This window comes from Mixophyes fleayi, chromosome 9, assembly GCF_038048845.1.
Source record: "Mixophyes fleayi isolate aMixFle1 chromosome 9, aMixFle1.hap1, whole genome shotgun sequence".
Classification (NCBI taxonomy): domain Eukaryota; kingdom Metazoa; phylum Chordata; class Amphibia; order Anura; family Limnodynastidae; genus Mixophyes; species Mixophyes fleayi.
The window spans coordinates 124,658,174-124,802,352 of NC_134410.1; the positions used below are offsets into that span (position 1 = coordinate 124,658,174).

General features: G+C 43.6%; 3 protein-coding genes across 7 annotated transcripts; all 3 read right to left on the reverse strand.

Annotated features, from left to right (window-relative positions):
- Window positions 1-784: 784 nt before the first annotated feature.
- On the reverse strand, window positions 785-6,740 carry PIM2 (Pim-2 proto-oncogene, serine/threonine kinase). Its single transcript, XM_075185526.1, has 6 exons — window positions 6,577-6,740; window positions 5,225-5,331; window positions 5,093-5,143; window positions 3,907-4,270; window positions 2,489-2,665; window positions 785-2,024 (listed from the first exon to the last, which is right to left on the reverse strand). Exons 1-6 carry the CDS (start codon window positions 6,614-6,616, stop codon window positions 1,921-1,923), a joined length of 843 nt encoding a protein of 280 aa, XP_075041627.1. The 5' UTR covers window positions 6,617-6,740; the 3' UTR covers window positions 785-1,920.
- Window positions 6,741-17,536: 10,796 nt separating this feature from the next.
- Window positions 17,537-46,218, reverse strand: OTUD5 (OTU deubiquitinase 5). 5 transcript variants are annotated; one of them, XM_075185530.1, is made up of 9 exons: window positions 45,701-46,218; window positions 35,446-35,539; window positions 22,288-22,352; window positions 22,040-22,196; window positions 21,705-21,853; window positions 20,336-20,521; window positions 19,909-20,101; window positions 18,278-18,391; window positions 17,537-18,191 (listed from the first exon to the last, which is right to left on the reverse strand). In XM_075185530.1, exons 1-9 carry the CDS (start codon window positions 46,118-46,120, stop codon window positions 18,070-18,072), a joined length of 1,500 nt encoding a protein of 499 aa, XP_075041631.1. In that variant the 5' UTR covers window positions 46,121-46,218; the 3' UTR covers window positions 17,537-18,069. The 5 variants fall into 5 exon arrangements, with proteins under 5 accessions (XP_075041631.1, XP_075041630.1, XP_075041629.1 ...); XM_075185529.1 differs by having other exon boundaries at window positions 19,900-20,101; window positions 35,446-35,536; window positions 45,701-46,217; XM_075185528.1 differs by having other exon boundaries at window positions 19,900-20,101; window positions 45,701-46,217.
- Window positions 46,219-50,470: 4,252 nt separating this feature from the next.
- Window positions 50,471-116,897, reverse strand: KCND1 (potassium voltage-gated channel subfamily D member 1). The gene is made up of 7 exons (XM_075185533.1): window positions 116,776-116,897; window positions 107,954-109,503; window positions 67,027-67,189; window positions 66,791-66,874; window positions 61,836-61,928; window positions 61,363-61,592; window positions 50,471-56,038 (listed from the first exon to the last, which is right to left on the reverse strand). Exons 2-7 carry the CDS (start codon window positions 109,066-109,068, stop codon window positions 55,837-55,839), a joined length of 1,887 nt encoding a protein of 628 aa, XP_075041634.1. The 5' UTR covers window positions 109,069-109,503; window positions 116,776-116,897; the 3' UTR covers window positions 50,471-55,836.
- Window positions 116,898-144,179: the final 27,282 nt, after the last annotated feature.

A 144,179-nucleotide genomic window follows, 5' to 3' on the forward strand; every position in this document is an offset into this window, starting at 1 on the left:
CAGCGTGAAGAGCGGTGGTAAGGGTATAGTTGTAGAGGAAGGTTGGCTGGTTGGGGTAGCCCAGGGCTGATAGAGGGGAGAGTTTCAAGCGAAGAGGACAGAATAGCAGGTTCAAGAGCATCAAGATTGTGTCTAGTAAGGTTTGATTTGGGCATGGTGAGGGGTGCAGGCGGTGAGGATAGTGTGAAGAAGAGGGGATGGTGGTCACAGAGTGGGAAGGGAGAGCACACTGACGGGAGAAGACAAGGTCAAACGAGTGACCGAGACAGTGGGTGGGGGACGAAGTCCATCGTGAGAGGCCAAAGGAGGATGAAAGTGCAAGAAGTTTGATAGACACTAAGTCAGTGGGATTGTCGATGAGAATGTTAAAGTCACCTAGGATGATGGAGGGGAGGTCTGAGGGGAGGTACTGGGGAAGCTAATGTTGCAGGGATAATTGTATATGTCACTGGGAGTTTTCACTAGGTCACAATCCTATATGGATGTTTTATCAACTGAAGAGACCCCCAGTTACTTTCTTCTGGGCACCACTGACTGCTTCATTTTGTCTTCAGTCGGAGCCGTGGGTAAGTGCTGACAGTAGCTAAATTTGTACCCGCAGCTCCACTCTGGAGGACTCTAGAACACAGTCACTGTCACTGATAAATTTAAAGGGGTGAACCGAAGTCCTGAAGAAGGGCCCAGACTGTCAATTAAGGTAGAACAAGTTAGACTGATGGAAAGATATGTGTCACTAAGTAGAAGTTTTGGTGAAGACAACAGGAGACACAACACAGTTTTGTATAAAAAAAAATGCATTGGTAGCCATTTATTAAATAACAGGTAAAAACATATATTTACAAACTTTTAGATAAAAAAAACATCAAATATCTAAAACTCATGGTCATCTGGACACATTATTAGTTGAATACACAGTATTTACTGTTCCAGCGACATCTTCCATGGTTGCTCAGACACACGAAAGCTTTCCATGAGCTGGATCTATGAATGTCAGGGATGAGCACCCGGCTTCGGCCCCTACGGGTCTCCAGCTGTTGTAGAACAAAGGAAGGTGGTCTCACTGCTACAATTAACATCGTCGGGATGAATTAGAGTACAGAGCAGGGAGATCCCCTACAACTACTGCAGCGATGACCCTGGGCGGTCATTCATGTCTACTGGCCAAGGGTTACAAAGGGATATAAAAGTAAAGGAGTACCGCTGATGGAACAACTAATTTTACACCATATTTTATTAAAAATTCCTTATCTGGGATGTCAAAATATCTTTTTTTAGCTCCTTAAAAAAAAGGGAGTTTACAGGGACAAATTTTCAGATAGACGTCAGATAACCTGACCTGGTACAGCGGAGTGAGCCCTCTAACAGCCTGACCCAGGATAGTGGAGGGAGCCCTCTAGTGGTCTGACCCGAGATAGTGGAGGGAGCCCTCTAGTGGTCTGACCCGGGATAGTGGAGGGAGCCCTCTAGTGGTCTGACCTGGGATAGTGGAGGAAGCCCTCTAATGACCTGACCCAGGACAGAGGAGTGGTCTGACTTGGGATAGTGGAGGGAGCCCACTAGTGGCCCAACCTGGGATAGTGGAGGGAGACCTCTAGTGCCCTGACATGAGATAGCATAGGGAGCCCTCTAGTGGCCTGACCCCGGATAGTGGAGGGAGCCCTCTAGTGGCCTGACCTGGGATAGTGGAGGGAGCCCTCTAATGACCTGACCCAGGACAGAGGAATGAGCCCTATAGTGGCCTGACCTGGGATAGTGGAGGGAGCCCTCCAGTGCCCTGACCTGAGATAGTAGAGGGAGCCCTCTAGTGGCATGACCTGAGATAGTGTAGGGAGCCCTCTAGTGGCGTGATTTGTGTTTGGCAGGCAGTCTCTTTAGTGCATTTCGAGATTTTTAGGTGCCTATTGCTTTGCATTTAAGACATTATGTGCACCCTTCCTTAATCCAAGGATGCTGAAGAATCTCTTCCACAGTGGGACGTTCTGAGGGGCGAGTGGATAAACACCAGTGGATTAAGTTCTCACATTCTGGAAAGAGAGAGAGATGTATTTATTATTTCAGATGCACATCCCTTGTGTAACTAACCCTAAAACACACAGATGCGTCAGCCCCTCCCTTACTCCCACTTTTCGTGCGAGCCGGCAGCAATTCACACTGACCAATCACTGTATATGTGCTTTTAAATCAGTCTGTGTAGAATGCACTGTGGGTATTATGGAAAAACGCGTTTCGCCACAAAAAATGAGCCTGGCTAGCAAACGCAAATAACATTATTTTTTTTGCCTAAATTAAAAAGATACATTTTTGTCCTCCTCTCTGCCACCTTCCACGCGCTGCTTGCACACACCTGACCAGAGGTAAGTCAATATAAATTTGGCTGTGCGGGTCATTAAGTGGGACCACTGAATAGGAATACAGGGGACTACACTGGACATAGAACGCTGCAGTTACATTTGGGAAGAATCACAAATAATCGATGGGGGTCTCTCACCTGGAGATACACTGGTCCTGAAGCTGAGTTGAGCTTGTATTATCTCTTCATCTCTTTCAAACGGAATGTCCCCACACACCATGTCATACAGCAGGACACCCAGAGACCAGATGGCCGCTGGTGCAGCCTTGTACTTCCGGAATGCCACCCATTCCGGGGGACTGTACACCCGTGTGCCTGTGGACAAGAACATGGTTGGTTTACAATGAAGAAATATCAATTGTGCAGCAAAATATAATTTCTGCTTCAAATACTAGGGTATATATTGTATTATTTTAATTCTGTGATTTAAGCCTAGCACGCATGGGCGTTTATAATATGTGTTCAAAGCGTATTCTAAATGCCTGGTAAACGCACTTTATCGCTGATGGTTTAGAAAGTAGCAAATGGACCTGTACACAGACAGATTCTAACAAAGGTTCCCTATAGACTGCATCAAACTCAACATTGCTTATTAGCGTTTAGAAACGCTAACGCTCGGTGCAGTATAAAGGGGTTCTATGGGAGTACTCAGTATGTACATAGTACACTATTTCAGAACGTTACAGAAGTGCGCTTTAAAAGCCTCCCTGCAGCAAACGCTCTGTTAGAAGCGAGGACAAAGATTTTTTATCAATGTCTTTACCTAGCAATGTTTGTCACTATCAGTGGGTACGACTTCTTACTGTACTGTGTAGGTATTTTTCCTGTAATTTCCTGTACTGCAACATATAGAGTCACGGGGGGGGGGGATACATTTCCCCCATAGCGGTGCCCATTACAGCATCCACATTACATGTTACTGTTATACTGATTAAATCTTCTCTACATTTTAGATTTATCTTAAACACATGCAGTAGAAATCCTAAATAATCCTGATATAAAAAAAATAATTGTAGAACATATTTAGGAAGTTCGAAACTTATATAACTGAAAATTGTGACTATTTATAGTGAAGTGTGGGGGTTATGGGTAGTTTAATGGTTTATAACTTTTTTTTAAACAAGTGTGTTCATTAATCTTAACCTATATGTCTATCCCAGTGTGATTAACAATGTAAATGCTTTCATACCTGAAATGTGGCCTTAAATTGGTCACTTAGCGCACCCATTGCTGTCCCATGCAGAGTATTATTCAGTTATAAAGTTACTTATCTTTTTACATTTGTTTATTGTATATAATTATATTTACATATGAATGTACCTGCACATATCGGTTTGATTTTTTTTTTTAAATTAAATTAGACCTGTCACTAGCTCTCAGTGGCTGCAGACATGTTTTGGGCTGGATAATGATGAATTGGAAAGGGGCCAATGAATTTATTAAGAACTATGGACATCGCTGAGACACTTTGCGCGGTGATATCACTAGATCACTGTGAATTGAAAGCCCAGAGACTATATGTAGGTGACAAATCCACTTCAGTGTGGTCTACTCACCATCAAAGTCAGTATAGATGGAGTCATGGAGCAAAGCCCCTGAGCCAAAGTCAATGAGTTTGATATCTCCCGATTGGGTGTTGACCAAGAGGTTTTCGTCCTTAATGTCTCTATGGACGACCCCGTGGGAGTGGCAGTGTCGGACCGCGTCCACCACCTGCCGGAAGAGGCTACGCGCCACATCTTCTTCTAGGGGCCCTTGCTCCGTGATGACGTCAAACAAGTCCCGGCAGTGTTCCGGCACCTCCATCACCAGTAGAAAACTGTCGGGTGTCTCAAACCAATCCAACAGTTCGATGACGCCACGGTGACCTTTGACCTTGAGCATCAGATACACTTCCATGGGCACACGGGAAAAATTGCTCTGCAATTGCAAAAGTTCATAATAAGAACTAGGGAAGGAGACCGGAGAGATACAAAACGCGTCAAACAGGGAAGAATGGACAGATTCAGGAAGTCGGTAGATGAAATTAGGCAGATGTAGGATCATAGTATGGTTGTTATAATGGATTAAAAGTGCACCCATCACCTACACAGAGTGGGGGCAGCTGTATTGTGGGCTGAATTAGTATCCAGGAAAATTCAGTAATAAAAAACAATGGAGTCCAGTAAGAGATATGGCAATCTCTGACTCATAAATTCCACATAGTATTTATAAAAATCAATGATTTGGGGTCAGAATGGTGTTATTAGCCCCTTATTTTCACCCCCTGGACCCCTTTCTCCATCAAGATGCTACTATTCTCTCACAATTGAGAAATGTATAAACAATATGGCAATAAAACATGTCGACCATCAGTAAATCTTTCTACTACAGTCTGTAAAGAGTCAATTCAAGGGATGGAAACCTGCGATCAATTCATCAGGAACTAGTGACATCACCGTACAAAGTGATGTCACACCTCCCTGATAAACTGATTGGCTGCATTCCCAGGAATATTGGTTCAGACCATTTACTGGCTGCTTCCACCGTGTCCAGGCAACCGGTGTGCTCTAAAGAGAGGAAATCCTGAAGCACAAAATGGTATATGAATAATAAGTAGTGAATTAAAGAAGATTTCGGTAATAATAAAGAAGCGGGTTGTGTAAGCAGCATGCTATATCTAAAAATATACATTTTCATTTCTAAAAATAATTACAGAGAAACATAGATAAAAGTCAGCGGGACTAAATGCAAAAGTCTTACCAGATGAACCCAGTCCACCACACGGCTCTTGGTTATATGTTTCACAGCCACCTGGGGGAGCCAGAGAGCAATTAGAACCTATCTGTACAGAGAGACAGTAAAAGAAGAGCAGCCAATTCCTGCAACACTCACCTGCATGTGGTCTGTCAGTCTCTGCGCCCCGTACACCGTGCCAAATCCACCGCGTCCTAGCACAGCCCCCAACTTGTACATCTTCTCGAAACATGCCTTGTCCTTACCTACAACAACATGATAAACCACATTACACCTGAGGTGTGCGGAAGCCAGTCTCTAAGGAGCCTCTTCAACGGTATAGTCAATGAACAACTAAGGACAGCAGAATCGTTGGCTGCAGTAGGAGAGGGATCTGGTTTACTCTATAGATCATTAGTCATTAACTTTGAGTATTGTGTTCATTGCAGGAGACAACAAATTCAAGGGATGATTTTTTAACTCAAATCCAGGGAGGATACACAAGAATCTTTGCTATAAAGATATAGTTGCCAAATTGTAAGCCCAGTTTCCACGTGCTGCTAAAAAGGTGCATGTATACAGTAGACGGCATACATAGTGCCATACATGCACACAAAATACTACCTCCGCAAACGTGACTTCACCATTACACATATTCCAAGCACGCTCGAGCCGCCTTAATTTTGCACCCTTGTGTGTGGATTGTCCCCCCTTCAGATAGGTAGAAAAATCTCCAAGGAAGCAGCGAGAAAAGTTCAGGATCCAACCTTCTACCATTCCACAAACACCCCTTTCTTTCAAATAAATATTTTTGTCCTAAAATACAGTTTACCCACAGCCATGACTTAAATCAATCATGAGAGTGATGGAAGAAGTTAGTCTCTTTTATTATATACGTCGCTTTAAAAGCTTTTTATTCTATTGCTCAGACAGCACTTAGAAATGTGCTTTTGTCCTGTAGCGTAGAAGCGCAAAATTCTACGAGCACTTGCGCCAATCAAGGCGCAGCGGGTGCAAAGATTGTTTTACACCGGTTCGGTGGACGATTTGCGCTCCCTGAATGACCACCTTTATCCTTATCCCATTGTGTTTCCATACCAGCATTCATTAAATTATAAGTTATACAGCACACTGAAAAACAGAACTAAATAATAAGAAAAGAAAAAACAAACAAAAAAAAAAATCTTGTGCCATGTGTCCAAGAACTGGACAAATTAGAGCCCGTAATATGATATTATACATGGAGCTGGGAGCCCTTTGCTGTAACCTAACCGGGGTAAAGCAAATGCCTTATAGAGATCGCTGGAGGGTTCTGCAACCTGTGACTGTCGTCTTGTAAAACTACAAGTCCCATCAAGCCCTGCCTTCTTTCATTGCCTAGGCATGCTGTGACTAGTAGTTCCACTCCAGCTAGAGAGCCGCAGAGTGTATACCTAAGTTTTTACTAAGACAAGAGAGATGGAGGCGGTTATAGTTCAGGAATGAGGGGAGAAGGGCGAAAATTTTCTTACCTGAATTTGGGTTCAGAGTGTCCAGAAGGCTGCTTATCATTTCCAGATCACAATGTTCCAAAATGATGATGGATCTTCTGCTGCTGTATCCCCTGCTCTGCAGTCTCCCCTGCTCTGCTCTGCACTCCCTCTGATAACTGAATGAGGACCATATCAGTTAGAGTTCCAGGTAATTGCAGACAGAGGGATGTGGTTTGCTGGGGAAAACAACCTGCCAGCCAATCAGGGATCAGAGCTATGATAACATTTAAATACAATGATTGAAGCAGCCAATGGCGTGTGAGATGAGTGAGCGGGAGATTGTCAGAGCAATGTGACATAAATATTTCCTTTGTGCATGTTTACGTTGAATGGGGAACAGGCTGGGTGTTGGTGTGTGAGGCAGTATGTATATATGTTACTTGGTGAGGGGCACTCTATGGCATTCATTTTAATAATGCATGGTGCAGGGTTTTAGCAGAAAAGGATCACAGCGTTATTTTAAGTTGCTTGTCAGTTTACTGATAAACATTTCCTCTTTCCTGATGCAGTACACAAATATTTTCACTTGGTAACACTGTAACAGCCTGGGTAATGGAGCTTCCTTTGCAACAGTGTTTGCACTGTTTTGAAGCAAAGAAGAAACTATAAACAACATGTAAAAAAAAAGAAATATATAAAGAAAGAGGGAGAGAGTATTTTTTTCTCTTAAAGACAAAATAAATAAATAGCAAAACACTTGCGTGGTTTTTGTGTCTAACCAAAGGCAATACACATCCATCTGTCTGTATATACTCAGGAAGCATGCTCCACCCACTTGTGCGACAACGTGTAATTTAAACAGGTATTAAGTGAGACACCTTAATACAAGGACCGTATTATTACAGCGGAGAGCTTCCTGAAGCAGCTGACCGTTGGATGATTTACAACCAAAAGCATTTAATAGCAATAAATATCGTATTGCTCATAAACGTTGCGTTTGCATTCGTCGTGGGAAGGGTGGAGTACGATGTCTGCGCTATGTAACTGACCCTGTAGTCACTTTGGTATGAGTAACAGCTTACGGAACTTCATTACAATTTCATTGGATTGCAATTTAAATACTCGTAAATAAATCTTGACTTAAGCTGGGTACACACTACAGGGTTTATGTGCAATAATCGGCTCAGCCAGCCGACATACGACCGCTCGTTCGAAAGTCGGGTCAGTGTGTGCAGTGACACGACGGTCGAAAGTCTGCCCAAATGGACAATTGTCGCCTCATTTGGTTGGTCGTACAGTTCAATATTTTGGTTCCAATCTCCTTTCCGTTGTGTAGTGTGTATTAATTTTCGACCAATCCACGACAATTCTCCAATACTTCCTCAACCTGGGCGGCGTGTGTATGTTAATTTGTGATGACTGTACCAGTCCCACGTAGTGCGGTATCCGCAGATCACTGACTTGTGTTTTGTATACATGTGTATTGCACGTGTCTGGCTGCAGACCATTACATTTGTATAAAGCACGTGTGTTATTACCCGTTGCATCTATGTTGGGAACCTATTCATATTTACCCCTTATAAACTTTTACCTTTATAAACTATTCAACTTATAAAGTCATATTAACCTTTATTAACTAATATTTGTAAAATACCCAGAATAAACCACACAGTGTTTGTGCAACAGTTTTATTGCAGGAAAAAAAAAGTATAATTTTTTTTTATTGCAGAATATGACAAGTGAAAAAAATAGTATTACACTTTAAAGGTGCCAGTGGTTTGTGGCAGAACAGTTCCAATCAGCATACACATTTCAACAACATTTTTCTCAAGGTTTTTAATTTTTTTCTTGGTGTCGTTTGAGTTTCTATTCCCTTTGATTTCTTTACGAAACGAGGAAATAAAAATGAAACTTCTATATCTGTAATTTATATCCAATGCCAGAAATACTCTCATTTTCGCACCTTGCACACTGCTCGAGATCAGTTTATGTTGTGGTCCATGTGGCACAATAGCAATAATAGCGGGCTTAACCTCCATATATTTTGGAAAACAGGCGCCATTTTGATTAATTATAACGGTACAGGTGTGTGCCCAAAGCATTTAGTTGTCTATACATGTTCACTGAAATACCTTTGTGTATAACATCTTTGATATCTTGTTATTCAACATCAATTTTTTCTTGTTTGATAACAGGTGTTACATTAGTGGTATCAGTGGTATCTAAACAGGTCTTCTCACCGGTAATTCTTTGTTTTGACAAAAAAAATCTATGTTACAAATCAGGTGTTTGCATTGCTTCGTGTGACACTAGAATGAAATAAAGTCCTTCAAACAGGTACATTACATGTGCTACTCACCTTTTTTAATGTCGTTGTCATCCTGGTCCAGTACTTTGACCATCATCTCCACTGCTCTTGGGCAATTTGGCTTTGCTCTTTGCTCTTCTGGAGCATCTCCATCCCCCACCTTAACTTTTTCAAAATTTTTTGGTCCATCTCTGACTCTGCCTCCGTCTCCATAGCTGCAACCCCCACTGACACCTTCTCCTCACCCGCAACCCCCACTGACACCTTCTCCTCACCCGCAACCCCCACTGATACCTTCTCCTCACCCTCAACCCCCACTGACACCTTCTCCTCACCCGCAACCCCCACTGACACCTTCTCCTCACCCACAACCCCCACTGACACCTTCTCTTCACCCGCAACCCCCACTGACACCTTCTCCTCACCCGCAACCCCCACTGACACCTTCTCCTCACCCGCAACCCCCACTGACACCTTCTCCTCACCCGCAACCCCCACTGATACCTTCTCCTCACTCTCCATCTTCTCACGCTCCTCGGCGCCAAACAGGTTCCTCTGTCATTTTATACACTCAGACATAGGCATTCGTTTCTGCTGTGGACCAATCAGCGATGGTGCCCGCAGAGAATGGAGCATTCCATTACATACGAAGGGATTTTATTATTAGGAAATAGTTATTGCATTGCACTTTACCAGTTAAATGTTTTTTTCTAAATTTTATGAATGCTAATAAACTTCTATTTTATAGGAATGAATGAAGAGACATTGTTGCCTTCGCTTTTTATGCGGCTTTGGGCGTTAGCTATAGTGAAAGCTCTGCCCCTTTATTCTAACGTCTTTGGTATGTCGTTACATGCCCCGCAAATGTTGCTTCAGTGTGTACGAAATTAAAGTCATTGCTCATGATAACATGGCTGTAAAAAGTCGCTAACGGGACATCGCTCTTCCCATTGTCGTCTAAAACAAGGCTAGTGTGTATGCAGTCCATGGACTGAGTGATCGGACCATCGATCGGCATAAAAAGTTGGTGGTAAATTCTGTAGTGTGTACCCAGCTTTACGGAGGACTTATAGAGCCCTTAAAAATAGGTGATAAGAACTGCATCCAATATGCAGAATAAAACAGACTGTACTGTGCCGTTGGTCAGTATTGCACAAAAATAAAATCTCATTGAGAACCAAAAAAATTCCAAGGGCAATTCTTTAAAGCCCGAGATTGTCCCTGGAAATTACAGACCATCGGCAGCTGTGTACTGGTTAGGGGAAAGGTGGGGTGTAACTGAACCCCCCCACATACATCACCCGAGGAAGAAATTGTTTTAAGAGAGGAATCAATAGTTCCTTGCTCCTGGGCTTCTACGTTCAGAATTCACAGAAAGCCTGAATGAAACAATGTTACACGGGTCAAAAAATCCACAACGTCAAACATGTAGCGTGGACGGTTAGGAAAAGCACGTGGTGGCAATTACATGGCCAGAGTTTGGGCAGATTTGGGGCATGGTCTACCCTTTCCCCCCCGCCCAATTTACAGTCACATTTGCATGTATGTGATTATGGAGGTGCTAGCAGCTGCTGATTATTGCAAAACAAAGAAATTACACTTAGTAGAAAGTTGGAGCAAATGACTGCTGGCTGAATTATGGGACAATACACAGGTGACATTTGTATTTGAATAAACTCCTGTCTGAGAAATGTCACTGTGAATTGATTGTCTGCATTCCTGTGGACATTGATTTACCATACATAATATATGAAATATATGGTATATATGAAAATGTGCAAAAGCTTTATTTTTAGACTATGCAGGGGCCTTGATGGTTCCCCTTGCGGTCCCCAATATTTTTTTTAATCAAAACATAAGCAATTATTTGAAAGCAAATGGTAACTATACAACAAAATTAAAATGTAATCTTTATTGAAGTCTTTTTTATTGCTAAACATTCACTTTATTTTCCAAAACACTGATTGACACTAAGAAGTGTGTTCAAGCACTTTTTTCGCTAACGTTCTTCATCAGTTCTTTCATGTGTTGCCACTTTTCATTTCGGCGAGGGTAGACCACCCCCGAGAAAAAAAAAAACCCTAGAGACCTGCCTGTTTCGGCTGCACTGTAGTATACAGCAGCCGCGGCGCTGTCAAAGTAGCACCGCCGCGGACGCTTCTTAGACAGCGCCGCGGCTGCTATATACTACAGTGCCGATATGCAGGGCACTTTTTTAGCGGAGGGGGGGGGGGGTTTCTGGAGACCCAGAAACCCCCCCTGCGTGGGCGCCACTGCAACTGGATCATTGGACCGGTCACAGCTGCACAGAGCATTTCAGAAGATAAGTGTGCTGATCCTGAGGAAGGCAGTGACCTGTCCGCCTGTGTGATTGTTTTAGTGAGAACAGCGCTGCATGTGAGGCAGTGACATGATGTGAGAAGAGGAATGGAGGCAGCAGGAAGCCACAGACTGAGAGTTATATAGTGGAAGGTGCAGGGTCCCCCAGCAGCACAGAGTATATCAGGAGATGAGAGATGTGTTAGTGAGGACAGGGCTGCATGTGACAGGGACAGTGACATGATGTGAGGAGGGGAATGGAGGCAGCAGGAAGTCACAGACTGAGAGTTATATAGTGGAAGTAGCAGGGTCCCCCAGCAGCACAGAGTATATCAGGAGATGAGTGATGTGTTAGTGAGGACAGAGTTGCATGTGACAGGGGCAGTGACATGATGTGAGGAGGGGAATGGAGGCAGCAGGAAGCCACAGACTGAGTTATATAGTGGAAGGAGCAGGGTCCTCCAGCAGCACAGAATATATCAGGAGATGAGTGATGTGTTAGTGAGGACAGGGCTGCATGTGACAGGGGCAGTGACATGATGTGAGGAGGGGAATGGAGGCAGCAGGAAGCCACATACTGAGAGTTATATAGTGGAAGGAGCAGGGTCCCCAGCAGCACAGAGTATATCAGGAGATGAGTGATGTGTTAGTGAGGACAGGGTTGCATGTGACAGGGGCAGTGACATGATGTGAGGAGGGGAATGAAGGCAGACTGATCTTGATATCATGGACTAGTGAAAAAAGGTTAAGACGTGCTTCTTTAAATTAATGAAATGTGTACAAGTTAAAAAAAAAAACGAAAGGACAGCTGAGAAAGACAGCGGAGGGGTAAGTAACGGGACCTGAGAGCCTGGCACGTGACACATTTGAGACGACAGCAAAAGACAATTCAGACCAATTTATATGTGCAATCAAAAGAAATACTTTGTCCGAAACTCAAAAGCAAACAATATATAAATCACTATGTGTCAGCATATATGTAAAGGAGAATTTTGTGCACAATATAACTATATTGGGATAAGCTAACCTGCCAAGTGTCAAGGAATGTCCTGTGGGCGAGTCCCTAGCCAGTGGAACAAATATATATATTCAGGGTGTCACATTTAAAGCCTTTCCCTGAAAACCTTGTACACATTTCATTAATTTAAAGACGTACATCTTCTCCTTTTTCACTCATTTCTAGTTTGTTTTTATGGTGGTTGACCATTTTTTATGGGGATTGACTATTTTTTATGGGGGTTGACCATTTTTTATGGGGGTTGACCATTTTTTATGGGGTTTGACCATTTTTTTTGGAGGTTGACCATTCCCACCAGGTGCTGCATGCTTTAGAAAATGGAGATTCAGGGATGGTTTTTATAACAGATGTATCAGCTGTTCTCGCGTATAGCGATACCGAACATGTGTACTTTATTCAAGGTCTGACAAAGTTATAGGGCCAGAACAAAAACTGCCCATTTTAGATGTAAATTTCGCCCCACACCCAGTACACCCCATCTGTACAGACACATTTAGCGTAGTCAGAAGGGAGAAAGATTGAATGAAAGAGGGATTTTTCTTCTGTTTGGGGTAAATCACATTCTGTGTAACATTACTATTATTGTATATTTAATACATGACACCCATACAATATACATCTATGTCACACAAGATGAGTTGTTTGGATGAGAAGAGGAGTTGTATGGAAGATTTTTTTTTTGGGTTGAGGCAGGAGCGGACTTAGGGGAATATTTACTAAAATGCAGATTCTGTCATTTTGTAGAATGTACTAAATAAAATAACTAGAATCTGATTGGTTGCTATAGGCAACATCTCCACTTTTTCAAACCCGCAGTTTAGTAAATCTAGCCCTTAGACTTTTTTTTAGGGGGGAGGGGTGATTTAGCATAGCCACGCCTATCCTTCATTCTGATTGGTTGGTTCTGCCCCATCTTTTGCTTTGATCAGACCTCTTGGCCAATATTCAAGGGCATATAGAGAGTGCTGCTGGGGGGGGGGGCAATTACCCCTTAAGAATCTGCCACTGGTCTGGGGAGCCACAGGTGTGCATGAGATTGATGCACAGAAGCCTATTATCCCTTCTGATAGTGGAATGCCAGCTCAGCTAGCATTAGATCAATATTTATAAAATCTATTGCTGCAGTTAGGTAAGGGAGATATAAATCCTGTCTTTTCTGCCGTTATATGGCCGATCCCATCCTATGGGAAAGTCCTTAGCAATCACCATGCTCAGCCAATGTGGGTTTTATCTGGGGGTTTCCGAGTCACAATGCTGGAACCAGAGGCCGTGAGTGATTTGGCCCAACATATGTACACAGTGGTTGGATGACAAGCGGATGTTTGCTTTGTCCGTTTTCTTTTTACTTACACAGTGGTCCCCAGGGTGACAATAAGTGTGCACAGTTGTACATCCAGCTTGCTACTGAAGATCCGGCATAGGATGAACTCTTCAATGATACGTGATCTGCGCGCTGCAGAATTTCTCAATTTGCTAATCATGAGCTGCACCCTCCAAGCTTTCCGAGTCATTTATAGATGACCACTTCAATTTGTCAGAAATCTATATCATTGTGTATAATATATATCATCTTCTTTCATCCTCCATCTCTCCCACTCTTGCTTCTTACCCTCAGATCCCCTTACACTGGCTCACCTTATGTGTCAACCGTTTGTCTGCCCTGCTCCCTTTAGATTGTAAGCTCTTGTGGACAGGGCCCTCTTCCCTCCTGCTCTCATTACCTATAATGTTTGCTCACCAGCTACACTGCTCTCCTCCTCCGTGGGCTCTCTGCCCATTGCCTCCCCTCCTACATTGTCTCTGCACCTCATTCAGTGGCTCTAAACCTGTTCGTTGCACCCACGGGTTTCAGCCATCGCTGAATATACCCTTTGTACCCCCAGTAGATGTGTTGAGAGTTGTAGTGTTATTTGGTTGCTGTACTGTACTGTTATACCATGTACTGTCTTGTTGTTTGCCCTCTGCACGGCGCTGCGGACCGCATATGGCCGCCTATAAATAAAGGTTAATAATAATAGTGATAATATATATGCCCCACTGATATGATCTGCAAACGTTTCACATATTTTTGTTGCTTTATGGTTGGAAAACATCTAAATGTAAAACTAATGTACTACCAAGAAAAACATTTTTCAAAGGTGCCCCCGGCCAGACCCCCAGGTGCTGATATATAAACCACTCTTCCCAGGGCACTGCTAGCTCTATAACCTCTTGCTTGGAGCATGTGATTGGTCCCCCTCCTCCTCCTAAAACTCCCACACGCCCACCCAGTATTGGATAAAGCTGCAAAGTTATTAAATAACCAATACAACCTACAATACACTAACAAACAATGTTACGCAGCTACTGTTACATGCAACAAATTGCTTCTAATGTGGATGTAGGTCTACGACGGGATTTATTTTTTAATTGTGTTGTCTGTCTTTCATGCCCAATTAAAATGAATGAGTGATGTTACATTAATCCAATAACCCAAAGCAAGATACAGTCACCAAGTGCCAGTGTAACTATCCACATACAACTACGTTTACAAAAACAAACAAAAAAAGAGGAACCGATAGCAATTTGCTACAGCCAAGATGGTCAGAATTAGAGTAGCCAAGTTCTATTGTAATGTATGGAGAAAGGAGGGGGTGTGAGCTCAGACCGTCATCTTTTCAATCTGCACTGATACAGGTCTGCCGAAATCTCCAGCTCAGAGGTAAATAGGATAACTTGACTATATGCGGATTGGTTTTTTTTAACCACAAAAGAATTCCTCCTACCAATGTGGAAAGGGGATTATCTCTAATATGCATCCTGTAATAAATTCCTCCCAAAGTGTCTCAGTAGTTACTTTGCTCCCTCGTAAGCCAGAGACAATGGATACTAGGTATTATATTTACTAAACTGCAGGTTTGATAAAGTGGAGATGTTGCCTATAGCAACCAGACTCTAGTTATCATTTATTTAGTACATTCTACAATATGATAGCGAGAATCTGATTGGCTGCTACAGGCAACATCTCCGCTTATTCAAACCCGCAGTTTAGTAAATATACCCCTTGGACTCTCCTTATGGACTAATGACTATGGACCAAGGATGGACACTATACTTGCAAATGTTTCTTTAAAAGTCTGACTTCTGGTCACTCGTTTACCAGAAATGATTGTAGTAACACTCACTCAGACTTCTCAATAGTCACGAGGGGCCCTGACCGCAGTGTTTATAACCTTTCACCATGTGGTCAGGGGTGTTGCTGTTCCTCTGCGTTCTTCTGACATTGCTCTCGTTTCACCTCTTACCACCACTGGTTAAGACGTCTGTGGTTATTGTGTGTAGATGCTGCTATATTTTTATTTTATCCCTTTGCTCTGCAAGGCGCGAAGGAACCCCCCTTCAGACTTATCCTCTGCAGTTCCTGTAAATTAGAAGCCCCTCTCCTTCCCCCACCCCAACCCTAGCACGATTCAACATATAAAGGTTTTCAGTGCACCTCTTATAGAGTGTTCTCGTAGGCTTTCCAAATATGCATCAAATCCACCCTTTCGTCAGGGCAGATAGAAACATGTAAGGTGAGGAACCTGCGGATCTCTTGGAGTAGTCTGCCAAATCCTGCCTTCACGGAGATGTTAGTATTGTATATTTAGGACAATTTGTGCCCATTGGACTCACAATCTCTACGGGGACTATACAACAGACTGCAGCAGTAGCCATCCCCAGCTGGGATCAGGATAACACTATAAAATCAAAGCAGTTCTCAGACCCAATAAACCTCAATTTCTCTTTGGTCCTAACACACAATTATTGTGAATGAAATCACACTCTCTGTAAACAAACATCCCCCCACTGAAATTATAACTGAAGTCACTATAAAATATACAATAACCCCAATAGAATCACCGGTCTGCGGTATTATGGAGCACATCATAATCACCCCAACACCTCTCCTTGATGGACAGCAGAACAAACAGGCACTGGTATTACACCTCCTCTTACATCTTTACAAGAAATCTATCCCTGATGAACAGTCACAGACCATACATCTAACCTGGTAATACCGCTTACATTCATCGGGTGTATGGTTATAGACACTCCTTTGTGTCTTGCGCTCCCCCCTCCTCTCCAACTCTCTGGGGCCTCATCCTACCATAAACACAAACACTAAGGACTTGGGTAGAATTCCCAGCAAATATGTAGATTGTAACATCAATTTAAGTTGTAGATGTAGCAGCAGTTTAGGTAATCTACCCCCCCCCCCCCCTCCCTTTAGAATTTCATCACCATCATTTCCACAGAGCCCAATTGCTAGTATCTGGGTGTAATCTCCAATATTCCACCATCATCAGATTCCAATAGGTCTTATTCAAATGCAGGAATAAAGGATATTTCTGTGAACAAACTCACTCCACCGGAGGTGCCTCTTGGCCGTCCTGCAGACACCTCGCACTGATATTTAGACTCTCCTCCATGGAGCGCTTCAATAAGTTATGGGTAACCAGCGGCCCTCCGACCAATCACCCTCGGCCCCCAGCTCCGTCCTGCTTTAGTGTCAGATATTGGTTATAGCGTGTAACAAGTGTATAAAATGCTGCCGCTAGGTTTGTACAGATAGGAGTCTCTTTCTTTGATTAAACATACTGTGTTACCTTAGACAGAATAAGGGTAATGTGACGTTAGTGACACACCATGTGGCCCCCGCAGTGTGTTATATTACCTCACCGACCCCTTCACTAATATACAACATTATCTATCGCACTGGGACTAAGTCTTCTCTTATCAATCCTTTAATAGAGACCAGGATCTTCTGAAGTCTGCGAGGGGACGGGAAATAAAACAACTTCACAATTACACCTTAAATGACTTCCATTGTGATAAAGTTCTGAACCCAGTTTCATCTCCGAGTATTGTATCCTTTACCTAGAAACTCATTATGCAGAAATAAGTTTTGTATAGGTAAGACAGGGCACCATAAATCCTACGCTGCCGTATTTCACATCCCCTATCTGTAGAATTGTGAACATTACAAATTTAGGCTTAGTGGACAATAAGGGCCATTGAATCACTGGCCTATGTCTTGTACCCATCTAAACATGTTGTGTAATATATAATGGGTGTGAAAGTCAGAAGTACATAGAAGGTGTTTCCATGTTGTACACTGAACCAATTTTCATGACAATGCAGCCAACCAATCAGAACACCAGGAACCCGTGCCACCCCAGCGAATCGAGAGGCTGCATTCACATGGTCAAGGCCCAACCGGCTGCTCCCATCGAGACTGGGCCGGTTCCTACAGAATGGGCTCACCCTTTGAACTGCTGGTTCTGACATCAGCCAACCTTACACCAAGGACACAAATGAACACGACGCTTCGATTCTTCTGTATAAGAATTTTTTTTCCATTTTTTTTTTTCTCCTTTCTTAATAAGAAAAAAAAGTTATTCCTAGGTGATTGGAACGTCCTCTTGATAAGATAGAAACCAAAAAAAACAAACCAAAAAAAAAAAAAAACGATCTCAGGAAGATACAAAAGTGGAGAGCTCCACCGGCTGAGTCATTCTCCCCCTCTGCACACCCATCCAAAAACTATCTAAAAAGGTGGGAAGGCAAAGTCAGGGCGCCCCCTGCAGGAGCCAGGCAGGCAGCAGTCCAGTCCAGCTGCGGGCTTCGATAGCAGAAAGTCTGGAAGTTCGGGGCTGAAAGGGGGGCTGTCGACATCCTCTGTAACATGCAGCTATACAAGTCCTCCGTGGGCTAGTAGGAAAGGTACATTTACAGAAAAGAGCATCATTCATGTGGCGATCACAACGTGAGCATGATAAAAACGCGTGGGGTCGAGGAGGGACGGGAGTGGAGAGGAAGGCAAGCAGAGACGGGTCGGACACGGGAGGAGCGGACGAGCTGGATATCAGCTGTGTTCGGGGGAAGGATCCCTACGCAGGGCGCTTTTCTTCACCGTGTCTAGATATTCCTGCTGGGACACGGCTAAAACGGAGGCCAGGATCTCGTCATCGTCCCAATCCTTCAAACCTGAAGACAACACAGAGAGAGAGAGAAGCGGGTTAGAGAGCGGCGCGTGGCAGCTGCAGCCTATCTCAAAGAGGCAGCGCACTCACCAAATGCCGTGGGAGACATGTGCTGCATGATTGCTCTGCACTCCAAGGCCGGGTACAAAGAGACAAGGGGGGAAGTGGCTCGGTCAGCTCCGGGACATGGCTGGTTGCTGGGGCCTAGGCAGCAAACAGACCTTGTGAGCTCATGTGCCTTAATGCCAGAGACAAATGCCCAAAGGAATACAAACCCACATCCTTAGTTACCCTTTGAGGTTCTCAGATGTAAAGATTAAATAGTGAATCTATCAATTTAAATTTGTTACAGTGTTATTCAACTGCAGACGGGTAAAACCCTGTGAGCAGAGAGCCATTGTTCACGTCACTGTCAGTAATCGCCTTATTTCCTCCCGGAACCTTTCTGTCTTGTGCGATAACTGTCTCCCAACATAACAGACTGGAGTCTGGCCTAGTAATGGAGGAGAGTAGGACATCGATGGGGAGGCGTATAACATCTCTAGGGCCGTGACTAGCTCCAGAAATGTCCAAGAACGTACAGAAGGACAGACAGACAAAACGGTTGTAGAGGATTGTTCCTCTGCACAATGAAATAGTCTTGACGTTAGAGTGCCTTTAACCGACTGAAGAATTGAACAATGAGGCACAATGTGAATCTACCTTGTGATAAGCTCCGCCAAAAAGCATGGCTGAGCCAGAGGTGGCGGGCGCAGCGGCTGATAGGGAGTTGGGCAGCATGATGGCGCACCGTTGCAGAGCAAGCTGTGGAAATCGCCAAAATTAGATGGGTGGCGGGGGCACACTCTGGGGAGAAGGGTGCTCTCCAATTTCCACTCTGCGAGGGTGCTCTAATTTTTTCACCAATTATGATCGGGTCACGCCCTTCCAGTTGTACTTTTGTAGACGTACTTTACTCAATGTAACATTGTAGGGGGGAAAAAAATAAAGCAAAATCTAATGAGAGGGCGTGGTTACAAGGCGCTAGGACTACCCACAAACCTAGACGCACTTTGCCTTCGGGCATGTTACACTCTGCGCTTTGTAAAGGAGATATTGGAGGCAACAAAACAAACACTTTCTAATCAAAATCTCGAGGCGCCAAATTGATAAAAGGGCGGAGCAAAAATACAATAAATAATTGCTCAAAGATGGTCCGTTTGTATTCCTAGAAAGCATTTGTGTATCTGGGCTTCTGAAATAGGTGCCTATACTGAGACGGTCACAGTCCAAAAGTTTACAGGAAAAACAGATTAGAGGCAACTAGATAAGGATTTTGTTATGTTTTTACACATTTTGAGTCTAGTCCACCAAAATATGATAAATATGTCTATAATTTCTATAGAATCTTACTTTGCTGCAATGTGGCGATCCCCCACCCCCCACAAAAAAAAAGTACAGCACATTGCTCCTCTCATTCACATACATGAAGCTCACGAAAGAAGCAAGCAAGCCTTTGAGACTACCCACTGAAATGCATGATTACTACTTCGAAGCTAAGTAAAACTATTTTTTCATATCTTAGTGAACTCTACAAAAAAAACAACCTAATTTTTAAGATTTGGGAGGTCATCTTAAATAAAATAAAGCTGGAAACTCAGTAGTAAGACCTGTACCTGGGTACCTGGCAGCAGTGGTAGACATTAATACAATAACAAATGCAGAACAGTTACCCGGCGCACATGGTGAGGGGGGTTTAGCTAAAACTAGAGTGGTCCCTGGGGAAGATGGTTTTGCCGTTTGCTCTCCGTGAATTTCGGGGTGCTCAGGCGAGGCCACGGTGCTACGTTGTCTCGGCGAGCGACTGCTCCACTCCTCTGGCCCACTGGAGGAGGCTGCTGTTGCGGAACTGCAGGTGGCGGTGGCCTTGCGCGGCTGTCAGTAAGAAGAGAAGTGAGAGAACAGTTTAAAAACAGGAGCATGGACAGGAGGAACATGTATAAGAGGCCACTAGCAAAGGTGACCAGAAAGAGCGGAAACAAAAAGAAGAAAGAAAAGTTTAGACAACAGAAGAAAACAAAAACACAAAAGGTAACAAGGGCCAAAAAAATACACGAAGAGGAAATGAAGTAGAAGCAGGAGAATAGGATCGAACGCTACTAAGGTCACCTGTCTGGCTTGCTTTTCTTGGTCCCGTAGCCACTGCAGGTAGGATTCTCGAGCCACTTGTTCCTCAATGGCCTCGTTCGTGGCCTCCCAATCCGTGGCCCTCTTTTTGTCTTCTAACATTTGTTGCTCAATCCAGGACTCCTCCGAGGTTCGAATGGCGTTCTTCATAAGCGACTGGTCTGCGTACTGAACACACAAACAGCTCAGACTCTGCTCACACTTTGGTCAGTAATTCCACAGCCTAACTATACAACTTCAACACTTTTAGGGAGAAGAACTGTGCATCATCTCTGATTAAGTGTTCAGAAAACACTCCCTCCCCCACACCAGATCTCTCGGACTAGAAGCCGGGTGGAGGAGAATAAACCTATAAACTGGAGATGAAAGGCTTACACAGTTGCCGGGATGAATCCTATAGACTTGTACGCCAATGAAATGGCTCAATTTATTACACTACATTGTAAGAGACCTTTGTCCACCAACGTACAGCCAACTAAACCCAAAATTCAAGGAGTCATGCAAAAGAAATGTAAAATCTCCCATTCCGTCATAGAAGTTCAGCACAACAAATGTCATCTATTGTTCTGTGTTGCCCACCATTTTTGACAAAACACGGCTAAAACTGGCCAAACCTTGATAAAAATGGACATTAAGGGGAAGGATTCCAAACCTTCTAAAAAGAAAAAGTGGCGTTATTGCCCATAGCAACCAATCAGATTCCAGTTCTCGTTTATCTAGTACATTCTACAAAACGATAGCTAGAATCTGATTGGCTGCTGTGGGCAACATCTCCACTTTCCTTTATAGAAGGTTTGATAAATCTATCCCCAAGTGGCTTAAAATATGCTTCTTAATTACATCCCACGGTTGGCACCAATGTCAGCAACCAGGGTGGACAATGCACCCCGACAAGTTCATTTAGGGAGCGACCACTGAATTCTGCAATGTTAAAACTGGCCAAACACAGAGCGTTATTGTGAGCCAAAGCAAAGTGGGAGCAGTGTCCTTCAATGGGTTTATCAACAGGAAACTATGACAAGCAAAATATCTGCATCTCGATAACCAATATGATCTCATATCTTCAGGTCTGATAAGCTACTGAAACTTCAGTATATACATTTGTAAACTTTATTCCAAGGTCTTAAATAAGCTAGATGGTATTATAAGTTTAGTGGTGCTTTAAGAAATACTGGAGCGCCCAATCTCTAACTAAAACGGTTTACATTCAATACAACATGAACACACATATATGTGCGCTTTCTCATCCACAATAGTAACAACTGCCCCCAATACCCCTCCTATGTGCGCTGTATCTCAACCTCCAGGATAAACCAAATTAAACTCCGACAGCAAGAGTTCTCCATCTCACCCCGGGTTTGAAGGATGGCAGCCCGAGCCCCACGCCTATTGTGGCCTTGTTGGGGTTCACCACAGAATTGTAATGGATGTTTCGATGGTAGCTCACTCTGATTGGCTCATCTTCGTTTTGCTGGATCCCGTGGAAAGTGTTAATTGGTTCTGGACAAAAGAAAAAAAAGGTTCATAAATGTCAACACCTTACAATATCACCTTAATATCCGCCATATTCGGCTTATCACTGGCCAGCTCCTCTGCAATATCGCCAAATAACCCTGATCTACCGGGCGGGATCACCAAAAACAGCTGAACTGAGAGGTGGATGAGATGTGGGGGGTTCTGCATTACCTGTGCCATACTGATACACCTCCACGGGTCTGTTGTACATCTCCGCCATGGCCTGCATCTCTATGTGGTTGCCGTGGCAGTTGTTTTTCCGTTTGCGGTTGATGTAAGTGGTAAAATCTTCGGTCACGTAGTTGGAGAAGTAGTCTGCGTTTTTCATCTGTGACATGGGGAAGACAGAAAGATGGAGACTTAAAAACTCGGCTCTATCGCTCCGTGAGCTCATCCTGCAGCGGCTGAGGGTCACTCACCAGGTAATCCATGCAGTGCTTCCGGACCACCTCGTGCATGTCCTGATCGCCGTACACCTGGTCAGCTGCAAAGAGAAAGGAGATCGCTGTACTCTAGGATCTGGGGAGAGGTTTGGGCGTGCTGTGGCTCTAGAACAGCTTCTGTGGATCTACAATTCTCAATATGCTCTGCCTGTGACAGATGCAGGAGAACCACAGCTAAATCTCACTGTGCCAGCTATATTTTGCTAACCTATATAACAGACAATTGCATCTAGAACAGGTTACATCTAAACCATAATCCAGCCATAGCGTCACCTGGAACATTGGATTTATAGTGGGCCAGTCGTCATTGGGCAGTCGAAGCAGCCGTTTTGTTGGCGAGTCAGCTTATCAATTTAGTAGGAACCAGCGACATCACTGAGGAGCTGCCCGATTAACCCTTTACTCACAACTATCCTTTGTTCCCCACATCAACTCTTTATCTAAATCATGTTACATACATCTAAAGAACATTTCCAGAAGTCGCACATATCTCACACCAGACACTGCAAAAACCTTAATTCATGCACTTATCATCTCCCACATCGACTATTGTAATTCCTTCCTTACTGGTCTTCCCAAGATCAGACTCCAACCCCTACAATCTATTTTGCACACAGCAGCTAGATTGATTTTCCTTGCAAACCGTTCCTCCTCTGCTGAGCCGCTCTGTCAGTCTCTACATTGGTTGCATGTTTTTCAACGAAGTCAATATAAAATTCTTCTACTAACATACAAGGCCGTCAACAAAATTGCACCGACATACATCTCCTCACTTGTCTCAAAATATCTCCCAACTCGACACCTCCGTTCTGCACAAGATCTGCGTCTCTCCTCCACTCTCATCACATCCTCCCATTCTCGGTTACAGGACTTTTTTCGGGCTGCACCCACTTTGTGGAATTCCCTCCCTCGCACAACAAGACTTTCCTCTAGTCTTCAAACCTTCAAGTGTTCTCTGAAAACCCGCCTCTTCAGACAAGCTTATAATATTCCTCTACCTCCCTCATACTCTCCCTAGGTTACCATATTACCACCCTCTACACAGCTAACACAAGACAACAACCCTCTGACCAACACAGTTGTGTTACTGATCACACAGCCCACTAAATACTTTGCATTCTAGCTGGACAAATATTCAATGTAACACTTACAATCTATGGGACAATGGTTTGATACACAAGGGTAAGCTTGTGAGCAGGGTTCTCTTACCTCTCTGTCTGTATGCATTACCCAGTATTGTTTTATTAATGTTTGTTCCCAATTGTAAAGCGCTACGGAATCTGATGGCGCTATATAAATAAATGTTGATGGGGATGATGGATATTCATGATGTCTGACATATAATCCTGAGGTGCTCGATCTTAGTAAATGGACAGCAAATATTCATGAGAATATAGCCTGAGGAAACAAAACGGCGGGCTACGCCAAACTATAGCGGTGCGCTTTAAAGGACCGAGTTAAACGTTTAAAATGCTGATGTAGTTATCTGTCTGGGAGACAACAAAGCGGCTCTTGAATGTCTCTTGAGACAACATTTGGGCTGGAAGCGGTCATAGGCACCAGTGACATCACTGAGGCGCGAATGTCATCCATTGGACTATTGGTTCAGTCCTTAAAGTGACTGCCTACAGACAAAATTCCATATCTATCCAAAACACCAACATTATAAAGCTTTTAAGAGCTCAGACAATGTTAGTGAGTGTAGCAAATTGTCTGTCACACACACTGCGCCTCGCAGATCAAACCAACCGCACATACACAATAGCTTCTTTTGCAAAGCCACACTACATGTAAACAATATGCGATATGCTAATGAGGGCTATACATGGCAGTCGTTCCCGCTTGTCACATGACCAACTTTCTTAGAAGTTCCGGAGGGGGGCTGGAGAAGTGGTTACTCTCCCCCAATAGACTGTGCGAGTGTTTAACCACATAGAGTTGTGAATTTATAACAGGAAACCCAAAAGGAGAAGAGCTGTTTACAAACGCTGCAGTGAGATTTGAGTAAAGAGAGGTGGAAAAAAATAAAAATAAGAATAGATTTCTGTATCTCCCGGCACATCTGCAGAAATGTGTGTCAAATTCCAAACAAACAGAATTCACATTTTTTTGGTTCTTACGGCAAAAAATTTCAGAAAGTTTTGCATTTAGTTTTGCGCGTGTTTAATAGGAAAATGTTTCACTCACAGCGGTCTGCGGAAAGGAAATATTTTTGCTCAAGTAAATAAAAATTTTATTTTTTATTTCTTTTTATTTTGCAAAAGTTTAAAAAAAGAAAATTATCCCAGTTCCAGCCCCGAACAATGATCTCTCTCGCCTGTTATTCCACCCATCACTGCAGCGCAGGTTTGTACGCCAGTCACTTGCTTTAAAAGTTGTCCCCTACGGACCAGACCAATCAAATTCAGGAAAACGTTATTAAAGAGTAGGTTTGGTTCTTTCATTTTTGCAAAGCAAATCTCAATTGTATAAATTATATTGTAATATCGATGAATGCTATTTGCCAATGGTGAGTGTGTTTTAGGTTTTAAGTGTGCCAATTAGACCGACATATTGCAAATATAAACCCTATCCTTAAAGCTACAGCACAACCTGCAGAGGTGACAATTTCCGTAGGATGGTGTGACCGAGAGGCCCAATTAAAGGCAGCAATGCTTTTTAAAGCTTAGCTCTGTTCTTATTGGTTCTCCTGCTTACACCACAGCCCACTGCGCCACACAGCGGGGCGGAGCTGGAACACAATCTAGGTGGTAGCGCAGATTCAGGTAGATTGCTAGATGCACTCAAACTCCTGTGCTACGACAGCTCCATGGGCAAAGGGCCAGGCATAGGCAGTCTGCGGTTTACGGCTGGTCCCCATGGCCGTGCCATCACTTGCCGTCACAGAGTATAAGCAAAAGTACATAGACCCATGAAAGATGGACATGCTACGATACAGGTAATTAGAGGATGCTTAATCTATCAGAGACAAGCAGACATAGGGCAGGGGATATTTGGGGAGAGATACAAAAACAAACACATGAGTAATCCTAACAGCCTATAATGTCATTTTAGAGAGATTAAGGAATGGAAACAATTGGTTATTTTTAGCGGACCTGTCACAGGTCTTACATAGTGCTTAATACGTTAAGTGTAAACAAGTTGGAGTTTTTGTTCCTTCGCAAGAAGACACAGAGGGGAAAAAAATGAAAGAAAAAAAAAAGTCCTGTATGCAAATGTGGGGACATCGAACAAAGGCCGACTCTCGCAACATTGAGTCCCTGCATTTGCATAAAGGACAAGTTTTTCAGCCCTCTCTCTAGCAGATGCCGCATATTAAGATTGTAATTTATTTCCCCACTTTATGCACCAGGTGCTACATTTTAGGCTATAAAAAAAATTCTGCTTAAAGAGGGAATAAAAAATAAATTCCTGTTTAATTGCAGAATGGATGTAACTGTCTATTTTACCTATAAAGTATATACACAACACACACCTCACAGGACATTGCTCAAACATTATTTTGTTTAATAAGTTTTCAGAACTGAAGACATCAGTTTATGAACATGCGATAGTCACTTTGCATCCTGGGCACATAACATGGCCGTGCATGTGACCACAACGATGATCACCATGGCCGTGAATGATCCGATCGACTAGATTATTAGGCCTGACCGTAAACGTGGTCGGCAGAGAGTGACAATCGGCTATGGTCTGCGGTCCTTTTCAGAGGACACTTACAGTCCCCCAGCACAATTTAAGTTCTGCACGGCTGGATCTGACCATTTCGGCCACTCCTGTGGGGCCAGCACGAGCCCGTGTGAGACACATTTACTCGGGCAAAGGACACTTTGGAAGGCAATCGGGCGATAAGTGATCAGTAACGTGCATTGGGGTAAATCACAGAATGTCAAATATCTGAACTCTCGTCATTTGTCAATGCTGCAAGAAGCCTTTATATAGCGGACCACACTGCACCTTAAATTAGGCTGTTTAATAGCTGGTGAGGAATGCTGGAGAATCACAGGCAATCGCTGCACAGACAACCTTGCTGGAGGCTGCAGATGTACAGGTACCACAACCAGCGCACCACTCATAGCGATAGCACGTTCCACCTCAGCAGCTTCTCTGAATTCTCTCTCACTTCATAAGAAAGGTCACGGAAAGCCAGGGGATTCACAGAAATTGTTTTCATTGAAACTGAAACCGCACCGGGGGGACCTGCATTAATAAAGTGTAACCATAAAGGTTTTGTTTCTTGAAACACTGACTCTGCAAAACTGCCATTTAAATGGTGTAACAAAAAAATAATATAAAAATAAAAAATAAAATAATAAAAGAAGGACAGATTTATCCATATAATAGCGGATTCAGACTGATCACATGGGACAGACAAGGATCGATCCTAGGACCGTCTGCCCTACGCTGTACCAAACAAGCATGCGGCTTTCTCAGCGTGTCGGATGAGATCTGAATGAGTGGTATGGCCATAGAGATCACTGTCACTGATGAGCATGTAACTATGCTGCATCCACCGTGCACTGTGATGTCGCACACCTGCTACTATGTGTATCTGAGCGCCAAGACTGCGGTATTTAGCGCTGATGGAAAAACCTGCGTCTGCCGATGGGTTGTATTGTTATTATCTATAAAGCACCGACATATTAGGCACCGCTGTACACTGACGGGATCACGAAACAAACACGTTACCAATAATAAAGCAGACCCATAAGGCAGAAACGGACACAGGCCTATTTGTCAGACCGCTTTCCTTTTTCTTGCATGCTGAAACTGGGACAAGCAGAGTCACAGCTCTGGCGGGGACGAGTTCATTCAAACAGCGCGTCCCGCCTGGCGTGGAACGCGCACCGTTCGCATAGTGGGACAGACAGGGGTTTTGGGTAATAATTACATATTAGCTGGATTTACTTTTAAAAAGATCTCCAGCTTAAATCTTAACGCAAAAAGGGCAAAGATATGGCAATGCTTGAAATGCAACATCCTCTGGCGGAACGGTGAGATGACCTCGCGAACAGCGAGGGTCCTGCGTCCCCGTGTGTACACGCTTGTGTCATACAACATGGAACCTACTGAGGCATGTAGTCACCAAACATGAAGAGTGCATGATACGTATGTTTCAGACACTACATACTTAGCTATTGGGTAAAAGGGTGATCTTCAGGTTACATTGTCCATAGATTGATGTAGTAACCTCAGGGAACCAATCTACACAAACTGCTCCGTCTCTGCACTATGATGCTGCGTAACGTGATAATATTTATCAAGTGTCACAGCCAGAGGGAGGCAGCCCCGCTTCCCAGAAAGACAGCACCGAGTATCTGGCAGCGGTCACTACAAGATAAAGGCGAAGAGACAGACGGCATTCAGGAGGATTAGACACCAGAACAGGGAAGATACAATGTTTACACCACTCTGAGGGAAACTGTAGATAAAAGCAGCAGCGTTACAGTGATCTAGGATTCAGGAGCCTGGGAAGATGTGGAGCCTTCTTCTCCCTGACCCGCGGTCCCTTCTTCTCCCTGACCCGCGGTCCCTTCTTCTCCCTGACCCGCGGTCCCTTCTTCTCCCTGACCCGCAGTCCCTTCTTCTCCCTGACCCGCAGTCCCTTCTTCTCCCTGACCCGCAGTCCCTTCTTCTCCCTGACCCGCAGTCCCTTCTTCTCCCTGACCCGCAGTCCCTTCTTCTCCCTGACCCGCAGTCCCTTCTTCTCCCTGACCCGCAGTCCCTTCTTCTCCCTGACCCGCAGTCCCTTCTTCTCCCTGACCCGCAGTCCCTTCTTCTCCCTGACCCGCAGTCCCTTCTTCTCCCTGACCCGCAGTCCCTTCTTCTCCCTGACCCGCAGTCCCTTCTTCTCCCTGACCCGCAGTACCTAACCATCACTACCGGCAGTAATACTTCATGGACACTGGAACATATCACTAAACAATTATGACGATCACAGGTGATAACATTTCTGTGTTACGTGAGCAATCAGACGAGAAAACCATGATGTCACATCTGCTTCCTGTTCTGGGTAATTACAGAGTTGTAGTTAGATCTGTGGGAAATTATCATATCGGGTGGAAAACTCCCCTCCCCCAGGTCGTAATCAGAAACAACAGGAAATGAAGAGCAGGTATGTAAATGAGCTGGGAAATCCTGACCAAATAATATCCAACCTGCAAATCACCTGCCCCCCCCCAGTGACTGATCAGTGTACTGGTCACACTAATGTACAACCTGCATCCTCCTATAACCTGCCCACCCAGTGACTGATACTGGTCACACTAAAGTACAACCTGCATCCTCCTATCACCTGCCCCCCAGTGACTGATCAGTGTACTGGTCACACTAATGTACAACCTGCATCCTCCTATCACCTGCCCCCCAGTGACGGATCAGTGTGCTGGTCACACTAATGTACAACCTGCATCCTCCTATCACCTGCCCCCCAGTGACTGATACTGGTCACACTAATGTACAACCTGCATCCTCCTATCACCTGCCCCCCCAGTGACTGATCAGTGTACTGGTCACACTAATGTACAACCTGCATCCTCCTATCACCTGCCCCCCAGTGACTGATCAGTGTACTGGTCACACTAATGTACAACCTGCATCCTCCTATCACCTGCCCCCCAGTGACTGATCAGTGTACTGGTCACACTAATGTACAACCTGCATCCTCCTATCACCTGCCCCCCCCCCAGTGACTGATCAGTGTACTGGTCACACTAATGTACAACCTGCATCCTCCTATCACCTGCCCCCCAGTGACTGATACTGGTCACACTAATGTACAACCTGCATCCTCCTATCACCTGCCCCCCAGTGACTGATACTGGTCACACTAATGTACAACCTGCATCCTCCTATCACCTGCCCCCCCCAGTGACTGATACTGGTCACACTAATGTACAACCTGCATCCTCCTATCACCTGCCCCCCCCAGTGACTGATACTGGTCACACTAATGTACAACCTGCATCCTCCTATCACCTGCCCCCCAGTGACTGATCAGTGTACTGGTCACACTAATGTACAACCTGCATCCTCCTATCACCTGCCCCCCAGTGACTGATCAGTGTACTGGTCACACTAATGTACAACCTGCATCCTCCTATCACCTGCCCCCCCCAGTGACTGATACTGGTCACACTAATGTACAACCTGCATCCTCCTATCACCTGCCCCCCCCAGTGACTGATCAGTGTACTGGTCACACTAATGTACAACCTGCATCCTCCTATCACCTGCCCCCCAGTGACTGATCAGTGTACTGGTCACACTAATGTACAACCTGCATCCTCCTATCACCTGCCCCCCAGTGACTGATCAGTGTACTGGTCACACTAATGTACAACCTGCATCCTCCTATCACCTGCCCCCCAGTGACTGATACTGGTCACACTAATGTACAACCTGCATCCTCCTATCACCTGCCCCCCAGTGACTGATCAGTGTACTGGTCACACTAATGTACAACCTGCATCCTCCTATCACCTGCCCCCCAGTGACTGATACTGGTCACACTAATGTACCACCTGCATCCTCCTATCACCTGCCCCCCCCAGTGACTGATCAGTGTACTGGTCACACTAATGTACAACCTGCATCCTCCTATCACCTGCCCCCCAGTGACTGATCAGTGCACTGGTCACACTAATGTACAACCTGCATCCTCCTATCACCTGCCCCCCAGTGACTGATCAGTGTACTGGTCACACTAATGTACAACCTGCATCCTCCTATCACCTGCCCCCCAGTGACTGATACTGGTCACACTAATGTACCACCTGCATCCTCCTATCACCTGCCCCCCCCAGTGACTGATCAGTGTACTGGTCACACTAATGTACAACCTGCATCCTCCTATCACCTGCCCCCCAGTGACTGATCAGTGTACTGGTCACACTAATGTACAACCTGCATCCTCCTATCACCTGCCCCCCAGTGACTGATCAGTGTACTGGTCACACTAATGTACAACCTGCATCCTCCTATCACCTGCCCCCCCCAGTGACTGATCAGTGTACTGGTCACACTAATGTACCACCTGCATCCTCCTATCACCTGCCCCCCAGTGACTGATCAGTGTACTGGTCACACTAATGTACAACCTGCATCCTCCTATCACCTGCCCCCAGTGACTGATCAGTGTACTGGTCACACTAATGTACAACCTGCATCCTCCTATCACCTGCCCCCCAGTGACTGATCAGTGTACTGGTCACACTAATGTACAACCTGCATCCTCCTATCACCTGCCCCCCCCAGTGACTGATACTGGTCACACTAATGTACAACCTGCATCCTCCTATCACCTGCCCCCCAGTGACTGATCAGTGTACTGGTCACACTAATGTACAACCTGCATCCTCCTATCACCTGCCCCCCCCAGTGACTGATACTGGTGACACTAATGTACAACCTGCATCCTCCTATCACCTGCCCCCCCCAGTGACTGATCAGTGTACTGGTCACACTAATGTACAACCTGCATCCTCCTATCACCTGCCCCCCCCAGTGACTGATCAGTGTACTGGTCACACTAATGTACAACCTGCATCCTCCTATCACCTGCCCCCCAGTGACTGATCAGTGTACTGGTCACACTAATGTACAACCTGCATCCTCCTATCACCTGCCCCCCCCAGTGACTGATACTGGTCACACTAATGTACAACCTGCATCCTCCTATCACCTGCCCCCCCCAGTGACTGATACTGGTCACACTAATGTACAACCTGCATCCTCCTATCACCTGCCCCCCAGTGACTGATCAGTGTACTGGTCACACTAATGTACAACCTGCATCCTCCTATCACCTGCCCCCCAGTGACTGATCAGTGTACTGGTCACACTAATGTACAACCTGCATCCTCCTATCACCTGCCCCCCAGTGACTGATACTGGTCACACTAATGTACAACCTGCATCCTCCTATCACCTGCCCCCCAGTGACTGATCAGTGTACTGGTCACACTAATGTACAACCTGCATCCTCCTATCACCTGCCCCCCAGTGACTGATCAGTGTACTGGTCACACTAATGTACAACCTGCATCCTCCTATCACCTGCCCCCCCAGTGACTGATCAGTGTACTGGTCACACTAATGTACAACCTGCATCCTCCTATCACCTGCCCCCCCAGTGACTGATACTGGTCACACTAATGTACAACCTGCATCCTCCTATCACCTGCCCCCCCCAGTGACTGATACTGGTCACACTAATGTACAACCTGCATCCTCCTATCACCTGCCCCCCCCAGTGACTGATACTGGTCACACTAATGTACAACCTGCATCCTCCTATCACCTGCCCCCCAGTGACTGATCAGTGTACTGGTCACACTAATGTACAACCTGCATCCTCCTATCACCTGCCCCCCAGTGACTGATCAGTGTACTGGTCACACTAATGTACAACCTGCATCCTCCTATCACCTGCCCCCCAGTGACTGATACTGGTCACACTAATGTACAACCTGCATCCTCCTATCACCTGCCCCCCAGTGACTGATCAGTGTACTGGTCACACTAATGTACAACCTGCATCCTCCTATCACCTGCCCCCCAGTGACTGATCAGTGTACTGGTCACACTAATGTACAACCTGCATCCTCCTATCACCTGCCCCCCAGTGACTGATCAGTGTACTGGTCACACTAATGTACAACCTGCATCCTCCTATCACCTGCCCCCCAGTGACTGATCAGTGTACTGGTCACACTAATGTACAACCTGCATCCTCCTATCACCTGCCCCCCAGTGACTGATCAGTGTACTGGTCACACTAATGTACAACCTGCATCCTCCTATCACCTGCCCCCCAGTGACTGATCAGTGTACTGGTCACACTAATGTACAACCTGCATCCTCCTATCACCTGCCCCCCAGTGACTGATCAGTGTACTGGTCACACTAATGTACAACCTGCATCCTCCTATCACCTGCCCCCCCAGTGACTGATACTGGTCACACTAATGTACAACCTGCATCCTCCTATCACCTGCCCCCCCCAGTGACTGATCAGTGTACTGGTCACACTAATGTACAACCTGCATCCTCCTATCACCTGCCCCCCAGTGACTGATACTGGTCACACTAATGTACCACCTGCATCCTCCTATCACCTGCCCCCCCCAGTGACTGATCAGTGTACTGGTCACACTAATGTACAACCTGCATCCTCCTATCACCTGCCCACCCAGTGACTGATCAGTGTACTGGTCACACTAATGTACAACCTGCATCCTCCTATCACCTGCCCCCCAGTGACTGATACTGGTCACACTAATGTACAACCTGCATCCTCCTATCACCTGCCCCCCAGTGACTGATACTGGTCACACTAATGTACAACCTGCATCCTCCTATCACCTGCCCCCCAGTGACTGATACTGGTCACACTTATCGCTCTACTAGTCAGACCCGTCGCCAAACGGAAATCTTTTCGAATTACATTTAAAAGTATTTAAACAAGAAAAAAATAAACTTAAGCACAAATAATTTCCAGTCAGGTTTTTTAAACTAAATTGCAAGTTTACAGTAATATTAACAGACTAAAAAAACAAATGTAGGTGACAGATTGATAATATAACAAGGTGTTGGTACAAAAGAATCTATCTTTATACATGATTTAGGGCAACATGGTGGCTCAGTGGTTAGCACTTCTGCCTTACAGCACAGGAGTCATGAGTTCAATTCCCGACCATGGCCTTATCTGTGAGGAGTTTGTGTTTTCTCCCCGTCTTTGTGTGGGTTTCCTCTGGGTGCTCCGGTTTCCTCCCACACTCCATAAACATACTAGTAGGATAATTGGCTGCTAACAAATTGACCCTAGTCTGTGTCTCTCTGTCTGTGTGTGTGTGTTAAGGAATTTAGACTGTAAGCCCCAATGGGGCAGGGAGATGAATGAGTTCTATGTACTGCGCTGCAGAATTAGTGGCGCTATATAAATAAAGGGTGATGATGTTACGTGATGCCTGGATCATCCACAACACTGTCAGGGGTGGGATATGGAAGCCAGTGAACAGTCAGTTGTTGAAGTTGATGGGTTGGAAGCAGTAAAAATGGTCAGTGTAAGGATCTGAGCGACTTTAACAAAAGCCAAATTGTGATGGGTAGGTGACTGGGTCAGAGCACCACCTAGGTCTTGTGGGGTGTTCCCGGAATGCAGCGGTTAGTACCTACAAAAAGTGATCCAAGGAAGGACAGCTGGTGACAGGGTGGTGGGTGCCCAAGGCTCATTGATGCACATGGGGAGCGAAGGCTAGTCCGTCTGGTCCAATCCCACAGAAGAGCTACTGTAGCACAAATTGCTGATAAAGATAATGCTGGTTATGTTATAAAGGTGTCAGAACACACTGAGCATCACAGCTTGCTGCATAGCCACAGACCAGACAGAGTACATCCCCTTAATGGCAGCGGTATTCCCTGATGGCAGTGGCCTCTATCAGCAGGATAATGCACCCTGCCACACTGCAAAAATTGTTCAGAAATGGTTTGTGGAACATGACAAAGAGATCAAGGTGTTGACTGGGCTTCCAAATTCCCCAGATCTCAATCCGATCGAGCATCTGTGGGATGTGCTGGAAAAAACAAGTCTGAGTCACGGAGCTCACACCTCACAAGTTACAGGATCTGCTGCCAACGTCTTGGTACCAGATGCCACAGGACACCTTCAGGGGTCTAGTGGAGTCCATACCTCAATGGGTCAGAGATGTTTTACAGCACGAGGACGACCTACACAATATTAGGCAGGTGGTTTTAATGTTGTGGCTGACTAGTGTGTATAATATAAAAAAATAATATATATATATTCATATATTACACATATATAATATAGAACAGGTCGTCACTGGTATATATTCAGTATCTTCTGTATGGAATGGGTCTGTAATCTACCAGTATGTGCATGAAATACACAGCAGATTGGAGAATAAGGTCGCTGAGTAATCCATGTGTGAGAGTCACTAGGGCAAGCTCCCGCTGAGTCACGATCCCGTCTCATATCTGCCGAGTCACAGAAAACGCCCCACACCAATATCTGCTACAAACACCCATATACAAGTACTGCCGGAGCCAACAACCAGTCACCTATCCACAGTGCCAGCAGCCATGTTGTTGAAGACATAAGAATGCAGCCTACTCAGATTACTAGAAACCTGCGACATCTGTAAGACACGAATGATAATGAGTCTGCCAGACGGACGTCACCCACACGGATAATCCATAACAAACATACATGGCAGACAGCTGATGAAAGTCTGAAACAGACCTGTAAAGCACACCTTGGGATGTCTACTGCAGGACTGGCCAACCACTGGATCTCCAGGTGTTACCAGACTACAAGCCCCAGCATGCTATTCCAGTAAACAGCCAGCCGACAGCTGGCACAGGATGCTGGGACTTGTAGGTTGGCTAGGCTTGGTCTAATGTGGGATATGATAATAAGGTTTAAATCAGTCCCATATCCCGACTTGTTAAACATTGTACAACTCCAGACTACCATACCCTTGTCCAGAAGCAATATCGTACGTAATGACCCTTCCGTCAGAAATAATGTGTTTTAATTTTATGACAAATAACGCCATCGGGATTAGTGGAAAGATACCTCCTCTAAGTACATCTGACTACACATAAAGGTGGGCAGCACATAGTGAGATATATTACTCACTTCTCCTAGTAGCTGGGATGAGGTTGGTAAGCTGGCATCACGCTTAGTTTAAGCAGCCACCTTCAACGATCGGAACGTGGAAGGTCAATCGCTCTGAAAAGTGCTTGGAGAGTTCAGCCCAAGCCACGTCGCCAAGTCATTGGTTCCTGCGCCCCCACAATTAGTACAATTGTATCTGTTTGGGACGACCGTGGATTTGCTGGTCTGCTGACCCGTCAAATGATTTCTATGCAGCTAGAGAAAGGCTGTCATCAGAAGGAGCTGCGGATTTCCTGCTGGACTGTGCCCTCTATACCCCACTGTGAGCAGTGTCCCTCAAACAGGATGCCTGAGAACTCCCTATTTTAGAGACTAGGAGGGTCTCTAAGAAGGGCGGAGAGGTTGGATGAATATGATTAAAGGGAGCAGTAACCTTTTAAAAGGTCGCTAGGTTTGCAAATCACAGCCTGATGGTTACACCAACTACTCACCAACCGCTCTGAACAGACAGGCCCCATCTTCCTTCATCTGTTTAATGATAAATCCCTTTTTCTCTTGCAGAGTCTTCTCAAACCAGTTCTCCTGCTGGAAGAAAAAGATAAAACGATGCTGCATTACAAAGTTCAACCTCTCCACCTACCTGTGATGGGTGTTCGCAAACAATTAAGCAGACAGAATACCCCCCCTACTCTGGATTAAGGGACCGTGCATTTCTCTACTGTCCAATGTCCATGAAAGTTTGCTGTACAAATACCAGGGGGTAAATGTATCAAGCTGAGAGTTTACGGGCGGGTTTGAAAGGTGATGTTGCCTATAGCAACCAGATTCTGTCATTTTGTAGAATGTACTAAATAAATGACAGTTAGAATCTGATTGGTTGCTATAGGCAACATCTACACTTTTCAAACCTCTGGAAACTCGCAGCTTGATACATTTACCCCTGAGTCCGGTTTATCAAGGTCAGTGGATGTGCACCTTTCCCAGCTCCTTAAAAGCTCCTACTTGTTCCCCGAATTCTCTACCCCAAAAGGTAAGTCAAGTACATAGGTGAAACTAACAAGGGTTCCATTGCTGATATAAACCACAAACAGATGCATCCGTTTCATTAACACTATGCTTATTTTGTTGGGGTTTTTCCCCCATAAATGATCAGTAATCCGTATGGGTGGATAGAATTCTTTTTCCAAAATTTATTCATGACAATGTAATGTTTTCTCTATCAATATGAAGATACTCTCTCTTCACTCACTGTAACAGCGCCCCTAGTGGTAGAACATTACCAAGTGGCAACTTTGTATCAAAAACATCTTTCATCTCTGCATTGCCATGACCACTTGTTTGTTTGTTTGCTTTATATCATTCCTAAAACTTTTACAAAAAGAGTGTAAATAAAAATCCATTTCTTTCAGGTACATATGTGATTATAAATGTGTATGAGATATTTATATATATATATATATATATATATATATATATATATATATATATATCTCTATCTCGCTATCTCGCTATCTCACACACATATATACACACACACACACACACACACAGATAACGGAGTGTAAGAGGAAAGTGCAATCTCTTTGAGCGTATGAAAGACCTAAACGTAAAAATGTTATATAAGAATATATATTGAAATATGAAGGAGTTATAAGGGAAATCTGTAGGCACAGGATGATCATTATTTATAAGGTGCCCTGAGTGAAAGAGAGCATAGTTCATGAAACCATAGGGGCCTAACAAGCAGAACATTCAAAAACCATAAATGCAACAACACCAAAAAATTAAGCATAATAGACACGGTAATAGACAAACATTACGTCTAATAGAAGGATACGCAGGAGGAGGGAGGTCCCTGCGCCTAACAGCTTACAATCTAAAAGGGAGGGGCAAGGCAGAGTAAGGCTTTGCAGAAGAACCTTGTAGGGCGACAGTGAGCCAATAGACTTCAGAAGAGCCGACAACACGGGTACGAGAACTCTTGTAGAAGCATTTTAGATGGATTGTAGGGTGCAAAACGAAGCATGCAGTTAATAGTTTACAGTGGTCAATGAGGGACAGAACTAGGGTGGGAATTCGTGCTCTAGTGGTAGTGACAGAGGGCATATTGTAACAATATCTCAGAGGAAAAACTGGCATTATTTCGCGATCGCTTGAATGGGAATCGAATGCGTCACATAAAGACCACAAGCTTGGGAAAAGAGCGTTCGATGTAAGAGCTAGTACTTAATCCCGAGGATACAGCTGGAGATGAATCTTCAAAAGGAGATACTCAAAAAAAAAAACTATTTTGGAGAGAATCAACTAGGTTACTGTTATCTAAATGTGTAGAAAAAAAGTTTTTTATTATTATTATTATTGCAGTGCCGTGTTAGCCAGAAAAATCTATGTGAGGTTAAATACTTTTGAGTTAAAAAAAGGCAAAAGTATTATAGGAGTGATACCTTTATTGGCTAACCCAAAAAAATAATGATTATATTTGCTATCTTTCAGAGCACAGAGGACCCTTCATCAGGCAAGTACTGTTATCTAGTAAGTAGACGCTCAAGTATTTTAGCAGTGAGTGGGAAAGCGGAAGACGGGTGCAGTAATTTGAGGCAATCGATGAGGGGGTCATTCCATATTGGTAGGATTACCAGGTGTTTTACTGGTTCAAGAATGAAACCAGAGAAAAAGATACGGTTAATATTTTAGAAAAGAGACGGGTGATACCGTCGCTGGCACAGAGTTCAAGAAATCCAAAGGAATGGGGTCCAGAGTCTATAACTAATTTCTCTTCAACAATATGTGCAAATAAGTGTAAAATAGAAGGAGTATTTGGATGAGGGGGTTAGTGAATGACGGACTGGAATTCATTGGTTCTGATAAGAGGAGAAACTGTGCTAGGAAGGGGGAAAAGGATTAAAACTAGAAACCAAACGTGGATTTGTTTTGTGCTGTTGAACAGATATGTTTGATTGAACTGAGAACCAGAAGAGATTCAGACTTTTCGCACAGCCATCAACATGGGCAACTTTGTCTAGAGGGGAAGAACGTCCAGCAAAGGGGGGATTTTTTTTGTCCAGCCATTTTTGGGAAGCAGTAACAGGCTCGGTCTACACTTGGTTCCTATCGGACATTATTTTTGAGCCATGCTTTAGGATGACAACTGGTGTAGGTCAGGAGACAACCAAGGCCAAATTCCACTGGCTAAGTAACATTTTGCAGCCACAAATGGAATAAGACGTATTTCCAAATACAATTTTGACGTGGTATATAAACAAGTGCAATTGCATAAATATCTTTCCTTATCAATAATAGCACCTTGCTGTACGTGCAATGCAGCCAGACCTGTCCGGTGGTCTATTTTTGTGCTCTATAATTGCACGTGTATATAAGGGTGTGTGTCGATGGATTGAACTGAGCAACGCGAGTGTAGGACTTGTGATAAAAGAGGATAACGCTAACAGTCATCTGTTCTCCACACTGGATTCTGTGTTTATTTTGTTACTTGTACTCTCTCTCCAGGGTGAAAGCGCCATCTAGTGGACAGAAGAGAGTATAACAGCTCAGGACTACAACCTGTCACAGAATACTTGGGTAGTATTAGATATCGAATAGGACAGTAGAATTCTTTACCTTGAAAAATAAGAATTATTTCAGCACTTTCCTTCCCTGATACTATTATTACTTCTTTAATTGAAATCTGATATTGGCAAGGAGATGATAGCTTGAGTAACGGCAACATAACCATTTTATGCTAGTATTCAGGAAATGTATCAGATAAGCTGAGGAATTCTCTATGTATTTCCAGAAAATGTTCAGAAAAAAAATAAAAATATGGAGGTTTTTTTTTTGGGTTTTGTTTTAATTGGCGTAACAGGTAGCGGCCATTTTGTTTGCTCAGCTGAGATAAAATTGAGAATGGTCATAAAAAGTCTGACAGAAGTGAAACAAAATGGTCATGGACAGTAATGACAGGAGACGTCCTGAGCTCTACCACACAGTAACACTGAACATCATTTCCCAGACATGGTTCCAGCCTTGTTTATCTGAAAGAATAAAAATAAAAAGGTTCTCATCCTTTACCCCTGACTGGAGGCCGATTACTGAGGTACAATGGAATTCCCTCCCTCCCACAATAAGACTCTCCTCTGGTCTACAAACTTTCAAGCGTTCTCTGAAAACCCACCTCTTCAGACAAGCTTATAATATTCCTCAACCACCCTCTTAACCTCACTAATTACCCCATTACCACCCGTTACACAATTTCACACAAGACAACTACCTCCTGACCAACATTGTTGTGTGATGGGATCATTTAGCTTATGAGTCACTTTTACCTTTGCAGTCTGGCTGGGCCGCAATGCAAAATGTAGACTTAACCTCATGTATCAAACTCCCATTGTCCCATAGATTGTAAGCTTGCGAGCAGGACCTCCCCACCTCTTTGTCTGTTTTACCCAGTTTGTTTATTAGTTTACTCTATTTGTCCCCAATTGTAAGCGCTACGGAATATGTTGGCGCTATATAAATGATGATGATGATATCCAGTTCAAATGCTTAACTCCTATTAGATATCTTCATTATAGTAAGCCCTTATCCTCGTTAGCCATACCTCCTTGCAACACATCCATCATTTCGCTTCACACCCAGCCAGTTCCATTTCTGCACCAGTTTTACTGCCAATTTCAAGTCTATATGTCCCTCACCGTGTGCACAATAAATTCTTTTTAATCCCCGAATGTCCCTAAAAGGTATATGGCAACCAGACCCATTTTCAGGTGTTTGGGATGTATTCGGTTCATTGTGAAAAATTATTATTCTTGGCCAATTATAAAGTTTTCAGGGCAGTCAGGTAGCAAAAGCGTCACTTCTACTGGTCATGGCTGCCTAAATTTGCACCTCAAAAGCCTACACCATTTTTTGCAAAATGTCAGCTTCACCAAGAATAACTTTACCCCCCACCGTCCTAGAGTCCTGACATCACACTGGGAAGGCTGCATGGACAGTCTTCATTGAAGATACTTATGCTGTTAATCCACTAGAAAGCATCTGACTGCCGCGTAGCTCCCCAACCGGTCAGGCGGCTGCCCGCGTTCTAGTTACTCGCTGCCATACTATACTGACGGGGAGTCATGGCTCCAAACTCCTGAGTATCTGTCTCTCTCGCAGTCAAAGCTTTCACCTCTCCATTTTCCACCGAGGAATTGTTGGTTTTGAATACGGATTATAATCGAGCACAATGTACCAGAGATCGAGTTACCAGATACCCAGGAGTCCCCGATGCCTGGCGCTCCTCCAGGCCAGTCTCATGCGTCATTATGTGCACAAGACTGTTCATCTGCCAGTGAAAGGAAGATGCCAACACTCTCCAGCTAGGGAAACTCACAGTGTGTCTGTTGTGTAGAAATAAACCATAGGGGCAGGAGATACTCGCCTCCATGTACCATTGAGAAGCGTGCAGAGATAGAGGTGCTTCCTGTCAGGTGACAGACATGTGATGTCAGCGAGGAGCCATGGAAGTGGCGTCCTGGGCGATGCAATGTGGAGAAAAGAGGAGCGGCCTTAATGAGATGCCTGGCGTCTCCATGGGCTGCCCATGGACAGCAGGACGCTGCTCCCTTGTGAGCAGCTCATGTGATGGCAGGCCACACTGGAGCCAACAACCCCAGCCTAAAAGTAAACACCTTTAATACCCACGCGTTTTGGTGCACACAGAGCTGTAGTTTTACCATTCACAGCGACCAGCTGTATGCACCCAGAAACGCGTGGAGTTTTGAAGGTGGATTTCTTCCTGAGCTAGCATCACTATAGTGTATACACACGGGCCTATGTGGAAAATGGCGAGACACACACCAGAGGGCTTTCACTGAATGTGGACAATGACATCTGTCATCCACCCAAACTGTTGCATTTTGCAAACAATACAGCTGGAGTCCCAAGTAGAGTGAAAAGTCACAGTGGCCTGAACGCTGCTCACCAGACCGCCGAGTGTTTCGTCTCATAGCCCCTACTGAACACTGGGGGTGGGGGGCAGTGATTGGGAGGACTAGATGGAAGCCATAATTACTGAGGCTTCTGACTGGTCCTCCAGCACCTCCCCCCTACTGTAGTAGCTAAACTAAATGATAGGCCCCTTAGGTGGCAACAACGCAGCTTGGAGTAAAACGCGAATAGACAGGACACAGAGAAGGGGTCGTGAAATCATTTTACAGAACACCTAGCGATATAATTTCTAGTTAGTAAATATCTCTTTGCAAATGCATTTATTTTTTTGCATGGTGCATTGGGGCTTCTGCTTGAGTGTAACAAATACTAAGCAGCTTTATTTTTCCACCAATTTAGAGTTGAGCTAGGACACGCCCCCTTCCAACTTTAAACCTGTCTGCACATTTTACATCCCCCTTAGTTTGGATGTGTCATTTTTGCACACACACTTATATCCACACTTTATTGTGGAATTTCTATAATAGGAGTCATGAGTTCGATACCCGACCGTGTCCTTATCTGTGATGAGTTTGTATGTTCTCCCCGTGTTTGCGTGGGTTTCCTCCCACACTTCAAAAACATACTGGTAGGTTAATTGGCTGCTATCAAAATTGACTCTAATCTCTCTCTTTCTCGTTCGGTGTCCGAGAGTGTTAAAGAATTTAGATTGTAAGCTGTATTGGGGAAAGAATTGATGTGAGTGAGTTCTCTGTACAGCGCTGCAGAATTATTGGCGCTATATAAATAGCTGATGATGATGGGAATTGTTTTAGTCATTACTTAATGATCCATGTTTATTAACATAACGGGGAGAATTCAATTGCCAGCGATGTGGCACGCAGACACTGTCGACAATTACGGTAGAAATCCCCGCTCATTTCCCCTCGCACCTCTATGGGAGACACTTTGCGGCCAATTTAATCCCCCCAATGTCTCAGTGTACACATTGCTCGCGCCCTTGCTAGCTCCGTAATGACTTATGCATTCATTTATTTTTTGGGGATCAGGTAAATGATATATTGCAATAAGACTTCTTCATCTTCAAACTATTTAACCCTACACAAGCCAACGAAATTGTTGCCGCGGTTCAGTAAATATCTTTTTCGTTTATGGCCAATATATTGCTGAAAAAAGGGGGATATTCGAAAGAAGAAAACAAAATTACTTCCATGATTCTTCACCTTGCTAGTTTCCTGAAATGCAACATACAACTCTCTACCACACATGCTTACGACACAACTTGGACTAGGCACACAATCAGGTCATAGGAAGGCCACAACCAAACCAGCCACGGAGAATAATCACCAACTATTATAAATTACTTATTTATATAGCGCCAGCAAATGCCGGAGCGCTTTACAATTGGGGACAAACACTCTAATAGACAACACTAGGTAATACAGAGGTGGAAAGGCCCTGCTCACAGGCTTACAATCTATGGGATCCCATCATAACATAACACTTTGCACTATATATTACTAAAATAATTAACGCCCAACAAATGGGAAGAGAGACACCCTTATGATTAATGTAATACGAAAGAGGGATTACTTAACATATTAATTAACACAAGTCACACCTTCAGACTAAATTTAGCAGACAGGCCGCGCTCTGAGACGGTGCTAACTACATACAGATCCTTGTCAAACCTGCCCTTTAGTTACGAAGCAGAGACTAATTCAGGTTGAAAAGGAAGACAATTAATAGAAATATGGCCATTAGCAGCATGTAAACAGATTCCTGCTTTACTTGTTCTCTTTAAACCCATTAGTTGTAGACTTCCGGCTGATTAACACACAAACTCTACCGTGAACCTGTCACCTACACACTAAGGCGGCCTTTACACAAACCACTGTTGGGCTGGTATCAAGTATGTACTGCTAACAATATGTAAACCCCTGAACTGTGACCACGCCAAATACATATTTAATTTACGTTAGCACTGTAGCACAGAAGTGAGCATTGCTGTCTCGCAGTGCTGGGATTATGGGTTTTCATTCCAACCAGGGCATCATCTGTGTGGCGGTTGCATGTTCTTCCCATGTCTGCGTGGGTTTCTACCACAGTCCAAAAAACATGCTGGTAGTTTGACTGGTTTCTGACAAAAAAGAAAAAATGGATGCTATGTGAGTATTTAGAGTGTAAGCTCCATTGGTGCAGGGACTAATGTGAATGATTACATAGTCTTTTGTACAGCGCTGTGCTCTATGAATAATCAATAATAAAAAGGGTAAGTGAAATTGCAAAGCTCGAGGACATAGGAAGCCCTCGTCTGCTATTAGGTTGTTGATGTCTTGCCAGTCAGCTCCCTGTGTGTATTATAATACATCTAAGAGATCCCCTTCACCTATTTTACTGGCCGACTTTTTCTATTTATTTACAGAACACCTTTATCACCAGCTGTTGTATCCAGCTTTGCCGTCCTTCACAGGTAGTAAGAATAAAGTATTATTAAGGGAGGCACAGGGTATGGTTATTAAGCCCCGTTGCCGAGAGACTTGCGCAATTCACCTATGCAGAAAAATCGTTCACCGGTCTGGTTATTTGGTGATCAAGCATAATAACCAGATTTGCCTGTGTTTGGGCATCTTAAAAGGGGAAGTGTGCTGGATACATGACAGGAAGACTTTAAGGGGGGTATTCAAGTGTTAGCGAGATCCCCGGAAAAACGAGCGCTCAAAATATATTAGCGTTAATACGGTAATATGCGCGTAAATACCGTTAATACGGTAGTTTACTCGCTAAATTTCATCTCGCAGCTCAGGGAGCTGCGAGATGAAATTCAGCGAGTAATTACCGTATTAACGCTGATATTTTTAGAGCGCTCGTTTTCCGGGGATCTCGCTAACAATTGAATACCCCCCTAAAAGCTATATACAGGTTAACTCGGCTCTAGGTCCCCTTATTTCTCCCTTTTTAAGGCAGGAGCAGAAACTACAATGTGAAACATATACACCTGGGCTCTGTACGCTATTGATAGCGACCCGAGTTCAAGGTTTTTGTTTTTTAAAAAAAGAAGCGTCCTTTATTAGGAGTTACCGATGCGAGGACGGCTGTACTTAATGTGGCCACACAGAAACCATCGCATGGTTCTAGTAACAGATTAAATCACAGTCGGATCACGTGGAGCCCGTCTGGCCTCACACAGCGGTCAACTACCAACCAGAAAACTATTTTAGACACTTGGGGCTAGATTTACTAAGCTGCGGGTTTGAAAAAGTGGGGATGTTGCCTATAGCAACCAATCAGATTCTAGCTTTAATTTATTTAGTACCTTCTACAAAATGAAAGCTAGAATCTGATTTGTTGCTATAGGCAACATCCCAACTTTTTCAAACCAGCAGCTTAGTAACTCTAGCCCTTGGTCTTTTCGTTGGGGAGAACCTTTCCGAGTAATCTGTTTGGTCAGAGGTAACTCGATATGGGCAGCATGGTGGCTCAGTGGTTAGCACTTCTGCCTCACAGCACTGGGGTCATGAGTTCAATTCCCAACCATGACCTTATCTGTGTGGAGTTTGTATGTTCTGCACGTGTTTGCGTGGGTTTCCTCCCACACTCCAAAAACATACTGGTAGGTTAATTGGCTGCTATCAAAATTGACCGTAGTCTCTCTCTCGCTGTGTGTGTGTGTGTGTATTAAGGAATTTAGACCGTAAGCTCCAATGGGGCAGGGACTGATGTGAATGAGTTCTCTGTTCAGAGCTGCGGAATCAGTGACGCTATATAAATAAATGGTAATGATGAAGACCCTAACTCTACTCAGGCTTACGTTACTGTTTTGGGGTAACACGGTAAATATAGCAGCCGATCTCAGGCAATTTGCACAATATTGCAACATGTGGTCTGAAAACTAAAGTGATGCAAACAATAACCAGATCAAAACTGAGTAGATCACAGAAGATACAGCAGATACTAACAGACTCTAGTGATGCCGAAAATATGTGAGTAACTGTTGCAGATGCTATCTTCCCAATCCCTGAGATTGCGCAATGTAAAGGATGAACCTCATACACTGACAGACCACTATACAGCTATTGCCTGCTCCCTGGCTGGTTATAGCTCCAACTACAACCATTTACACAGAGAAGAGCTCTGGTAAGGCCCTGACAGTAAGGAGCAAAGAATAGACGTCTACTATTAAAACCAATCACCTCTAACATCACCTGCAGCCATCCTTCCACCTACCCCTTGGACATGTCCCTTCAACATCCCCCAAGCAAACGCCTCCTTCCACACGCTTTTGTCAAAACCAAATCTATCATAATCCGATGACAGCTGTCACCCCCCCCCCATATATTAATCACATGACAGGTGTCACCATCCCCCCTACTAATCACATGACAGGTGTCACCCCCCCCCACAATACTAATCACATGACAGGTGTCACCCCCCCCCCCCCCCGCCATACTAATCACATGACAGGTGTCACACACCCCCCCCCCCCATACTAATCACATGACAGGTGTCACCCCCCCCCCCCCCCCATACTAATCACATGACAGGTGTCACCCCCCCCCCCCATACTAATCACATGACAGTTGTCACCCCCCCCCATACTAATCACATGACAGTTGTCGCCCCCCCATACTAATCACATGACAGTTGTCACCCCCCCCATACTAATCACATGACAGTTGTCACCCCCCCCCCCCCATACTAATCACATGACAGGTGTCACACACCCCCCCCCCCCCCATCATACTAATAACATGACAGGTGTCACCCCCCATACTGATCACATGACAGGAGTCCTCCCGGCCCCCCCACAGGGCTCACCTGCTCCGCAGTGTCCGGGTCTATGGTCTCGGTTCGGGCCGCCGTCTCATACTCATCCTCACTGTTATTCCCAGCTCCGTCCTCCCGGTCAGGGGTGTTCCCGGCCCCGGGGATCCCCAGTCCTCCAGCCCCGGCTCCAGGTCCGCCCACCCCCTGTCTCCTCCTCTTACTGTGTCCGGGGCCCGAGCAGCAGCCCCCGGGCCCTATCCCCGACCCGTTACAGCAGCAGCAGCCGAGGCCTCCGAGCCCGTCCGACCCCGCGCCGGCCCCGCCGGGGCCTCCTGAGCCAGGGGGCGGCGATGCCTGGGCCCAGCGCGGGGGCGGAGAGGAGCGGGGCCGTGCCCCGGAGCCCCCGCCGCTCCGGTCCCCGTCCTCCGGGTCAGAGGGGGGAGGCGGCTTCTTCTTGGGTAGGATGGTCATCGGTCACCTTCACCGGACACCGAGCCTGCGTCACACCGAGCGCCGGACCGGGCAGAACGTCACGACGCAGCACGCTCTCCTGCCCACGTGACGGGGCGTGATCCCGCCTCCCATTGGTGGGAGCGCAGGGAGGCGGGGACTCGGCGGAGCGCGCGTCCTGATGGCGTCATCGCGCCCGCGCTTGCGCCTCACGCCTCGGCCGCAGACGCGTGGTTACCATGGTGACCGGAAGCGGAAGCCCAGGGTGTGTATGTAAACAGTGTCCGGGGGGCCGGTAACAGCGGCTGAGTGCTGGGGGCCTGGGGCTCCTGGCTGAACATAGTGCAGCCAGCTCTGGTGGGTTTATACCATGTCAGTCAGTAATGAGTTCCTGGGAGATGGGGGGAGGAGCCCTGTAAGTGGCCCCTGAGGGCCCCCAACCTCAGAAACACTCCTGTACAGTTTTATAGAGTGCACAGTCCCAAAACCCCTCAGAATAAACCATTTTTTTTAATCCATTCATTTGTTTTGTTTTAATGTTAATAAAATCTATTTTGAAATAATATTTATCCGCCTCCCCACCTTTCCCCTCATTTTCCTGTGGAAAAATGATGCAACAAATCCTAGAGGTCTAAGGGGGGCATTCAATTGTCCGCGGGTTCGAGCGCGGAAAAAATATTACCGTTAATACGGTAATCTCTCGCTGGATTTCAGCTCGCAGTAAATTACCGTATTAACGGTTTTTCCGCGTAGGATTACCATAATAACGTTAATCCTGCACGTACCGCGGGATTTTCGGCAATCCCGCGGACAATTGAATATGCCCCTATGTTCCAGAATCACAGAGAAATTGGAAAGAGTTTGTGAGGTATATTTATTAGACTGCGGGTTTAAAAAAGTGGAGATGTTGCCTATAGCAACCAATCAGATTCTAGTTATCATTTTGTAGAATGTACTAAATAAATAACTAGAATCTGGGCGTTCTGCTTCACTGTTTCCCGATATTGTGGCTTCCTCATGAATCGCTCCCCAGATCATAGACAGGCAGGGGCAATACACATAATCCTGCGATTTCAGGGTATGGAAGGCATCTAGGAATTTTGTGCAGCTAAATTTGATATATCAATTGCTGGGCTGCAATCTACCCTGATACGAATTCCCTTATGAAAGGGTCTTTTTCGTTTTTTTTGGTCTCCTTCTATATGGGAGTATAGAGCTATGTACTCCAAGAGACCATGGATATATCTGTGTTCCCATGCATCTAGGGAATACTGACACAGACTTGATTTAAAAAATATATTTTACAATCTGTGTATACAAATCTGATGTGGTAAATTATTTATGATTAAGATACATTGTGTGCACAGGTATTAAACTAGATTAGCTCCATTATTGGAGATAACAGTGAAGCCATGCAATCTAAATGCATTTTTAAATGATCACCTTGCACTTGATTTTAAAACCACTAATTTTTCAATTGTTTACATTTCGCTCGAGGTTTGTCCTCTTCCTTTTATATAATAAACCAATAAAAGTTATGTTTTAATCCCTGTTTATTCAGGAGTGCCTCTGAATACACTTGCTTTGTTTCCTTGCCATTTATACCTGTTGTTTAGTGTAGGGTGCACCCTTCCAGAATATTATCAATAATTCCCATATAAAAATTACTAACAGGGATTATATATGATCTAAGTACCTGGTGCGGTTTGTCCACCTCCCTCTTTTATATGTATGAAATGTTTGTAAGCTGTGATTGCTGCCAAAGGAGGTGCAAATTCAGCAAATAAATAGTAATTGAGCATTACAATGTGCAGAACTATAACATGTTTAAGTGTGTACCCTGAGATTCGCTGAAATCTGCAATTTTATTAAAGTCTTTTGCATTGAACTGTATATAGTACTGTATCGAATAGTGTGGTATAATAATATAGACTATATATAGTCCAGTACAGTATAACATCATAGATTAGTATATAGCGCAGTAGAGATTATTGTATTTATTACAAAATATTGTGCTCTATACATTTGTGAATAAGATGGTTTGTAGTACAGTATAAAATAAATCACTGGCTATTGAGTAATGTACAGGATAATATATAGTATGGAGCAGTATTTGGGCAGCACGGTGGCTAAATGGTTAGCACTTCTGCCTCACAGCACTGGGGTCATGAGTTCAATTCCCGACCATGGCCTTATCTGTGTGGAGTTTCTATGTTCTCACCGTGTTAGCGTGGGATTCCTCCGGGTGCTCCGGTTTCCTCCCACACTCCAAAAACATACTAGTAGGTTAATTGGCTGCTATCAAAATTGACCCTAGTCTCTCTCTCTCTCTCTCTCTGTCGTCTGTGTGTGTATTTTAGGGAATTTAGACTGTAAGCTCCAATGGGGCAGGGACTGATGTGAATGAGTTTTCTGTACAGCGCTGCGGAATCAGTGGCGCTATATAAATAAATGGTGATGATGATCCCTAAACATTGTACACTACCGTATACTTTGCATATAGTATATGACTTTGTATATACTATAGAAGTGAAGTGGGCGGGCACGTCACAATATGGCAAATCATATAATCAAGTGGCCAATGCAAGGTGTATGATGATACAATTTGCGTCACCATGACATGTTTCCGCCCTCTTTGCTGGCATTGTATAGGGAGCATGGTGATGCAAATTACAAAATGTCCACCTATTTCTATCTAACCTGTGCATCTTCGGCGACCAGAGGGGCACAAATAGATTATCATGGGTGTGGTGTACATACGTTTTCAAGAGCAATATTGCTCTTCATCCTTTGTTAAATATGCCTAAACTGCGGGTTTGAAGAAGTGGAGATGTTGCCTATAGCAACCAATCAGATTCTAGCTTTCATTTTGTAGAATGCACTAAATAAATAATAGCTAGAATCTGATAGGTTGCTATAGGCAACATCTCCACTTTTTCAAACCCGCCGTTTAGTAAATATACCCCTTAGTCTTCTTTTTTGCCTTTTTGTAGACTGTCATTAATTCAGATAATGGGTAGAGCCACAGATTTGCAATATTACATTTAAAAGTGTGTATTACCGAGCTGAACAATATACCTGAAGTATTTCTACTTAAAACGTGTTCATCATTCTGTACTTTTACTCTTCTTTGCCGCAGGTTGCCATATGAGGTGGGAGGTATTTCAGCCAGCAAAGAGTAAGTAACAGACAATGCAGCATGTGGATTCATACATGGGGATAAGGATGTCACTGTACTGAAATATCAGGTCTGTCAGATATCATTTATAGAGCTAGCATGTGGCTCTCTTAAAAGCTATAGCGGCATACTGAACAATGTATGTTAATTTGCATCACGAATATGTTATATGTCTGGTTTAATGGTCCTTTAAATCATGGTGCCAAGTGCCAACCATAGACTGATCTAATCATTTAACAGGGGACCAGCTCCTGCATCTCAGCTTTAGGGGTATATTTAGTAAACTGCGGGTTTGAAAAAGTGGAGATGTTGCCTATAGCAACCAATCAGATTCTAGCTTTCATTTTGTAGAATGTACTGAATAAATGATAACTAGAATCTGATTGGTTTTTTTTCAAACCCGCAGTTTAGTAAATGTAGCCCTTAGAGTGCTATCTAATCATATAGTAAGAAACAGCTCTTGTATCGGAGATGTAGAGTGCTATTTAATTATATTATAAGGAGTGGGGGTGTATATGGGGTATGTCATACCGCTACTTCTCCTGCTGCCTTCATTGTAACACTATTAAAATCCATTCACTTACATTCCCATTATATTTTTCGTACCATCACTTCTACATTTCCACTGATTATAAGGGGTCTGTTCCTATATCTGAGCTGTAGAGTGCTATCCAATTATATAGTAGGGTATCTATTCTTGTATCTTAAAAAAATTAGAATACTATCTAATCATATAATATTGGATCTGCAGCTTAGCTCAGCTGTAGTTATGTCCAATCATATATTAGGGGATCTCCTGCTGCATCTCAACTGTAGAGTGCTGTCCAATCATATATTAAGTGATCTGCTCCAGTGTCTCATTTGTCAATAACTGTCCAATCATATAATAGGTGATCTGCTCCAGTGTCCCAGCTGTAGAGTGTTGTCCAATCATATAATAGGGAAAATCTTCCTGTATTTAATTTATTTTATTCACATTTTAAATAACTTACATTAGGAGAACTATATCCTATAATTTTTCACAGGTCCTTTTTTTGTCTTGGTTTCCCCTATTACACAAAAATAAACTCCAGTTTTCTTTTTTAAATTGTTTTATTTTGAGTCAGACTGGTCTATTCCTTATCATCAAAAGAATCCATTTAAAAGAACAAATGAGATGCAAACTCTGAAACATACCCCCCCCCCCCCTCCCCATCTTCCCCTCCCCACATTGATGACGACAGTCAGACAGTTAACATGCATGGAAGACAAAATAGTGACAACTGCTCTGCGGTGGGTCCATCTGGGGGTCGGGAAGGATCAAGATGGACTGGAAGTGGGGCATAGCTGCCCGCAGTTTATTTTCCGTGGCTTTCGGTGGATCCCAGATCTCCCGGGAACAGGAAATGAGAGCACGGTGGTTGGAGTGCCCAGCTGTCAGCCAGTCTGTCTGTGCCGTAGCGATTGTGCAGTAGTAACCCCCAGCTCCATATGATAGACATGTTTCCAAGTGTAGCTTATGGATATAACTTCTCTCCCCCCCCCCCCAAACACATCCAGCAGCAGAAATGCAAACACTTATACATTGTAAACAAGAATCAGGGTTTGTACCATGAAATAAAAAGTGACTTAAAGGGCGAGATACCGTATTAAGGGCATTCAGGGGGAATTGGGGAACGTCCTAACAATTCTCCCTTATTAACAGAGGTTCTTAAAGTGTACCTGTCACCTACACTCTGTGGAGACAGGCATTTTGTAGGATGACACAAGTGCCTCATGGCTCAGCAATCGCCTCCCCCACTACAACCTCCTAGATGTGCCCGGCTGGCAGAGGAACACCCACTTGTCACCTGCCTTACTGTGTATAACGGTGCAGTACCCAGTAGCACTGATTGGTGGATGGCGCTAGCCCTCCAAGTAGGAGGTCTCCACACTCTGATTGGTGGATGGCTGAAACTATACACCAGTCAGAGTGCAGGAGGGGGTGGGGCTCTGCTAAACCGCCTCCAAAATGTAAAAAAGTCTAGATCCTGCTTTAAACTATCCATGTGGATCGTTAATTTACAATGGCGCCCACTTTCTATATATAATTATGTGTTTTTATTTCTTATCTCTTAAGTCCTGGATTTTTCAAGAGAATTAGGCCAGGAAGGATGACTGATGGGTTTGTAGCATTTGTCCTGGAAATCTCATGTCTAAGATGTCACATTGGCTTTGTGAGGGAGAGGAGAATCCTGTCATGCTAACATGCAGCAGTGCTATAGAGAAGTGCAGAGCTAGCTACAATTTAAGGCACTGCGTGCCTCATATCCCAGTCATAACACCGGCTCCTAGTCAATTGAGATCTTGCATTACTCACGGGTATTGGTTCAGCCCAAAACACAGATGTCTCCACCTAAATCTAGGTGACAGGTGCACCCTAATCTTCAAACTTAAATTAATTCCTAACATTTATTACCTAAATAATGTTTTTTTTAGGATGAAAGGTATCTCTGCATATGACAGGGGGAGCAATGATCTGCAGATAATTCCGGCAGAGTAATGCTCTCCATATTTTACTGACAGGGAGAGTGATGGCCTGCAGATCTTAATGGCAGAGACAGCGATGTTCTGCTGCTATTACTGGCAGGCAGAGTAAGACTCTGCAGATCTTAATGAATGCTGCAGTGTGACAGATAGAAAGGGATGCTCTGCAGATTATTTTGGAATGGGCAGTAATACTCTGCAGGCTTAATTGTTTTTTTCTTATCATGGAGATTGCCACATGGGGGCATCTCCCAATCCAATCGGATTTACAGGAATGCCCAATAACTGTCCAAATGATCTGTTTATTATTAGACATTATGCTAATTTTGGGCCTATGTGGGCTCATTGCTCAATATCGCCGGCGATATCATAGCGTATGTCGCCTACATTACTGGTGGGAAGAAACACTCTGCGAATTGCCAAGATAGGGGTAAGAATATCTTGCAGAGATTGAACCGATTAATCTTTCCATTAGGAGAGATGTTCTGCAAGTCTTACTATTAGCGAGTGCGATGTTCTGCAGACTCACAGACGAGACATGATTGCAGAGAGATGCTCTGTGGTCCTCGGGATAGTGTGGGACTGCGTCTTAGCGGCCAGGATAGGACTGAGCAAAAGCTATATAGACTGATCTCACAGGCTAAGGCTTATGTAACAGTCTGTATGTTATTATATCATGAAGCAATATAATGAAAAAACAGTCCCCATCTCTCCTACTTCATAACCTTGTGGACAGGTACCTAGAACGGTACCCAGTCAGGCTTATATTCCCTATACCCCCCCCTCCCTCCCCCCCCCATATGGCTGAGTGTGAATTGTGCCCACATGTGCATATATGAAAGTCACAGCATGCATAGAACGGCCCTTGTAATGCCCAGTGAGAGCCTGCAGATGGCGTTGTGGCCACCCAGATACACCTTCACCCCCCAACCCCATTGTATTGCCATAAACTACCATGTGCGTCCCCCGATGAGCTCTCCAGCTGTCCAGGGGGGCCACACAATGATTGCACAACAATCGAACAACGACATCGTACCTGATTAATAATCGCACAGTGACATCATCTCTAAAAAGGAAAGAAAATGGCAGGCGGAGCGCTTCCCGCGGTCACATTCTGTGTTTTTGCGTCTGTAACGACCTTGTGGCCACTAGTTGCGTGCTATGGGCTGCAGGGCTTTAGGCATCACCGGGCCAGCGAGAAAAGAGTGTAAAATCTTGTGTCCCTGAGTCAAAATCTCTTACTGAATCGATCCCTTTTCCAGGTAGGGAGTGGGAGCCCACCACCCTGCTTTGTAATGCATAGTGCCTAATCAGCACCTTCACCTGCTCTGTATCGGACAGCCTGGAACACACTGCTTCCATTTATACAGTGCTGTACATACATAGACACTAACGCTGTGCGTCCATCCCCAGGGTTCTGCATAGTCATCTACATTGCTCCGACTACAGATCTATCCTATGCTGTGCATACGTGTGGATATATACAGTGCTGTGCATAGCTCTCTGCATATAGACATATACATTACCCCCTATATAGATGCGTACGGCGCTGTACATGTCTCTTTATCTACAGTTCTGTACATACATGTATATACCGGACTCTGTGCACAGATGTGTCAAATGTGTCTCAGACCCCCCCAGCGCTATATATAATAATATTACATGTGCATAGTTTTACTCTCGATTTGTGCATTTCTCTAGACTACAGAATAGTCAGTCCAATGGGAAGCAAGGTGTGTGCGAGTGTTAGTAGACATATATGTAGCATGGGAATGTATATAGAGTATAGGGGTATGGGGATGTAGCTGAGGGATAATGTGAGTGCATGTAGAATCAGTGGGAGTAAATGTAGGGAGATTGAATAAACCAAATTGTAAGCAATTGTTTTTTTCTAATAGAAGTATTCATAGTTATTTTTCCTGGTATGTGCAATATACTTTTAGGGCTAGATTTACTAAACTGCGGGTTTGGAAAAGTGGAGATGTTGCCTATAGCAACCAATCAGATTCTAGCTGTCATTTTGTAGGATGCACTAAATAAGTGACAGCTAGAATCTGATTGGTTGCTATAGGCAACATCTCCACTTTTCCGAACCCGCAGTTTAGTAAATATACCCCTTGGTCTGTTATCTGATGATGTCTTTCACAGACTTACCCTCTACTCGAACAGATTTAGTCCTATGCTCTGACAGACTTGATCCCATACCCTGATTAGATTTATTCCCATATTCTCACTGATTAATCCCATATTCTAACCCCCTCATCTGATTTAAGTTGTCCACACAAGCAATGTGTGTTTCCATGCTGCAATTATATTTTATGAGATCTTCCAATCATCACTACCTGTGTGATACACAAAGATCTTAATCAAATTGTATAGCCTGTGGGCAGATTGGATGATCAAGTTTATCAGATTTAGATTGTGTGTGTGTGTAGGAGATCATTGGTGAAAAGATGTTTTGATTAAAATTCATAGAATCTATTCATGTGTGGGGTACCTTTACCCTCTATTCAGACTCATTTTCTATTATTTCTAACAGGCTGTTTGCAATTTGTCCTTAAAATACATCGTACAAAACAGAGGCAGCCATGATGTGGGCTTGAAAAAATGTTGATGAGAATGCAGCCAATCAGTTCACTAGGAAGCAGCGGAATCCCTGAGGCACCAATCGTCACGTCTTCCTAGCGAATCGATAGACTGTCAGCGCCTTAGAGATTTCAATGTTTCCTAGAGACCCAACATGCTCATCCCATAATATGTCTGCCTCCAGTGTGTGTAGGAATGGTTACATATCAAGGGGCTCATTTCGAGTTCAAAATAAATCCCACATTCAGGCGTAATATCCGGCTTTGTTTTACTGCGCATGCGGCCGACTACTCCTGGGGAGGCTGATTAAGCTGATTTATAGTAAGGACATGGAGACCCAGCCTACTTTGGGCAGGCCTCTTAGGTGACGTATCTACCTATAACCTATTCAGCATTGGACTGTTTTGGCCTAGGAGGGCCCCAATCTTCTAGGGGACCAGACTAGGGCTGATTCCATCTAACCTGCTGGATTTCATGTTATATTATGACCAGCATAGTCTAGTGCTGGGTAGCGATTTTGTGGGGGCTGTTTGTCCCCCTCCCGCAAGCTGTAAGCATTTTGGAGGGGTGGGGGAACATTTTGTTTTGTTTATTTTTTGCATATTTACTCTTCTGTTTTTTTTCTAACGCACTTTAAAACCGTTGATTTTAATTTGAAGATGATGATCTGATAAGCTTACACTGGGGGGAATTCAATTGGCCGCGTTACGGGTAAAAGTAACGCGGCCTGCGCGTTATTACCGTTATTACGGTAAGAATGTGCTTAATTACCGTTATTACGGTAGTTTGAACGCCAGCTTTTTGCTCACAGCTGCGAACAGAAAGCTGGGTTAAAATTACAGTAATAACGGTAACGCCGCGTTAATTCGAGAGTTAATTGAATTCCCCCCACTGTGTTTTTAGCGGCATGTATCTTGAAATGTATATAGGACTTATTTTTTGCGCCTAAATTTTTACGTTTACAAAATTGCCCCCAAATGAGGCCCAAACATGGCTGCCGTTTCAGCTCCTCCTCCAATCACGCCTGAACCCCTTCAGGAATTTTTAAAAATATATATATATTTATTTTTTATGTGCTTTTAATACCCCCGCTATTTGTAACCCTATCGGAGTCCTGCTATCAGTGGGCCATGATTGAAGGGCATGTTGGTGCAGTATGAGGGTGTGCGTGGTGGATCGCTGCAGGATGGAGGTGATTTAAGTTGTGCTGTTTGGACCTGTGTAGAAGCATGTAGTGGTATGTGCACAGTTCGTGTGGCTGATCTATTGTGTTTTTATACTGTGTCATTGTGCAGTCGCAGCTGAGTTATGTGGTGAGGAACCGTTGTGTGTGTGTGTGTATTGCGACAATGGCGTTGGTGTCACATGGGGATGAGCTGATTGTCTGGTATGTGCTCGCTGTGAGGTGTTTGGGCGTGTGGTGTCACAGTGCGTTTGATCCGTCACTAGTTCCGGGGTATACCAGACCCTACAAGCTGGATATCCTGACAGTCTCCTGGTAGTATCTGGCGGTAATACTGGAATTCCTCAGGACGCCGGCACTGGGTGAAGAGAGGTCGTCCGGGGTGTGATCCGGGGGTGTTGGGATGCTGATGATTGCCGCTGTAAGATCCGACGTCTCACAATTAAGCTTCAGGTTCCCGTGGGATTTGGCATTGAGACTGGAGCGACTGAGCCGGCACGGTATGGAAGAAGGGAAGACAAAAGCCAGAATGTGTCAGCAATACAGAATAAACCTTCACACAAACGAAATTAAAGCTGTGTCTGGTATTCAGAAAACATAAATCACTGGTGTCTAAATGGAAGACCAGAAGCTGACAATTTTAAAAACCGAACTATACATTTTTCCCCGCGCCCTTGGCCCGTTCGGCCTCAGCCGTAACCGGCACTGCAGATTGGGTTCACTGAATCCTATGTAGAACGTGCTGACGGTATACACAAGCGTTCAGAGAGCACGCTGGCTGGACATGGATGTTGCATGTTCTGTGGTCTTGTATGACTATGACCATACCTTATAATTGGCCATGTAACAGAAGCAGGAATTGCAAACAGTCGCCAATGATGAAGTTATTGCGGCAGCGGTTTGATCGGGTAGGACAGTGGTTCCCAAACTGGGTGCCGCAGGCTCCCTGGGGTGCTGTGGGATTTTCACGGGTGCCGCAGCCAGGGCCGGAGGTAAGCAAGGCGGGGGGGGGGGCTACTTGGTAATTATTTTGGCTGTGGGGTGCCTTGAAAAAATGTTGGAGACCCTAAGGGTGCCTTGAACTGAGTAAGTTTGGGATCCACTGAGCTAGGACCACAGTCCAGTTAACACTCCTCATTGACAGCCATCTGAATTATACCTGGATGTTCCACATCTCCTTGTAAAGCTCAGAAAGTGTCTCTGTTCCAGCAGGTTAAAATATGGCCCCGTATCGAACCTACTCAAGGGGGAATCTCTCGTAGGGGACAAAATATATTTTGAACAGATTTCTTCTTAGGCTTCAGAAAACTGTATGTTGTCAGCAATAAATCAAAACAATATAGTATAACCACAGCGCCCGGGAAAAGATTAAGGGCTAGATTTACTAAACTGCGGCTTTGAAAAAGTTGAGATGTTGCCTATAGCAACCAATCGTATTCTAGCTGTCATTTTGTAGAATGTACTAAATGACAGCTAGAATCTGATTAGTTGCTATAGGCAACATCTCCACTTTTTCAAACCTGCAGTTTAGTAAATATACCCCATAGTCTCTATATTTGTACAATTTTGAAGCTTTACAATTCACCATGCAAAAGTCACCAATAACTAAACAAAATTCTTCCTGTGCGAAAAGTGTCCAAACCCAAACATTGTTTTATATTTAGCGAATGAAAACTGAAGCAATCGTAGATAAACTTAATAGGGAAATTCATTTTTGTTCCTTCTTATCCCTATCAATGAAAGGAAAATATTTTATTTGCATGTGATCAATTATAAAAGTGAATGGAAAAAAGCCTCTTTCCTTATAGCAGATCAAATTCTATATATACTTATACAGTTTTTTTGTTTTTTTTTAAATACGTTTTATTGGTAACATCTTGTCTTAAACAATATTACAGAACAGAAAAATTCTTGAAAGGTACATTAGTGAGATGACAGATATACACATAAATTGAACAGTATGTACAACACTCTCTCACCGAGCTTCTACAAAAAGAGTTTCGCTTCAAATCAGCATAGTACCATGAAGATGTTATTTTGTATTTAATTCTACAAATAAGGGGGAGAAGATAAAGAAGAGGGAGTAAGGGGGTGGTAGCGGATAAGATGGGGGGGGGGGAGAGAACAGATTGAGAAGGTTAGGGGAAAAAAGGAGGAATTCACGCCTTTATATTTTTAGCAGAAGATAACAGTTCAATCAGGTATTTCCAGTGATCAACTAGAGTTGTAGTAGTGGCTGGTTGCAGTATGAAGCCCAGGGAGACCAGATTTTGTTGAAGGGAACAGAGGAGCCCCTAAGCACGCTGGTGATGTGCTCCATCTGATAGGTATGCCAGATCCGAACACAGACCGTTGGAGGTGTAGGGGTCTTCCAGTAAGCAGCTATTTGGCAGGTAGCTGCGCTGATTATATGCCGGAGAAGCTTATGGGTGTGCGTTGGAAGGTCTGGGAGAGGTAGAGGCAGTAATACGTGCTTAGGATCGGAGGGCACAGGAGTATCGAGAATAGCTGTTGCTAATGCGAGAACCTCTATCCAGAACGGGCGCAGTTTGGGGCAGTCCCACCATGTGTGTATGAAGGTGCCAGTGTGGCCACAGTCTCTCCAACATGTTGGACTTGTTTGAGGATATACAATATGGAGCCTAGAAGGAACGTAGTACCATCTATGCAGCAATTTAATGGCGTTTTCTTTAGTGCGGACATTTATGGAACAACGTGCTGTCCATTTATAGATATCCGACCATTCTTCTGGCTCTAGAGACGTTCCCAAATCTGCCTCCCACTGTGTCTGAAACCGGTCCTTAGCCTCCGTGGAGATGGGGAGTAGAGCATTGTATAGCGTTGAGATTAGACCTTTTGAGGACGGTCTCTATAGGCACAAGTTCTCAAACACAGTGGGGGGTCTAGCAGATAACTGAACCTTATCCTGTTGATGATAATGCCTGATTTGTAAGTATTGGTGGAACTGCCCACTCGCAAACCCGCACCGCTCAGTCAGCTCTGAAAACTGAGGGAATGTTAGAGTCCCTGTTATGTGATTTAGCAGTAGCAATTTACCTTCCCCTGCCCATTTTGTGTACATAGCACGTGATAGGCCTGGTGTGAAAGCTGGGTTTGACCAAAGAGGTATAAGTATCTGGGGAGCAGGAGATAGAGACGCCATTCTACTACACTGAGACCAGATTGAAAGGGAGAGGGATATTACCGGGTGAGTTCAAGAGGATGCTTGACGCTATGCGGCTGAGAGCCAGAGGATAGAACAAATCGGCGGGCCTCCTAATAGATCCGATTCTATATCAACCCAGACCCTGGTCCCAGGCGGGGAGTGCCATTGGACACATTGGGCTAAACGCGCCACATAGTAATAGTTGAAGATTTGGTATGCCGAGGCCACCTGCCATGGGAGAGCGTTGTAGGATACGTGCAGAGATTCCTGGGTCTCTTATGTGACCAAATAAAGCGCATGATGGAAGTTTGCAGCATTTTAAAAGTAGAGGGAGGAACTTTGATGGGGAGGGTATGGAAAAGGTAAAGCAGCCTGGGGAGCAAATTCATCTTCACTGATGTAATCCGGCCCACCCAAGATATCATGTCTTTTTTAAGACACGCTATCAGTTGAGGGTAGTTTGCTTGGTAGAGGTCTTCTACCTTTCTAGTAATTGCTATACCCAGATATTTGAACTAACGGAGTTACAGTGAAATGGAAAATTTAACTCCAGAAGCTGCTTCAACTTCGGTGGGATGTTGAGATCCAGGATGTCTGTCTTGGCCGTATTAACCTTAAAATTCGAGACTATAGAAAAGTTATCAAGCTCCTGAAATAGGTTTGGTAACGATGTTAGGGGATTAATAATGGTAAGGAGACGTCATCTGCGTAGAGCGCAATCTTATAGATGCTGGAGGATATTTGTATGCTGGAGATGCTAGGATTTTGTCGTATTTTCACGGCCAGGGGTTCTATGGTGAGTGCGAACAAAAGTGGGGAAAGGGGGCATGTGGCCACTATGGAGGAGATTACGTACTACCTCAACGATAGAGGCCACGTCTTCAGTCAAGTCTGGGCTCCATGGCTAGCTAGTCATTTCCAGAATACGTCTCACACAAGACACTGTAAAAACTCTAATTCATGCACTCATCATCTCCCGCATCGACTATTGTAATTCCCTCCTTACTGGTCTTCCCAAAGTCAGAGTCGAGCTAGATTCATTTTCCTTGAAAACCGATTTTCCTCTGCTGAGTCGCTCTGTCAGTCTCTACATTGGTTGCCCGTTTTTCAACGAATCCAATGTACAATTCTACTAACAAACAAAGCCAGCAACAAAATTGCACCGACATACATTTCCTCACTTGTCTCAAAATATCTCCCAACTCGACACCTCCGTTCTGCACAAGATCTGCTTCTTTCTTTCACTCTCATCACATCCTCCCATTCCCGGTTACTGGACTTTTTGGGGCTGCACCCACTGTGGAATTCTCTCCCTCGCACAATAAGACTTTCCTCTGGTCTTCAAACATTCAAGCGTTCTCTGAAAACCCACCTCTTCAGGCAAGCTTATAATATTCCTCAACCACCCTCTTACCCTCCCTAGGTTACCCTATTACCACCCTCTACACATGTAACACAAGACAACAACCCTCTGACCAATATTGCTGTGTGACTGATCACACAGCCCACTAAATACTTTGTAACCTTTGAATTCTAGCTGGACAAATATGCAATATGTTGCAGCACTTACCCTTGTCTATCTAACTCCCATTGTCCCATAGATTGTAAGCTTGCGAGCAGGGTTCTCTTACCTCTCTGTCTGTATGAATTACCCAGTACTGTTTTATTAATGTTTGTTCCCAATTGTAAAGCGCTACGGAATCTGCTGGCGCTATATAAATAAATGATGATGGTATAATGAAACAAATACGAAGAATGACGCCAACGTAACAAGACAAGAACTTTATTTGGGTTTGGACACATTTTCACACTAGCTCACAATATCTCCACAAAGCCTTCCCATAATCTTTATATACAGAGGCAAATGAGTTAGAGTCTCTTTAAAGAGCCGGCAGTCATTTTTAGTTGCATTGGCCACTTATTTCCTGGGATTGGTTCAGCTTTGCCACAGATAATAAGTCATATATTACCTATATATGAATCTCCACTCCTCCCGCAGACATATTCCAAATGGAATTGTTTTAAATATATATGTACATGAATAATGCAAAGAGCTCTTTGATATGTTCTGTATTTATTATTAATGTATTTATTTAGGCTATAAATTTCCTGTAGGACAGGCGTAGTACAGGGCAGGTCATGTAGTTATTAACAGTCATCTGTAGTCTTTGCTGTATCGGCTAAAACCCACAAAACACATCTCCAAAGAGTAGCGTTAAATGTCTCTATATGTATCTAGTGTGGAGGTCATCTACTATGCGTACAACAGCCTTTGGAGTGGGTGGGTACACAGGGCTTCCCCCCTGATATAGATTTTTTTAATGATAATGTTCCGTCAGGGTTGATTGCAATAGTTAAATATTATTAAATGGAACATTCGTACAAGTTCTGGCTGGAATTTTATAAAGACTGAGGGCTAGATTTACTAAGCTGCGGGTTTGAAAAAGTGGGGATGTTGCCTATAGCAACCAATCAGATTCTAGCTGTCATTTTGTAGAAGGTACTAAATAAATGAAAGCTAGAATCTGATTGGTTGCTATAGGCAACATCCCCACTTTTTCAAACCCGCAGCTTAGTAAATCTAGCCCTGAGAGTTGAGTCTTGTGTTGCACACAGGTAAGTTACTAGGTAACACGACTACTTACCTCTGGTTAAGGCTTTTCTGCACATGGAGAGTATCCAGTTCCTGCATGCTGCCGCGACTGACGGAGACGGTGGAGTTAAGTCGGATGGCGCGGCGCTTGGCGCGGCGAGGGCAGCAGGAGGTACCCAGACCCTGCTGGGAGGATACAGAGGTGCTGCGGCTGGTCCGGTAGCCGATCGATTCGGTCATCAGAGCCTCGCTGTATGTATGTTCATCTGTAAATTCGTGGCACTAGAGAGAGGAGGCAAACAGAGAAAAAGGAGACAGCGATACGTACTCAGTGCAACGTGGCACAGGGAGAGAATTAGGCGATATCAGTCACAATAGGTGATATAATGGTGATTTAATGGACAGCTCATTAATCATAGGACTCATAGGGACCATCACAGACAACAGAGAGGTCTAAAACTCAGCATGGCGACTAGCATACAGCAGATTGGGGGGTATTGGGTGCATTGGTCAATAGATTCTTACCGTGGTCTTCTCCAGACAGTGTAAGAGGTGATGATGCTGTAACTCAAACGCTGAGCGATTCTTGATACATAGAGCCTGAGTCTCAGTATTTTCCTGCAACATAGCAAACATTCATGTGGCATTCAGCAATACAGAATCATTTTATTCCCAGGTCCCCGTTACCTGCTACGTTAATACAAAGTGGAACGTCTTTCAATGACAACTGAACGTTCCCTACACACTGAAAACCCACATCTGCAGTAACTGGAGATGTCTTAAATGTTTGCAACTTTAATTCACTAGTTTGCTCCATCCTTCCCCTACCTCTATTCTGGCTCAGATTTAACATGAACTCGGTGATGGAAGTGGGGCGATATACAACGGTATGTAATACCGGCACTTCTACAGTCTAACTCACCACTTGTATAACATAGTAAGACAGACACATAAAATAGAAACATACATGTTAATTCAACGTGATATTCTGACAAAACTTTAATTAAGAACTTCTCCTCAGCAGAAACAATAAACCATGATTTCTTCATTTCAACACCATTCTAAGCACGTCTCAGGAAACAGACAAGTACTTTTCTGATAGAGACAGATTTCGGCATACTTATAAGTCTATGTTCTGTGTGTGTGTGTCCTATATTTGTGTGTGTGACATTAGAGGTGGGGGACAAAGAGCCCTAATTTTAGATGCTTTTTAACACTATCGAGTAAAATACAGAAATACATATTAAGTAAGTAATCATACATTTGTTTTTAAATAGTGTCAAAAGGCATCTAAAGTTAGGGCTAAAATTCATTTAAAGCTTCCGGGGTTAGACAAGCCATTCAGTTACGGTTATCGTACCACCACTTAAAAATTTCCATTTCCACCACTGCATGAGCTGTCCTCGCATCTGTGCTATATATGAAACAGGATTCAAAATGGGCTTCTGTGTCTTTAGTATGCTAAACCGAATCATTATCAGCAAGTTAGATTTTATTATCTTACTCTCTCAATTTGTAGTTGCTGTACTTCTGTAACCAACATATTGGCAGACCACTGAGTCTAGACTTCCCGTACACATCTATGGTAGCACTGGCCATCTGCACTGAACTCTCCCTTAAAGCCTTCTTATGTATCCCTAGGCCTCCACTCTCTTGTTCTATATATGCTTCTCATATCACTTCATTCATCACTTCACCACACGGTGCCATCTTCTTCCACTTATCTACATAGAGCTCCAGTCTTTCTTTTACTTGTCATTCCTTGACCTCTAAGAGGAGCTCGGATTTCTCCGGATGAACACATCTATGTCTTATTGATACCTCCGCTCTCATGCCAACAACTGGTGTAATGCCTTGTCCTTATATCTTCCCTACTCCCAAAGCCTCCATTATTGATTTTTGTTCCTGCAGGTCAATGAGCACTGGGTTTGTGCAGGAGAACAGTTTCAGAAGTGTTGCTGTATGGTAATAGAGATAACTGCACTGGCACAAGGTCTTTTGCGTTAATTCATAGCAATATTTGTCGCAGTTGGAGAATTATACCGGTGTCCATTCTGTACGTCAGGACTTCTGTGCTTATGTGGGAAACGACCACAAAGTACAATCACTCAGGACCAGTTGGGCCACCTAAAATTGCTCATCTATTATGGCACTATCCACACATTGGGCCTTCATATTCAGGCGTGCGTCCATTTACATAGTGTATCTCTGCGGATGCCCAAAAACGGACATTATGCCAACGGAGACAATGCATGCCATTCATGTCCGAGCACAAATGACACGACTGCCTGTTACTTCAGTGGCAGAACGAGAAGGACTAACGCTTGCTATGTACAGTGAAGGCGTTCTGATACAGATGCTGACAACTCAAATTCTGTGTACAGTCATGGCCAAAAGTTTTAAGAATGACATATGTTGGTTTTCACAAAGTTTGCTGCTTCAGTGTTATTAAACCTTTTTGTCAGATGTTGCTATGGTATACTGAAGTAAAATTACAAGTGTCCAAGGCTTTTATTGACAATTACATTAAGTTTATGCAAAGAGTCAATATTTGCAGTTTTGACCCTTCTTTTTGAAGACCTCTGCAATTCGCCCTGGCATGCTGTCAATCAACTTCTGGGCCACATACTGACTGATGGCCGCCCATTCTTACCTAATCAATGCTTGGAATTTGTCAGAATTTGTGGGTTTTTGTTTGACCACCCGCCTCTGGAGGATTGACCACAAGTTCTCAAAGGTCTGGGGAGTTTCATTGCCATGGACCCAAAATTTCGATGTTTTGATCCCCGAGCCACTTAGTTATCACTTTTGTCTTATGGCAAGGTGCTCCATCATGCTGGAAGAGGCATTGTTCGTCACTAAACTGTTCTTGGATGGTTGGAAGAAGTTTCTCTTGGAGGATGTTTTGGTACCATTCTTTATTCATGGCTGTGTTCTTAGGCAAAATTTTGAGTGAGCCCACTCCCTTAGCTGAGAAGCAACCCCACACATGAATGGTCTCAGGATACTTTACTGTTGGCATGACACAGGACTTATGGTAGCGCTCACCTTTCCTTCTCCGGACAGGCATTTTTCCAGATGCCCCAAACTATCTAAAAGGGGATTCATCAGAGAAAATGACTTTACCCCAGTCCTCAGCAGTCCAATCCCTGTACCTTTTGCAGAATATCAGTCTGTCCCTGCTGTTTTTCCTGAAGAGAAGTGGCTTTTTTGCTGGCCTTCTTGACACTAGGCCATCCTCCAAAAGTGTTCGCCTCACTGTGCGTGCAGATGCACTCACACCTGCCTGCTGGCATTCCTGAGCAAGCTCTGCACTGGTGGTGCCCTGATCCCGCAGCTGAATCAACTTTAGAAGATGGTCTGGCGCTTCCTGGACGTTCTTATGCGCCCTGAACCCCTCTTCACAACTATTGAACCTCTCTCCATGAAGTTCTTGATAATCCGATAAATGGTTGATTTAGGTGCAATCTTACTAGCAGCAATATCCTTGCATGTGAAGCCCTTTTTGTGCAAAGAAATTATGACTGCACGTGTTTGCAGATAACCATGGTTAACAAAGGAAGAACAATGATTACAAACACCACCTTCCTTTTAAAGCTTCCAGTCTGTTATTCTAACTCAATCAGGATGACTGCGTGATCTTCAGCCTTGTCCTCGTCAACACTCTCACCTGTGTTAACAAGAGAATCACTGACCTGATGTCAGCTTCTCCTTTTGTGGCAGGGCTGAAATGCAGTGGAAATGTTGTTTTTGGGATATGGTTCATTGTCATGGCAAAGAGGGACTTTGAAATTAATTGTAATTCATCTGATCACTCTTCATGACACTCTGGAGTATATGCAAATTGCCATCATAAAAACTGAGGCAGCAGAGTTTGTGAAAAATAATATTTGTGTCATTCTCAAAACTTTTGGCCATGACTGTATCTTATAAGTGCGCTTGTTTTCACCAGTTTCACTTGTGCCCACTACAAGGCAGGTAAATGCCGAGTGGTATTGATGACTGACATGGCATAGTCTTTGAATTAAAAATGACACATATGCGAGACGGTAGCTATCACAGAACATGTGTATGCAACTGGTGGTAGTCAGTTTAACGGTGCGGTAAACACCGATATAAACAATCCGAGTCATAAAACAGCGACTTGTGAAAAACACGCGTACGATCATGTAATGTAAGTATGAACTTTACCATACCATTATAATTATGCTTAGGATTAGGATTAAAGTTCATACCCACATTACGTGATCGTACGCCGGGTCAGTTTCCGCTTTAAATATGCAAGTCGCGGTTCAAAGTGACGTAATTTTCAAGTGTCGGGCTCTCCTCACATCGGAATTGCGGTGTGTCTGTGTATACACATAAGTCTGTGTTTTTCACAAGTCGCTGTCTTATGATTCGGTGTAAACACATAAACAGCACCCTTAATATGTACTACACCCTATGCAACTATACTATAAAAACAAATTGTATGTACAGTACACATGAAAAACATCTTCGACATATATTGAATGTAGAAAAAAAAAAATTTTTTTTAGAAAAATAAATATTTCTATAAATGATGATAGTGTTAAGAATTCTTCTTTTATTTTATCTAAAAAAAAATGTATGTGTTCAAATGTGAGTTTTTTTGTACTTATGCTTGTGTGTATACTGCAGTTTGTTCTGTGTGTCTAGCTACGGTAAGTACCGTTTAGGCAGAATGTACTTATACCCAGATTCAAATCAAAATGTATTTCGAGATACGGTCGGATTATGAAACTACGCTCAAGTTCCATAATCTTTTTCAAAGTGCAATTTACGTACAAGTTGCGTTCGGACATGATTCAGGCCCATTGTTTCACCCCAGTTCACCTATCGGCAAGGATCTGGGGACCTGCAGTTATAAAGTGCAGTGTGATTCGGAGACTTGGATGATGATGTTGGGGCAAGTTATAAAGAACTACCCACACGAGACATGGAGGTTTAGGATAGAAGAAATACTCAACTCCACAGGTGCACTAACCATGCCATCGTCCAGCCACCAAGCCGCTCAAATGCACAACATGTCTATTTTATCGAAACATGCTAAAAACACAAGGTGACCTGGAACACAGCGTGATCTCATACCTCCCAGACACAAGGCTACTTGGTCGTCCATATTACTTAGGGTTGTGCAATGAAGCAGACTTTCAATTCTCCAGATTCATGCGTTTTGAATCACCCGTGTCGGAGAGGTTTCATTACCTCCGATACCAGCAAATCTTGTCCCTCTGAAATAACCCCATCTCCTGCCCCAGTGACCTAAATTTACTGAGCAGTAATAATCAGCCACTTGTTAATTGTTTACCGTATGAGGTGTGAATGAAGAATATACTACTGCGCACGCAAGACAGTCAAGAACCGCTTGAGCTACACCTTGCGGATAAAACCCACTTCATCACTTCCCGGTGATTCCATCCCAAAGCAACACCCTCACAAAGCTCCTGGACAGTCCTTACCTCCAGACCGCCACTCTCTTTGTAACGTAGAAAGGCGTTGGTCGTGCTGCTCTTTGCCAGCCTAATCCTGGCCAGGCGGATCTTCTGTAAAAATGACAAAACAAAGCGGTGTTTAGCGACAGGAGAGAAATATGAAGCAGGAGGGGGAGCAGCATGACAGATAATTACTATAACTGCAGAGCTTTAGTACAGTCATAGAAATCGGAGGGAGTGACCGAGTGAAGAGATCCGCTTACTTGCTGCGCCCGGCGCTTGTCCGCTCTCTGGTTCTGGTGATAAATGCGGCTGAAATTAGATACGATGACAGGAACCGGTAGTGCAATAACCAGCACTCCACTGAGGGAGCAGATAGAGCCAAAAATCTTCCCGGCTATTGTGTCTGGAACCATATCGCCGTACCTGCAAAAGAAAAGGAGTAAATGTTTTTCAGGGACAAACCATGTTACAATGCAAGGGGTGCAAACTGGTTGATTATTTTGCACATAAGTTTAATACTGGCTGTTTGTTTGTTTTATCTAGCACACAAATACTTGATAGCTTTATATTTATACTGAAATTTAAAGTTGATTTCGGACATGCCCTATCCAAACTATAAACCTGTCTGCACATTTTTAAATTTACCTCCCCCCTCCAATGCAACATGGTTTTGCCCAGATGCAAAGTTATTCCTTTTTCATGCTTTGCTCTCCTTAATGACTCAGGCCCAGAGAGAATAAACAGGGATGGGGACGTCCCACACAAAGTTTAATTAGACTTTATTTTGCTTTTTATTAAATACACATTATTTTCTCAGTGAATTCACAGGCTGCATTCTCATAAACGTTAATTCAGCCCACAAAATAGCTACGTCGCCCGCGTGTGTCGGCAACAGGTGTACCCCAACATGTACAAGAGGTACTATGCCTTCTCTGCAAATATTATCCAGTGGATCAATGCCCCTAGTGGTCATTTTGTCAATTACAGGTCTGCTGCTGGAACTTTGAGAAACTTTGATCATGGCAGCGAATCGGAGGGCAGCTGATTCATTCTGATTCGCTGACATGCTGTCCGTCTCACCATTGACTCCTCCCCCCGTCATTGAAAGACCCGGTGATTACAGATAACGGGCCCCCACTATAGATCAATTGCTAGGAGGTATTTTCTAGCATTGAGTCACTTAAATTTCCTTTTACCCCATGGTGATTGGTGGAAAAAGCTGTATTTAAAATGGAAGTCCCAACTTTTTAAAAATGATATTAGTGTTGGCTGTGCTTCAGGCTACAGCTATGTTGTTGCCGTGGAGTCTGTTTGTGGAGTCACTTGACTTCCGATTTCCATATCCCAAGTGTGTTTCGGAGCCAGCGGTGGTGGGTGAAAAAAGGGATTGATAGTTGAAATATTGATTAATATACACACAAATGAAAAATTCTGGAAATTATTAAATGAAGAAAATAACTTATTAGACAATAAAATAGAAAGTGTGGATAATAATGAGATAAGAATGATGTAAAGAAATGTTGCAAAAAAAAAAAGGAGATGTAAGAATATATAATAGATGGAAGATTGGCAACCAATCAGATTCTAGCTATCATTTATCTGGTACATTCTAGATAATCGCTAGCTAGAATCTGATTGGTTGCTATGGGGAACATCTCCACTTTTCCTGTTTAGAATGTTTAATGAATCAAAATAATTATATTAGGATATATTCTTATAGCGATAACAAGCTACAGTTCTTTTGAATTTCCAAAATGTATGAGAGCTGGGGATGGTAAATTAATATAAGTGAATAAGATTATATGAATGAAAGTGGTGTTATAAAATACAGTGGTTGTGAAATCAATAGACTAGTAAAAGTCAATGAGTATAAATAAATAAAATTAATAAAGAAATTAAGAAATCAAAACAGTGAAATACAAAATGAAATAAATAAGAGGTGCCAGTGCAGTGGTAGTTTCTGCCGAACGCGTTTCGCTACACGTGCTTTTTCCATGGTGTCGGAGATTCTGTAACTTATATCATCACTGGACATGATCATAATACAATTCTATTACACTGTATACAGACATAGGACACTACACCCCAACATGACCTGACCACTGGACATGATCATAATACAATTCTATTATACTGTATACAGACATAGGACACTACACCCCCAACATGACCTGACCACTGGACATGATCATAATATAATTCTATTACACTGTATACAGACATAGGACACTACACCTCCAACATGACCTGACCACTGGACATGATCATAACACAATTCTATTACACTCTATACAGACATAGAACACTACACCCCAACATGACCTGACCAGTGGACATGATCATAATACAATTCTATTACACTCTATACAGACATAGGACACTACACCCCCAACATGAACTAACCAGTGGACATGATCATAATACAATTCTATTACACTCTATACAGACATAGGACATTACACCTCCAACATGACTCAACCACTGGAAATGATCATAATATAATTCTATTACACTCTATACAAACATAGGACACTACACCTCCAACATGACTTGATCACTGGACATGATCATAACACAATTCTATTGCACTCTATACAGACATAGGACACTACACCCCCAACATGACCTGACCACTGGACATGATCATAATACAATTCTATTACACTGTATACAGACATAGGACACTACACCTCCAACATGACCTGACCACTGGACATGATCATAATACAATTCTATTACACTGTATACAGACATAGGACACTACACCTCCAACATGACCTGACCACTGGACATGATCATAATACAATTCTATTACACTGTATACAGACATAGGACACTACACCCCAACATGACCTGACCACTGGACATGATCATAATACAATTCTATTACACTCTATACAGGCATAGGACACTACACCTCCAACATGACCTGACCACTGGGCATGATCATAATACAATTCTATTACACTATATACAGACATAGGACACTACACCTCCAACATGACCTGACCACTGGACATGATCATAATACAATACTATTACACTCTATACAGACATAGGACACTACACCCCCAACATGACCTGACCACTGATCATAATACAATTCTATTACACTCTATACAGACATAGGACACTACACCCCCAACATGACCTGACCACTGGACATGATCATAATAGAATTTTATTACACTCTATACAGACATAGGACACTACACCTCCAACATGACCTGACCACTGGATATGATCATAATACAATTCTATTACACTCTATACAGACATAGGAGACTACACCCCCAACATGACCTGACCACTGGACATGATCATAACACAATTCTAGTACACTCTATACAGACATAGGACACTACACCCCCAACATGACCTGACCACTGGACATGATCATAACACAATTCTAGTACGCTCTATACAGACATAGGACACTACACCCCCAACATGACCTGACCACTGGACATGATCATAATACAATTCTATTACACTCTATACAGACATAGGACACTACACCTCCAACATGACCTGACCACTGGACATGATCATAATACAATTCTTTTACACTGTATACAGACATAGGACACTACACCCCCAACATGACCTGACCACTGGACATGATCATAATACAATTCTATTAAACTCTATACAGACATAGGACACTACACCCCCAACATGACCTGACCACTGGACATGATCATAATACAATTCTAGTAAACTCTATACAGACATAGGGCAATACACCCCCAACATTACCTGACCAGTGGACATGATCATAATACCATTCTATTACACTGTATAGAGACATAGGACACTACACCCCCAACATGACCTGACCACTGGACATGATCATAATACAATTCTATTACACTCTATACAGACATAGGACACTACACCTCCAACATGACCTGACCACTGGACATGATCATAATACCATTCTATTACACTGTATACAGATATAGGACACTACACCCCAACATGACCTGACCAGTGGACATGATCATAATACAATTCTATTACACTGTATATAGACATAGGACACTACACACCCAACATGACCTGACCACTGGACATGATCACAATACAATTCTATTACACTGTATACAGACATAGGACACTACACCCCCAACATGACCTGACCACTGGACATGATCATAATACAATTCTATTACACTCTATACAGACATAGGACACTACACCTCCAATATGACCTGACCACTGGACATAATCATAATACAATTCTATTAAACTCTATACAGACATAGGACACTACACCCCAACATGACCTGACCAGTGGACATGATCATAATACCATTCTATTACACTGTATATAGACATTGGACACTACACCCCCAACATGACCTGACCACTGGATATGATCATAATACAATTCTATTACACTCTATACAGACATAGGACACTACACCCCCAACATGACCTGACCACTGGACATGATCATAATACACTTTTATTACACTCTATACAGACATAGGAGACTACACCCCAACATGACCTGACCAGTGGACATGATCATAATTCAATTCTATTACACTGTATACAGACATAGGACACTACACCCCCAACATGACCTGACCACTGGACATGATCATAATACAATTCTATTACACTCTATACAGACATAGGACACTACAACTCCAACATGACCTGACCACTGGACATATCATAATACAATTCTATTACACTCTATACAGACATAGGACACTACACCTCCAACATGACCTGACCACTCAACATGATCATAATACAATTCTATTACACTCTATACAGACATAGGACACTACACCTCCAACATGACCTGACCACTGGACATATCATAATACAATTCTATTACACTGTATACAGACATAGGACACTACACTCCCAACATGACTTGACCACTGGACATGATCATAATACAATTCTAGTAAACTCTATACAGACATAATACACTACACCTCCAATATGACCTGACCACTGAACATGATCATAATACAATTCTATTACACTCTATACAGACATAGGACACTTCATCTCCAACATGACCTGATCACTGGACATGATCATAATACAATTCTATTACACTGTATACAGACATAGGACACTACACCCCCAACATGACCTGACCGCTGGACATGATCATAATACAATTCTATTACACTGTATACAGACATAGGACACTACATCCCCAACATGACCTGACCACTGGACATGATCATAATACAATTCTATTACACTGTATACAGACATAGGACACTACACCCCCAACATGACCTGACCCCTGGACATGATCATAATACAATTCTATTACACTCTATACAGACAAAGGACACTACACCCCCAACATGACCTGACCACTGGACATGATCATAATACAATTCTATTACACTGTATACAGACATAGGACACTACACCCCCAACATGACCTGACCACTGGACATGATCATAATACAATTCTATTACACTCTATACAGACAAAGGACACTACACCCCCAACATGACCTGACCACTGGACATGATCATAATACAATTCTATTACACTCTATACAGACATAGGACACTACACCCTCAACATGACCTGACCACTGGACATGATCATAAAACAATACTATTACACTCTATACAGACATAGGACACTACACCTCCAACATGACCTGACCACTGGACATGATCATAATACAATTCTATTACACTGTATACAGACATAGGACACTACACCCCCAACATGACCTGACCACTGGACATGATCATAATACAATTCTATTACACTGTATACAGACATAGGACTCTACACCTCCAACATGACCTGACCACTGGACATGATCATAATACAATTCTTTTACACTGTATACAGACATAGGACACTACACCCCCAACATGACCTGACCACTGGACATGATCATAATACAATTCTATTACACTGTATACAGACATAGGACACTACACCTCCAACATGACCTGACCGCTGGACATGATCATAATACAATTCTATTACACTCTATACAGACATAGGACACTACACCTCCAACATGACCTGACCACTGGACATGATCATAATACAATTCTATTACACTCTATACAGACATAGGACACTACACCTCCAACATGACCTGACCGCTGGACATGATCATAATACAATTCTATTACACTGTATACAGACATAGGACACTACACCTCCAACATGACCTGACCGCTGGACATGATCATAATACAATTCTATTACACTCTATACAGACATAGGACACTACACCCCCAACATGACCTGACCACTGGACATGATCATAATACAATTCTAGTACACTCTATACAGACATAGGACACTACACCCCCAACATGACCTGACCCCTGGAAATGATCATAATACAATTCTATTACACTGTATACAGACATAGGACACTACACCTCCAACATGACCTGACCACTGGACATGATCATAATACAATTCTATTACACTGTATACAGACATAGGACACTACACCCCCAACATGACCTGACCACTGGACATGATCATAATACAATACTATTACAGTCTATACAGACATAGGACACTACACCCCCAACATGACCTGACCACTGGACATGATCATAATACAATTCTATTACACTGTATACAGACACAGGACACTATACCCCCAACATGACCTGACCACTGAACATGATCATAATACAATTCTATTACACTCTATACAGACATAGGACACTACACCCCCAACATGACCTGACCACTGGACATGATCATAATACAATTCTATTACACTGTATACAGACATAGGACACTACACCCCCAACATGACCTGACCACTGGACATGATCATAATACAATTCTATTACACTATATACAGACATAGGAAACTACAGCCCAACATGACCTGACCACTGGACATGATCATAATACAATTCTATTACACTGTATACAGACATAGGACACTACACCTCCAATATGACCTGACCACTGGACATGATCATAATACAATTCTATTAAACTCTATACAGACATAGGACACTATACCTCCAACATGACCTGACCACTGGACATGATCATAATACAATTCTATTAAACTCTATACAGACATAGGACACTTCATCTCCAACATGACATGACCACTGGACATGATCATAATACAATTCTATTACACTGTGTACAGACATAGGACACTACACCCCCAACGTGACCTGACCACTGGACATGATCATAATACAATTCTAGTAAACTCTATACAGACATAGGGCAATACACCCCCAACATGACCTGACCACTGGACATGATCATAATACAATTCTATTACACTCTATACAGACATAGGACACTACACCTCCAACATGACCTGACCACTGGACATGATCATAATACAATTCTATTACACTCTATACAGACATAGGACACTACACCCCCAACATGACCTGACCACTGGACATGATCATAATACAATTCTATTACACTCTATACAGACATAGGACACTACACCCCCAACATGACCTGACAACTGGACATGATCATAATACAATTCTATTACACTCTATACAGACATATTACACTACACCCCCAACATTACCTGACCACTGCACATGATCATAATACAATTCTATTACACTATATACAGACATAGGAAACTACAGCGCAACATGACCTGACCACTGGACATGATCATAATACAATTCTATTACACTGTATACAGACATAGGACACTACACCTCCAATATGACCTGACCACTGGACATGATCATAATACAATTCTATTAAACTCTATACAGACATAGGACACTATACCTCCAACATGACCTGACCACTGGACATGATCATAATACAATTCTATTAAACTCTATACAGACATAGGACACTTCATCTCCAACATGACATGACCACTGGACATGATCATAATACAATTCTATTACACTGTGTACAGACATAGGACACTACACCCCCAACATGACCTGACCACTGGACATGATCATAATACAATTCTAGTAAACTCTATACAGACATAGGACACTACACCTCCAACATGACCTGACCACTGGACATGATTATAATACAATTCTATTACACTCTATACAGACATAGGACACTACACCCCCAACATGACCTGACCACTGGACATGATCATAATACAATTCTATTACACTCTATACAGACATAGGACACTACACCCCCAACATGACCTGACAACTGGACATGATCATAATACAATTCTATTACACTCTATACAGACATATTACACTACACCCCCAACATGACCTGACCACTGGACATGATCACATTACAATTCTATTACACTGTATACAGACATATGACACTACACCCAAACATTACCTGACCAGTGGACATGATCATAATACAATTCTATTACACTGTATACAGACATAGGACACTACACCTCCAACATGACCTGACCACTGGACATGATCATAATACAATTCTATTACACTGTATACAGACATAGGACACTACACCTCCAACATGACCTGATCACTGGACATGATCATAATACAATTCTATTACACTCTGTACAGACATAGAACACTACACCCCCAACATGACCTGACCACTGGACATGATCATAATACAATTCTATTACACTCTATACAGACATAGGACACTACACCCCCAACATGACCTGACCACTGGACATGATCATAATACAATTCTATTACACTCTATACAGACATAGGACACTACACCTCCAACATGACCTGACCACTGGACATGATCATAATACAATTCTATTACACTGTATACAGACATCGGACACTACACCCCCAACATGACCTGACCACTGGACATGATCATAATACAATTCTATTACACTCTATACAGACATAGGACACTACACCCCCAACATGACCTGACCACTGGACATGATCATAATACAATTCTATTACACTCTATACAGACATAGGACACTACACCCCCAACATGACCTGACCACTGGACAAGATCATAATAGAATTCTATTACACTGTATACAGACATAGGACATTACACCTCCAACATGACCTGACCACTGGACATGATCATAATACAATTCTATTACACTGTATACAGACATAGGACACTACACCCCCAACATGACCTGACCACTGGACATGATCATAATACAATTCTATTACACTGTATACAGACATCGGACACTACACCCCCAACATGACCTGACCCCTGGACATGATCATAATACAATTCTATTACACTCTATACAGACATAGGACACTACACCCCCAACATGACCTGACCACTGGACAAGATCATAATACAATTCTATTACACTCTATACAGACATAGGACATTACACCTCCAACATGACCTGACCACTGGACATGATCATAATATAATTCTATTACACTGTATACAGACATAGGACACTACACCCCCAACATGACCTGACCACTGGACATGATCATAATACAATTCTATTACACTGTATACAGACATAGGACACTACACCCCCAACATGACCTGACCCCTGGACATGATCATAATACAATTCTATTACACTGTATACAGACATAGGACACTACACCCCCAACATGACCTGACCACTGGACATGATCATAATACAATTCTATTACACTGTATACAGACATAGGACACTACACCTCCAACATGACCTGACCCCTGGACATGGTCATAATACAATTCTATTACACTCTGTACAGACATAGGACACTACATCCCCAACATGACCTGACCACTGGACATGATCATAATACAATTCTATTACACTCTATACAGACATAGGACACTACACCCTCAACATGACCTGACCACTGGACATGATCATAAAACAATACTATTACACTCTATACAGACATAGGACACTACACCTCCAACATGACCTGACCACTGGACATGATCATAATACAATTCTATTACACTGTATACAGACATAGGACACTACACCCCCAACATGACCTGACCACTGGACATGATCATAATACAATTCTATTACACTGTATACAGACATAGGACTCTACACCTCCAACATGACCTGACCACTGGACATGATCATAATACAATTCTATTACACTGTATACAGACATAGGACACTACACCCCCAACATGACCTGACCACTGGACATGATCATAATACAATTCTATTACACTGTATACAGACATAGGACACTACACCTCCAACATGACCTGACCGCTGGACATGATCATAATACAATTCTATTACACTCTATACAGACATAGGACACTACACCTCCAACATGACCTGACCACTGGACATGATCATAATACAATTCTATTACACTCTATACAGACATAGGACACTACACCTCCAACATGACCTGACCGCTGGACATGATCATAATACAATTCTATTACACTGTATACAGACATAGGACACTACACCTCCAACATGACCTGACCGCTGGACATGATCATAATACAATTCTATTACACTCTATACAGACATAGGACACTACACCCCCAACATGACCTGACCACTGGACATGATCATAATACAATTCTAGTACACTCTATACAGACATAGGACACTACACCCCCAACATGACCTGACCCCTGGAAATGATCATAATACAATTCTATTACACTGTATACAGACATAGGACACTACACCTCCAACATGACCTGACCACTGGACATGATCATAATACAATTCTATTACACTGTATACAGACATAGGACACTACACCCCCAACATGACCTGACCACTGGACATGATCATAATACAATACTATTACAGTCTATACAGACATAGGACACTACACCCCCAACATGACCTGACCACTGGACATGATCATAATACAATTCTATTACACTGTATACAGACACAGGACACTATACCCCCAACATGACCTGACCACTGAACATGATCATAATACAATTCTATTACACTCTATACAGACATAGGACACTACACCCCCAACATGACCTGACCACTGGACATGATCATAATACAATTCTATTACACTGTATACAGACATAGGACACTACACCCCCAACATGACCTGACCACTGGACATGATCATAATACAATTCTATTACACTATATACAGACATAGGAAACTACAGCCCAACATGACCTGACCACTGGACATGATCATAATACAATTCTATTACACTGTATACAGACATAGGACACTACACCTCCAATATGACCTGACCACTGGACATGATCATAATACAATTCTATTAAACTCTATACAGACATAGGACACTATACCTCCAACATGACCTGACCACTGGACATGATCATAATACAATTCTATTAAACTCTATACAGACATAGGACACTTCATCTCCAACATGACATGACCACTGGACATGATCATAATACAATTCTATTACACTGTGTACAGACATAGGACACTACACCCCCAACGTGACCTGACCACTGGACATGATCATAATACAATTCTAGTAAACTCTATACAGACATAGGGCAATACACCCCCAACATGACCTGACCACTGGACATGATCATAATACAATTCTATTACACTCTATACAGACATAGGACACTACACCTCCAACATGACCTGACCACTGGACATGATCATAATACAATTCTATTACACTCTATACAGACATAGGACACTACACCCCCAACATGACCTGACCACTGGACATGATCATAATACAATTCTATTACACTCTATACAGACATAGGACACTACACCCCCAACATGACCTGACAACTGGACATGATCATAATACAATTCTATTACACTCTATACAGACATATTACACTACACCCCCAACATGACCTGACCACTGCACATGATCATAATACAATTCTATTACACTATATACAGACATAGGAAACTACAGCGCAACATGACCTGACCACTGGACATGATCATAATACAATTCTATTACACTGTATACAGACATAGGACACTACACCTCCAATATGACCTGACCACTGGACATGATCATAATACAATTCTATTAAACTCTATACAGACATAGGACACTATACCTCCAACATGACCTGACCACTGGACATGATCATAATACAATTCTATTAAACTCTATACAGACATAGGACACTTCATCTCCAACATGACATGACCACTGGACATGATCATAATACAATTCTATTACACTGTGTACAGACATAGGACACTACACCCCCAACATGACCTGACCACTGGACATGATCATAATACAATTCTAGTAAACTCTATACAGACATAGGACACTACACCTCCAACATGACCTGACCACTGGACATGATTATAATACAATTCTATTACACTCTATACAGACATAGGACACTACACCCCCAACATGACCTGACCACTGGACATGATCATAATACAATTCTATTACACTCTATACAGACATAGGACACTACACCCCCAACATGACCTGACAACTGGACATGATCATAATACAATTCTATTACACTCTATACAGACATATTACACTACACCCCCAACATGACCTGACCACTGGACATGATCACATTACAATTCTATTACACTGTATACAGACATATGACACTACACCCAAACATTACCTGACCAGTGGACATGATCATAATACAATTCTATTACACTGTATACAGACATAGGACACTACACCTCCAACATGACCTGACCACTGGACATGATCATAATACAATTCTATTACACTGTATACAGACATAGGACACTACACCTCCAACATGACCTGATCACTGGACATGATCATAATACAATTCTATTACACTCTGTACAGACATAGAACACTACACCCCCAACATGACCTGACCACTGGACATGATCATAATACAATTCTATTACACTCTATACAGACATAGGACACTACACCCCCAACATGACCTGACCACTGGACATGATCATAATACAATTCTATTACACTCTATACAGACATAGGACACTACACCTCCAACATGACCTGACCACTGGACATGATCATAATACAATTCTATTACACTGTATACAGACATCGGACACTACACCCCCAACATGACCTGACCACTGGACATGATCATAATACAATTCTATTACACTCTATACAGACATAGGACACTACACCCCCAACATGACCTGACCACTGGACATGATCATAATACAATTCTATTACACTCTATACAGACATAGGACACTACACCCCCAACATGACCTGACCACTGGACAAGATCATAATAGAATTCTATTACACTGTATACAGACATAGGACATTACACCTCCAACATGACCTGACCACTGGACATGATCATAATACAATTCTATTACACTGTATACAGACATAGGACACTACACCCCCAACATGACCTGACCACTGGACATGATCATAATACAATTCTATTACACTGTATACAGACATCGGACACTACACCCCCAACATGACCTGACCCCTGGACATGATCATAATACAATTCTATTACACTCTATACAGACATAGGACACTACACCCCCAACATGACCTGACCACTGGACAAGATCATAATACAATTCTATTACACTCTATACAGACATAGGACATTACACCTCCAACATGACCTGACCACTGGACATGATCATAATATAATTCTATTACACTGTATACAGACATAGGACACTACACCCCCAACATGACCTGACCACTGGACATGATCATAATACAATTCTATTACACTGTATACAGACATAGGACACTACACCCCCAACATGACCTGACCCCTGGACATGATCATAATACAATTCTATTACACTGTATACAGACATAGGACACTACACCCCCAACATGACCTGACCACTGGACATGATCATAATACAATTCTATTACACTGTATACAGACATAGGACACTACACCTCCAACATGACCTGACCCCTGGACATGGTCATAATACAATTCTATTACACTCTGTACAGACATAGGACACTACATCCCCAACATGACCTGACCACTGGACATGATCATAATACAATTCTATTACACTGTATACAGACATAGGACACTACACCCCCAACATGACCTGACCACTGGACATGATCATAATACAATTCTATTACACTGTATACAGACATAGGACACTACACCCCCAACATGACCTGACCCCTGGACATGATCATAATACAATTCTATTACACTCTATACAGACATAGGACACTACACCCCCAACATGACCTGACCACTGGACATGATCATAATACAATTCTAGTACACTCTATACAGACATAGGACACTACACCCCCAACATGACCTGACCCCTGGAAATGATCATAATACAATTCTATTACACTGTATACAGACATAGGACACTACACCTCCAACATGACCTGACCACTGGACATGATCATAATACAATTCTATTACACTGTATACAGACATAGGACACTACACCCCCAACATGACCTGACCACTGGACATGATCATAATACAATACTATTACAGTCTATACAGACATAGGACACTACACCCCCAACATGACCTGACCACTGGACATGATCATAATACAATTCTATTACACTGTATACAGACACAGGACACTATACCCCCAACATGACCTGACCACTGAACATGATCATAATACAATTCTATTACACTCTATACAGACATAGGACACTACACCCCCAACATGACCTGACCACTGGACATGATCATAATACAATTCTATTACACTGTATACAGACATAGGACACTACACCCCCAACATGACCTGACCACTGGACATGATCATAATACAATTCTATTACACTATATACAGACATAGGAAACTACAGCCCAACATGACCTGACCACTGGACATGATCATAATACAATTCTATTACACTGTATACAGACATAGGACACTACACCTCCAATATGACCTGACCACTGGACATGATCATAATACAATTCTATTAAACTCTATACAGACATAGGACACTATACCTCCAACATGACCTGACCACTGGACATGATCATAATACAATTCTATTAAACTCTATACAGACATAGGACACTTCATCTCCAACATGACATGACCACTGGACATGATCATAATACAATTCTATTACACTGTGTACAGACATAGGACACTACACCCCCAACATGACCTGACCACTGGACATGATCATAATACAATTCTAGTAAACTCTATACAGACATAGGGCAATACACCCCCAACATGACCTGACCACTGGACATGATCATAATACAATTCTATTACACTCTATACAGACATAGGACACTACACCTCCAACATGACCTGACCACTGGACATGATCATAATACAATTCTATTACACTCTATACAGACATAGGACACTACACCCCCAACATGACCTGACCACTGGACATGATCATAATACAATTCTATTACACTCTATACAGACATAGGACACTACACCCCCAACATGACCTGACAACTGGACATGATCATAATACAATTCTATTACACTCTATACAGACATATTACACTACACCCCCAACATGACCTGACCACTGCACATGATCATAATACAATTCTATTACACTATATACAGACATAGGAAACTACAGCGCAACATGACCTGACCACTGGACATGATCATAATACAATTCTATTACACTGTATACAGACATAGGACACTACACCTCCAATATGACCTGACCACTGGACATGATCATAATACAATTCTATTAAACTCTATACAGACATAGGACACTATACCTCCAACATGACCTGACCACTGGACATGATCATAATACAATTCTATTAAACTCTATACAGACATAGGACACTTCATCTCCAACATGACATGACCACTGGACATGATCATAATACAATTCTATTACACTGTGTACAGACATAGGACACTACACCCCCAACATGACCTGACCACTGGACATGATCATAATACAATTCTAGTAAACTCTATACAGACATAGGACACTACACCTCCAACATGACCTGACCACTGGACATGATTATAATACAATTCTATTACACTCTATACAGACATAGGACACTACACCCCCAACATGACCTGACCACTGGACATGATCATAATACAATTCTATTACACTCTATACAGACATAGGACACTACACCCCCAACATGACCTGACAACTGGACATGATCATAATACAATTCTATTACACTCTATACAGACATATTACACTACACCCCCAACATGACCTGACCACTGGACATGATCACATTACAATTCTATTACACTGTATACAGACATATGACACTACACCCAAACATTACCTGACCAGTGGACATGATCATAATACAATTCTATTACACTGTATACAGACATAGGACACTACACCTCCAACATGACCTGACCACTGGACATGATCATAATACAATTCTATTACACTGTATACAGACATAGGACACTACACCTCCAACATGACCTGATCACTGGACATGATCATAATACAATTCTATTACACTCTGTACAGACATAGAACACTACACCCCCAACATGACCTGACCACTGGACATGATCATAATACAATTCTATTAAACTCTATACAGACATAGGACACTTCATCTCCAACATGACATGACCACTGGACATGATCATAATACAATTCTATTACACTGTGTACAGACATAGGACACTACACCCCCAACATGACCTGACCACTGGACATGATCATAATACAATTCTAGTAAACTCTATACAGACATAGGGCAATACACCCCCAACATGACCTGACCACTGGACATGATCATAATACAATTCTATTACACTCTATACAGACATAGGACACTACACCTCCAACATGACCTGACCGCTGGACATGATCATAATACAATTCTATTACACTGTATACAGACATAGGACACTACACCTCCAACATGACCTGACCGCTGGACATGATCATAATACAATTCTATTACACTCTATACAGACATAGGACACTACACCCCCAACATGACCTGACCACTGGACATGATCATAATACAATTCTAGTACACTCTATACAGACATAGGACACTACACCCCCAACATGACCTGACCCCTGGAAATGATCATAATACAATTCTATTACACTGTATACAGACATAGGACACTACACCTCCAACATGACCTGACCACTGGACATGATCATAATACAATTATATTACACTGTATACAGACATAGGACACTACACCCCCAACATGACCTGACCACTGGACATGATCATAATACAATACTATTACAGTCTATACAGACATAGGACACTACACCCCCAACATGACCTGACCACTGGACATGATCATAATACAATTCTATTACACTGTATACAGACACAGGACACTATACCCCCAACATGACCTGACCACTGAACATGATCATAATACAATTCTATTACACTCTATACAGACATAGGACACTACACCCCCAACATGACCTGACCACTGGACATGATCATAATACAATTCTATTACACTGTATACAGACATAGGACACTACACCCCCAACATGACCTGACCACTGGACATGATCATAATACAATTCTATTACACTATATACAGACATAGGAAACTACAGCCCAACATGACCTGACCACTGGACATGATCATAATACAATTCTATTACACTGTATACAGACATAGGACACTACACCTCCAATATGACCTGACCACTGGACATGATCATAATACAATTCTATTAAACTCTATACAGACATAGGACACTATACCTCCAACATGACCTGACCACTGGACATGATCATAATACAATTCTATTAAACTCTATACAGACATAGGACACTTCATCTCCAACATGACATGACCACTGGACATGATCATAATACAATTCTATTACACTGTGTACAGACATAGGACACTACACCCCCAACATGACCTGACCACTGGACATGATCATAATACAATTCTAGTAAACTCTATACAGACATAGGGCAATACACCCCCAACATGACCTGACCACTGGACATGATCATAATACAATTCTATTACACTCTATACAGACATAGGACACTACACCTCCAACATGACCTGACCACTGGACATGATCATAATACAATTCTATTACACTCTATACAGACATAGGACACTACACCCCCAACATGACCTGACCACTGGACATGATCATAATACAATTCTATTACACTCTATACAGACATAGGACACTACACCCCCAACATGACCTGACAACTGGACATGATCATAATACAATTCTATTACACTCTATACAGACATATTACACTACACCCCCAACATGACCTGACCACTGCACATGATCATAATACAATTCTATTACACTATATACAGACATAGGAAACTACAGCGCAACATGACCTGACCACTGGACATGATCATAATACAATTCTATTACACTGTATACAGACATAGGACACTACACCTCCAATATGACCTGACCACTGGACATGATCATAATACAATTCTATTAAACTCTATACAGACATAGGACACTATACCTCCAACATGACCTGACCACTGGACATGATCATAATACAATTCTATTAAACTCTATACAGACATAGGACACTTCATCTCCAACATGACATGACCACTGGACATGATCATAATACAATTCTATTACACTGTGTACAGACATAGGACACTACACCCCCAACATGACCTGACCACTGGACATGATCATAATACAATTCTAGTAAACTCTATACAGACATAGGACACTACACCTCCAACATGACCTGACCACTGGACATGATTATAATACAATTCTATTACACTCTATACAGACATAGGACACTACACCCCCAACATGACCTGACCACTGGACATGATCATAATACAATTCTATTACACTCTATACAGACATAGGACACTACACCCCCAACATGACCTGACAACTGGACATGATCATAATACAATTCTATTACACTCTATACAGACATATTACACTACACCCCCAACATGACCTGACCACTGGACATGATCACATTACAATTCTATTACACTGTATACAGACATATGACACTACACCCAAACATTACCTGACCAGTGGACATGATCATAATACAATTCTATTACACTGTATACAGACATAGGACACTACACCTCCAACATGACCTGACCACTGGACATGATCATAATACAATTCTATTACACTGTATACAGACATAGGACACTACACCTCCAACATGACCTGATCACTGGACATGATCATAATACAATTCTATTACACTCTGTACAGACATAGAACACTACACCCCCAACATGACCTGACCACTGGACATGATCATAATACAATTCTATTACACTCTATACAGACATAGGACACTACACCCCCAACATGACCTGACCACTGGACATGATCATAATACAATTCTATTACACTCTATACAGACATAGGACACTACACCTCCAACATGACCTGACCACTGGACATGATCATAATACAATTCTATTACACTGTATACAGACATCGGACACTACACCCCCAACATGACCTGACCACTGGACATGATCATAATACAATTCTATTACACTCTATACAGACATAGGACACTACACCCCCAACATGACCTGACCACTGGACATGATCATAATACAATTCTATTACACTCTATACAGACATAGGACACTACACCCCCAACATGACCTGACCACTGGACAAGATCATAATAGAATTCTATTACACTGTATACAGACATAGGACATTACACCTCCAACATGACCTGACCACTGGACATGATCATAATACAATTCTATTACACTGTATACAGACATAGGACACTACACCCCCAACATGACCTGACCACTGGACATGATCATAATACAATTCTATTACACTGTATACAGACATCGGACACTACACCCCCAACATGACCTGACCCCTGGACATGATCATAATACAATTCTATTACACTCTATACAGACATAGGACACTACACCCCCAACATGACCTGACCACTGGACAAGATCATAATACAATTCTATTACACTCTATACAGACATAGGACATTACACCTCCAACATGACCTGACCACTGGACATGATCATAATATAATTCTATTACACTGTATACAGACATAGGACACTACACCCCCAACATGACCTGACCACTGGACATGATCATAATACAATTCTATTACACTGTATACAGACATAGGACACTACACCCCCAACATGACCTGACCCCTGGACATGATCATAATACAATTCTATTACACTGTATACAGACATAGGACACTACACCCCCAACATGACCTGACCACTGGACATGATCATAATACAATTCTATTACACTGTATACAGACATAGGACACTACACCTCCAACATGACCTGACCCCTGGACATGGTCATAATACAATTCTATTACACTCTGTACAGACATAGGACACTACATCCCCAACATGACCTGACCACTGGACATGATCATAATACAATTCTATTACACTGTATACAGACATAGGACACTACACCCCCAACATGACCTGACCACTGGACATGATCATAATACAATTCTATTACACTGTATACAGACATAGGACACTACACCCCCAACATGACCTGACCCCTGGACATGATCATAATACAATTCTATTACACTCTATACAGACATAGGACACTACACCCCCAACATGACCTGACCACTGGACATGATCATAATACAATTCTAGTACACTCTATACAGACATAGGACACTACACCCCCAACATGACCTGACCCCTGGAAATGATCATAATACAATTCTATTACACTGTATACAGACATAGGACACTACACCTCCAACATGACCTGACCACTGGACATGATCATAATACAATTCTATTACACTGTATACAGACATAGGACACTACACCCCCAACATGACCTGACCACTGGACATGATCATAATACAATACTATTACAGTCTATACAGACATAGGACACTACACCCCCAACATGACCTGACCACTGGACATGATCATAATACAATTCTATTACACTGTATACAGACACAGGACACTATACCCCCAACATGACCTGACCACTGAACATGATCATAATACAATTCTATTACACTCTATACAGACATAGGACACTACACCCCCAACATGACCTGACCACTGGACATGATCATAATACAATTCTATTACACTGTATACAGACATAGGACACTACACCCCCAACATGACCTGACCACTGGACATGATCATAATACAATTCTATTACACTATATACAGACATAGGAAACTACAGCCCAACATGACCTGACCACTGGACATGATCATAATACAATTCTATTACACTGTATACAGACATAGGACACTACACCTCCAATATGACCTGACCACTGGACATGATCATAATACAATTCTATTAAACTCTATACAGACATAGGACACTATACCTCCAACATGACCTGACCACTGGACATGATCATAATACAATTCTATTAAACTCTATACAGACATAGGACACTTCATCTCCAACATGACATGACCACTGGACATGATCATAATACAATTCTATTACACTGTGTACAGACATAGGACACTACACCCCCAACATGACCTGACCACTGGACATGATCATAATACAATTCTAGTAAACTCTATACAGACATAGGGCAATACACCCCCAACATGACCTGACCACTGGACATGATCATAATACAATTCTATTACACTCTATACAGACATAGGACACTACACCTCCAACATGACCTGACCACTGGACATGATCATAATACAATTCTATTACACTCTATACAGACATAGGACACTACACCCCCAACATGACCTGACCACTGGACATGATCATAATACAATTCTATTACACTCTATACAGACATAGGACACTACACCCCCAACATGACCTGACAACTGGACATGATCATAATACAATTCTATTACACTCTATACAGACATATTACACTACACCCCCAACATGACCTGACCACTGCACATGATCATAATACAATTCTATTACACTATATACAGACATAGGAAACTACAGCGCAACATGACCTGACCACTGGACATGATCATAATACAATTCTATTACACTGTATACAGACATAGGACACTACACCTCCAATATGACCTGACCACTGGACATGATCATAATACAATTCTATTAAACTCTATACAGACATAGGACACTATACCTCCAACATGACCTGACCACTGGACATGATCATAATACAATTCTATTAAACTCTATACAGACATAGGACACTTCATCTCCAACATGACATGACCACTGGACATGATCATAATACAATTCTATTACACTGTGTACAGACATAGGACACTACACCCCCAACATGACCTGACCACTGGACATGATCATAATACAATTCTAGTAAACTCTATACTAGAGATGGGCGGGTCCGGTTCTCCGAGAACCGAACCCACCCGAACTTTGGGTATCCGAGTACCGAGCTGAGCAGCTCGGTACTCTCCCGCCAATTCCGAATCCAAATCGAGGCCGAACGTCATTGTGACGTCGTCGGATCTCGGGACTCGGTTCTCGCGATACTTCAACTTTATAAATACACGCCTCCACAGCAATCCATCGCCATTTGACAGAGGGAGAGAGCAGGGTGTAGTCATAGGCTAATTAGAGCAGGGACAGAGAAAGAATACAATATTGTTCTTGCAATTGCTCTAACCAAAATCGCTAGTGCAGAGAGGAGGATAGAGGTTTATTATTTTTTCTTCATATTTGGCACTCCCCAGCGCTTTTGGGTTGTCCCCCATAATTGTGCATTAATATTTCTGGCTGTCAAAAGTCATATCTGTCAGCAGTATCTACTCAATAAATGTTAGCACTCCTCAGTGTTTTTGGGGTGTCCTCTCTAATTGTGCATTAATATTTCTGGCTGTCAAAAGTCATATCTGTCAGCAGTATCTACTCAATAATTTTAAGCACTCCTCAGTGTTTTTGGGGTGTCCTCTCTAATTGTGCATTAATATTTCTGGCTGTCAAAAGTCATATCTGTCAGCAGTATCTACTCAATAAATTTTAGCACTCCTCTGTGTTTTTGGGGTGTCCTCCCTAATTGTGCATTAATATTTCTGGCTGTCAAAAGTCATATCTGTCAGCAGTATCTACTCAATAAATGTTAGCACTCCTCAGTGTTTTTGGGGTGTCCTCTCTAATTGTGCATTAATATTTCTGGCTGTCAAAAGTCATATCTGTCAGCAGTATCTACTCAATAAATGTTAGCACTCCTCAGTGTTTTTGGGGTGTCCTCTCTAATTGTGCATTAATATTTCTGGCTGTCAAAAGTCATATCTGTCAGCAGTATCTACTCAATAAATGTTAGCACTCCTCAGTGTTTTTGGGGTGTCCTCTCTAATTGTGCATTAATATTTCTGGCTGTCAAAAGTCATATCTGTCAGCAGTATCTACTCAATAATTTTAAGCACTCCTCAGTGTTTTTGGGGTGTCCTCTCTAATTGTGCATTAATATTTCTGGCTGTCAAAAGTCATATCTGTCAGCAGTATCTACTCAATAATTTTAAGCACTCCTCAGTGTTTTTGGGGTGTCCTCTCTAATTGTGCATTAATATTTCTGGCTGTCAAAAGTCATATCTGTCAGCAGTATCTACTCAATAAATTTTAGCACTCCTCTGTGTTTTTGGGGTGTCCTCCCTAATTGTGCATTAATATTTCTGGCTGTCAAAAGTCATATCTGTCAGCAGTATCTACTCAATAAATGTTAGCACTCCTCAGTGTTTTTGGGGTGTCCTCTCTAATTGTGCATTAATATTTCTGGCTGTCAAAAGTCATATCTGTCAGCAGTATCTACTCAATAAATGTTAGCACTCCTCAGTGTTTTTGGGGTGTCCTCTCTAATTGTGCATTAATATTTCTGGCTGTCAAAAGTCATATCTGTCAGCAGTATCTACTCAATAAATGTTAGCACTCCTCAGTGTTTTTGGGGTGTCCTCTCTAATTGTGCATTAATATTTCTGGCTGTCAAAAGTCATATCTGTCAGCAGTATCTACTCAATAATTTTAAGCACTCCTCAGTGTTTTTGGGGTGTCCTCTCTAATTGTGCATTAATATTTCTGGCTGTCAAAAGTCATATCTGTCAGCAGTATCTACTCAATAATTTTAAGCACTCCTCAGTGTTTTTGGGGTGTCCTCTCTAATTGTGCATTAATATTTCTGGCTGTCAAAAGTCATATCTGTCAGCAGTATCTACTCAATAAATGTTAGCACTCCTCAGTGTTTTTGGGGTGTCCTCTCTAATTGTGCATTAATATTTCTGGCTGTCAAAAGTCATATCTGTCAGCAGTATCTACTCAATAATTTTAAGCACTCCTCAGTGTTTTTGGGGTGTCCTCTCTAATTGTGCATTAATATTTCTGGCTGTCAAAAGTCATATCTGTCAGCAGTATCTACTCAATAATTTTAAGCACTCCTCAGTGTTTTTGGGGTGTCCTCTCTAATTGTGCATTAATATTTCTGGCTGTCAAAAGTCATATCTGTCAGCAGTATCTACTCAATAAATTTTAGCACTCCTCAGTGTTTTTGGGGTGTCCTCCCTAATTGTGCATTAATATTTCTGGCTGTCAAAAGTCATATCTGTCAGCAGTATCTACGCAATGGATTCAAAGCAGTCCACATATGATCTAAATGAGCAACCAGGTTCTGTCACCAGTCCTGATGTTAGTGTTCCCAGTACGTCATCTGGCCAAGGCGATGTCAAACAACAGAGTGTTTTCAAATTAGTGCAAAAAACAAAAACCAAAAAAAAATTTACTGTATTGAAGCGAAAACGAAGTGTAACTGAGCAAAAGTTAAGTGACGATAAAAAAAAAATTGCAAGCATGCCATTCTACACACGCAGTGGCAAAGAGAGAATGAGGCCTTCACCTTTGGCTATTAGTGGCAGATCCCAAAAAGTTACCCAGCCTACAATTGGTGCACAACTACTGTTACGCGTCAAAGCTGAGCTGCAAGATACCAGTGAGGCATTACAGGAGAATATTTGCTCTGATTCACAAATGACAACAATCCCTGTGGAGAGTCCATCCAACAGTGGGATGTCTAATCGTGAGCATTCTGCTGATGTGTGCCTTAATAGCCCGAGTGTAGCCGGTGATACCCAAATTGAGGATGCCACTTTGGAATTAGAAGAGGATGAGGGGGAGATTTGTGTAGGCGACGAGGGCGCTAATGAGGATGTTGATGAGGATGAGGTTGTTTGTGTAAGTCCTGCACCAGTGGCAGCAGTTCTGGCACGTGACAAGAAAAAGGCCATTGTCATGCCTGGGCATAAAACAAAAAAATCCACTTCTTATGTGTGGAATTATTTCTACCCAAATCCAGACAACAATTGTATAGCCATTTGTAGTGTATGTGAAGCCACAGTCAGTCGAGGGAGGGACCTTAACCATCTTGGAACCTCGTCTATGTTACGCCATTTAACGAGAGTTCATGGCAAAGTGTTGGGAAAAGCTGAAAGTTCTTCCCAAAAGAATACAAGCACTCCCTCATCAGCTAAGACCCTCCGCTCACCGACATACCGACGGCCACAAAATACACCCACCACACCATCCTCATCAATATCCTCAGTAGCGCTCGGAGTTAGCCCGGCATCCCACTTAAGGCTGGATGACTCCGGCACTATTATTGATTCCTCTGAAGAAAGCGTTAGTCCTGCTGCTGCTGTTGCTGCTGCTGGGGGTGAATCGTCATCCCAGAGGCAGGTGAATAAAATGAGCAGTCCTACATTTCAGCAATTAACTGTGAAACAATCCTTTGCGAGGGGAAGCAAATATGACAGCAGTCACCCAGTCGCCAAGCGAATCACAGACGCCATGGCTGCAATGTTAGTGTTAGATCTGCGTCCAATCTCCACCATAAACGCAGCTGGTTTTTCACAGTTAATTGAGGTTTTGTGTCCGCGTTACAGAATTCCATCGCGACACCATTTCTCCCGTAAAGCTATTCCACAACTATACCAAAAAGTGTGTAAAAATGTAGAGATTGCGCTGAAAAATGCCATTCTGCCCACTGTTCACTTAACCACAGATATGTGGACAAGTGGAAGTGGCCAAACCAAAGACTATATGACTGTGACAGCCCACTGGGTTGGTCATTCACCTTCACCAGCAGGAACAGCAGCAGCATGTACACCACTACGTAACATTTGTCACAGGCAGGCCACTCTTTGTATCACCGGCTTCACTAACAGGCATACGGCTGACAATTTGTTACGCAAACTGAGAGATGTGATTGATGCATGGCTTATACCACTCGGACTCTCCCCAGGGTATGTCATTTCAGATAACGCCAACAATATAGTGCGAGCATTACAGCTGGGTGATTTCCAACATATTCCCTGTTTTGCTCACACCATCAACTTGGTGGTGCAGAGCTTCCTACGAAACAACCGTGAGGTGCAGGAGATGCTTTCGGTGGCCCGTAAAATTTCAGGCCATTTCAGGCATTCAGCCACAGCATGTAGGAGATTACAGCAGCTCCAAGAGCAGTTTAACTTGCCCTGCCACCAACTTAAGCAAGAGGTGGTAACTCGGTGGAATTCCACCCTGTACATGCTTCAGAGGATGGAGGAACAGCGCAAAGCCATCCAAGCATATTGCACAAGTCATGACATTGGGAAAGGAGGGGGGATGTATTTCACTCTTGCACAGTGGGGAATCCTTTCAGTGCTGTGCAAGGTGCTGAAACCATTTGAAGTTGTGACATGTGAGGTCAGTGCAGACTCTGCTAGTTTGAGCCAAGTCATTCCTTTAATTAGACTATTGGAAAAGCAGCTTGAGAAAATGAAGGAGGAGCTGAAAGCAAGCAATTCAGCAAAGTATGTTGGCCTTGTCGATCAAGTACTTAATTCGCTTCACAATGATCCTCGAGTTATTAAGATCTTGAACTCGGATCAGTACGTTTTGGCCACTGTGCTTGATCCAAGGTTTAAAACCTACATTGAGTCTTTACTTGTAAATGAGCGAGATGTGAACTTTTGCAAGGAGCTATTGCTCAGCAAGTTGGCCGCTGAACTGGGCCTCGGCTTGACGACGTGTCCTCCTTCACTTTCTCAAGCTGTTGCTCGTAAAAAATTAAATTTCCAAAAAAGAAGCAGGGAAGACACAGGGGGCAGACGAGAACAATTTAACATCTGGGCTGGTTTGAAGGATTTTTCAAAAAAAAGTGTCACTTTGCCCATAAGTCCATCCAATATGAGTATAAACATGCAAAGGATGGTGGAGGATTACTTTCAAGAGGTAGTTGATATGGAAATGTCAGACAGTCCCTTTCCTTACTGGGAAGAAAAGCAAGCTATTTGGAAACCCATGTACAAACTTGCTTTGCAATACCTAAGCTGCCCACCCTCCAGTGTGTACTCTGAACGAGTGTTCAGCACAGCAGGGAACTTAGTCAGTGATCGCCGTAGAAGGTTACTTCCCAAAAATGTGGAGAAAATGATGTTTATAAAAATGAACTACATCTTCCACGAGGAAGGCCTTCACCATCCAAGACATGCAAGCACTGACTGTTCTCTAATGGCGGATTCAAGCGGCGATGAATTGATAGTCTGTGATGATGACGATAACACTGATGAGGGTGAGGATGAAGCTGAAGATGATGCCGATAACATCTTTTTAAAACTTTCTATGTAAGTGTAGGGTGCAATCTACCCCCAAAGAGGAAAGGGACTTGTGGCATTTCCATATCACATACCATCTTGAAAGGCTGCTGTTAGGGCAATTTATCCTTAAGGGTAGGGTGTCATAGACAGAGTGACCCTAAACTGGCTTTGTCCATTTTTCATAATATTGTACAGTCTATAATGGCTGAATTTTTTGGTATTTTATACAAGTGGAGGGGGGCCTTGAGAGACAGAAACCAAACTGGCTTTTTCCATTTCTTTACATATTTAACTATAAGTGTAGGGTGTAATATACATTCAAAGACGATGGCTGCATTGCCAATATGCATAGATGGAGAGGAAGACAATCTGTTTTGTGTGTAGAATAGGCCTACCAACGAAGAATTAAACTGTTTTTTGGGATGATTTATTACCTCAACAATTAGATTACTTGTCTCTAAAACAGTTGGAGCACTAAATTGGGTTAATTTAGGCCCAAAAACATGGATTTTCCCAAAAAATAGCAAAACAAAACCAAACAAAACCAAAACCAAAACCAAAACACGCAATGGAGGTTTTGCAAAACCAAAACCAAAACCAAAACACGACGGTAATCCAGATCCAAAACCGAATCCAAAACCAAAACACGGGGGTCAGTGACCATCTCTACTCTATACAGACATAGGACACTACACCTCCAACATGACCTGACCACTGGACATGATTATAATACAATTCTATTACACTCTATACAGACATAGGACACTACACCCCCAACATGACCTGACCACTGGACATGATCATAATACAATTCTATTACACTCTATACAGACATAGGACACTACACCCCCAACATGACCTGACAACTGGACATGATCATAATACAATTCTATTACACTCTATACAGACATATTACACTACACCCCCAACATGACCTGACCACTGGACATAATCACATTACAATTCTATTACACTGTATACAGACATATGACACTACACCCAAACATTACCTGACCAGTGGACATGATCATAATACAATTCTATTACACTGTATACAGACATAGGACACTACACCTCCAACATGACCTGACCACTGGACATGATCATAATACAATTCTATTACACTGTATACAGACATAGGACACTACACCTCCAACATGACCTGATCACTGGACATGATCATAATACAATTCTATTACACTCTGTACAGACATAGAACACTACACCCCCAACATGACCTGACCACTGGACATGATCATAATACAATTCTATTACACTATACAGACATAGGACACTACACCCCCAACATGACCTGACCACTGGACATGATCATAATACAATTCTATTACACTCTATACAGACATAGGACACTACACCTCCAACATGACCTGACCACTGGACATGATCATAATACAATTCTATTACACTGTATACAGACATCGGACACTACACCCCCAACATGACCTGACCACTGGACATGATCATAATACAATTCTATTACACTCTATACAGACATAGGACACTACACCCCCAACATGACCTGACCACTGGACATGATCATAATACAATTCTATTACACTCTATACAGACATAGGACACTACACCCCCAACATGACCTGACCACTGGACAAGATCATAATAGAATTCTATTACACTGTATACAGACATAGGACATTACACCTCCAACATGACCTGACCACTGGACATGATCATAATACAATTCTATTACACTGTATACAGACATAGGACACTACACCCCCAACATGACCTGACCACTGGACATGATCATAATACAATTCTATTACACTGTATACAGACATCGGACACTACACCCCCAACATGACCTGACCCCTGGACATGATCATAATACAATTCTATTACACTCTATACAGACATAGGACACTACACCCCCAACATGACCTGACCACTGGACAAGATCATAATACAATTCTATTACACTCTATACAGACATAGGACATTACACCTCCAACATGACCTGACCACTGGACATGATCATAATATAATTCTATTACACTGTATACAGACATAGGACACTACACCCCCAACATGACCTGACCACTGGACATGATCATAATACAATTCTATTACACTGTATACAGACATAGGACACTACACCCCCAACATGACCTGACCCCTGGACATGATCATAATACAATTCTATTACACTGTATACAGACATAGGACACTACACCCCCAACATGACCTGACCACTGGACATGATCATAGTACAATTCTATTACACTGTATACAGACATAGGACACTACACCTCCAACATGACCTGACCCCTGGACATGGTCATAATACAATTCTATTACACTCTGTACAGACATAGGACACTACATCCCCAACATGACCTGACCACTGGACATGATCATAATACAATTCTATTACACTGTATACAGACATAGGACACTACACCCCAACATGACCTGACCACTGGACATGATCATAATACAATTCTATTACACTGTATACAGACATAGGACACTACACCCCCAACATGACCTGACCCCTGGACATGATCATAATACAATTCTATTACACTCTATACAGACATAGGACACTACACCCCCAACATGACCTGACCACTGGACATGATCATAATACAATTTTACTAAATTTTGAATACCATATTTATTAAAAGAAACATGATAAGGTCAGATATGTTGAACTGCATACATCGAATAAATCAAAAAGCAGCTAGAATTAGGCAGTTGGTCAATAATAAAAACACAGCGCATTGCCATAGACACAGATTTCAAGGGACAAATATTCAAGGCCCAGAACAGTCACTGGGAATCAAGGACAGCTGACAACCATGCTCATGTGAAGCAGATTTACTGTGCCTAATAGGAGCGTCAGTGTATTGATTTATGCAGCTGAGGTATATGAATGGTTCTTTCTTCTCCCTCCTCTCCAAGAATCCATTACTAACTTGGTAATAATCACATCAATGTGCCACTTTCATGCAATACAGGCTGCAAATTAGCACAATTCCTGGATGCTGTAATATAATATTTACAAGGGCTGGAGAATTAAGTGTGCAGAGTAGTGACTTGTCACTAAAGGTACAGACAGTCCAGCAACTGGGGATGGTAACAGGAAGCTTTCAGCAGATGTTAATTTATTCAGGGATTTGTAAAGCATTCCACAAAAGCAGATATAGCGGCTATATCACCATTTACTATAATATGTGTCGGTACTTGTTTGTGGCTGCTCTATGCGATATAGTCCATTAATCAGTCTCTGCCCATCCAAGAGCCAAGTGTGCAAGTAGATTATATTTACAGGAAGTGAATGTATCGCAGGACAAATAAGTCAACTTTAGTATTTGTATTTATAATATGCAGATTGTTCATTCACCAATCTCTCTAATGATCTGCATGCTCAGGAGTTTGTATGTTCTCCCTGTGTTTGCGTGGGTTTCCTCCGGGTGCTCCGGTTTCCTCCCACACTTCAAAAACATACTAGTAGGTTAATTGGCTGCTATCAGAATTGACCCTAGTCTCTCCTTCTCTGTCTGTCTGTGTCTCCCTCTCTGTCTGTCTGTGTCTCTCCCTCTCTGTCTATCTGTCTGTGTCTCCCTCTCTGTCTGTCTGTGTCTCTCCCTCTTTGTCTCTGTGTCTGTGTGTGTCTATATTAGGGAATTTAGACTGTAAGCTCCAATGGGGCAGGGACTGATGTGAGTGAGTTCTCTGTACAGCACTGCGGAATCAGTGGCGCTATATAAATAAATGATGATGATGATGATCTCGCTGTTTGGTAGCGGCTGTCTAGCTTGGGGGTCCATGGAGATCCCACTACATGAATCTCTGCTAAATGACAGGCTGCCAAAACGACTCTGCGCCAAGCACAACCTGCTCGCAGCGCCATATGATCCATTATCCGGTCCCAAATATTTATTCTTGTTAAGTTACTTTATAAATATCTGCAGATCTTAAAGGAGCGAAATTTGGCAGATATCTTTTCAAAGGTATTTCGTGTCTGACCTTATATTATTATTTTTATTTTTTTATTTTAGAGGAAGTAAAAAAAACAAAAATGAAGAAATGGATCGTCAACAACGAATTGTACAGGTTAGAGTATAACAACAAGAGACCAGGATGCCAGCATGCTAGATGGATCTGTCTCATTGGCAGAGAACGTGATATACATCAGCTAATAGCCTGGCAACAGAGCTGACAATCTGGCAGAGAGAGGGAGGGAAGCGTAGGTGAAAAATGGTCCTTGTCTCTCCCTTTTTTCCCAGCTCAAGAAAACAGTGACTCATTTGGCAGAGCACCAAAGCATTTCTCTTGGGTGTCAAACACTCCGCTATAGTTAAACGTGTCTTATGCAATTTGACCTTGGAGCCGAGCTCAAATTTTGCCCACCAACACCAGTTTACCACCTCCCCATTACGTCCACCTTGCAGATTTGTGCACACAAGGGGTCTCCTTAGAGTTGTATGCATGACTGTATGTAGGAAAAGACGAACACAGCTCTGAAAAAGTAGCATTGTGTCGCAATTATGTGAACACGTCCTAACCCGACCGGCAGCTACAGATGTAAGAGCAGCATGGGAATAGGTATCTTACGGGAATAAAGAGACGTCCAATATGCATACCTTCAGAGAAAAGGAGGTCATTTAAGACTATACTGTGCAACTTTATGCCTGGGTCCCATAACTGCACCAGACCTTGACAAAATACATATAATTGGTATTGACTTTGTAGACGGAACCATCATCATCATCCTTTATTTATATAGCGCCAACATATTCTGTAGCGCTTTACAATTGGGGACAAACAGTAAACTAATAAACAAACTGGGTAAAACAGACAAAGAGGTGAGAAGGCCCTGCTCGCAAGCTTACAATCTATGGGACAATGGGAGTTTGATACATGAGGTTAAGTCTACGTTTTGCATTTCGGCCCAGCCAGGCTGCAAAGGTAAAAGTGACTCATAAGCTAAATGATCCCGTCACACAACAATGTTGGTCAGGGGGTAGTTGTCTTGTGTGAAATTGTGTAACGGGTGGTGATAGGGTAAGGTAGAGAGGTTAAGAGGGTGGTTGAGGAATATTATAAGCTTGTCTGAAGAGGTGGGTTTTCAGAGAACGCTTGAAAGTTTGTAGACCAGAGGAGAGTCTTATTGTGCGAGGGAGAGAATTCCATAGAGTGGGTGCAGCCCGAAAAAAGTCCTGTAACCGGGAATGGGAGGATGTAATGAGGGTGGATAAGAGGCACAGATCTTGTGCAGAACGGAGTTGCCGAGTTGGGCGATATTTTGAGACAAGAGAGGAGATGTATGTTGGTGCAGCTTTGTTGATCGCCTTGTACCATGCATCTTGACAAGTATAAAGTAAATATTTGAAGGACTGGTGAAATGTAACGTTGCACACTGAAGTAAGGGCTTCCAGTTCCACTGCAGAGCTGGTTCACATATGCACCAGATGCGCCAAGAGTGACTGGCGAAGTTTTGTATCCAATGCAGGCAATTGTTTGAAACACATGCAACACCATTCAATTGCATTGCCTGATGGAAGGCTTTGGTGTCGCTACAGAGTGGCGGATGCCAATAGGGGTGGATGGAGCGACTGCCTGGAGCCGAGACCAGTACGGAGGCCCTCGGCAGCAGCCCGCTTCTACCCTAGGGATGGGCAGAGAGGAAAAACGGGGACTCATATACTAATTGGCTCATTAGTAGGCAGGATAACAGGAACCGGTGACTGGACAAATAGCAGAGAGCCTGCGGCTACCTTCACATCCTCACAGCCCCTAACATCTCCGGAGGGGTACTGATATGTGCTTGAAATCCCCGTCTGTAGCCCTGCAAACGACGACCCTGCACATACAATTCTGCTCACACAAGATGTTAATGTGTTCAGATATAACATAAATAATTTACGTTACTAAGATACTAAGAATAATAATAATCTGCTGTGAGTGTAAGGACGTTTGGTTCTTTCAGACCCTCTTTCCCAGGTATATAAAATGCCCTATTTAGACAGCTGAGGGCAGGTAATAAGATGGATATGTTCTGCTATGGTGACATTGCTTAAGTCAGTGCAGCCGTTGTATGTCGTGGACAAAACTCTGAAGGCAAAGCAGGAATGACATGTAGCACCGTGGCTGCAAAGTTATAATTCACAGGAGATTGATGGTATGATAATGGCTTCATGACATCCATATTTGCCAGGTGGGAAAAGGAATGACAGGAAGACATTAAGTGTCCCCTGATAGAGGGGGAGAATGTGATTACTGTGGCTCATTCTGCAAGTTCTGCCGGACAGAATCTCTACGCACAGAATGAATAAGACGGACGGGATTATAATACACTAGGCATTCACCTTTCCTCCTATTACAGGGCTGCTGGCTGATAACTGGAAAGTCATTTAAATATGTGTCAAAGAAAAAGGAGAATTCATACAGAGCAATTTCTGCATAAGGCCCTATCAATATCTCATATTAATCTGTAATTCTCTGTTACCGGAACCAGAGATTACTCTGAGCAGCCAATCACTGCTCTACGTTACTCTACATATATACAGCACAGCCAGACACTGTATACAGTATTACCCCATGTATATACAGCACAGCCAGACACTGTATACAGTATTACATCATGTATATACAGCACAGCCAGACATTCTATACCCTAATACATCATATATATACAGCACAGCCAGACATTCTATACAGTATTACATCATGTATATACAACACAGCCAGACATTGTATACAGTATTACATCATGTATATACAGCACAGCCAGACATTGTATACAGTATTACATCATGTATATACAGCACAGCCAGACATTGTATACAGTATTACCCCATGTATATACAGCACAGCCAGACACTGTATACAGTATTACATCATGTATATACAGCACAGCCAGACATTCTATACCCTAATACATCATATATATACAGCACAGCCAGACATTCTATACAGTATTACATCATGTATATACAGCACAGCCAGACATTGTATACTGTATTACATCATGTATATACAGCACAGCCAGACATTGTATACAGTATTACATCATGTATATACAGCACAGCCAGACATTCTATACACTAATACATCATATATATACAGCACAGCCAGACATTCTATACAGTATTACATCATGTATATACAGCACAGCCAGACATTGTATACAGTATTACATCATGTATATACAGCACAGCCAGACATTGTATACAGTATTACATCATGTATATACAGCACAGCCAGACATTATATACGGTATTACATCATGTATATACAGCACAGCCAGACATTGTATACAGTATTACTCCATGTGTATATACAGCACAGCCAGACATTATATACAGTATTACATCATGTATATACAGGACAGCCAGACATTGTATACAGTATTACATCATGTATATACAGCACAGCCAGACATTATATACAGTATTACATCATGTATATACAGCACAGCCAGCCATTCTATACAGTATTACATCATGTATATACAGCACAGCCAGACATTGTATACAGTATTACTCAATGTGTACACAGCACAGCCAGACATTCTATACAGTATTACATCATGTATATACAGCACAGCCAGACATTGTATACAGTATTACATCATGTATATACAGCACAGCCAGACATTGTATACAGTATTACATCATGTATATACAGCACAGCCAGACATTCTATACTGTATTACATCATGTATATACAGCACAGCCAGACATTCTATACAGTATTACATCATGTATATACAGCACAGCCAGACATTGTATACAGTATTACATCATGTATATACAGCACAGCCAGACATTATATACAGTATTACATCATGTATATACAGCACAGCCAGACATTATATACAGTATTACATCATGTATATACAGCACAGCCAGACATTGTATACAGTGTTACATCATGTATATACAGCACAGCCAGACATTGTATACAGTATTACATCATGTATATACAGCACAGCTAGACATTGTATACAGTATTACATCATGTATATACAGCACAGCCAGACATTCTATACAGTATTACATCATGTATATACAGCACAGCCAGACATTGTATACAGTATTACATCATGTATATACAGCACAGCCAGACATTATATACAGTATTACATCATGTATATACAGCACAGCCAGACATTGTATACAGTATTACATCATGTATATACAGCACAGCCAGACATTCTATACAGTATTACATCATGTATATACAGCACAGCCAGACATTGTATACAGTATTACATCATGTATATACAGCACAGCCAGACATTGTATACAGTATTACATCATGTATATACAGCACAGCCAGACATTGTATACAGTATTACATCATGTATATACAGCACAGCCAGACATTATATACAGTATTACATCATGTATATACAGCACAGCCAGACATTCTATACAGTATTACATCATGTATATACAGCACAGCCAGACATTATATACAGTATTACATCATGTGTATACAGCACAGCCAGACATTGTATACAGTATTACCCCATGTATATACAGCACAGCCAGACATTCTATACAGTATTACATCATGTATATACAGCACAGCCAGACATTGTATACAGTATTACATCATGTATATACAGCACAGCCAGACATTCTATACAGTATTACATCATGTATATACAGCACAGCCAGACATTGTATACAGTATTACATCATGTATATACAGCACAGCCAGACATTATATACAGTATTACATCATGTATATACAGCACAGCCAGACATTATATACAGTATTACATCATGTATATACAGCACAGCCAGACATTCTATACAGTATTACATCATGTATATACAGCACAGCCAGACATTCTATACAGTATTACATCATGTATATACAGCACAGCCAGACATTATATACAGTATTACATCATGTATATACAGCACAGCCAGACATTATATACAGTATTACATCATATATACAGCACAGCCAGACATTATATACAGTATTACATCATGTATATACAGCACAGCCAGACATTCTATACAGTATTACATCATGTATATACAGCACAGCCAGACATTCTATACAGTATTACATCATGTATATACAGCACAGCCAGACATTATATACAGTATTACATCATGTATATACAGCACAGCCAGACATTCTATACAGTATTACATCATGTGTATACAGCACAGCCAGACATTCTATACAGTGTTACATCATGTATATACAGCACAGCCAGACATTGTATACAGTATTACATCATGTATATACAGCACAGCCAGACATTCTATACAGTATTACATCATGTATATACAGCACAGCCAGACATTGTATACAGTATTACATCATGTATATACAGCACAGCCAGACATTGTATACAGTATTACATCATGTATATACAGCACAGCCAGACATTATATACAGTATTACATCATGTATATACAGCACAGCCAGACATTCTATACAGTATTACATCATGTATATACAGCACAGCCAGACATTCTATACAGTATTACATCATGTATATACAGCACAGCCAGACATTCTATACAGTATTACATCATGTATATACAGCACAGCCAGACATTGTATACAGTATTACATCATGCATATACAGCACAGCCAGACATTGTATACAGTATTACATCATGTATATACAGCACAGCCAGACATTGTATACAGTGTTACATCATGTATATACAGCACAGCCAGACATTGTATACAGTGTTACATCATGTATATACAGCACAGCCAGACATTGTATACTGTATTACATCATGTATATACAACACAGTCAGACATTCTATACAGTGTTACATCATGTGTATACAGCACAGCCAGACATTGTATACTGTATTACATCATGTATATACAGCACAGCCAGACATTATATACAGTATTACATCATGTATATACAGCACAGCCAGACATTCTATACACTAATACATCATATATATACAGCACAGCCAGACAGTCTATACAGTATTACATCATGTATATACAGCACAGCCAGACATTCTATACTGTATTACATCATGTATATACAGCACAGCCAGACATTATATACAGTATTACATCATGTGTATACAACACAGCCAGACATTATATACAGTATTACATCATGTGTATACAGCACAGCCAGACATTATATACAGTATTACATCATGTGTATACAGCACAGCCAGACATTGTATACTGTATTACATCATGTGTATACAGCACAGCCAGACATTATATACAGTATTACATCATGTATATACAGCACAGCCAGACATTGTATACTGTATTACATCATGTATATACAGCACAGCCAGACATTATATACAGTATTACATCATGTATATACAGCACAGCCAGACATTGTATACTGTATTACATCATGTATATACAGCACAGCCAGACATTCTATACAGTATTACATCATGTGTATACAGCACAGCCAGACATTCTATACAGTATTACATCATGTGTATACAGCACAGCCAGACATTATATACAGTATTACATCATGTATATACAGCACATCCAGACATTATATACAGTATTACATCATGTATATACAGCACAGCCAGACATTCTATACAGTATTACATCATGTATATACAGCACAGCCAGACATTATATACAGTATTACATCATGTGTATACAGCACAGCCAGACATTGTATACAGTATTACATCATGTATATACAGAACAGCCAGACATTATATACAGTATTACATCATGTTTATATAGCACAGCCAGACATTATATACAGTATTACATCATGTATATACAGCACAGCCAGACATTCTATACAGTATTACATCATGTATATACAGCACAGCCAGACATTGTATACAGTATTACATCATGTGTATACAGCACAGCCAGACATTATATACAGTATTACATCATGTATATACAGCACAGCCAGACATTATATACAGTATTACATCATGTGTATACAGCACAGCCAGACATTATATACAGTATTACATCATGTATATACAGCACAGCCAGACATTCTATACTATATTACCCCATATGTATATACAGCACAGCCAGACATTCTATACAGTATTACATCATGTATATACAGCACAGCCAGACATTATATACAGTATTACATCATGTATATACAGCACAGCCAGACATTGTATACAGTATTACATCATGTATATACAGCACAGACAGACATTATATACAGTATTACATCATGTATATTCAGCACAGCCAGACATTATATACAGTATTACATCATGTATATACAGCACAGCCAGACATTGTATACAGTATTACATCATGTATATACAGCACAGCCAGACATTGTATACAGTATTACATCATGTGTATACAGCACAGCCAGACATTGTATACAGTATTACATCATGTATATACAGCACAGCCAGACATTGTATACAGTATTACATCATGTATATACAGCACAGCCAGACATTGTATACAGTATTACATCATGTATATACAGCACAGCTAGACATTGTATACAGTATTACATCATGTATATACAGCACAGCCAGACATTGTATACAGTATTACATCATGTGTATACAGCACAGCCAGACATTGTATACAGTATTACATCATGTATATACAGCACAGCCAGACATTGTATACAGTATTACATCATGTATATACAGCACAGCCAGACATTGTATACAGTATTACATCATGTATATACAGCACAGCTAGACATTCTATACAGTATTACATCATGTATATACAGCACAGCCAGACATTGTATACAGTATTACTCCATGTATATACAGCACAGCCAGACATTATATACAGTATTACTCCATGTGTATACAGCACAGCCAGACATTATATACAGTATTACTCCATGTGTATACAGCGCAGCCAGACTGGCATGGTGTGATTAATTAATGAACACAAAACGAAAGTAAATTGCTTTTTTTTATTAAAAGCATGTAATTTGGGCATACATACATAATTCCGCATATGCATGTTCGTGTTTATAAAGGGGGGATCTGAAAAAATGTCTCTTGTTGAATACGGGTCTAGGTGCGCTCTGCTCTGACAGACAAGACATACCAGGATACGTCCATAACATATGTGGGACTTAAAGTCACAGGAGAACGCACAGAAAAAATATTATTGTAATGTCATCGCAACAGTGACAGATGATTTTTTCTGGCCTAATTAGCAAAAAAAATCATCCCGGGACAGCTCGTCTGATATGAGGCTTCCACTACTATTACTTTACTTACCTAAAAACTCCTGTTACTATCACAAAGGTGGCATTGCGCAGGCGTGACATAAAGTTGCGTGAAGTAGCTCTGCGCATGCCCCGAAAAAGATATTACGCCAATGAGCGCAATTTTATGTCTAAACACAACTGACACTTACAACTTGAAAATGGGAGCGGGGAAGGGAAGGAGCGTATTAACGTCGGCCGCGTCCTTTCAGAGGTTCCAAAGCAGACTGGTCTGATTCAAGTCCTGTGTTTGTCGTATGTACATTTGTTTTCACTCCTATGTATTTTGCTTGACATGATGACTGACACAGCATAGACGTTGCGTTAAAAGTACACGTGTGTACCACTAGCAATCACAAAACATGTGTATGCAATATATTGAAAAAAAAAGTAAAAATGTTACAATTAAAAATAAATATTTATATAAATGATTATACTGTTAACAGTTGTTGTTTTAAAACTTGATAAAAATAAAACTGCATTCTGATGGAAACTTTTATTGTACTTACGCCCGTGCGTATACTGCAATCTGTTCTGTGTGTCTACATACGGCAAGTGCTGTTTCGGCAGAGCGTAGTTACACCCATTGTGAGATACACTCGGATTTGAATACAGCCGGAAGTACGATCAAGTTGCATGCGCTTTTTAAACACACAACTTATGTGCAAGTAGCGTTTGGGCAGCACAGTGGCTAAGTGGTTAGCACTTCTGCCTCACAGCACTGGGGTTATGAGTTCAATTCCCGACCATGGCCTTATCTGTGTGGAGTTTGTATGTTCTCTCCGTGTTTCCGTGGGTTTCCTCCGGGTGCTCCGGTTTCCTCCCACACTCCAAAAACATACTGGTAGGTTAATTGGCTGCTATCAAAATTGACCCTAGTCTCTCTCTCTCTCTCTCTCTGTTAGGGAGTTTAGACTGTAAGCTCCAATGGGGCAGGGACTGATGTGAGTGAGTTCTCTGTACAGCGCTGCGGAATCAGTGGCGCTATATAAATAAATGGTGATGATGATGAATCAGGCCCTGTGTCTATCATTTCGGAGACCACTGTCATTACTAGAAGTCCCTTAATGTCATTACTACCCCACACTGATGTTCACTGTTAGCAATGCGCTAGAATTGCCAGAGGATGATCTATAACAATACACGTGGCTAGCTTTTATTACCAATGGGGAAGGGTATATTTAATCCTATAATCATCCTGTATCAAAAGTAACATTGCCCATAATTATCTACGGAAAGGGAACAAGTCTCATCCATTTGTGAAAGTCTGCCACATCAAGATATATATCTACATAAATAAGTAAATAATAAAGGTCAGTTAACAAAAAGAAACTCTGTGGAAGGCTTTTGTTGCGCACGTGTTTTGTTATACGGTTGACTTATAATTGTTTTATGAGAAACATCTTTATGGTAGTGCGTGACTCGTCCTAGAATTGTAATAGTAACCATGGTATTTTTTCATGGGGAAATAGGAGATCACATGACTCACTCCCAAGTTGGCATAGTAACAATGATATCCTTCATGTCAAACAAGAGATCACACGACTCACCCTAGTGTTGTCATGGTAACGATGGTGTACCAGAAGGCAGCCGGAATGCTGGTGAACTTTGTCTTGCTCGTTCCTTTCTCCGCATAGAACATGACGGTGGCAAAGATGATGATGGCCATGGTGAGGGAGAAGAGGAGGAAGCCAAGCTCCGAGGCACAACTCTTCAAGGTGTACCCAAGGATCCGCAGTCCCTGGGAGTGTCGGGAGAATTTGAAGATCCGGAAGACACGGAAAACACGTAACGTGACGAAGGCACCACTCACATTCTCGTTGTCTGGCATGACCAGGCCAATGTAGTAGGGCATTATGGCCACAACGTCAATGATGCTCATAACACTACGCATAAACTTACAACGGCTTGGGGCGGCGAATAGCCGCATGAGGTACTCAAAGGTGAATATAAGGACACAGGCTGTATCCATACAGTCAAAGGCTAAGACATACTTTTCCCCACATGGCAGCTCCTTAAGGCGCCCAGCGGGTGGGCGGCAAGGCACTGTCTCCACCACATTGGCTATCACTGACACAGCAATAAAGAAGCCAGTGACGTAGTAGAAGACTAGGGCCATTGTGCTGGTGTGAGGGTTTTCAAAGGCTCTCCACAGTCGCTGACGGAAGGTACTGTCGGGGGGCAGAGGGGCATCGTTAGCAGTTTCGGCTTCGACGTCCTCCGCTAGCCTCTCCAGGTTCTCTTTTTTGCGGTCACGATATTCTTCTAGACAACAATCTCCAATGATCTCAGGTATGATGCCATAGAATGACAACTCTTCGTCGAAGGCCTGGATGCATTCATGGCGAGGGTAATGAAGTTTGCCTGTCCGGTAGAAGTTTAAGATGTGTCTAAACATCTCTGGATCACGGTCAAAAAAATATTCCTGCGTCTCTTGGTTGAAGAAGAATTCTTTCTCTGTGCTGCCTAACAACGTGTCTGGGTACCGGTCCAACGTGTTTCTCCAAGTCTGAAACTTCCTTCCACTTACATTCACCACAAGTATTTCATCATTTCTCTTTCTTTTGTCACTGGGAGGCTTGGGCATCTGCCTCTTTGCCAGAGGAAGCCATCCCACTGCCGCCGCGCGAGCAAAGGGCAGCCACGTAGCCACTCCAGCCGCCATCTTTAAATGGCCGAGTCTTCAGTAGCCACAAGTCCAGTGTTTGGGTCCAGAACGTGACCATGAAAAGGTGGAGCTGACAGAAGAAAACACAGCGGAGTGGTAGAATGGATTTATAATTCCAGTCCAAGAAGCCAAAGAAGTGAATATTCAAAGATGACGCCAAGATGAACAATGGATCCCAGGAAGGTGCTCAGCTCATCAATCCTGTTTGGAGCTCCCAAGTTCAGTAAAACCAGAACAGGGTGGACAACATGCAGTCTACCGGTGCTGTATTATGGACGTAAAAGCCGAACTCCGCAGCTGCAGCGAAGAGAACCATCCTTGAGGTCTACTTGTTGTCTCTATCTCCTTCCAGATTCTCTGCTGCTTGGATTATCTGCCTGCATCCTGTGTTATTCTCCCACACAATCTGTAGTCAGTTTGGCTGACTCTGTTCTGTTGACAAAATTAGAAAATAAGTCAGATAAAAAGATATGCAAAAGCGAGAGTATGCAGCAATATGCGTTTCACATGTGTCCTCATTCTACACAGATTATAGGTCATACGTGTGCGTTATATATCCCCTCCAAGTACATATAGAGCATATAGAGTTTTAAGTGTTTCGACCAATCCATGAAATGGTTATACGTCGGCAATAGCCCCTGTCCGCAGCATGATTTCACTGGCGATGTCTTCCACGTGCGTCGCATATGTAACAAGTACAGCCGCAATACCAGTTCTGGCATTGCCATCCTGTCATTAATGTCATACTTGCCAATCTTTGAATAGTGAATTTCCGGGAGATCCTGGGCAGGTGGCGGGGTGCGGTGAAACACGTCATTTTGGCGCAGGGCCAAAATGACGCGATTCACCACGAATTGTGTCATTTTGGTGAGTAAATTACAGTATGCGGAATACGTGCCTGCTCTCCCGGGAGACCTACCCGGATTTTGGGAGTCTCCCGGACATTCCGGGAGAGTTGGCAAGTATGATTAACGTCGTGGAAAGAAATTAGACCTTAACCCTTACCACACCAGGGCAACTGAATAATGCTCAAACTTAATACACAGACATCAGGACACAGACCTTTCCCCTCCTCCTAATACACAGACATCAGGACACACTGACCTCTCATCTCTTCCTAATACACAGACATCAGGACACAGACCTCTCTACTCCTCCTAATACACACACATCAGGACACACTGACCTCTCACCTCTTCCTAATACACAGATATCAGGACATAGACCTCTCACCTCTTCCTAATACACAGACATCAGGACACAGACCTCTCCCCTCCTCCTAATATACAGACATCAGGACACAGACCTCTCACCTCCTCCTAATGCACAGAAATTAGGACACAGAACACACGATGCATTCTAATACCAGTGGCGCACACAGGGGGGGTTTCTGGGTCTCCAGAAACCCACCCCCCCTCCGCTAAAAAGTGCCCTACTATAGTATTCAGCAGCCGCGGCGCTGTCTAAGAAGCGTCCGTGGCGGTGCTGTATTGTATACACAGCACCGCCGCCGACGATTCTTTGACAGCGCCGCGGCTGCTGTATACTACAGTGCAGGCGAAACGGCGCTGCCGCGCATGCGCGGCAGGTCTCTAGATTATTAATTTTTTACGGGGGTGGAGGAAACCCCCCCTGACAACTCCTCCGTGCGCCCCTGAATACACAGACATTAAGAAACATACTTCTAATTTGCATAATGCCTACATGTTATCCATAGGGTACATAGGAATTTAGGTTAAACATACTCACTAAATTAAATTTATTTTAAACCCCTTAAATCTATGAGTCCTGTTTCCCGTGCAAAACTGAAGTGTGTGAAGAATGTGAGAATACAGCAGAGTATGAACGACTATCTCTCTAAAGATGCCTTGCCCTGTCTGAATAATCCCATTCCATTTCAGCTGCCTAGGATCTGTCATCCCCGGGAAGTGATGTGATCAGGAGATGGACACAAAAGGAGGGACTGTCACTCAAGATACAGAGCGGAGGCTCTGACAATGATTTACTGGCTGTAATAACCGGAGTTCCAGGGAGAACTGTGTATTAGTTTGGAGAAGATAAGAAAGGTTACTGACATGTAATACGGGGGTGCAGAGTGCACACTTACTGTGCGGAGGGGTGCACAGCCAGCTCCACTCTGCAAAAAGAGTTGAGTTACATTACACAGGATCAGTTCTACAACCACCTGGGTCCCATCTACAAATTATGCTGCAGAGAAGAATGCTCTCATTGTGCCACAGACAGATTAATATGAAATAACATCTAGTGCCACATCCAGGGCTCCATTTGCTGCTTGCATTTCATTCTTAAGTTGATGCAAATTTTGCAGGGCCTGAGGCATTTATAAAGTCATCCTGCACCGCCTTAAGGTTCTTAATAGGTTGTTAGCTGCAGACAGATTTCTAGGGGGTATATTTACTAAACTGCAGGTTTGAAAAAGTGGAGATGTTGCCTATAGCAACCAATCAGATTCTAGCTGTTATTTATTTAGTACATTCTACAAAATGACAGCTAGAATCTGATTGGTTGCTATAGGAAACATCTCCGCTTTTTCAAACCCGCAGTTTAGTAAATATACCCCCAAGTCTTTTTAAGTAAATCTAGCCCATAGCTCCTTGTGTTTAATGTAAGGAGTTGGTGGTTATATAATACATGCAGCATTATGGAGGGGAGGGGAAGGAAATACTGCACTGCTAACACCATGTCTTCTTACTTCACAAGAGTCACAACTAGGGCTTCCACCTGGCTGGTCTTTTACTGTCCTGGCCAGTAAAATTGGTCCCAAATTTAATTTACAGTGGAGAAACACATTACAAATAGGCAGGTGGCAATTTGTTTCCAGAAAAGGTGACTGTCTTAGTTACCGGAAAATGATGAATATGCCGGAACAAGTAAATACCTGTGCCATATGGGTTTGGAGTCCTGGACTGAAAGAGTTGGGCGTGGAAATTCCGGATAGAATTCAGGATATCCACAATAACGTGTCTGGCTTTGTCTTGTTATTTTGCAGTTTAGAATGTTCTAATAGAAATAGAATGTTCTAATCAGCATTCTTATACCGCAGCAATCCGCGGAGACCTACTCCCTGAGTATGATCCAAGCACCGTGGATGTGGTCCTTGCCCCAACTCTCAACTAAATGCCTCTGATGTGTCTTGGGGCATTGTTTTTATATATAACTGAGGGTCAAACGTTTTTAGGAAACAAACGGGGCTGAATTAAGGAGAAGATCCAGATATGATATAGTGCGATGTACGATCCTCTGAAACAGGCCGTGACAGTATGAAATAGGGCATTACCTCTTCATGCGCATTGTGGAAAGTTTAAATGCCATTGTGTTGTTCGCTCCTATATTTTATTCAGTAAATGACCCCCAGACTGTATTCTTGATGACTGCTATAAACTACAGCATAGTGCTCTGGAAATGCACTCAAAGAAATGCTGTATAAGCAAACTTGTCAATCATAGCTTTGCTGATATAGATCCTCACAGATCCTGAAAGACAAGGGGAAGCCTTTAGAAGCTCCTCGAAACGTTTAATTTAAAAGTGCAATTTAAAAAAATAATATCCATGCAGCTAAATCAGCTCTCCTTCTATTACACATTTACATACATAATTTACTGTTGTTTATTGAAGTAATATGTTATGCAAGTGAATGTTTCTTTGCTTCCAACCTACTTCTCATTTGCACAGAGCACACTTGCCATCTCTCCCTGAATGTCAGGGAGACTCCCTGAAATAGGGGTGATCTCCCTCACTCCCTGAAGAGTCTGGCATTCTCCCTGATGCTGAGCCAGTACAAGACGTGGTTGGCTTCGCCATCTGTGGCATGATGACACAGTTCAGAAATTGTGTCCTATGTCCATGTATTGATGCCTATGGAGGTGGCCATTTTCATGGAGACCAAGATTTAATCAAAAACTGACAGGTAAGACAACATGACTTCAGTAATGGAGACAGAAATGTAAAAGACACTTCAGTCTCTAGAGATTCATTAGCTGCTTTTCTTTAACGCATAGTTGCCTACTCACCCGGAATGTCCGGGAGACTCCCGCATTTCTGGGAGACCTCCCGGGCTACCATGAGAGCAGGGCAACCTCCCGGTTCTCGCCCTCGCAATAGATAAGTGGCAGGGGATGGGACTTAATGATGCAAATATTGTGACATCTTAGCCCCGCCCCCTGCGGTAATTGGCCAACATTGTGACAATCGTTTAGGGGGTGGTGCCAAAATGATGCGATTTGTCAAGCCCCGCCCCCGCACGCCCACCTCCCCGTGGATCTCCCTGAAGCCAACAAGTAAAAGTTGGCAAGCATGGCATAGGGGAGGGGTCGACGACAAAGACGGAGGCGTCAGATGGTAAGTTATTAAAACGAGCCAGCATTTCTGGAAAAAAAATGGCTTGCCATTTGCTACTCTATTATACCGTTGACTAACAATGTTCTTGGTTTTGCCAAGATGAAAAGTTACTCTTTTGTTTTGCTTTACTTTCCTCAATGAATCAGGCCCAGCATGCGCTATTTTCTAATTTCTGATATTTTTTGCAATTTTTATTTCTGACCCGGAGTCGTTACTGCGCGTACGTACGTGTCATTCACGTAACGCAAGGGGAGACCAGGAAGGCTGTGGAGGTGGAGCAGAACACCCATCTACCGCCATGTTCTCCCTATAGGATTGAATGGCCAACCATCAGGGTAAGTTCCATAAAATCTAAGCTTTTCGGACCTTGATTAATTTGCCCAAACCTCGGTCCCCATATGGGAAAAGCCGGTTCATCATGGTGTAGGGCTCCATAAAAGCCCCCTAATATAGCTGTGAAGAAGGAGTTGCTTTTATATTATATTTAAATTGAGGTAAGGGTGGGATATGTAGTTAAAGAACTAGGGAGAAGGTATTATTCATATCATAGTAATGAAGTAGGTGTCAAATCAGTTTGATTACAGCCCAGAGGCGAAGGCAGTTTTACTCTCATTCACACTCTTGTCCACACCAGCTGGCTAATTTGCTACAAGTACGATGAAACCTTGATTAGCTGCGCTAATGAGGCTGAATAGTCGATAATCACAGTTTCTAAAAATTACACCCTATTTAGAAAACAGCTATTTCCTCGGCATAATGTGTGCAATTACTTATAAACGCTACATACAAATTGTAGATTATATACCATATCAATATAATACCACAACTAACAAGTCTTAAAGGGGATAGAAGCCTTCTACTACTTCGCAATATTTAGCGCGATTGGGTACGGGGCTCGGCGGCAGAGATACGTGTCTGTGCGAAGAAAGCAACCCAAGATTGCACGCGAGATGATCGCTTGATGCTTCCAAGAGATCCTGGACGCCTCAATACAGCATAGTCTCTGGCCAGTGGTGATAGATATAAAGAACAATTTTACTGCATGAAGGCTAAGTTCAATTTCTCTAGTACACACGCTGGGCTTGATTCATCAAGGAACGCAAAGTGAACGCAATTTGCGTTTTTTTAAAAATCGGACAGAAATTGCACAACGCCCGTACGTATTCAGGTACAAACCGATCTCAATGGTCCACCATCATCATGAATATGCTTTACTATATCTCTACTCCTAACTGTGTATTAGAGCGTAAGCTCTTGTGTGCACGGCTCTTACGCTGTCTCCAGTTATGTTCCTGTGCTGTAACCCTGTAACCGATACCTGTTTTACCAAACCTCCGTACAGACCTAGAGATAGATGGATAGATAGATAGATAGACAAACAGACAGACAGATAGATAGAGAGATACTAGATAGATAGATAGATAGATAGATAGATAGATAGATAGATAGATAGATATGAGATAGATAGATAGATAGATATGAGATAGATAGATAGATATGATATAGATAGATAGATAGATATGCGATAGACAGATAGATAGATAGACAGACAGATAGATAGATACTAGATAGATAGACAGACAGATAGATAGATAGATACTAGATAAATAGATAGATAGATAGATAGATAGATAGATATGAGATAGATACTAGATAGACAGACAGACAGACAGATAGATAGATAGATAGATAGATAGATAGATAGATAGATAGATATGAGATAGATACTAGATAAATAGATAGATATGAGGATAGATAGATAGATATGAGATAGATACTAGATAGATAGATAGATATGAGATATAAACTAGATAGATAGATATTAGATAGATAGATATGAGATAGATAGATAGACAAATATTAATTCACTCAATCACTGGCTCTCAGATCTGTTTATACAGCTCCTGACTTCAGGATAATTGTTTGCGCACTGTGGACCTCATCTAGGAAGCGCGATCAATTTGCCCCACAAATCGTTCTGGTTTGCCCCCTGTACCTATACACAGCTCACCTCAAGAAACACAGCTATTCTCTGCTCCCAGGAGACACCTCTACAAATTACCTAGTGTTACAGAGACAGAAAAATCGAAAAAGTGCAAAAGTGTAAACACCACATCAAAGTCCACCCTCCGACCACTTTACTACCAGACCTTTCATAACAGCAGCTTTGCTATTTTTCTCCTAAAACCCTATACATTAGGATGAGCGGACATTGGGCAGACTTTACTACATGCACCTGTCTAGTGAAACTGGAAGGAGCCAAACATGTTTCATTGACAGTATAGGACAAGACCTAAAATTCTGCAACTACAGAGAAACACATTAGCCCGATCCAACTCCCCCTACTGGCCGGGGCAAATTTCTGCTCATGTAAATACCCCCATACTGCTCCAAAACCAATGCATTGTAGTGCGAGGAGCTTTCACCCCTGCCCCCCACCCCCCATGTACCTAAATGCCCACCTTGACCTGCCTAAAAAATATTTTGTGCACTATTGGGTTAATGATTTGCAGACATTTACATAATTTCTGTCCATGAGGCTGTGCACACGTGTTCATGTCTGTTTACATTCATTGTATACACCACTCATTAACCTGCGGCTGTCAGTGGACAGTGATGCTATTGCTCATTTTCGCAGTCCCTCTCCTTTGCTTTTGTACTCAAAGGCTTTGTGCATCCACCACACACCGTTCATCATAGCGCTGGGATCCCCGGCAAACACATCATTCACTGCATAGATACAACGTGTCATCCTGCACAGTGCTAGTCTGTGACACACATGTGCACTGCACCCTTACATTGTACATCACACACTGCATTATGTAACACTGTCACCCACTAAATGATCTGTCACTCACTGCTCATCTTACAGCCTCACTATGTGGCACATACTGCTCTAGTGTGGGCACATCTTGCCAGCAGTCCCCATTACATCTCCAGCACCAGTCCCTGTCTACTTTCTACCAGTACTCCCTTCTTGCTGTCCACCAACATCCTCTTTACTCTGCACCAGCAGTCCCTGTTTTCTCTTCAACAGCAGTCCCTAACAGCTCTCTATCAACAGTACCTATTTTTTTCCCTATCTGCTGTCTATCAGCTATCCCTACTTTCTATCGGCAATACCTGTCTGTTCTTTATCAGCAGTTCCTACTTACTCTCTGTCGGTAGTCCCTACTTTCTCTATATTAACAGTCCCTGTTGGCTCTCCATCGGCATTACCTACCTGCTCTCCTCCGATAGTCCCTGTCAGTTCTCCAACCAGCAGTCCCTGACAGCTCTCCCACCAGCAGTCCCTGTCAGCTCTCCCACCAGCAGTCCCTCATGGTTGCTGTCAGCAGTACTTACCTGCTAATCCTCAGTGGTCCCTGCTGTCCGGGCAGCTCCCAGCCTCCCAAGTGGTCCAGCTCAGGGCAGAGATACAGGAGTCAGCCCGGGGCTGCTTTCCATCATCTCAGAGCCGGGATTAGAAGAATTCCCCCCGCCCTCTCCTGCCTCCCCCTCCCTCCTCTCCAGCCTCACTCATTCCCTTCTTCTCATCTCTTAATCGCTCTGCAGGAGGAGGGACCTGGCGGAGGCTGCAACGCTGGAGCCTGAGGGGGGTTACAAGTGGTATTGTGGTTTGCACGGGGTATTAATCTCTGCACTGCAGCACTGGAGACAAGATACAGGGGTTAGGATGGGAGTACCACATTCTGCACTGCAGCACTGGAGCCAGATACAGGGGATAGGATGGGAGTACCACATTCTGCACTGCAGCACTGGAGCCAGATACAGGGGATAGGATGGGAGTACCACATTCTGCACTGCAGCACTGAAGCCAGATACAGGGGATAGGATGGGAGTATTACATTATGCACTGGAGGCAGATACAGGGGATAGGATGGGAGTATTACATTATGCACTGCAGCACTGGAGCCAGATACAGGGGATATGATGGGAGTATTACATTCTGCACTGCAGCACTGGACCCAGATACAGGGATAGGATGGGAGTATTACATTCTGCACTGGAGCCAGATACAGAGGATAGGATGGGAGTATTACAATCTGCACTGGAGCCAGATACAGGGGATAGGATGGGAGTATTACATTCTGCACTGGAGCCAGATACAGGGGATAGGATGGGAGTACCACATTCTGCACTGCAGCACTGGAGCCAGATACAGGGGATAGTATGGGAGTACCACATTCTGCACTGCAGCACTGGAGCCAGATACAGGGGATAGGATGGGAGTACCACATTCTGCACTGCAGCACTGGAGCCAGATACAGGGGATAGGATGGGAGTATCACATTTTGCACTGCAGCACTAAAGCCAGATACAGGGGATAGGATGGGAGTACTACATTATGCACTGGAGGCAGATACAGGGGATAGGATGGGAGTATTACATTATGCACTGCAGCACTGGAGCCAGATACAGGGGATAAGATGGGAGTATTACATTCTGCACTGCTGCACTGGAGCCAGATACAGAGGACAGGATGGGAGTATTACAATCTGCACTTGAGCCAGATACAGGGGATAGGATGGGAGTATTACATTCTGCACTGAAGCCAGAAACAGGGGATAGGATGGGAGTATTACATTCTGCACTGGAGCCAGATACAGGGGATAGGATGGGAGTATTACATTCTGCACTGCAGCACTGGAGCCAGATACAGGGATAGGATGGGAGTATTACATTCAACACTGGAGCCAGATACAGAAGATAGGATTGGAGTATTACATTCTGCACTGCAGCACTGGAGCCAGATACAGAGGATAGGATGGGAGTATTACATTCTGCACTGCAGCACTGGACCCAGATACATGTATAGGATGGGAGTATTACATTCTGCACTGGAGCCAGATACAGGGGATAGGATGGGAGTATTACATTCTGCACTAGAGCCAGATACAGTGGATAGGATGAAAGTATTACATTCTGCACTGCAGCACTGGAGCCAGATACAGGGATAGGATGGGAGTATTACATTCTGCACTGGAGCCTGATACAGAGGATAGGATGGGAGTATTACTTTCTGCACTGCAGCACTGGACCCAGATACAGGGATAGGATGGGAGTATTACATTCTGCACTGCAGCACTGGAGCCAGATACAGAAGATAGGATATGAGTATTACATTCTGTTCTGGAGCCAGATACAGGGGATAGGATGGGAGTATTACATTCTGCACTGCAGCCAGATACAGAGGATAGGATGGGAGTATTACATTCTGCACTGGAGCCAGATACAGGGGATAGGTTGGGAGTATTACATTCTGAACTGCAGCACTGGAGCCAGATACAGGGATAGGATGGGAGTATTACATTCTGCACTGGAGCCAGATACAGAGGATAGGATTGGAGTATTACATTCTGCACTGCAGCACTGGAGCCAGATACAGAGGATAGGATGGGAGTATTACATTCTGCACTGCAGCACTGGACCCAGATACATGTATAGGATGGGAGTATTACATTCTGCACTGGAGCCAGATACAGGGGATAGGATGGGAGTATTACATTCTGCACAAGAGCCAGATACAGTGGATAGGATGAAAGTATTACATTCTGCACCGCAGCACTGGAGCCAGATACAGCGATAGGATGGGAGTATTACATTCTGCACTGGAGCCTGATACAGAGGATAGGATGGGAGTATTACTTTCTGCACTGCAGCACTGGACCCAGATACAGGGATAGGATGGGAGTATTACATTCTGCACTGCAGCACTGGAGCCAGATACAGAAGATAGGATATGAGTATTACATTCTGTTCTGGAGCCAGATACAGGGATAGGATGGGAGAATTACATTCTGCACTGCAGCACTGGAGCCAGATACAGAGGATAGGATGGGAGTATTACATTCTTCACTGCAGCACTGGAGGCAGATACAGAGGATATCATGGGAGTATTACCTTCTGCACTGCAGCACTGGAGCCAGAAACAGGGGATAAGATGGGAGTATTACATTATGCACTGCAGCACTGGAGGCAGATACAGGGATAGGACGGGAGTATTACATTCTGCACTGCAGCACTGGAGGCGGATACAGGGATAGGATTGGAGTATTACATTCTGCACTGCAGCACTGGAGCCAGATACAGAGGATAGGATGGGAGTATTACATTCTACACTGCAGCACTGGACCCAGATACAGGGATAGGATGGGAGTATTACATTCTGCACTGCAGCACTGGACCCAGATACAGGGATAGGATGGGAGTATTACATTCTGTGCTGCAGCACTGGAGCCAGATACAGGGATAGGACGGGAGTATTACATTCTGCACTGGAGACAAATACAGGGATAGGATGGGAGTATTATATTCTGCACTGCAGCACTGGACCCAAATACAGGGATAGGATGTGAGTATTACATTCTTCACTGCAGCACTGGAGGCGGATACAGGGATAGGATTGGAGTATTACATTCTGCACTGCAGCACTGGAGCCAGATACAGAGGATAGGATGGGAGTATTACATTCTGCACTGCAACACTGGAGCCAGATACAGGGGATAACATGGGAGTATTACCTTCTGCACTGCAGCACTGGAGCCAGATACAAGGGATAAGATGGGAGTATTACATTATGCACTGCAGCACTGGAGGCAGATACAGGGATTGGATGGGAGTATTACATTCTGTGCTACAGCACTGGAGCCAGATACAGGGATAGGACGGGAGTATTACATTCTGCACTGCAGCACTGGAGGCGGATACAGGGATAGGATTGGAGTATTACATTCTGCACTGCAGCACTGGAGCCAGATACAGAGGATAGGATGGGAGTATTACATTCTGCACTGCAGCACTGGACCCAGATACAGGGATAGGATGGGAGTATTACATTCTGCACTGCAGCACTGGACCCAGATACAGGGATTGGATGGGAGTATTACATTCTGTACTGCAGCACTGGACCCAGATACAGGGATTGGATGGGAGTATTACATTCTTCACTGCAGCACTGGAGGCAGATACAGTGGATAGGATAAGAGTATTACTTTTGCACTGCAGCACTGGATCCAGTTACAGGGATTGGATAGGAGTATTACATTCTGCACTGCAGCACTGGACCCAGATACAGGGATAGGATGGGAGTATTACATTCTGTGCTGCAGCACTGGAGCCAGATACAGGGATAGGACGGGAGTATTACATTCTGCACTGCAGCACTGTAGACAAATACAGGGATAGGATGGGAGTATTATATTCTGCACTGCAGAACTGGACCCAAATACAGGGATAGGATGTGAGTATTACATTCTTCACTGCAGCACTGGAGGCAGATACAGAGGATAGGATGGGAGTATTACATTCTGCACTGCAACACTGAAGCAGAATATAGGGGATAACATGGGAGTATTACCATATGCACTGCAGCACTGGAGCCAGATAAAGGGGATATGATGGGAGTATTACATTCTGCACTGCAGCACTGGACCCAGATACAGGGATAGGATGGGAGTATTACATTCTGCACTGGAGCCAGATACAGGGGATAGGATGGGAGTATTACAATCTGCACTGGAGCCAGATACAGGGGATAGGATGGGAGTATTACAATCTGCACTGGAGCCAGATACAGGGGATAGGATGGGAGTATTACATTCTGCACTGCAGCACTGGAGCCAGATACAGGGGATAGGATGGGAGTACCACATTCTGCACTGCAGCACTGGAGCCAGATACATGGGATAGGATGGGAGTACCACATTCTGCACTGCAGCACTGGAGCCAGATACAGGGGATAGGATGGGAGTAACACATTCTTTACTGCAGCAGTGGAGCCAGATACAGGGGATAGGATGGGAGTACCACATTCTGCACTGCAGCACTAAAGCCAGATACAGGGGATAGGATGGGAGTACTACATTATGCACTGGAGGCAGATACAGGGGATAGGATGGGAGTATTACAATCTGCACTGGAGCCAGATACAGAGAATGGGATGGGAGTATTACATTCTGCACTGAAGACAGATACAGGGGATAGGATGGGAGTATTACATTCTGCACTGGAGCCGATACAGGGAATAGGATGGGAGTATTACATTCTGAACTGCAGCACTGGAGCCAGATACAGGGATAGGATGGGAGTATTACATTCTGCACTGAAGCACTGGAGCCAGATACAGGGGATAGGATGGGAGTATTACATTCTGCACTGGAGCCAGACACAGGGGATAGGATGGGAGTATTACATTCTGCACTGGAGCCAGATACATAGGATAGCATGGGAGTATTACATTCTGCACTGCAGCACTGGACCCAGATGCAGGGATAGGATGGGAGTATTACATTCTGCACTGCAGCACTGGAGCCAGATACAGAGGATAGGATATGAGTATTACATTCTGCACTGGAGCCAGATACAGGGGATAGGATGGGAGTATTAAATTCTGCACTGGAGCCAGATACAGAGGATAGGATGGGAGTATTACGTTCTGCACTGTAGCACTGGAGCCATATACAGGATAGGATGGGAGAATTACCTTCTGCACTGCAGCACTGGAGCCAGATACAGGGGATAAGATGGGAGTATTACATTATGCACTGGAGCCAGATACAGGAATATGATGGGAGTATTACATTCTGTACTGCAGCACTGGAGCCAGATACAGGGATTGGATGGGAGTATTACATTCTGTGCTACAGCACTGGAGCCAGATACAGGGATAGGACGTGAGTATTACATTCTGCACTGCAGCACTGGAGGCAGATACAGGGATAGGATGGGAGTATTACATTCTGTAATGCAGCACTGGAGCCAGATACAGGGATAGGACGGGAGTATTACATTTTGCACTGCAGCACTGGACCCAGATACAAGGATAGGATGGGAGTATTACATTCTGTACTGCAGCACTGGAGCCAGATACAGGGATAGGATGGGAGTATTACATTCTGTACTGCAGCACTGGAGCCAGATACAGGGATAGGATGGAGTATTACATTTTGCACTGCAGCACTGGAGCCAGATACAAAGGATAGGATGGGAGTATTACATTCTGCACTGCAGCACTGGACCCAGATAAAGGGATTGGATGGGAGTATTACATTCTTCACTGCAGCACTGGAGGCAGATACAGTGGACAGGATGGGAGTATTACCTTCTGCACTGCAGCACTGGAGGCAGATATAGAGGCTAGGATGGGAGTATTACATTCTGCACTGCAGCACTGGAGACAAATACAGGGATAGGATGGGAGTATTACATTCTTCACTGCAACACTGGAGGCAGATACAGAGGATAGGATGGGAGTATTACATTCTGCACTGCAACACTGGAGCCAGATACAGTGGATAACATGGGAGTATTACCTTCTGCACTGCAGCACTGGAGCCAGATACAGGGGATAAGATGGGAGTATTACATTCTGCACTGGAGCACTGGACCCAGATACATGTATAGGATGGGAGTATTACATTCAGCACTGGAGCCAGATACAGAAGATAGGATTGGAGTATTACATTCTGCACTGCAGCACTGGAGCCAGATACAGAGGATAGGATGGGAGTATTACATTCTGCACTGCAGCACTGGACCCAGATACATGTATAGGATGGGAGTATTACATTCTGCACTGGAGCCAGATACAGGGGATAGGATGGGAGTATTACATTCTGCACTAGAGCCAGATACAGTGGATAGGATGAAAGTATTACATTCTGCACTGCAGCACTGGAGCCAGATACAGGGATAGGATGGGAGTATTACATTCTGCACTGGAGCCTGATACAGAGGATAGGATGGGAGTATTACTTTCTGCACTGCAGCACTGGACCCAGATACAGGGATAGGATGGGAGTATTACATTCTGCACTGCAGCACTGGAGCCAGATACAGAAGATAGGATATGAGTATTACATTCTGTTCTGGAGCCAGATACAGGGGATAGGATGGCAGTATTACATTCTGCACTGCAGCCAGATACAGAGGATAGGATGGGAGTATTACATTCTGCAATGGAGCCAGATACAGGGGATAGGTTGGGAGTATTACATTCTGAACTGCAGCACTGGAGCCAGATACAGGGATAGGATGGGAGTATTACATTCTGCACTGGAGCCAGATACAGAGGATAGGATTGGAGTATTACATTCTGCACTGCAGCACTGGAGCCAGATACAGAGGATAGGATGGGAGTATTACATTCTGCACTGCAGCACTGGACCCAGATACATGTATAGGATGGGAGTATTACATTCTGCACTGGAGCCAGATACAGGGGATAGGATGGGAGTATTACATTCTGCACAAGAGCCAGATACAGTGGATAGGATGAAAGTATTACATTCTGCACCGCAGCACTGGAGCCAGATACAGCGATAGGATGGGAGTATTACATTCTGCACTGGAGCCTGATACAGAGGATAGGATGGGAGTATTACTTTCTGCACTGCAGCACTGGACCCAGATACAGGGATAGGATGGGAGTATTACATTCTGCACTGCAGCACTGGAGCCAGATACAGAAGATAGGATATGAGTATTACATTCTGTTCTGGAGCCAGATACAGGGATAGGATGGGAGAATTACATTCTGCACTGCAGCACTGGAGCCAGATACAGAGGATAGGATGGGAGTATTACATTCTTCACTGCAGCACTGGAGGCAGATACAGAGGATATCATGGGAGTATTACCTTCTGCACTGCAGCACTGGAGCCAGAAACAGGGGATAAGATGGGAGTATTACATTATGCACTGCAGCACTGGAGGCAGATACAGGGATAGGACGGGAGTATTACATTCTGCACTGCAGCACTGGAGGCGGATACAGGGATAGGATTGGAGTATTACATTCTGCACTGCAGCACTGGAGCCAGATACAGAGGATAGGATGGGAGTATTACATTCTACACTGCAGCACTGGACCCAGATACAGGGATAGGATGGGAGTATTACATTCTGCACTGCAGCACTGGACCCAGATACAGGGATAGGATGGGAGTATTACATTCTGTGCTGCAGCACTGGAGCCAGATACAGGGATAGGACGGGAGTATTACATTCTGCACTGCAGCACTGGAGACAAATACAGGGATAGGATGGGAGTATTATATTCTGCACTGCAGCACTGGACCCAAATACAGGGATAGGATGTGAGTATTACATTCTTCACTGCAGCACTGGAGGCGGATACAGGGATAGGATTGGAGTATTACATTCTGCACTGCAGCACTGGAGCCAGATACAGAGGATAGGATGGGAGTATTACATTCTGCACTGCAACACTGGAGCCAGATACAGGGGATAACATGGGAGTATTACCTTCTGCACTGCAGCACTGGAGCCAGATACAAGGGATAAGATGGGAGTATTACATTATGCACTGCAGCACTGGAGGCAGATACAGGGATTGTATGGGAGTATTACATTCTGTGCTACAGCACTGGAGCCAGATACAGGGATAGGACGGGAGTATTACATTCTGCACTGCAGCACTGGAGGCGGATACAGGGATAGGATTGGAGTATTACATTCTGCACTGCAGCACTGGAGCCAGATACAGAGGATAGGATGGGAGTATTACATTCTGCACTGCAGCACTGGACCCAGATACAGGGATAGGATGGGAGTATTACATTCTGCACTGCAGCACTGGACCCAGATACAGGGATTGGATGGGAGTATTACATTCTGTACTGCAGCACTGGACCCAGATACAGGGATTGGATGGGAGTATTACATTCTTCACTGCAGCACTGGAGGCAGATACAGTGGATAGGATAAGAGTATTACTTTTGCACTGCAGCACTGGATCCAGTTACAGGGATTGGATAGGAGTATTACATTCTGCACTGCAGCACTGGACCCAGATACAGGGATAGGATGGGAGTATTACATTCTGTGCTGCAGCACTGGAGCCAGATACAGGGATAGGACGGGAGTATTACATTCTGCACTGCAGCACTGTAGACAAATACAGGGATAGGATGGGAGTATTATATTCTGCACTGCAGAACTGGACCCAAATACAGGGATAGGATGTGAGTATTACATTCTTCACTGCAGCACTGGAGGCAGATACAGAGGATAGGATGGGAGTATTACATTCTGCACTGCAACACTGAAGCAGAATATAGGGGATAACATGGGAGTATTACCATATGCACTGCAGCACTGGAGCCAGATAAAGGGGATATGATGGGAGTATTACATTCTGCACTGCAGCACTGGACCCAGATACAGGGATAGGATGGGAGTATTACATTCTGCACTGGAGCCAGATACAGGGGATAGGATGGGAGTATTACAATCTGCACTGGAGCCAGATACAGGGGATAGGATGGGAGTATTACAATCTGCACTGGAGCCAGATACAGGGGATAGGATGGGAGTATTACATTCTGCACTGCAGCACTGGAGCCAGATACAGGGGATAGGATGGGAGTACCACATTCTGCACTGCAGCACTGGAGCCAGATACATGGGATAGGATGGGAGTACCACATTCTGCACTGCAGCACTGGAGCCAGATACAGGGGATAGGATGGGAGTAACACATTCTTTACTGCAGCAGTGGAGCCAGATACAGGGGATAGGATGGGAGTACCACATTCTGCACTGCAGCACTAAAGCCAGATACAGGGGATAGGATGGGAGTACTACATTATGCACTGGAGGCAGATACAGGGGATAGGATGGGAGTATTACAATCTGCACTGGAGCCAGATACAGAGAATGGGATGGGAGTATTACATTCTGCACTGAAGACAGATACAGGGGATAGGATGGGAGTATTACATTCTGCACTGGAGCCGATACAGGGAATAGGATGGGAGTATTACATTCTGAACTGCAGCACTGGAGCCAGATACAGGGATAGGATGGGAGTATTACATTCTGCACTGAAGCACTGGAGCCAGATACAGGGGATAGGATGGGAGTATTACATTCTGCACTGGAGCCAGACACAGGGGATAGGATGGGAGTATTACATTCTGCACTGGAGCCAGATACATAGGATAGCATGGGAGTATTACATTCTGCACTGCAGCACTGGACCCAGATGCAGGGATAGGATGGGAGTATTACATTCTGCACTGCAGCACTGGAGCCAGATACAGAGGATAGGATATGAGTATTACATTCTGCACTGGAGCCAGATACAGGGGATAGGATGGGAGTATTAAATTCTGCACTGGAGCCAGATACAGAGGATAGGATGGGAGTATTACGTTCTGCACTGTAGCACTGGAGCCATATACAGGATAGGATGGGAGAATTACCTTCTGCACTGCAGCACTGGAGCCAGATACAGGGGATAAGATGGGAGTATTACATTATGCACTGGAGCCAGATACAGGAATATGATGGGAGTATTACATTCTGTACTGCAGCACTGGAGCCAGATACAGGGATTGGATGGGAGTATTACATTCTGTGCTACAGCACTGGAGCCAGATACAGGGATAGGACGTGAGTATTACATTCTGCACTGCAGCACTGGAGGCAGATACAGGGATAGGATGGGAGTATTACATTCTGTAATGCAGCACTGGAGCCAGATACAGGGATAGGACGGGAGTATTACATTTTGCACTGCAGCACTGGACCCAGATACAAGGATAGGATGGGAGTATTACATTCTGTACTGCAGCACTGGAGCCAGATACAGGGATAGGATGGGAGTATTACATTCTGTACTGCAGCACTGGAGCCAGATACAGGGATAGGATGGAGTATTACATTTTGCACTGCAGCACTGGAGCCAGATACAAAGGATAGGATGGGAGTATTACATTCTGCACTGCAGCACTGGACCCAGATAAAGGGATTGGATGGGAGTATTACATTCTTCACTGCAGCACTGGAGGCAGATACAGTTGACAGGATGGGAGTATTACCTTCTGCACTGCAGCACTGGAGGCAGATATAGAGGCTAGGATGGGAGTATTACATTCTGCACTGCAGCACTGGAGACAAATACAGGGATAGGATGGGAGTATTACATTCTTCACTGCAACACTGGAGGCAGATACAGAGGATAGGATGGGAGTATTACATTCTGCACTGCAACACTGGAGCCAGATACAGTGGATAACATGGGAGTATTACCTTCTGCACTGCAGCACTGGAGCCAGATACAGGGGATAAGATGGGAGTATTACATTCTGCACTGGAGCACTGGACCCAAATACAGTAGATAGGATGGGAGTATTACCTTCTGCACTGCAGCACTGGAGGCAGATACAGAGGATAGGATGGGAGTATTAAATTCTGCACTGGAGCCAGATACAGGGGATAAGATGGGAGTATAACATTCTGCACTGGAGCCAGATACAGAGGATAGGATGGGAGTATTACATTCTGCACTGGAGCTAGATACAGGGAAGAAGATGGGAGTATTACATTCTGCACTGCAGCACTGGAGCCAGATACAGGGATAGGATGGGAGTATTACATTCTGCACTACAGCACTGGAGGCAGATACAGAGGATAAGATGGGAGTATTACATTGTGTACTGCAGCACTGGAGCCAGATACAGGGATAGGATGGGAGTATTACATTCTGCACTGGAGCCCAGATACAGGGGATAGGATGGGAGTATTACAGTCTACTACAGCACTGGATCCAGATACACGGATAGGATGGGAGTATTACATTATGCACTGGAGGCAGATACAGGGGATAGGATGGAAGTATTACATTATGCAATGGAGGCAGATACAGAGGATAGGATGGGAGTATTACATTATGAATTGGAGGCAGATACAGGGGATAGGAAGGAAGTATTACATTCTGCACTGCAGCACTGGACCCAGATACAGGGATAGGATGGGAGTATTACATTATGCACTGGAGGCAGATACAGGGGATAGGATGGGAGTATTACTTTTTTGCACTGCAGCACTGGAGCCAGATACAGGGGATAGGATTGGAATATTACATTCTGCACTGCAGCACTGGAGCCAAATACAGTGGATAGGATGGGAGTATTACAGTCTGCACTGGAGGCAAATACAGAGGATAGTATGGGAGTATTACATTCTTCACTGCAGCACTGGAGGCAGATACAGGGGATAACATGGGAGTATTACATTCTGCACTGCAGCACTGTACCCAAATAGAGGGATAGGGTGGGAGTATTACATTCTGCACTGGAGCCAGATACAGGGGATAAGATGGGAGTATTACATTTTGCACTGCAGCACTGGACCCAGATACAGCGATGAGGCGGGAGTATTACATTCTGCACTGCAGCACTGGATCCAGATACAGGGATAGGATGGGCGTATTACATTATGCACTGGAGGCAGATACAGAGGATAGGATGAGAGTATTACATTCTGCACTGCAGCACTGGAGCCAAATATAGGGGGATTGGATGGGAGTATTACTTTATGCACTGGAGCCAGATACAGAGGATAGGATGGGAGTATTACATTCTGCACTGGAGCCCAGATACAGGGGATAGGATGGGAGTATTACAGTCTGTACTGCAGCACTGGAGCAAGATACAGGGATTGGATGGGAGTATTACATTCTTCACTGCAGCACTGGAGGCAGATATAGGGGATTGGATGGGAGTATTGCTTTATGCACTGGAGCCAGATACAGAGGATAGGATGGGAGTATTACATTCTGCACTGCAGCACTAGAGCCAGATACAGGGGGATTGGATGGAAGTATTACTTTTTGCACTGGAGCCAGATACAGAGGATAGGATGGGAGTAGTACATACTGCACTGGAGCCCAGATACAGGGGATAGGATGGGAGTATTACATTATGCACTTCAGCACTGGATCCAGATACAGGGGATAGGATGGGAGTATTACATTATGCACTGGAGGCAGATACAGGGGATAGGAAGGGAGTATTACATTCTGCACTGCAGCACTGGATACAGGGATAGGATGGGAGTATTACATTATGCACTGGAGGCAACTACAGGGGATAGGAAGGGAGTATTACATTATGCACTGCAGCACTGGATCCAGATACAGGTGATAGGATGGGAGTATTACATTATGCACTGGAGGCAGATACAGGGGATAGGATGGGAGTATTACATTTTGCACTGCAGCACTGGAGCCAGATACAGGAATAAGATGGGAGTATTACTTTTTGCACTCGAGCCAGATACAGGGGATAGGATTGGAGTATTACATTCTGCACTGCAGCACTGGAGCCAAATACAGTGGATGGGATGGGAGTATTACATTCTTCACTACAGCACTGGAGGCAGATACAGGGGATAACATGGGAGTATTACATTCTGCACTGCAGCACTGGACCCAAATACAGGGATAGGGTGGGAGTATTACATTCTGCACTGGAGCCAAATACAGGGGATAGGATGGGAGTATTACATTTTGCACTACAGCACTGGACCCAGATACAGGGATAGGATGGGAGTATTACATTATGCACTGCAGCACTGGAGGCAGATACAGAGGATAGGATGAGAGTATTACATTCTGCACTGCAGCACTGGAGCCAGATATAGAGGATAGGATGGGAGTATTACATTTTGTACTGCAGCACTGGACCCAGATATGGATACGATAGGAGTATTACATTCTACACTGCAGCCAGATACAGGGATAGGATGGGAGTATTACATTCTGCACTGCAGCACTGGACCCAGATACAGGGATAGGATGGGAGTATTACATTTTGCACTGGAGCCAGATACAGTGGATAGGATGGGAGTATTACATTCTGCACTGGAGCCAGATAGAGTGGATGGGATGGGAGTATTACATTCTGCACTGGACCCAGATACAGGGATAGGAAGGGAGTATTACATTATGCACTGGAGGCAGATACAGGGGATAGGATGGGAGTATTAAATTTTGCACTGCAGCGCTGGAGCCAGATACAGGAATAAGATGGGAGTATTACTTTTTGCACTGCAGCACTGGAGCCAGATACAGGGGATAGTATTGTAGTATTACATTCTGCACTGCAGCACTGGAGCCAAATACAGTGAATAGGATGGGAGTATTATAGTCTGCACTGCAGCACTGGAGGCAGATACAGAGGATAGGATGGGAGTATTACATTCTTCACTGCAGCACTGGAGGCAGATACAGGGAATAGGATGGGAGTATTACATTCTGCACTGCAGCACTGGACCCAGATACAGGGATAGGATGGGGATATTACATTATGCACTGGAGGCAGATACAGGGGATAGGATGGGAGTATTACATTTTGCACTGCAGCCTTGGAGCCAGATACAGGAATAAGATGGGAGTATTACTTTTTGCACTGGAGCCAGATACAGGGGATATGATTGGAGTATTATATTCTGCACTGCAGCACTGGAGCCAAATACAGTGGATAGGATGGGAGTATTACAGTCTGCACTGCAGCACTGGAGGCAGATACAGAGGATAGGATGGGATTATTACATTCTTCACTGCAGCACTGGACCCAAATACAGGGATAGGGTGGGATTATTACATTCTGCACTGCAGCACTGGAGCCAGATACAGGATGACTGGATGGGAGTATTACTTTATGCACTGGAGCCAGATACAGAGGATAGGATGGGAGTATTACATTCTGCACTGGAGCCCAGATACAGGGGATAGGATGGGAGTATTACATTATGCACTTCAGCACTGGAGCCAGACACAGGGGATAGGATGGGAGTATTACATTTTGTACTGCAGCACTGGACCCAGATATGGATACGATGGGAGTATTACATTTTGCACTGCAGCACTGGAGCCAGATACAAAGGATTAGATGTGAGTATTACATTCTGCACTGCAGCCAGATACAGGGATAGGATGGGAGTATTACATTCTGCACTGCAGCACTGGACCCAGATACAGGGATAGGATGGGAGTATTACATTTTGCACTGGAGCCAGATACAGTGGATAGGATGGGAGTATTACATTCTGCACTGGAGCCAGATTCAGAGGATTAGATGGGAGTATTACATTCTGCACTGCAGCCAGATACAGGGATAGGATGGGAGTATTACATTCTGCACTGCAGCACTGGACCCAGATACAGGGATAGGATGGGAGTATTACATTTTGCACTGGAGCCAGATACAGTGGATAGGATGGGAGTATTACATTCTGCACTGGAGCCAGATAGAGTGGATGGGATGGGAGTATTACATTCTGCACTGGACCCAGACACAGTGGATAGGATGGGAGTATTACATTCTGCACTGGAGCCAGATAGAGTGGATAGGATGGGAGTATTACATTCTGCACTGCAGCACTGGACCCAGATACAGGGATAGGATGGGAGTATTACATTATGCACTGGAGGCAGATACAGGGGATAGGATGGGAGTATTACATTTTGCACTGCAGCGCTGGAGCCAGATACAGGAATAAGATGGGAGTATTACTTTTTGCACTGCAGCACTGGAGCCAGATACAGGGGATAGGATTGGAGTATTACATTCTGCACTGCAGCACTGGAGCCAAATACAGTGAATAGGATGGGAGTATTATATTCTGCACTGCAGCACTGGAGGCAGATACAGAGGATAGGATGGGAGTATTACATTCTTCACTGCAGCACTGGACCCAGATACAGGGATAGGATGGGAGTATTACATTATGCACTGGAGGCAGATACAGGGGATAGGATGGGAGTATTACATTTTGCACTGCAGCCCTGGAGCCAGATACAGGAATAAGATGGGAGTATTACTTTTTGCACTGGAGCCAGATACAGGGGATATGATTGGAGTATTACATTCTGCACTGCAGCACTGGAGCCAAATACAGTGGATAGGATGGGAGTATTACAGTCTGCACTGCAGCACTGGAGGCAGATACAGAGGATAGGATGGCAGTATTACATTCTTCACTGCAGCACTGGAGGCAGATACAGAGGATAACATGGTAGTATTACATTCTGCACTGCAGCACTGGACCCAGATACAGCGATAGGGCGGGAGTATTACATTCTGCACTGCAGCACTGGACCCAGATACAGGGATAGGATGGGAGTATTACATTCTGCACTGCAGCACTGGAGCCAGATACAGGGGATAGGGTGGGAGTATTACATTCTGCACTGCAGCACTGGAAACAAGATAGAGAGGATAGGATGGGAGTATTACATTCTGCACTGGAGCCAGATACAGGTGATAGGATGGGAGTATTACATTCTACACTGCAGCACTGGAAACAAGATACAGAGGATAGGATGGGAGTATTACATTCTGCCCTGGGGCCAGATATAGAGAATAGGATGGGAGTATTGCATTCTGCACTGCAGCACTGGAGACAAGATACAGAGGATAGGATGGGAGTATTACATTCTGCACTGGAGCAGGATACAGGGGATAGGATGGAAGTATTACATTCTGCACTGAGCACTGGAGCCAGATACAGTGGATAGGATGGGATTATTACATTTTGCACTGAGTACTGGAGCCAGATACAGTGGATAGGATGGATTTATTACATTATTCACTGCAGTACTGGAGCCAGATACAGGGATAGGATGGGAGTATTACATTTTGCACTGCAGCACTGGAGCCAGATACAGGGATAGGATGGGAGTATTACATCCTGCACTGGAGCCAGATACAGGGGATAGGATGGGAGTATTACATTCTGCACTGCAGCACTGGAGATAAGATACAGGGGATAGGATGGGAGTATTACATTCTGCAAAGCAGCACTGGACCCAGATACAGGGATAGGATGGGAGTATTACATTCTGCACTGCAGCACTGGAGCCAGATACAGGGATAGGATGGGAGTATTACATTTTGCACCTAACACTGGAGCCAGATACAGTGGATAGAATGGGATTATTACATTTTGCACTGAGTACTGGAGCCAGATACAGTGGATAGGATGGGAGTATTACAGTCTGCACTGCAGCACTGGAGGCAGATACAGAGGATAGGATGGCAGTATTACATTCTTCACTGCAGCACTGGAGGCAGATACAGAGGATAACATGGTAGTATTACATTCTGCACTGCAGCACTGGACCCAGATACAGCGATAGGGCGGGAGTATTACATTCTGCACTGCAGCACTGGACCCAGATACAGGGATAGGATGGGAGTATTACATTCTGCACTGCAGCACTGGAGCCAGATACAGGGGATAGGGTGGGAGTATTACATTCTGCACTGCAGCACTGGAAACAAGATAGAGAGGATAGGATGGGAGTATTACATTCTGCACTGGAGCCAGATACAGGTGATAGGATGGGAGTATTACATTCTACACTGCAGCACTGGAAACAAGATACAGAGGATAGGATGGGAGTATTACATTCTGCCCTGGGGCCAGATATAGAGAATAGGATGGGAGTATTGCATTCTGCACTGCAGCACTGGAGACAAGATACAGAGGATAGGATGGGAGTATTACATTCTGCACTGGAGCAGGATACAGGGGATAGAATGGAAGTATTACATTCTGCACTGAGCACTGGAGCCAGATACAGTGGATAGGATGGGATTATTACATTTTGCACTGAGTACTGGAGCCAGATACAGTGGATAGGATGGATTTATTACATTATTCACTGCAGTACTGGAGCCAGATACAGGGATAGGATGGGAGTATTACATTTTGCACTGCAGCACTGGAGCCAGATACAGGGATAGGATGGGAGTATTACATCCTGCACTGGAGCCAGATACAGGGGATAGGATGGGAGTATTACATTCTGCACTGCAGCACTGGAGATAAGATACAGGGGATAGGATGGGAGTATTACATTCTGCAAAGCAGCACTGGACCCAGATACAGGGATAGGATGGGAGTATTACATTCTGCACTGCAGCACTGGAGCCAGATACAGGGATAGGATGGGAGTATTACATTTTGCACCTAACACTGGAGCCAGATACAGTGGATAGAATGGGATTATTACATTTTGCACTGAGTACTGGAGCCAGATACAGTGGATAGGATGGGAGTATTACATTTTGCACTGCAGCACTGGAGCCAGATACAGGGGATAGGATGGGAGTATTACATCCTGCACTGCAGCACTGGAGCCAGATACAGTGGATAGGATGGGAGTATTACATTCTGCACTGCAGCACTGGACCCAGATATAGGGATAGGATGGGAGTATTACATTCTGCACTGCAGCACTGGAGCCAGATACAGGGATAGGATGGGAGTATTACATTCTGCGCTGCAGCACTGGAGGCAGATACAGGGATAGGATGGGAGTATTATATTCTTCACTGCAGCACTGGAGGCAGATACAGAGGATAGGATGGGAGTATTACATTCTGCACTAGAGCCAAATACAGGTATAGGATGGGAGTATTACATTCTGCACTGCAGCACTGGACCCAGATACAGGGGATAGGATGGGAGTATTATATTTTGCACTACAGCACTGGACCCAGATACAGGGATAGGATGGGAGTATTACATTTTGGACTGTAGCACTGGACCCAGATACAGTGGATAGGATGGGAGTATTACATTCTGCACTGCAGCACTGGACCCAGATACAGGGATAGGATGGGAGTATTACATTTTGCACCTAACACCGGAGCCAGATACAGAGGATAGGATGGGAGTATTACATTCTGCACTGCAGCACTGGAGACAAGATAGAGGGGATAGGATGGCAGTATTACATTCACTGCAGCACTGGAGCCAGATACAGGGATAGGATGGGAGTATTACATTTTGCACTACAGCACTGGACCCAGATACAGGGATAGGATGTGAGTATTACATTCTGCACTGCAGCACTGGACCCAGATACAGGGATAGGATGGGAGTATTACATTCTGCACTGCAGCACTGGACCCAGATACAGGGATAGGATGGGAGTATTACATTCTGTACTGCAGCACTGGAGCCAGATACAGTGGATAGGATGGGAGCATTACATTCTGCACTGCAGCACTGGAGCCAGATACAGGGAAAGGATGTGAGTATTACATTCTGCACTGCAGCACTGGATCCAGTTACAGGGATAGGATGGGAGTATTACATTCTGCACTGCAGCACTGGACCCAGATACAGGGATAGGATGGGAGTATTACATTTTGCACTGCAGCACTGTACCCAGATACAGGGATAGGATGGGAGTATTACATTCTGCACTGCAGCACTGGAGCCAGATACAGGGATATGATGGGAGTATTACATTTTGCACTGAGCACTGGAGCCAGATACAGTGGATAGGATGGGAGTATTACATTTTGCACTGCGGCACTGGAGGCAGATACAGGGATAGGATGGGAGTATTACATTCTGCACTGCAACACTGGAGGCAGATACAGAGGATAGGATGGGAGTATTACATTATACACTGCAGCACTGAAGCCAGATACAGGGATAGGATGGGAATATTACATTTTGCACTGAGCACTGGACCCAGATACAGGGATAGTATGGGAGTATTACATCCTGCACTGCAGCACTGGTGGTAGATACAGGGGATAGGATGGAAATATTACATTCTGCACTGGAGCCAGATACAGGGATAGGATGGGAGTATTACATTCTGCACTGCAGCACTGGAGCCAGATACAGGGATAGGATGGGAGTATTACATTCTGCACTGCAGCACTGTAGCCAGATACAGGGATATGATGGGAGTATTACATCATACACTGCAGCACTGGAGCCAGATACAGAGGTTAGGATGGGAGTATTACATTCTGCACTGCAGCACTGGACCCAGATACAGGGATAGGATGGGAGTATTACATTCTGCACTGCAGCACTGTAGCCAGATACAGGGGATAGGATGGGAGTATTACATTCTGCACTGGAGCCAGATACAGGTGATAGGATGGGAGTATTACATTCTGCACTGCAGCACTGGAAACAAGATACAGAGGATAGGATGGGAGTATTTCATTCTGCACTGGGGCCAGGTGCAGGTGATAGGATGGGAGTATTACATTCTGCACTGCAGCCAGATACAGGGATAGGATGGGAGTATTACATTCTGCACTGGAGCAGGATACAGGGAATAGGATGGAAGTATTACATTCTGCACTGGAGCCAGATACAGGGATAGGATGGGAGTATTACATTTTGCACTGCAGCACTGGAGCCAGATACAGGGATAGGATGGGAGTATTACATTATGCACTGGAGGCAGATACAGGGGATAGGATGGGAGTATTACATTTTGCACTGCAGCCCTGGAGCCAGATACAGGCATAAGATGGAAGTATTACTTTTTGCACTGGAGCCAGATACAGGGGATATGATTGGAGTATTACATTCTGCACTGCAGCACTGGAGCCAAATACAGTGGATAGGATGGGAGTATTACAGTCTGCACTGCAGCACTGGAGGCAGATACAGAGGATAGGATGGCAGTATTACATTCTGCACTGCAGCACTGGAGCCAAATATAGGGGGATTGGATGGGAGTATTACTTTATGCACTGGAGGCAGATACAGAGGATAGGATGGGAGTATTACATTCTGCACTGCAGCACTGGAGCCAGATACAGGGGGATTGGATGGGAGTATTACTTTATGCACTGGAGCCAGATACAGAGGATAGGATGGGAGTATTACATTCTGCACTGGATCCCAGATACAGGAATATGATGGGAGTATTACATTCTGAACTGCAGCACTGGTGCCAGATACAGGGAATATGATGGGAATTTTACATTCTGCACTGGAGCCAGATACATGGATAAAATGGGAGTATTACATTCTGCACTGCAGCACTGGACCCAGATACAGGGATAGGATGGGAGTATTACATTCTGCACTGCAGCACTGGAGCCAGATACAGGGGATAGGGTGGGAGTATTACATTCTGCACTGCAGCACTGGAAACAAGATAGAGAGGATAGGATGGGAGTATTACATTCTGCACTGGAGCCAGATACAGGTGATAGGATGGGAGTATTACATTCTACACTGCAGCACTGGAAACAAGATACAGAGGATAGGATGGGAGTATTACATTCTGCCCTGGGGCCAGATATAGAGAATAGGATGGGAGTATTGCATTCTGCACTGCAGCACTGGAGACAAGATACAGAGGATAGGATGGGAGTATTACATTCTGCACTGGAGCAGGATACAGGGGATAGGATGGAAGTATTACATTCTGCACTGAGCACTGGAGCCAGATACAGTGGATAGGATGGGATTATTACATTTTGCACTGAGTACTGGAGCCAGATACAGTGGATAGGATGGATTTATTACATTATTCACTGCAGTACTGGAGCCAGATACAGGGATAGGATGGGAGTATTACATTTTGCACTGCAGCACTGGAGCCAGATACAGGGATAGGATGGGAGTATTACATCCTGCACTGGAGCCAGATACAGGGGATAGGATGGGAGTATTACATTCTGCACTGGAGATAAGATACAGGGGATAGGATGGGAGTATTACATTCTGCAAAGCAACACAGGATCCAGATACAGGGATAGGATGGGAGTATTACATTCTGCACTGCAGCACTGGAGCCAGATACAGGGATAGGATGGGAGTATTACATTTTGCACCTACCACTGGAGCCAGATACAGTGGATAGAATGGGATTATTACATTTTGCACTGAGTACTGGAGCCAGATACAGTGGATAGGATGGGAGTATTACATTTTGCACTGCAGCACTGGAGCCAGATACAGGGGATAGGATGGGAGTATTACATCCTGCACTGGAGCCAGATACAGGGGATAGGATGGGAGTATTACATTCTGCACTGGAGCCAGATACAGTGGATAGGATGGGAGTATTACATTCTGCACTGCAGCACTGGACCCAGATATAGGGATAGGATGGGAGTATTACATTCTGCACTGCAGCACTGGAGCCAGATACAGGGATAGGATGGGAGTATTACATTCTGCGCTGCAGCACTGGAGGCAGATACAGGGATAGGATGGGAGTATTATATTCTTCACTGCAGCACTGGAGGCAGATACAGAGGATAGGATGGGAGTATTACATTCTGCACTAGAGCCAAATACAGGGATAGGATGGGAGTATTACATTCTGCACTGCAGCACTGGACCCAGATACAGGGGATAGGATGGGAGTATTATATTTTGCACTACAGCACTGGACCCAGATACAGGGATAGGATGGGAGTATTACATTTTGGACTGTAGCACTGGACCCAGATACAGTGGATAGGATGGGAGTATTACATTCTGCACTGCAGCACTGGACCCAGATACAGGGATAGGATGGGAGTATTACATTTTGCACCTAACACCGGAGTCAGATACAGAGGATAGGATGGGAGTATTACATTCTGCACTGCAGCACTGGAGACAAGATAGAGGGGATAGGATAGCAGAATTACATTCACTGCAGCACTGGAGCCAGATACAGGGATAGGATGGGAGTATTACATTTTGCACTACAGCACTGGACCCAGATACAGGGATAGGATGTGAGTATTACATTCTGCACTGCAGCACTGGACCCAGATACAGGGATAGGATGGGAGTATTACATTCTGCACTGCAGCACTGGACCCAGATACAGGGATAGGATGGGAGTATTACATTCTGTACTGCAGCACTGGAGCCAGATACAGTGGATAGGATGGGAGCATTACATTCTGCACTGCAGCACTGGAGCCAGATACAGGGAAATGATGTGAGTATTACATTCTGCACTGCAGCACTGGATCCAGTTACAGGGATAGGATGGGAGTATTACATTCTGCACTGCAGCACTGGACCCAGATACAGGGATAGGATGGGAGTATTACATTTTGCACTGCAGCACTGGAGCCAGATACAGGGATAGGATGGGAGTATTACATCCTGCACTGGAGCCATATACAGGGGATATGATGGGAGTATTACATTCTGCACTGCAGCACTAGAGCCAAGATACATTGGATAGGATGGGAGTATTACATTCTGCACTGCAGCACTGGACCCAGATACAGGGATAGGATGGGAGTATTACATTCTGCACTGGAGACAAGATACAGGGGATAGGATGGGAGTATTACATTCTGCACTGCAGCACTGGAGCCAGATACAGGGGATAGAATGGGAGTATTACATTCTGCACTGCAGCACTGGACCCAGATACAGGGATAGGATGGGAGTATTACATTCTGCACTGCAGCACTGGAGCCAGATACAGGCATAGGATGGGAGTATTACATTCTGCACTGCAGCACTGGAGCCAGATACAGGGATAGGATGGGACTATTACATTCTGCACTGCAGCACTGGAGCCAGATACAGGGATAGGATGGGACTATTACATTCTGCACTGCAGCACTGGAGGCAGATACAGAGGATAGAATGGGAGTATTACATTCTGCACTAGAGCCAAATACAGGGATAGGATGGGAGTATTACATTCTGCACTGCAGCACTGGACCCAGATACAGGGGATAGGATGGGAGTATTACATTTTGCACTACAGCACTGGACCCAGATACAGGGATAGGATGGGAGTATTACATTTTGGACTGTAGCACTGGACCCAGATACAGTGGATAGGATGGGAGTATTACATTCTGCACTGCAGCACTGGACCCAGATACAGGGATAGGATGGGAGTATTACATTTTGCACCTAACACGAGCCAGATACAGAGGATAGGATAGGAGTATTACATTCTGCACTGCAGCACTGGAGACAGATACAGGAATATGATGGGAGTATTACAGTCTGCACTGCAGCACTGGAGACAAGATACAGGGGTTAGGATGGGAGTATTACATTTTGCACCTAACACTGGAGCCAGATACAAAGGATAGGATGGGAGTATTACATTCTGCACTGAGCACTGGACCCAGATACAGGGATAGTATGGGAGTATTACATCCTGCACTGCAGCACTGGTGGTAGATACAGGGGATAGGATGGAAATATTACATTCTGCACTGGAGCCAGATACAGGGATAGGATGGGAGTATTACATCCTGCACTGCAGCACTGGAGCCAGATACAGGGATAGGATGGGAGTATTACATTCTGCACTGCAGCACTGTAGCCAGACACAGGGATATGATGGGAGTATTACATCATACACTGCAGCACTGGAGCCAGATACAGAGGTTAGGATGGGAGTATTACATTCTGCACTGCAGCACTGGACCCAGATACAGGGATAGGATGGGTGTATTACATTCTGCACTGCAGCACTGTAGCCAGATACAGGGGATAGGATGGGAGTATTACATTCTGCACTGCAGCACTGGAAACAAGATACAGAGGATAGGATGGGAGTATTACATTCTGCACTGGAGCCAGATACAGGTGATAGGATGGGAGTATTACATTCTGCACTGCAGCACTGGAAACAAGATACAGAGGATAGGATGGGAGTATTACATTCTGCACTGGGGCCAGATGCAGGTGATAGGATGGGAGTATTACATTCTGCACTGCAGCCAGATACAGGGATAGGATGGGAGTATTACATTCTGCACTGGAGCAGGATACAGGGAATAGGATGGAAGTATTACATTCTGCACTGGAGCCAGATACAGGGATAGGATGGGAGTATTAAATTTTGCACTGCAGCACTGGAGCCAGATACAGGGATAGGATGGGAGTATTACATCCTGCACTGAAGCACTGGAGCCATATACAGGGGATATGATGGTTACATTCTGCACTGCAGCACTAGAGCCAAGATACAGGGGATAGGATGGGAGTATTACATTCTGCACTGCAGCACTGGACCCAGATACAGGGATAGGATGGGAGTATTACATTCTGCACTGGAGACAAGATACAGGGGATAGGATGGGAGTATTACATTCTGCACTGCAGCACTGGAGCCAGATACAGGGGATAGAATGGGAGTATTACATTCTGCACTGCAGCACTGGACCCAGATACAGGGATAGGATGGGAGTATTACATTCTGCACTGCAGCACTGGAGCCAGATACAGGCATAGGATGGGAGTATTACATTCTGCACTGCAGCACTGGAGCCAGATACAGGGATAGGATGGGACTATTACATTCTGCACTGCAGCACTGGAGCCAGATACAGGGATAGGATGGGACTATTACATTCTGCACTGCAGCACTGGAGGCAGATACAGAGGATAGAATGGGAGTATTACATTCTGCACTAGAGCCAAATACAGGGATAGGATGGGACTATTACATTCTGCACTGCAGCACTGGACCCAGATACAGGGATAGGATGGGAGTATTACATTCTGTACTGCAGCACTGGAGCCAGATACAGTGGATAGGATGGGAGCATTACATTCTGCACTGCAGCACTGGAGCCAGATACAGGGAAATGATGTGAGTATTACATTCTGCACTGCAGCACTGGATCCAGTTACAGGGATAGGATGGGAGTATTACATTCTGCACTGCAGCACTGGACCCAGATACAGGGATAGGATGGGAGTATTACATTTTGCACTGCAGCACTGGAGCCAGATACAGGGATAGGATGGGAGTATTACATCCTGCACTGAAGCACTGGAGCCATATACAGGGGATATGATGGGAGTATTACATTCTGCACTGCAGCACTAGAGCCAAGATACATTGGATAGGATGGGAGTATTACATTCTGCACTGCAGCACTGGACCCAGATACAGGGATAGGATGGGAGTATTACATTCTGCACTGGAGACAAGATACAGGGGATAGGATGGGAGTATTACATTCTGCACTGCAGCACTGGAGCCAGATACAGGGGATAGAATGGGAGTATTACATTCTGCACTGCAGCACTGGACCCAGATACAGGGATAGGATGGGAGTATTACATTCTGCACTGCAGCACTGGAGCCAGATACAGGCATAGGATGGGAGTATTACATTCTGCACTGCAGCACTGGAGCCAGATACAGGGATAGGATGGGACTATTACATTCTGCACTGCAGCACTGGAGCCAGATACAGGGATAGGATGGGACTATTACATTCTGCACTGCAGCACTGGAGGCAGATACAGAGGATAGAATGGGAGTATTACATTCTGCACTAGAGCCAAATACAGGGATAGGATGGGAGTATTACATTCTGCACTGCAGCACTGGACCCAGATACAGGGGATAGGATGGGAGTATTACATTTTGCACTACAGCACTGGACCCAGATACAGGGATAGGATGGGAGTATTACATTTTGGACTGTAGCACTGGACCCAGATACAGTGGATAGGATGGGAGTATTACATTCTGCACTGCAGCACTGGACCCAGATACAGGGATAGGATGGGAGTATTACATTTTGCACCTAACACGAGCCAGATACAGAGGATAGGATAGGAGTATTACATTCTGCACTGCAGCACTGGAGACAGATACAGGAATATGATGGGAGTATTACAGTCTGCACTGCAGCACTGGAGACAAGATACAGGGGTTAGGATGGGAGTATTACATTTTGCACCTAACACTGGAGCCAGATACAAAGGATAGGATGGGAGTATTACATTCTGCACTGAGCACTGGACCCAGATACAGGGATAGTATGGGAGTATTACATCCTGCACTGCAGCACTGGTGGTAGATACAGGGGATAGGATGGAAATATTACATTCTGCACTGGAGCCAGATACAGGGATAGGATGGGAGTATTACATCCTGCACTGCAGCACTGGAGCCAGATACAGGGATAGGATGGGAGTATTACATTCTGCACTGCAGCACTGTAGCCAGACACAGGGATATGATGGGAGTATTACATCATACACTGCAGCACTGGAGCCAGATACAGAGGTTAGGATGGGAGTATTACATTCTGCACTGCAGCACTGGACCCAGATACAGGGATAGGATGGGAGTATTACATTCTGCACTGCAGCACTGTAGCCAGATACAGGGGATAGGATGGGAGTATTACATTCTGCACTGCAGCACTGGAAACAAGATACAGAGGATAGGATGGGAGTATTACATTCTGCACTGGAGCCAGATACAGGTGATAGGATGGGAGTATTACATTCTGCACTGCAGCACTGGAAACAAGATACAGAGGATAGGATGGGAGTATTACATTCTGCACTGGGGCCAGATGCAGGTGATAGGATGGGAGTATTACATTCTGCACTGCAGCCAGATACAGGGATAGGATGGGAGTATTACATTCTGCACTGGAGCAGGATACAGGGAATAGGATGGAAGTATTACATTCTGCACTGGAGCCAGATACAGGGATAGGATGGGAGTATTAAATTTTGCACTGCAGCACTGGAGCCAGATACAGGGATAGGATGGGAGTATTACATCCTGCACTGAAGCACTGGAGCCATATACAGGGGATATGATGGTTACATTCTGCACTGCAGCACTAGAGCCAAGATACAGGGGATAGGATGGGAGTATTACATTCTGCACTGCAGCACTGGACCCAGATACAGGGATAGGATGGGAGTATTACATTCTGCACTGGAGACAAGATACAGGGGATAGGATGGGAGTATTACATTCTGCACTGCAGCACTGGAGCCAGATACAGGGGATAGAATGGGAGTATTACATTCTGCACTGCAGCACTGGACCCAGATACAGGGATAGGATGGGAGTATTACATTCTGCACTGCAGCACTGGAGCCAGATACAGGCATAGGATGGGAGTATTACATTCTGCACTGCAGCACTGGAGCCAGATACAGGGATAGGATGGGACTATTACATTCTGCACTGCAGCACTGGAGCCAGATACAGGGATAGGATGGGACTATTACATTCTGCACTGCAGCACTGGAGGCAGATACAGAGGATAGAATGGGAGTATTACATTCTGCACTAGAGCCAAATACAGGGATAGGATGGGAGTATTACATTCTGCACTGCAGCACTGGACCCAGATACAGGGGATAGGATGGGAGTATTACATTTTGCACTACAGCACTGGACCCAGATA

What these genes read in the sequence shown, in the direction of transcription:
- PIM2 (XM_075185526.1), bottom strand. Translation starts at nt 6,616, where the DNA reads ATGATAAGCAGCCTTCTGGACACTCTGAACCCAAATTCAG. An exon ending in GACTGACAGACCACATGCAG is followed by an intron (nt 5,144 to 5,224) that starts GTGAGTGTTGCA and finishes TGGCTCCCCCAG; the next exon opens with GTGGCTGTGAAACATATAAC. An exon ending in CATCTATACTGACTTTGATG is followed by an intron (nt 2,666 to 3,906) that starts GTGAGTAGACCA and finishes TCTTGTCCACAG; the next exon opens with GCACACGGGTGTACAGTCCC.
- OTUD5 (XM_075185528.1), bottom strand. Translation starts at nt 46,120, where the DNA reads ATGACCATCCTACCCAAGAAGAAGCCGCCTCCCCCCTCTGACCCGGAG. An exon ending in TGCCATCCTTCAAACCCGGG is followed by an intron (nt 20,522 to 21,704) that starts GTGAGATGGAGA and finishes TTGTGTGTTCAG; the next exon opens with TACGCAGACCAGTCGCTTAT. An exon ending in CCCCTCACCATGTGCGCCGG is followed by an intron (nt 18,392 to 19,899) that starts GTAACTGTTCTG and finishes TTTGCTGCCTAG; the next exon opens with GCCCCAGCAACCAGCCATGT.
- KCND1 (XM_075185533.1), bottom strand. Translation starts at nt 109,068, where the DNA reads ATGGCGGCTGGAGTGGCTACGTGGCTGCCCTTTGCTCGCGCGGCGGCA. An exon ending in AAGAGAGTGGCGGTCTGGAG is followed by an intron (nt 61,929 to 66,790) that starts GTAAGGACTGTC and finishes GCTATGTTGCAG; the next exon opens with GAAAATACTGAGACTCAGGC. An exon ending in ACTGTCTGGAGAAGACCACG is followed by an intron (nt 61,593 to 61,835) that starts GTAAGAATCTAT and finishes TCCTCTCTCTAG; the next exon opens with TGCCACGAATTTACAGATGA.